Raw genomic sequence first — 121,896 nt, forward strand, 5'->3', positions numbered from 1 at the left:
CGAGACAGAACTCAGGATGCACATCTGAAAATCCAAATCAGGTTTTGAGCAGCGTAATTCCACAATTTAGAAACGGAGCCAACGACATCGTGACGGTCATAAAGTAAAAGTATATCAGCTGTCCCAGCCTTTATTTGTCCACATTAGAAGATTAGTGCTATTTGCTTTGTGTGTTTGCTGTAGTGTAACTTCTTTGGTAAAGGTGGAACTAACGACGACCACTGTTGACCCTTCTCAGTCTGTTTGATCAATGGCTGCTTGTTATTTGGTGCTTTACATTTATTCGCTGTATGTTTTGATTTTGAAGTGCAGGAGTTGCTCAGGACACTTTTCCTGTAGTTGGCAGTAATGGTGGCTGGAGTTCTGTCTAATCTGCCGTCTCCTCCTGGCCTTCAGCAGAGGGTGGAACAGGCGAGCCGGCAGCAAAGCTGCAGGAACAAGACAAACCGGTTGATCTGGAGGTCCGGAAGACACAGAAAACAGAGAGGGAAGAGAAGGAGAAGAGAGAGAGAAGGGAAAAAGCACACAAATGGTGCACTTTGGCTCAGAAAATAGTGCCCATTTCAGTCTGTTGGCGTCATCAAGCCGGAGAGTTGGGGCTCATTTGTCTGTTGCTCTCACAGCACCATTTAAACAGATTCAATTTGATTGTTTTTGATCCTCGCAATCCAGATAAATTTCTGCTTTGGCTCCGGATTTGAGCAGGAATGTGAACAGGAAGTATCGATGTGATTGTGCAAATGTGATGTTTTATGAGCTAACCGCAGTTTCCTGATTAGGAACTTCTACCTGACACTCCTACCACCCACTGTGGGGTATTTTTAGATTTTAGATAGTGTTTTTATCTGCTTTTATTTGTTTTTTTAGTTTACCTTGTGAAACACTTTCAAAATCTTTTGGTTTTTTAAAATGTGCTTTATAAAAAAAGTGGATTGGGTATAACCTTATACTGTGACTTGTTACTCTAAAGAAATTACTCTAAACTTTGACGTGTGTGATTAATCGAAGATTTGTCTGTCAATCAATTCTGTCCCTATTTGTTCAGATTTATTTACTAGATTTGTTTAACATTTGATGAGTTTTAGTTAAACTAGTTTTAAAGAGTAATCTGTCACTTGTGTGCCTGAATCAGCTGATTGTCTTCACCAAACCTTCTTTTCATGATTCAACACCGTCAAATTAAGCAGAGATCAGTGAACTGCAGTCGTGTGAGGATCAGACCAAGACCCCAACCTGTGCCCCAGCTCTCCTCTGAGCATAATAGACAGATCAGTCTTAAAGCCCAAGCTGAGTCTTTAAATCCAGCCGTCAGCCTTGATTGGACGATTTTTGTTGTTCACAACGGTTGCTATTTCAACCATAGTGTCTTCTACCAGTGAGTGACCTCACAACAAGTACGACACTGACCACCGCCTGCCCCATCATCCTGTGGTCACCAAGAGCAAGGACACAGGTTGGGGAGGCAGGACAACATGTGCTGTCTCGCTTTGTAGGACATCTCTCACTAGGAAACCCCCCAAACATCTGAAACACCAGTCTGTCCTTGTTGTGGTCACAGATTGTGGTCTTGAAGCACCCCAGACATCAGATTGTAGGTTGGTGATTATTTCACTCCACAAGGAGTAAAGATGCCTGTTGTGCAATCACATCCCACAATTGGCCACGACAGTCTTAAGGGTCTGTTGGGTCAGAGGCGGGTTAGAGCTGTTTAGTCCGATCCTGTCGGGCTTCTCTCACTCTTGGCAACAAGTGATGATCAGGCTGCAGGGTGTGTTTAGGGTGTGTGTAGTTTCATACTCGCATACTTGTGAACGACAAATAAAATTGTGTTTTCTGAACGTGGCACAAGCCCAACCTAAGATAAGCTGGGAGTTTACCAAGCAGAGCTATGAAGACGTTGAAGTGTCAAAAAAAGCCATAGGTATGGATCGGCCACACATACACACACATCCATTCATACGTATTAATACATGTGTATAAGGTCATTGTACACACACATCTGCCCCAGTGGCTCCAGAGACACGTGCATTCATGCCCCTTTGCACTGAGACTTGTGAACATCAGTGATGATGGTAATAAGAGCCACTTCAGCACTGAAACCAAGCAGCCACAATCAACCAAATCTGCCTTCAGCCCCCTGTGAACCTTTCACAAGTGTGACACTGCAGCCACAGTTTGTCATTAAGATCGCTTGTGTGCTAAGAACGTGTGCCTGTGTGTAATGTGTGCACGTTTAAGTCTGTAACTTGGTGTACTGGTTAGTCAGACCAGGACACTGTAACCCCACTACGCCAAGACGTAAGGGCCAACCGGCCAGTGGACAACCACAGTCCCTCCCCAGGGCAGAACAACAGAGGACGACTGAAGACCCCCGCCACCTCATCAGGAGCATGCAGGCGTTGTAGGGGGTCATACAGGAACGTGGAGGCCACACACAAATTGTGACTTGTTCTACGGATATGACGTCAAAGTTCCAAAACCAGACCTCCATGGGTCGATAAATTGGATCTCCATTGATAATTATTGTGATTTTGTTGTGAGCACATTCAACTATATAAAGAATCAAGTATTTACTCTATCTAGTATGTTATTTTAGTGTTCCCTTTATTTTTTTAACAGTGGGTAAATGTGTATAAGGTCCATAAGGACCTCGCGAGTCGCCCGCAGGCTTGTTGTAAAATGAGCTCAAATAGCGGCACTTCTCAGTGAGCTGCATCTATTTATTTTATTATTTCTATTCTTGTTTAAATCACACCTACATGTGAACTGGAAATGACAATATATTATTATTTTTTGCACAACAGTGTGCTCGAAGACAAAGGGAACTGATGTAATCGCCGCCCTCTCTGATGTTCAACGGCAGGCATCTACAATGGTAAGAAGAGTGTCGCGATGTCCGTGAACTTGGCCGACCTGTTGGACCGTGAACTTGGCCGACCTGTTGGACCGTTAGTCTGAGGGTTCTGCCCAGGATCTTAGCTGTTCCTAGGACTGCGCGCTTCTGGACAGATCTCTGATGTGGTTCCTGGTATCTGCTGGAGCATCTGCTCAGCTTGGGTGTTACTGCCCCTAGTGTCCCCATCACTACTGGGACCACTGGTGCCTTCATACCCCACATTCTCTCTATCTCCTCTTTCAGCCCTTGGAAGTTCTCCAGCTTCTCCTGTTCCTTCTTCCTGATGTTGCTATCACTCGGGATTGCTACATCTATCACCACCACTGTCTTCTGGTGTTTATCTACCACCACTATGTCAGGCTGGTTGGCCACCACCATCTTGTCAGTCTGGATCTGGAAGTCCACAGGATCTTGTCCTGCTTGTTCTCCAGCACTTTTCTCCACCTGGACCCTGGGACCTCCAGTCCATACTCAGATGTTCCTGTCCACTATGCCAGCCACCTGGTTATGCCGCTCCATGTATGCCTTGCCTGCTAACATCTTGAATCCTGCCGTGACATGCTGGACTGTCTCAGGGGCGTCTCCACACAGCCTCCACCTGGGGTCTGGTCTGGTCTGGTCTGGTCTGGTCTGGTCTGGTCTGGTCTGGTCTGGTCTGGTGGACCCTGGCCTCTATTGCTCTGGTGCTCAGGGCCTGTTCTTGTGCAGTCTTGAGAGCCTCTGTGCTCTCTTTCAGTCCGGCCTTTTCCAGCTCCTGGTAGGTTTTCTGGATATCAGCCACTTCCTCAATTTGTCGGTGGTCCATTCCATGCAGGGGCTGATCCTTCCATGATAGCCCCTCAGGTTCCTCCTCCTTGGTGGACTTTTGTTGCCTGAGGCATTCACTCAGCAGTGGGTCAGTGGGGGCCATCTTCTTGATGTATTCTTGGAGGCTTGTTGTTTCCTCCTGGACAGTAGTTTGGACACTAACCCTAACCATTACTAGTCCTCGGCCCCTTCCTTTCACTCCGTGTTCAGCCTCAGGACTCTGGACTTAGGGTGAAACCCTCGTGCATGGTGAGGAGCTTCCTGGTCTTGATGTCAGTGGCTTGTATCTCTTCCAGTGGCCAGGGTATTATGGCAGCAGGGTATCTGATTACTGGCAGGACGTAGGTGTTTAGGGCCTGGATCTTGTGCTTACCATCCAGCTGACCTTTCAGGACCTGTCTTAACCTCTGTAGGTATTTGGCTGTGGCTGACCTCCTAGCTGCCTCCTCATGGTTACTAGCTGCCTCCTCGTGGTTACTAGCTGCCTCCTCGTGGTTACTAGCTGCCTCCTCGTGGTTACTAGCTGCCTCCTCGTGGTTACTAGTTGCCTCCTCGTGGTTACTAGCTGCCTCCTCGTGGTTACTAGCTGCCTCCTCGTGGTTACTAGTTGCCGCCTCATGGTTACTAGCTGCCTCCTCATGGTTACTAGCTGCCTCCTCGTGGTTACTAGCTGCCTCTCGTGGTTACTAGCTGCCTCCTCGTGGTTACTAGTTGCCTCCTCATGGTTACCATTTGCCTGCGGGATTCCCAGGTATTTGTAGCTGTCCTGCTGTACCCTGCTGTAGCTGTACCCTTCAGGTAGTTCAACCCCATCAGTTGCGATCACGTTTCCTCTTCTAGATATCATCCGCCCACATTCATCTAGTCCGAATGACATCCCGATGTCCTTGCTGTAGATCCTAGTGAGGTTAATCAGAGAGTCGATGTCACGCTCGTTCTTGGCATACAGCTTGATGTCATCCATACTTAGTTGTGTTAGAAGGCTGACTTCTCTCCATGCCACCAAGATTTTTGTGTGTGTGTGTGTGTGTGTGTGTGTGTGTGTGTGTGAAATAGCAGGAATTTTTATAGCCATTTCTTGTAAGCACTTCCACCTTACATCCAGGAATCGAAAACGTAACTAGTAGAACCTGTTTTATGTAAGGTTTGTATCTGATAAATAGCGGCCTGTCATCCCCTAGCTTTTCACAAGCACCTAATCTCCATTGAGACCGACAACGATGAGTTTCCTTTGCAGAGCAATCATTTTTCTGGGAGTCATTGTTGCAGGTAAGTTAAAAATGCATTTTTGAATGGAAAATGAGCGACCAAAAAAGACATGTCAAAAATCCGAGATTTTGTTTAAATGGAAATTTTTAGAGGTATGTATAATGTATTTTGGTATATTTATAATTGACTGTTATAAATATCTTTGTAAAGGATCATGTACTCATCAATGTACGTTATGTTGTTTTACCTTTACAGATGACCAATATTATCGACCTACTGGTATTATTAGTCAACATTGGCAGTAAAATGTAATATCGGAAATTATTGTTATCAGATTTACTTTTGTAATGATGCAACTTTTACACAATCTGCTCATATTTTACATCAAACTCTTCAGCTACTGTACTTCTCTCACTCAAAATTTTAGATGTGATGTATCGTTTTGGAGATATTTATGTTTATCTTACCACATCAGTGCATACTTGGATTGTGGAAAGTGTGCATAATGTTGTGTTAATGCAACACAAGATATTGATGCTCGTCATTTGGTTTTTAGCAGGGGGAAACCCCATATGTATCCATATTGGAAATTAAGAAGTGGACAATATCGGGAAAAAATTAAATATTGAACATCCCCATTTACATTAGTCATCTCCAGAACCATGAAGAGGACACAAAGCTGGTCCAACACAATCGCCTGAGACCAAAAATCAATGTAATAAAGTCAAGAGAAACTTTGATAGAGGAGTGCATCTAACTCTAAACATCGAGGTTTCTGTAAGGGCAAAACTACTCAGCCCAGTTTCCTTGTAGCTGTTGCACCATAAAGTAATGTGTATGCTATGTTGCTGGCCAAGTCACAAAGGGTTTTTATGTCTCTCTTTTATGCAGCGCAATGTTTGACCTGCAACCTTTGTGTATTTGGAAGTTCGGGCACTTGTTCGAATAAAGGTAATATCACATGTGATAATCGGACCTCCAGCTGCTTCAATGCACAAGCAAGTAAGTTAACGCACTCAACATGCTTGATGTCAAATTCACTGTAGCCAATAATTGGATAATTTCTCCATCATGATAAGGCAGGAACAGAAACATCCATCAACACAAATTCACGAAACATTTTGGATATTTAGAATATACACATGGGCTGAGCGAGCATATTTCTATTGCTTTCAACATATTGAAAGACACTTTTTCAGTTGAGAATTGACACCAAAGTTCAGATTATGGTCATTGTAAATGTTTTATTTACTGAGATATTTTTGTCTTCAGACATCACAACCGCAAATGCAACGGCATCGCTCACCTTGGTAACCCGGGGATGCGTGCAGTCGTTCATCTGTGGGAGCTCAAGTGGTTCCATTCTTGGTTTCGACTTTAACGTCAGTGTCAACTGCTGTAATACAGACCTATGCAACGGCGCCAGCTCCCTCCAGCTGCCTCTGATTGTGACTCTGTGTTTCGGCACCCTGACGTCTCTGTGGGTCATGACGTAGAGCTTTCTACCATGTAGTGTACTTTAACTCTACCTTTTTCCTCTCTCCATGCCTTGAAATGCCTGTGCAGTAATCTGATTATCTCTGATTATATTCTGTGTGTGGGGTCTTTGTTAAGTTAAACAAAAAAGAATGTGAAAATATGAAGGGTTTTACGCAAAATTTTCCTGATATCTATGCAAATAAAGAATTACAGCACATTTCTCTGTTGCAAATGTGTTTCTGAAGTGTTTCTCATAAACAGGATAAACCAGGCATGTCTGGGACCTGTAAACTACTGTAAACTACACTCACTGGCCACTTTATGGGCTACAGCTTGCAAATACAAGGTTGGACCCGCTTTTACAGTCAAAATGCCTTAAATTCACTTACAACAAGGTGTTGGAAACATTCCTCAAAGATTTTAGTCCATATTGACATGATGATCAAGTTGCAGATTTGTTGTTTGATGTGAATCTCCTGTTCCACCACATCCCAAAGGTGCTCTGTTGGACTGAGGTCTGATGGCTGTGGAGGCCACTGCAGCACCACCACGTCACCTGTGAAATGTGTTGTGCTTTCAGATTGCAATGGTTGCTCATTTGGGTTTATGTTGCTTACAATTTAACAATGAAAATGACTACAAACCAACAATGATTTACTCTAATCTCCTCTCAAATTCAGCAGTTTCACAGATAAAGCAAATGGACCATTTCCAGTTGCATAAGAGAATTATGACAAAGGAGCATGAGAGAACTTCACAGCCATGGTATCATCAATAGTGTGTGTGTGTGTGTGTGTGTGTGTGTGACTGAGTATGTGTGTGTGTGTGTGTGAGTGTGATTGAGTGTGAGTGTGAGTGTGTGATTGAGTGTGTGACTGAGTATGTGTGTGTGTGCATGAGTGTGTGTGTGTGTGTGAGTGTGTGTGACACTGAGTGAGCATTTGAGCGTGTGTGTCAGAGGGAGGGGGAGAAAGGGAGAGACAGAGAGAGGGAGAGACAGAGAGAGGGAGAGACAGAGAGAGAGAGGGGGAGAGAGATGTAGGGGGAGAGAGAGAGAGAGAGACAGAGAGAGGGAGGGGGAGAGACAGAGAGAGGGAGAGAGAGAGAGGAGAGGGAGAGACAGAGAGAGAGGGGGGAGAGAGATGTAGGGGGAGGAGAGAGGAGAGAGGGAGAGGGAGAGACAGAGAGAGGGAGGGGGAGAGACAGAGAGAGAGAGAGAGGGAGGGAGAGAGAGGGAGGGGGAGAGAGAGAGGAGAGGGAGGGGGAGAGGACAGAGAGAGGGAGAGACAGAGGAGGGAGGGGGAGAGAGAGAGACAGAGAGAGGGAGGGGGAGAGAGAGGGAGAGACAGAGAGAGGGGGGGAGAGAGAGAGGACAGAGAGAGGGAGGGGGAGAGAGAGAGACAGAGAGAGGAGAGGGGGGAGAGAGGGGGAGAGAGAGGGGGGGAGGGGGGAGAGAGAGGGAGGAGAGAGAGAGAGAGGAGAGGGAGGGGGAGAGACAGAGAGAGGGAGGGAGAGAGACAGAGAGAGGGAGGGAGAGAGACAGAGAGAGGGGAGGGGGGAGAGACAGAGAGAGAGAGGGAGGAGACAGAGAGAGAGGGAGGGAGAGAGACAGAGAGAGGGAGGGAGAGAGACAGAGAGAGGGAGGGGGAGAGACAGAGAGAGGAGAGAGAGAGGGAGAGAGACAGAGAGAGGGAGGGAGAGAGACAGAGAGAGAGGGGGGGAGGGGGGAGAGACAGAGAGAGGGAGGAGAGAGAGACAGAGAGAGGGAGGGGGAGAGACAGAGAGAGAGAGACAGAGAGAGGGAGAGACATTGAGAGAGAGGGGGAGAGAGAGAGACAGAGACAGGGAGGGGGAGAGACAGGGAGGGGGAGGTCTGTTTGTGTTTCTGGAGTAGGAGGGATGGACAGGTGTGTTCAGGTGTGCCTTGGCCACTCCTCTGTCTACCCACCACTGGTGGTGGCAAGTTCAGGGTTGTTGGGTCCCAGCTCCTTAACACTGATTTTCTTTTGCATCGTCCTTTTTGGGAACGGGTAGATAAATAAGAAGCCATATATTTAACTTTTTGTCCTAGCATACACGATTAGCCATTTCGCTGCACTGCTGTTGGCAGAAAGTCATTGGTGAATGAAAAGCTGGTGTAAATGTAGTTTATTTAATTCATATTCTAAGTAGGTACATACTTGTGGGTAAAAGTGACATTTATCACTGAATTTGTAGAATTCAGTTCTAAATGTCCAGCCAGGTGGGGGGACAGGGTATCCCTCTGTTGTCACCATATTTAGGGATCAGAACAAGGTTCAGAGCACTCAGACACAGTTGCATCTGTTAACCTTAATATGCTGTTTAACTGACACTTATATTACAGAAACAACTTTTATTCTAACTAAATCATATGACTCTCAGGTCTGACAAACCCGTGTTGTTCACACTTTACAGCACATTAGTACTTTCCCCACATGCCACCTGTCACCAGCTTAATCACAACAAGGAAAGCAACAGATTTTAAGAGACGAGTCAAAATGATATAAAGTGAGATGTCATTTACTGGTTAAAAAAAGGATTAGAGCAGGGGTTAGCAACCCAAAATGTTGAAAGAGCCATATTGAACCAAAAAACAAATCTGTCTGGAGCCGCAAAAGATTGGAAGCCTTATATAGGGCTTATTATGAAGGCAACACATGCTGTAAGTGTCTATATTAGCTACATTAGCCTACTATCAAAATGATTAGTAGGCTACAAATACATAATGAGCATTCATGATGAAATGTTTATTTTCCCTGCAGCACATCCTGGAGAGAATGAGGCGCCACGTGACCAGCTGCTGTACGATGGTGCTTTAAGTTTAACTTCCATTATAATGAGATGTTGAAATTAAATATTTATTGTAAACATGTTTACAGCATTGGAAAACGCTTGTCATGTTTTTCCTCCTACAGAAATTATATTAAAAAATATATATTCACACCATCTTTTTCCATTTTCATATTTTTGAAAAAGCTCTTGGGAGCCACTAGGGCGGCGCCAAAGAGCCGCGGGTTGCCGACCCCTGGTCATTTAGTGACATCTAGTGGTCAACAGTCACATTACAAGTAACGTCACACCCCAACATTGCATGTTGAGAAGTTATTCATAAAAATCTGCAACTCTTCTCAGGTACCAACTTGATATCAACCTGCTACTAATCTGCTCTCAAGCTCTAACCTGCTACTAACCTGGTCCCCACCTGCTACCATGGCGGCTGTTAGGGTTCTCTCCTGGAACCAAAGCCCAAATGGTCCCTGAAGTGAATAAAAGGTTCCTTTACACTAGGTCTCACACTAAAATATTCACACAAACCTCAATAACGAGGTGGACAATTTATGTGAGGAAAGATTTTCTTGTTTGATATGAAAAGTGAGAAAATAAATAACTTAAAGCAGATATTCAACAGAAACCTTAACAATTGCTTCTCCTGGGCAACAGAAAGAGAGTTCACCAAAAGGCTAAAGTGAGTGTTTGGCGGCTAAAGCGAGTGTTTGGCGGCTAAACGTGACATGACACGGAGAGGGCGTGATGGCGTATTTACAATAAACTTTGCAGGAACGTTTCACCCCAGATTGTAAAGTGTACCAACACCTTTGAGCAAGATTCTAGTTTTGCTTATTGCGAGTTGCTCTGTATTTTATGGTATTCGCAGGCTCCGTGCCCCCGGGGGCGGCAGCCCTTCCTCCCGCCAGCCCGTGTTCGGTCCCACAGCGACTCTCTGCCAGCTCGCTCGGCTTTTTTCGCGTGGTGCCGCAGCAGGAAATGGGGGAGCGGTGCTGAGTGTAGCTGCTGCCGTGTGAGGGACACCAGGACCGGGAGGGAGAACGAGCAGACGCCGTAACCGCCCGTAACCACGCCAGGTCGGTAGAACCGCTCAGCGCCGTTTCCCTCTCCGGGCTCTCGCCTCCGCCCGTCGCGGAGCTGCTTTTTCGGCTCCGGAGTCGAAAGCGAGCGTTCGAAGGCGCCACTTGGAACTCTCCCTCACCAATTCTCGCATGTTTTGGCTCTTTTCTAGCGCCAATAAAGGGCCCGACAGCAACAGGTGAAGATGAGCGACGCGACTCAGCCCAAAATCGAACTTTTTGTGAAGGTGAGCAACTTGACGAGAACGTCCAGAAAGAACGCGGGACAGGATGCGACATTTTGTGACACATTTGCGTGTGTGTGTGTGTTGTGCGTGCGTGTGCGCGCGAGAACTTTACTTTTTCCGGTTCCATGACTCCTAGAAAACTAAGGGTTTGTTCTAAATTCATGAATAAGAATTTAGAACAAACTCCAAACGTGTCTGAATTGATGGTACGAGACTAAAAGCGCGGAGTCATCAGACATAAAGAAGATAATCTAATCTAATGCACGTTGAGATGATGAACTAGTGACTTTAATCTATGTTTAGTATATTGGCCAGTCAGGTTAATCTCATTTGGCTGGTCCTAAAATAACCTGCAGAAATGAAGCAGCTTTCTCTGCCGGGGTTTTCATAATGGTTCCTCTGTGAACGGCCGCTCCACCTTTTCCTGTATCGTGGGTGAAAGATGCTCTTGTAACTTCTCTAAACCTTGTTTTCAGATAACCATCAGGTCAGAGAGGCTCCGTCAGACTGGTTACTGACTGTAGATAAGACCTTATTTTGCTGAAGATTAGAGACCTAACCCTTCAACTAAACATATAGAGGGAGAGAACATAAGAAATATGGCTCCCTGTGGCCATACCAGAATATTTTAAAGCTATATGGTCAATTCCTACAAAGCACCTGTAAGAATCAGATTTAGTAAATTGGTCCTTTTAGCCCACCAATCAACCAGAAATCAAAGATGCCGTAAACTCCAGTCTCTTCATTCGTCCACAGGTTTATTTAAATGTTTATGCAAATTAAATGGAGACGCAGACACCAATGTGGGAGAAGTCGACATAATCTATTCAAAGCTGTGTGAACGTGGCCCCAAATCCACTTTCACCTCTATTGAGAGCCGCGCTGCAGCCGATCCTCCAGTTCTTTCTTTGGACTGGAGGATCGGCACCATAGTGACTTCTGTCTGCACCAGTTAGCAGCTTCAGGTCAAAGAAACCCTAGAAGAATAAAACAAGGGCATGTTTTCTACCCTCCCAGGCAGGGAGTGATGGTCAGAGCATCGGCAACTGTCCCTTCTCCCAGCGCTTGTTCATGGTGTTGTGGCTGAAAGGAGTGACCTTTGACGTCACCACGGTCGACATGAAGAGGTGAGCAGCATGTGACCGCCTGTGCTGCGGGTTTCTGTTGGCACGGCATGCCATGCAGTGACACAGCGGCCCGGGACACCTTTGATATGTTTCATTTCTCGCCTGATTGGTTTTGGGTTGTGTTTCTAGGAAGCCAGAGATCCTGAAGGACCTGGCGCCGGGTGCTCAGCCTCCCTTCCTGCTTTGTGGAAGCGAAGTGAAAACAGACACCAACAAAATCGAGGAGTTCCTGGAGGAAAAACTCTGCCCTCCAAAGTCATTATATATATTTTTTAATCCTTTAAACTAACGAGATCAATATAAAGTCTGTTTCTTGTTATTTGGGGCTGGTCTTACACTCTTTCCTCACCAAACAAGCCTTTGACATTTCCAGGTATCCTCGACTGGCTGCTCGGAATCCAGAGTCCAACACAGCCGGCGTGGACGTCTTCTCCAAATTCTCTGCATATATCAAGAACTCCAACCCTCAGACCAATGAAAGTAGGTGGATCGAATGTTTTATCTCACTGTCTGAGATCAGTCGTCACCAAATGAGCTTATTCTGTTCTGGTGGATTCGAGTTCATGATGTACCTGCAGATGTGACCTTTTACATGTTCAAATAAGCTGCCAGAAATGTTACGGCACCCTGTGTAGATAGCAGCTAACGGCCCTCGGTGCCCAGCAGGGGACTGTGGGGGCCACGTGAAGCCTTCAGCGTCCTGAGCACCCCGGTGCACTCCGTTCTTCCCTCCATCAGTCCCCTGATCCTTCCCCGTTCTCAACAGGCACATGAGGGTTTTATTCCCGAACCTCTGCGTCTCTTGTTCTTCAAACATACCTTTGTCATAATCTTTGGCTCATCATAGCCAAGAGTTCTGTTTTAACCTCGTTGGACCATAGGACCTGTTTCCATGGTGCACGGGGGCTTTTCCTAGATGGTGTTAGGCTCTGGCTTCATGTCAAGTGCCTGCAGAGAGTTTTGATTGTAACTGATGCTCCATAAATAAAAGCAAACTGAAATTTATGAGTGTGCGCCGTCCCCAGGACCAAGTCAAACAGGGGTTCTGACTTGTTTGCCTAGAGAATCCTACGAGCACATCTCTTAGCCTCCAGAGAGCTAGCTAACCGCTAAGAGGAACCCAGGGCTGCTGATGGTTGGCTGACTGCTGGGTTAAAGTTAACCAACTTTAAGCGGCTTTTCATATTTATTTTTATGCCCTTTGGTGATCCATTTCTTTTCTACTTGTTTAATCTTTCCTATGAACTTGACATGGAGAAATGTGTCTTTATAATTGTAAATGAGTAATTAATTGTGTTCAGCTTTAGAGAAAGGTCTGCTGAAGGCGCTGAAGAAGCTGGACGACTACCTTGGTACCCCGCTTCCTGACGAGGTCGACCAGAATAGCTCCGACGATATCATTTCCTCCGCTCGTCCCTTCCTGGACGGCCAGGAGCTCACTCTCGCCGACTGCAACCTGCTGCCTAAGCTGCACATTGTGAAGGTAATCTTTAAGCTTTAAGATGGGCAGCCTGCTGGGAAACAAAGGTTCTAGAGCCCAGTGGTGCTGAAGGGTCAGGGCTAGGGCTAGGGTCAGGGTTAAGGCTAGGGTCAGGGCTAGGGTTAAGGCTAGGGTTAAGGCTAGGGTTAAGGCTAGGGTTAGGGTTAAGGCTAGGGTCAGGGCTAGGGTTAAGGCTAGGGTCAGGGTTAAGGCTAGGGTTAGGGCTAGAGTTAAGGCTAGGGTCAGGGCTAGGGTTAAGGCTAGGGCTAGGGTCAGGGTTAGGGTTAAGGCTAGGGTTAGGGCTAGAGTTAAGGCTAGGGCTAGAGTTAAGGCTAGGGCTAGGGTTAAGGCTAGGGTTAGGGTTAAGGCTAGGGTTAGGGCTAGGGTTAAGGCTAGGGTTAGGGTTAAGGCTAGGGTTAGGGCTAGGGTTAAGGCTAGGGCTAGGGTTAGGGCTAGGGTTAAGGCTAGGGTTAGGGCTAGGGTTAAGGCTAGGGTTAAGGCTAGGGCTAGGGTTAAGGCTAGGGTTAGGGTTAAGGCTAGGGTTAGGGTTAGGGCTAGGGTTAAGGCTAGGGTTAGGGTCAAGCCCAGTGGTGCTGAAGGTTTTCTCCTTGCTCTTTCTCCTGCTCCCCAGGTGGTGTGTTTAAAGTACCGCAGCTTTAACATCCCTCAGTCTCTAACAAACCTTTGGAGGTACCTGAATGCTGCGTATGCCAGGGAGGAGTTCTCCTCCACCTGCCCCGTGGATGAGGAGATCCACATTGCCTACTCGTCTGTTGCTAAAGCTCTCAAGTAGGACGACAGCAGAATACAAGAGCCTGAACACAGCAGCAGAGCAGAAAGCTAAACACTCTGCAAGCTACATGTTTCATCTCCTTTTCTCCAATTCTTTTTGTTCACATCACATTTATTCCATGCCTCAGTAAAATATAATTCACTGGTATCACGTTATACTGCTGGTTGGCTTGAATGGTTTTGGTGGTGTTCCCCCTTAGAGGGATGATTGGCCTTTTGATTGGATCCCCTAACCCCTGACCTCACCTACCCCTACCCCTGACCTCACCTACCCCTACCCCTGATCACACCTACCCCTACCCCTGACCTCACCTACCCCTACCCCTGACCTCACCTACCCCTACCCCTACCCCTACCCCTGACCTCACCTACCCCTACCCCTGACCTCACCTACCCCTACCCCTGACCTCACCTACCCCTACCCCTGGCCTCACCTACCTCTAACCCCTGACCTAACCTACCCCTGACCTCACCTACCCCTACCCCTGACCTCACCTACCCCTACCCCTGACCTCACCTACCCCTACCCCGACCCCTGACCTCACCTACCTCTAACCCCTGACCTCACCTACCCCTAACCCCTGACCACACCTACCCCTAACCCCTGACCTCACCTACCTCTACCCCCTGACCTCACCTACCCCTACCCCCTGATTTGGTCGTACACGCTCGCTCTGCGCCCTTTACTTTCTCAAGTTATGTACTTTAGCCGTGGTTGCTAATTTGAAAGGGCTCTAAATTCACTCTCATCAACCTGCATTTCCTGTCCTGCGTTTACTTGTGGGAGTTTCAGGGCAAAAGCCGCCTACTAGTAGCATCAAAGCTTTTGTGCTCCCGCTCAGCTGCCGTCATCAGTTATGGATAAAAGAAGGAAAAGGGTTCTTTTAAATCTTAGAGGGTGCTGGACTGCAGAAACCCTCCATTTATCTTCAGTTGTTCTTATTGTGTCCCATGGAGGAAGGGGGCGCTTCCGCTTGGCCTCAAGAAAAGGTCCTGCTTTTGAGATGCAGGTTTACAGTTGCAGAGACAGGAAATGGCTTCAATAGACACCAGCTTCCTGTTTCTGTGCTCCGTCAGCAGCCGTGAAAGATTACTGAACAATACGCAGCGCGTATGCAAGTAACTGGGGGCTCGTCACTGCAAACTCATGCCGGTAAAGAATCCCCCTCGAAGGTGTGGAAACCCCCGTCAGGCCTGTTCTCTCACAATCCCCAGTGACGTCAGATGACGCCGCCTTAGAGTTTGGGCTCCAACAGGGAGCCTGGAGATGTGATACCATTGAATCCCTTTGACTGAACATGTTACCATGAAGATTTTACAAGATGGTTTTAAAATCGGATCATTGGCAACATCTGGCGCCACCGTTAACGGACTAAAATAGAAAAAGGAACCCCAAGTGCCATTTAAACTGAGCCCAAATTACAATTTTGTACTGAGACTTTAACTTTATCAGCCAACCAGCAGTTGATTTATCTTTCTTTTTTATTATCTGCTGATGAATTGTTCTTTGGATTAAAGCAATAATGATGTGTGTTGTGGTCTTTTTTACACGGACTCTCATCTAAAGGGGTTGTTTGTAAAAACAGGGACCATCAAACACGACCTGGTTCTTAAAATGCTACTTTTATTCCAATGTTTGTGTCGCATGAAGACAACCCAATGATCTCAGCTGTAGCTTGACCCTGGGAATTACAGGAAACCCGCTGAGACGTTCCTATTTAATCCAAAATGAACGGAGCGACACGGTCATGGAAATGGTAACGCTAGTACACAGAAGAGTTGTTGGCTGCTGATCATGTGACGTAAATTTATCCTGTAAGACGTCGACACCTCGACTGGGACGATTCTCCAGCAGGAGAACGTGGATCTGGGCTCTTCAACACTGATGGCAGAGAGGGGCTGAGGCCCCCGAGGGTCAGGCCAGCAGCAGAGAACCAGAGCGGCCAGCAGCCAGAGGGCCACGCGGCCCCGGCCGACGGCCGTGACGGACCCGGCGCCGTTGCACAGGTCTGTGTCGCAGCACACGTTGGTGTAGTTAAAGTAGAGGCCGGAGGCGTATTTCTGGCCGCTCACGCCACACTGGGAGGGGACGGCGCAGCTCTTCTCATACATGCTCACCTGGAGTGATCCTGTAGGTCCGGGGAGATGGGAGCAGGAACACCGGGATTAATCCAAAAGAACCTCAACTAAAACATCAGTCAGTACAGAACATGGCCGACATGAAGGAGAACCAGGACCATCAGTGAATCACAGTAAAACGTTTCTCATGAGGTCACGAATCTGTGACCACGAAGAGATGAGCTGCTGCACATTTAGCAGCTCTGGCCGCCAATTTATGGCCTCGCGTCTGAGATTAGGAGAACATTAAGTCATTTATGGACACAATAGGGACTCTCTGGCTCCCACACACGCACACACACACACGCACGCACGCACGCACGCACATGCACGCACACACACACACACGCACGCACACACACATCAGGGTCTCACCCCGTCGTCCTGTCGCAGTACTGGAGAGGCAGCGCTGACCTGCGGGACACTCCTGAGGGAATTTGAAGCAGTCCAGCGGAGAGATGGCAGGAAACACACAGGTGTAACACTGCAACGGGGCTGAAAACACACAGGTGTAACACTGCAACGGGGCTGAAAACACACAGGTGTAACACTGCAACGGGGCTGAAAACACACAGGTGTAACACTGCAACGGGGCTGAAAACACACAGGTGTAACACTGCAACGGGGCTGAAAACACACAGGTGTAACACTGCACTGGGGCTGAGACACAGGTGTAACACTGCACCGGGGCTGAGACACAGGTGTAACACTGCAACGGGGCTGAGACACAGGTGTAACACTGCACTGGGGCTGAGACACAGGTGTAACACTGCACCGGGGCTGAGACACTCAGAGGAGCGCTTCTTGAGTGGTTCTATAGGAGAGGAGATGCTGAGCCACAGATCATCTGGCCTTCAAACATAGAAACACGTCTGTACAAACTCCTCCGGAGCATCTGAACCAGCTGGATCATGAACATCACCTCTTCTCTCTGCCCAGTACCTTGCTCAAGGGCACCTGGGCAGTGTTCTGAAGGTGTTCTGGCACCTCCTACTACCAGAACAGCTTCCATGATTCGTCCACCCTGGGGCTGGAACCCAGAACCCTCCGACAGGTCCCAGCCGACTGAGCTAATGTCCAATGACTGAGGTGGTTTAACGTTTCAGACCCTTTTTGTTACTTAACTTATGACTCAAGATCTGTATTTATATTGAGGTTAAAGATTATTTAACATATGAAAAGCTGATAGGTGGTAGAATAAATTTTAGAGAATCACTAATAAAACAGAAGAGAAGCAACACAATAGTCATATTCACAGCCTTAGAAACCTAAAGCTAAATAAATGACACAACAAGTCAAATGTTCTTTTAAAATCAGCTCTGCTGTCTGGATCTGCCAAACATCCACCCCTCCCTCAACAGCAGCCCATAATTAACGAAGGCAAAGCTCCGGCCGTAGGTTTGTTCTGAGCTACATATACACTAAAATACACAATCTGCTAGCAAAGTGGGGACAACTTGGCTGGTCCACACAACTTCAAAGGACTCTTTGATGTTTAAGATGCGTCTTTATGATTGGGTTAGGATTAGTGTTAGGGTTAGGGTCAGGGTTAGGGTTAGGGTTAGGGTTAGGGTTAGAATCAGGGTTAGGGTTAGGGTTAGGGTTGGGGTTAGGGTTAGGGTTAGGGTTCAGGGTTTGGGATAAAACTTATTTTTGCACTGGCCTACTGATCCCTGAGCAGGGGAGTGCGGAGGGTGAGGGCCCCCCCGGGGGGGGAAAGCAATATAAATAAAAATAAAAATAAAAATAAATTGAAAAATAAAATAGAGAAAACGAAGTTATGTAATAAAAGCAGGGTAGAACATAAATGGGTCGATCCATAGGTAGATAAGAGACTGGTTCAGTTTGTAAGAATGTTAAGTTGTCTAAATTGGCTGATTGGGAGAGATAGGTTCTATGGGTGTTCATTGAGGCCATGTGGTGTCTTTGTGCCTAATCTGTTGATCCATATGCGTTCCGCTCTTCTCCTCTGTCCCACTGTCCAGCTGTTATTGGTTTCCAGCCCCGAGATGATAAGGTGGCTGACTGGGTGCTCTTGGAAGTGGCGGACAAGGGTGGTGCCAAGTCGACTTCCTGCTATATTGTAAAGGTGCTGTGTTAGACGGGTATGTATGGAATTTTGTGTTTCACCTATATAATGTTTGTTGCAGAGGGTGCATGTGATGATGTAGACTACGTTGGTGGAATGGATGGAAGTGAGGCCTAGTGTGGGGAACCCTGTACCAGTGTATGTGTTTTGAATGAATTTTCTGTTTCGGTAGTGTTGGCTATGTCTGGGTCGGGGTGCGATGAATTGGTCCGGGAATTTGGATGTGGTGAGTATGGAATGGAGGTTTCTGTTTTTTCTGTGTGCTAGGATAATCTTGTGGTTATAGAAGGCCGGATGTTGGTGTAGTATGGTTGAAAAGTTTTGTTTAATGGTGTACTGTAAGGTTGTGGTTCTATGTGAAAAAGTAGAAATGAATGGTATGATTTGTGATTTTTGTGGGAAGGCTGGGGTCTGTGGGTCCGGGACTCCCCATGAATTGTCCTCTATGTTTGTAAGTGGGTTAGGGTTAGGGGTAGGAGGGGGGTTGGGGTGAGGGTTGGGGTTAGGGTTAGGGTTAGGGTTAGGTTAGGGTTAGGGGGGTTGGGGTTAGGGTTAGGGCTGGGGGTAGGGTTAGGGTTAGGGTTAGGGTTTGGAAAAGTGCTGGGTTTGGGGTTAGGGTAGGGCTTGGGGGTAGGGTTAGGGAAAAGGTTGGGGTTGGGGTTAGGAGGGGTATTGGGGTTAGGGTTGGGAAGAAGGTGGGGGTTGGGGTTAGGGTTAGGGTTGGGGTTAGGGAGAAGGTTGGGGTTAGGGTAAAGGGGGGTGTTGGGGTTGGGGTTAGGGTTGGGGTTAGGGTTAGGGAGAAGGTTAGGGTTAGGTTAAAGAGGGGTGTTGGGGTTAGGGCTAGGGTTGGGGTTAGGGTTAGGGTAGAATCAGGGTTAGGTTAGGGTTAGAATCAGGGTTAGGGTTAGGGTTAGAATCAGGGTTAGGGTTAGGGTTAGGGTTAGAATCAGGGTTAGGGTTAGGTTAGGGTTAGGGTTAGAATCAGGGTTAAGGTTAGGGTTAGGGTTAGGGTTAGAATCAGGGTTAGGGTTAGGGTTAGAATCAGGGTTAGGGTTAGAATCAGGGTTAGGGTTAGGGTTAGAATCAGGGTTAGGGTTAGGGTTAGAATCAGGGTTAGGGTTAGGGTTAGGATTAGTGTTAGGGTTAGGGTTAGAATCAGGGTTAGGGTTAGGGTTAGAATCAGGGTTAGGGTTAGGGTTAGAATCAGGGTTAGGGTTAGGGTTAGGGTTAGAATCAGGGTTAGGGTTAGGGTTAGGGTTAGAATCAGGGTTAGGGTTAGGGTTAGTATCAGGGTTAGGGTTAGGGTTAGGATCAGGGTTAGGGTTAGGATCAGGGTTAGGGTTAGGGTTGGGGGGAAGGTAGGGGTTGGGGTTAGGGTTAGGGTTAGGGTTAGGGTTAGTAGTGACGTTAGGGGCTGGGGAAGGTATCATATCTGTGTTCCAGAGTGTGTAACATACCTGCCAAAGGTAAAGAGCAGAGCAGCAGCATCACAAGCTGAAGATGAGACATGACAACTTCCAGCGCTCTGGCCACGGACGTTCCTGCTGTTCTCCTCTCAGCGTCCTCCTCAGATCAGTTCCTGCTGTTCTCCTCTCAGCGTCCTCCTCAGATCAGTTCCTGCTGTTCTCCTCTCAGCTTCCTCCTCAGATCAGTTCCTGCTGTTCTCCTCTCAGCGTCCTCCTCAGATCAGTTCCTGCTGTTGCAGCAGTCCTGACGGCCTATCAGCTCTCCACCTCTGCGTTTGTCTGCGTTTCTCAGGGTTTTGTCAGTAAGAGCTGATTTAGAACATGTTTCCAGAGTGTCTCCTCCCTCATTTGATTGAATTTGGAGAGCTTAATGTTCATCAGCTGACATGGTCACGCAGCAAATTAAGGTTTCCATATTGGTCTCGTAAAGCGACACTTCAAAGCAAATCAGTTCAAATGACCGAAATTATTGAGAATGTTCAATTTCAGAAACAAAAGGTAGAGGACTGAGAATGAGAGCAACACAGTACGGGCAGAGAAAAGGGGCGGAGCATCAAGGCGTCCGTATGGTGCTGTTCACACGGCTCGTTGTTGCAGCTCCACCATGGTCCCCCTCCATGGTCAGGGTCAGGGTTAGGGTCAGGGTTAGGGTTAGGGTCAGGGTTAGAGGGTTAGTGTTAGAGGGTTAGGGTTAGGGTTAGAGGGTTAGGGTTAGTGTTAGAGGGTTAGAGGGTTAGGGTTAGGTTTAGGTTTAGGTTTAGGGTTAGGGTTAGGGTCAGGGTTAGGGTTAGGGTCAGGGTTAGGGTTAGTGTTAGAGGGTTAGGGTTAGAGGGTTAGGGTTAGGGTTAGTGTTAGAGGGTTAGGGTCAGGGTTAGAGGGTTAGGGTTAGGTTAGGGTTAGGGTTAGGGTTAGGGTTAGGGTCAGGGTCAGGGTTAGGGTTAGGGTCAGGGTTAGGGTTAGGGTCAGGTTAGGGTTAGTGTTAGAGGGTCAGGGTTAGGGTTAGGGTTAGGGTTAGGGAAAGGGGTTTGGGTTAGGGTTTGGGTTAGGGTTAGGGTTAGGGTCAGGGTTAGTGTTAGAGGGTTAGGGTCAGGGTTAGGGTCAGGGTTAGGGTTAGGTTTAGCGTTAGAGGGTTAGGGTCAGGGTCAGGGTTAGGGTTAGGGTTAGAGGGTTAGGGTCAGGGTTAGTGTTAGAGGGTTCGGGTCAGGGTTAGAGGGTCAGGGTTAGGGTTAGGGTTAGAGGGTTAGGGTCAGGGTTAGTGTTAGAGGGTTCGGGTCAGGGTCAGGGTTAGGGTTAGGGTCAGGGTTAGAGGGTTAGGGTCAGGGTCAGGGTTAGAGGGTTAGGGTTAGGGTTAGGGTTAGGGTCAGGGTTAGAGGGTTAGGGTCAGGGTCAGGGTTAGAGGGTTAGGGTCAGGGTTAGAGGGTTAGGGTTAGGGTTAGTGTTAGGGTCAGGGTTAGGGTTAGTGTTAGAGGGTCAGGGTTAGGGTGCTGAACATGGAGCCATGTTCTGCTGGAGCCATTTTAACTGAGTTATCTATCAGGGAGTCACGGGAGACGTGAGGATTCTGCTGATGGCGGTCTTGTGACGCTCACGCCCAACAGGCTGTTTACTACCCCATTAATGATAAGATGGACCACAAACTCAGGGGAAAAGTTGTTTTAATCTCTTTGAAGCATTGAACAAAACTTTAACCAAATTCTTTTGGTGATAATATAATAATATAATATAATAAAATATAGCAAAGACCTGACTCGAGTGTCTGTTTCTCTCCTTTTAATTGATGCTGACATGAAACAGATGGAATCATGACACATTATTCTCGTATCCACATTTGAGGCTCCAGAAATGTTCATGTTAAAGTGTTGTAAATGGTGCTGTAATGCTTTGTTTGGGTTTGCCTGAAGCTTCTCGGTGACAGATGGTGTTCTTTAATCCTGTCTGGGCCCTGATCCCTCTGCACATCCCTCCCTCATGGCGTCACTCCGAGGTTTTTCCCTCTTTTGTGCACAGAAATGCAACATTGTGAATGTGGAAACGAGGTCACGGTTGCCTCAAAACAACCAGCACTAAACACGTGTTTATTATCTCAGCTATGAAGGACCTGCAATTATCAAGGTTGGCCTGGATATTCTTTAAAAGTGAACTCTGGTTTCTGTTTTAGCATCTGCTAAAGAAGCGTCTTTACTCCGTCTTCCAGACATCTGACCCACATATTATAGAAAAACGAGCAGGTTTTGATGCTGGCAAACGAGCAGCATTGGTTCTCAGAAGGTCTGTGGGAATAATTGGACCTGAACCTGATGATGTAACACATCCTTTCCTCTCCTCCACTACGAGACATAGCCAAGGACGGTGACCAGTTTAGGTGACGTGGTGGTTCCAACACTGAAGCTGTGACCTGCCCGCAGGATTCATTTTCATATAAGCCCTTAATCCTGTGAAAAGGCTCCAGGCTTCATTTATTTGGGTTGAGGGAACAAAAGAACCCAGTTTGGGTTTAAAGTGTGCAGACAGACAGGAGACAATCTCCACTGGTGATCTGATCAGATGTGAAGAGCTCAAGCTAAGTGATGTGTTTTGATTTGAACCCTTTGCTTTTGTGTTGAAGATTTTCATCGACTTTTTATTTGAGAAAGAACTTGATAATTAAGAGATTTCTGCACAAACCTTCTGTAACTGCTGGAGAGGCTTTGGTTCTGATAATAGCACTGAAAATGACAGATAATACAGCAGAAGCTGTGGACATTCAGACCAACGCTGATGGACTCCGGACGGGGGTGTGGGGGGTTTATGGGCCCGTCAAGTCAATTACATACAAGAACCGGAAATTGTGTAGATGACTGGTAAAATAAGAGCACGGGCTGCTGCTCAGTTAATGGTTTGTAAATCTTTATACCCTCGAATAGTGTCGCCTTAACACTGTCTCGGGTCTCTTAAGCACTTCGGGTCAGATTCGACGGGTAGAAAAACATCTCACAGGAGCTTTAACAGTGGGAGGTTCGGAAACAACCGGAAACGGGCGCGACTACTGTCGCCAGCTTGACTCACAGATTGTTTGGCAGAAGAAGGCAGAGAAAAGGGAGCGGGTGGATCACGGGAACTAACGGGAACTAACGGGAACACGTCTGGCTGGAATTTAGGACAAACAGAGAACCGATCTGAGAAGATAAAGAAGCGGTGAGCAGATAAAGGTGCTCGTGTGTTGTTTAAAACTATTTATCCACGACGAGGGTCGTTTAAACGTGCAACATCCCAACAAGTATTTTGGAAGGAGCGGAGAAGTGTTGGGCGGTGCACTCCTGCAGCAGCAAGCAGCGTGTTTTCTCCTGTTTATGATCCAATTCTTAGTTAGAACACCAGTAAAGTTCTGTGTTCCAACACTGGAACAATAAGCTTTAAATGGAACTGAAAGACACAGATGTTGAGTAATGGCACAGAAAGTGGGAAAGCTTTCTGGTCTTATGGCCAGACCCAATGAAAGGTCAGCACTTGTTGCATAAGTCATGCAGCACATTTAGGAAATATTCAGCACGGAACCACAGCCTGACTCTGTGATGTTCAGAGAAGATGATAAAAGGGACAGTTGACCTTAGACAGTGCACAAATCCACCATTTCTGCACCCTAACCCTAAGCGTTCTTCATCTGTCTTCCCTCATTCATGCTGGGTTCCTTCACTTTCCAGTTGGGCCTGTGCAGCTGAAGTGATGAAGACGCTCTCCAGCTTCCTCCCCAACATCTTCATCATCTTTGTTTAGTGTTCGGGGCACGCGTCTGTAGTTTGATTGCCTGCTCCCAGCCCAGCGACTCTTCCAGCCAAGTCACCGTCCAGCCGGTCGGATTAGCGACGTCATGGCAAACATGTGCCCCTATGGTAGCTTCACACATGCTGTGGTTCGTGGCATCCCAGAGACCTTTGGGAAAGTGGCAGGAGACGGCCATGAGAATGGAGAGGTGTCAGTAGACCTGGCCAAAGCTCAGCGGCAGTTCGGCTGCCTGGCAGGTGCCCTGAGGCAGAAGGTGGGTCTGCAGCTGATTGAGATCCCCCCCGACCCCGAGCTGCCAGAGAGCTGGAGGATCGAAGACCTGGCGGTCATCCAAGGTGGCACCGCTCTCATCACCAGGCCCTTCAGAGAGCAGCGGCGCAGCGAAGTAACACACACACGCACACGCACGCACGCACACACACACACACACACACACGCACTCCTCTGTTCTCTACTCCAAATATTTTAGTCTGCATCAGTTACCAGTTCATTTGAGCCCTGTGGAAAGAACCCTGACCCTAACCTGACCCTAACGGAACCCTAACCTGACCCTAACGGAACCCTAACGGAATCCTAACCTGTACCTAACCTGACCCTAACTTAACCCTAACGGAACCCTAACCTGACCCTAACGGAACCCTAACCTGACCCTAACTTAACCTAACGGAACCCTAACCTGACCCTAACGGAACCCTAACCTGACCCTAACTTAACCCTAACGGAACCCTAACCTGTACCTAACCTGACCCTAACCCTCATAAGCTACTGAGGGTATTTAGGTTTAATACTTTGACTCTTGTAATCTGGTTTCATTTCTTCTGGAGGAAGGAGGAACCTTTAAAGAGCCAATCAAGGGTCTTTCTGAGGCGACTGTCTGGAGCCTTCAGACGCAGCAGATGTATTTGATGGGCTGATTGTGTCCCCCCCCCCCCAGGTGGAGGCGGTGAAGAGGGTGGTGTCGGAGCTGAAGCTGACAGTGGTGGAGATGGACGCCAGCTCTGGAGGGGCCACCCTGGAGGGCAGCGACATCCTCTTCACCGGGAGAGAATTCTTCGTCGGCATTTCCTCTCACACCAACCGCAGAGGGGCCGAAGTGCTGGCGGACACTTTCAGGGTGAGATTCAGCCTGGGGGGGGTTCAGTTCTGGGATGAGACAGAGAGAAAGGGTTAGGGTAGGGTTAGGGTTAACCCTAACCCTAACCCTAACCCTAACCCTAACCCAACATCTGCTTGAAGAGCTGTAATTAGGTCAAGCACAGAAACCAACGACGGCAGGTGCTGCTCAGCTTTGTTCCATGAATCCGTTCCAATCCATCCATGATGAACATGGATTTTTCCACTTCTCCTAAGTGCTGTTTGCTGTGTGAACTCACACACAGTGTGTGTGTGTGTGTGTGTGTGCGCGTGTGTGTGTGTGCGCGTGTGCACGCCCGTCTGGTATGAATTAGTGGGGGCTGGGCCATGTGTGAGATGAAAGAGGCAGTGTTCACTCACTTCCTGTGTATCGTGTTTCAAAATGCTTTCCAATCATTCAGCTCAATATTTAGTGTTTCTTTAAATGCCCACGTGCACGTGCACGTGCACTTATACTTGTGTGTTGATGCACTGTGACCTTACGAGCCCTAGAAAGTCCTAAAATGCTGAACTCTTAGTCTAAAGTTTAAACGGCTGGAATGATTAACCAATAGGAGTAAAGGAATAAGAAACCCAAAACATCTTTAACATTTGTGAGTCTGAACCAAGATCTCCAGATGTGTGTGGGCGTCCGCCTTCAGGTGGAACCGGTGTCACTAGAGTTCACACGTCCAGAGCAGGTTTGTCCGTCTCCCGGATGTGATTCATCCAAGGCTTCCGCCTTGATCCATGCAGGACTTCACCGTGTCCACGGTGCCCGTGTGCGGGGGAGCCCGCCTGAAAAACATCTGCTCCATGGGAGGTCCAGGCACCATCATCATCAGCAGCAGCAGCGGAGCCAAGAAAACACTGCGGGTGAGTTGTGTGTTGACCTCGTCCGTCTCATGAATCAGCCGTGTGAACAGGCAGCAGCCTCTCCTGGACGTCCCTGTCCCGGCCCTCTGGGTGGGGGTGGAGCACGCTTCATGGCAATTTCCCTTCCAGATGATGGAGCAGCTGACAGATCACCACTACCAAGTGCTGAGTGTTCCAGAGGAATCGGCAGCAAACTGCATTTACATCAAGGGACCCTCCAGTCGGGACTTCCTGCTCCACCGACCGGCGGAGGAATGTCCCGACAGCGTCGCGGTGAGTGCCAGGACAGCTGGAACGCGTGTTCTCACCGGTGCCCAGCAGGTGGCGACATTCCCACGCGACAGTAGCAGAAAGATGCTCATAATTAAAGTCAAACCTGAGAAACGTTAATATAACGTGCTTGGATCTGAAAATAAGCCAACAGCTGCAGCAGTTGTGTTTTTGTCAGTTCCAAAACATCAACTCTTCGGATCTTTTAATGCAGCCTGCGTGTACATGTTGCACGAGTGACGTCTTGTGTATCCTGTCTGCAGGTCCTCCAAAAGCTACAGGACTACACCTTCCTCCCTACAGCCTGCAGCGAGGCCTCCAAACTGGGGGCACCTCTGTCCTCCCTCTGCCTCCTCATCAACAGAAAACACACGTCTCTCTAACACTCGTCAGTGTAACATGAACACCTCCAGCTCTGCCCCCAGTTTAATCCACGATGAGTCTGTCCACTTTTTGATAGAAATAGAGCTGATTTTTTTTATAGCGCAGGTTTTGAGTTTCAAACTGCTAAATTTGAACCTTTTCACAAGTGTGAGATAAATGACTTTTAAAGACGTACGCATCTACAGCGTCCATCACTGGGTAGATGTTCCTCTGAAGTTTATGGCCTTCGAGGAGACTGAAGTCGTTTTCCTTTGGTTGGAGGAAACCTGTGGTGCTGTTAACGAACGCTGGGGATTCTGGGGATTTCAGCAGTTTCCTTATTGGACCTGAGTCAAGAATCAAGGTTACCAGAAAATGGTTTGACCAATAAAAGCCTAACATTAAAGCTGCTCGTGTGTAGTTGGTGGACAATAATTCAAGTGCGATGCATCAAAAAAGTACACATGACATCCAAGGAAATTGTCCAAATTTATTTGTTAGAAAGCAAACGCGTTTAACGGTTGGACTTGGCAACTCTCTCCAACTCGTCCTTCTTCTTGATCGCGTAAGAGTTAGATGAGCCCTGCAGGAAAAAACCCAGAACACTTAGATGTGGCCGGAGCGCACGGAGCAGCAGGAATACCTGGGGGGTCGACGCTCACCTTGGCTGCATTGATCAGCTCATCGGCCAGACACTCTGCAATCGTCTTGATGTTCCTGAACGCAGCTTCTCGTGCTCCTGTGCACAGCAGCCAGATGGCCTAAAGAAGCCAGAGGGTTGGGTCAAGGCAAGTACAAGGGGACCCCCTCCCTATCTAAAGTGTTTCTGAGCTGGTGGTTGACTGGGCCACAACAGACTACAGCCAATGAATAAGCAAAGAGGTTCCTCTGCGAGCGCTCTAGCACACCAGGACAATGGAGCGTGTCCAGGCGTGACTCTAGCCTCGCTTGGCAGACAGCAGTGAGGACGAATGTTGACCAGAACTAGTTCTAGTAAAAACCTGAGTTTTACATATATGATCCACTCGATCTGGCAGCCCATAATGCTGCACGCTGCTCGTCACTGGTTTCAGGCCATGAATCATTCAGAAAACTAAAGTACATTTTATATGCAGAAATGTAAATGACGCCATTATTGTGAAAGATTCTGTGGCGCTCGAGTGGCGCACGGGACAGATTTCTTACTCTAAAATAGGTTTTATTGAAATAATGGAAACCAAAACGTCACTAAACAAGTGTTGATAAGAACAGATGGAGGAATTGAAGAGAAATGAGACATTATTTCAGCCTGTGGGACATCAGGTAGGGGACGTAAAGATCTAACACTAACAAGAGCCAAAGTCCTATAAATGGATATAAATCAAATCTTCGTGTAAAATTGTACCTGGTTGACTCTCCGGAGGGGGGACACGTCCACAGCCTGCCTCCTGACCGTACCCGCACGACCAATACGGGTGGAATCCTCACGGGGCCCGCTGTTGATGATGGCATTGACCAAGACCTGGAGGGGATTCTGGTAACAAAAAGCAATTTATCACATGACAACACCTGGAAATCCCACATAAAGCCCCCCCAACCACAAAAGATCTAGGACATGTAGTGCATCAATGTGATGCAGTCATGCTCACAAAGTGCTTCAATATTCATGATGCCATCAACAGAAGAACAAACCCACCAATTTCAACCTTCTCTAGAACCAGCAGCGGTTCAATCCCCTATTGGAAGCGATCTGGGAGCAGGAACCCACCTCTCCAGTCAGCAGATGGATGATCTCGAAGGCGTGCTTGACAATGCGTACAGTCATCAGTTTCTTGCCGTTGTTGCGGCCGTGCATCATCATGGAGTTGGTCAGACGCTCCACGATGGGACACTGGGCCTTGCGGAAGCGTTTGGCAGCATAACGTCCTGCAGAGTGTGGCAGGTACTTGGCGTATTTCTCCTTCACAGCAATGTAATCCTGTAGAGAACGTGGATAACTTATTGGGCGTCCTTGCAAAAACAAAAGCAGCTTTTCAGCACATTAGAAGTTTAAAAACTTAGTGTATCTGAGCTGGTGGTTGACGGGACTACGGCAGGATCCAGTCAACGAATAAGCAAAGACATTTTCTCTGCGAGGTCTATAGCACACCGGGCCAACAGATTAATGTCCAGGAGTGACTCTTGCCTCACGCCTGCAGAAAAGTCCTTCTCGTTTAGCTGCTCACCTGCAGGGAGATGTCATTAATCTGGACATCATCGGTGCTCCATTTGCCAAAGAGCTTAATCTCAGGGGTCTCAGCCACGGCCGTGGTATTGTCCCAGTCAGTCACTGGGAATTGAAATAAAAGCATATCGAATGAGCCACTGAACTGAGCCAGAGGAATAGAAAACAGAAGCGCAGTTACACAGCAGGCCCGACGTAAAGCCTGCTCCACTGCACGTAGCATTAGCCACCGTTAGCAACAGCGAAGCCAAATGACAAATGCGGACGCAAGAGAGTGTAACCTTTGGGGATAACATATTTCATCGAGTTAAACTAAAACAATAATGAGAACGTAAGCTCAATTTTGTCAAGTTTTAAATGGATTGGGCGCTCGAAGTACGTGGCTAATCGACACGCCGCATCCACATGCGTTAGCAAGCTAGCGACGTGTTAACTTGTGCTCGTAACGACAGAATACACCCAACTAGCGAAACATTATGGTCAAGAGGGGACATGTTTCTAGCAATCATAGTACAAGGGAAGTCTTCGCGACAACATTTCTCCAAGAATATTGTATTTCAACACATTTTGGATGGACAAATATGCCTTTTTTTCACTCACTGCTGTCTGCCGTTCTGTACCACACTTCTCAGAGACGGAAAAGGGCTTTTTCGGGGCGCCGCTTGCAGATATCCGGTAACTTGGGACGTCATTTCCGCTGCGCAAGTGATGTAGGGAATTGGAGTCTGATGTAACATTATTTAGCTAATCTAGTAAACGTAAGAACCAAACAATAAACTTCACTCTATGATATCTATGAAATACTTTGTAGAAAGAAAATGACTTGAAACCATATCAGGCAAAAATCCTATTTAGAAAATGTTATTAGATTTTATTTTCCCGCAAATAAAAGGACAATAGAATAAATAAGAAGGTCAAAAATGTATTTTATTGAGAAATTGACTATACCCAACACATATTTCAGTGGCATTTATAATACTTTAGACATTTTCTGAGTAGAAGATTTGGTTTTAAAACGATCTAGGGAAAAATCCCACAATGTTCCTTCATTTAATGATAAAAATAACTCTCGACAATCTCAACACAGATGAAATCCCTTAAATCCCAATACTATGCAATTAGAGAAATTAATTTAAACTGAAAAATATAAAAAATACAATGCATCAGCATTAAATTAATGCCTCTAATTCTTAAGTTAAAATCATTCCATTGTCGTCATCATCTCTGGTTACGCACTGTGCAATTGATATTTTACTTTAAAAACGAATTCCCTTGTTATTTATGTCTTGTTTCATGACAATTCCTTTGTTTCTTTTAAGAAATATACTATAAATAGCAGACAACCATGAAAACACAGGAAATATAACCTTTTTCACCTCATGAAAGGGCAACAAGCACAAATGTAATTTAAATGAGAGTCTGTTTAATGACAACACTAATTAAGTGTTGTAGAGAACTGCCTTAATTACTTGAGCTATTCTTGCAAAAACAGCTGTGTGATGACGGGTTGAAACAAGCAGGGCCCACCAATGCCCCTGATATCTAAACACAAGGGAGGTAAAAATGGCACATCATGGCCCGAAGAGCTGGCGAACGCTAACAATCAGCTGTGCACGCTTCCTCCGTTCCTCCCACATCAACACCAATGACGGTAGAACAAAGCACTTCGGTATGGGAGGTGAAACACTGAGGCATGTTGGGAAGAATTAAGGCCTAATCTATGACAGCTCCAAAGCCCTGCGTAATAATGATCAGGAGGGTAATATTTATGATCATAAAACAGAGACAAAACACAAACATGATCATGCAGATATAAATGGTAGAGTAAAAGATAAATAACTGCTTCATAGGAGGCGCAGGGCAGCGAGTCTGCAGAGCGACACTCAGGCACTGTTGTGTTGTTTGATACGTCCAGGAGAACTAATAAGCACAATAATGGAAACGCTATTCTCATTGTTGTTGGGGTCTGAATTCAAATCCATATATTTCTTATTCAAAAATAATAATTCAAGGAGGATACGGCCAATTTGTATATAATAGATGTGGCCTAGTTGGTGAAGCGCACATTTAAGAAAACATTTAAGAGGAAAGGAGCTGGGAGTCTATTTATATTAGCGCAATATCTGACCTCTGACCTCTCGTAATCCATCCATACGCTTAATGTACACAAACTGTACAAAAGTCAGAGTGAACATTTATCATCCAGTTTTTCTCATCACTGCAGGGGTCTGTCAGCGAATTCCTTGGGACATCGAAAGAAATCCATATCTTTGCTTAATGGTTGTATTCAGACGTTAAATTGCTTAAGAAAGTATAAGGTGCTGATGAAAACAGAGCAACTAGTTAGCATTCCTCGGGAGCATCTTTATGCTAACTGTCAGAAAAGTGGGTGTTGCTGTATCATAAAAAAGTACACAACTCTTCAAACAAAAAATATTCTCTGATCTACAAAAACAGAAAGAACAATGAAAATAAAAGCTGAGCTCCCAATTTTGAAAATGACAGCACGTCCTGAAGAGGTTTCCACCCTTTACACCAGGCAGGGTGAATCTGTGTGTGCTATAAAAGAGCTCATTTTATTCCAGCCACTTCTCCATGCACGTGTGAAACACTGTCTCATTCGAGTGCCAGAAGACGTGCTGGACCCCAGGAACAGAACAGATGATTAGATCCCCACGAGCCGCCAGCGTCTTCAAACCGAAAACATCTCTCAAAAACAACTAAGACACAAAGAAGAAGAAGATTTCAACTTTTTCACATGTTTCACTGTTACTTTAAGCTAGAGTTGATGCTAGATTGATGATCTAGTGACACAGTTTCAGTTCTCTGTTTGCTTATCTGACTGCTTCGAATTAATCGTCTGCTTCCTCATTGAAGCAACATGCTGTGATCACAACGCAAATGTGTTGTAAATGTCGTTCCTTTAAGGTCAACTTACGTCTTGTTCCTGCATCTCTATGACGGTCTCGTTGTTGTCATAAAACCCAAACTGGCTAAAGTCACAAGAAGAAGAGGAAACGTCACGTGAGCATCACAAGTCGGGTGATGAGTCCCAGCAACAAACTGTCACAAGTGTATTTCATGATAGAAGAAGAAGAGCATAATAATATCGTTCCCTCTGGTGCACGGCAGTGTCTCCAGTTCACCGATATTACAACCACAAGCACGCGCACGTGCACACACAATGACCTCTGTTCTGATTCTCAGCTTTACTGTATACTGTTATAAAACTGTGGGGTCCCAATAAGAAAGAATCTTGTGACGTCAACACGTGCGTGAGGAGAGCGGAAGGTGGCCTCACCTTGACTGCCAGGGCGTTATCACGCCGTCATCAGGACCACCTATCAACACCAGTTTCTTGATCTTGAGGAAGTTTTTCTTCCACTCTGAAATTGAGGTGTGAAAGTGGCCACACTAAGCTACACACGAGCAACTACAGCTCAGCACAATACCGATGTTTGCACTTTTTAGAGCTTTTAAGAGGTTTTGCTTTTGTTATTAAGCTAACGTGCTCACCTGTTGCATTTGGATTGGCTCTTTCGCTGTTCAGAAGAGCCAAATAATCACTGCTGTTCACGTACAGGTCTCTGTGATGAGGGTCTGTGAGAGGAGGAGGAAGGAGGAGGGAGAGGAGAAGCTTTACTTGCATTCCAACATCAAAACAGATGTTTGTGCTGGAAGTCTGACCGTTCCAGTAGTTGCAGATGGATATCCTCTGACCTACTCCAGTGTAACACAGGTGGTAGAGGTTGGACTTGACAAACTGTGGGAACAGGTACTTCAGATAGTCTGTGTCTGTGGGGGAACAGGGCAGGGTGAGGAACAGGCCTGCTAACATGGTGCCACTAACAGAGGTGACTTTAGTCCAAATTTGATCTGAACTTGCAGCATTTCAGCAGCGTGTCGATGGCATCTTTTTACTTGAACATTACAAACCTTTAGTCTCATTGCTCACTACTTGTAACCATTTAAGACAACAATAATTACCATATTTCCCCTTTTTGCTGAATGTCTTAGTCAACCATTTGTAGAAAGGTATTAGAAACAAATGTTTTCATTCGTACAGTATACTGGAACGGGATGAAACATCATGGAAATATGCAGATTTGGGATTTAAATGTTGGATATGAGTAAACACAACCAGGTAACAGCTGACAGATTTCTGGTTCTTGTCTTTCATTTGCACACCACGACGGGCACATTCAGCACGAGTAAAAGACTCAAGTGCAGTTACAGGAAAATCACACAGGTCGCACTAAATTGAGCGATCGTTAACTCGATTTCCATTTGTTTCGTCTGCTAGAAACCGAGTGGATCCGAGGACAGGACCAAGACGACACCCAGAAACTTTCAGTCACTATCTGCACATTAGCTCTTCAAAAGCAACGATTTATTGCAGCTCTTTGAACAGAATGATCCCATTTGGTGTTACTGACCTCCATACTGACCAGCCTGGGGGGAGGACAGAGAGATGAAAGAATTGACGTTGTGTTCTGAGAGGGTGGACAGGATTCCTCTGCAGACGAGGCCTCCTGTGGAAGGGTCACCAAAAACAGGCTCCATCAGGATGATCACGACATGGTGTTGAAGACAGCTAGAATATCACTCTGACGTCCTGTTTAGCAAAGATAACAGTGCACCTAAAATACCAGGACTTGATCATAAACAAACACCAAATTTTTATCTGTATTCCACTTCCAGGTACTCAGGGACCTTGAGAGTAGCAGATAAAATGGACCCCATCTGCTGCGTTTTGCATTATTGGGTAAATAGCTGCCTTGAATCCCTCCACTTGCTTCCACATGGGCTCCAGGCTGGCGCTCCTGTCAAACAAGTCGATGACCGTCACATTGGTGCCAGGATGAGACTGCCGAGGAGGGGAGAGAAGGAGTCAGTCTAAAGCAACGAGAGAGCCTGGTCACCAAAAGTCAGCAAAAACGTTCACTCGTGAGCGGAACCGAACAGATATGTATCGATTAATGGCTGTTTATTGTAAAAATGCAAAAACTAACTGTAGCAGAAAGAATGTGGTCTGAAGCTCCACGACTGGTGGTTCAAGAAATATACAGTCTCGCTCTCTGTTGATTTCCAGATGGGAGTGTAGAATAATAGAGAAAATCCATATTATAACACGTTTTACAACTCCACATTTGAATGACACTACTAAACACCCACTTTGGAGTAGTACACCTGCAGTAATAATGGGCAGAACTAACACTGATAAAGAACTAACACTGATAAATGATATCAGCTCTAAAGGAGCTGTTCCACTGTTATAAAGGTGTTATACAAGCTGAAGGCCTGCTGGACCTCTGTTAACATCCCTTAGTCCACAGACTAACTTCCAAAGCAATCCTACCGAACCAGGTCCACAGTGGTGGCACGACTCACTTGGTTGATGAACATCTTTAAGTTTTTAAAATCCTCAGAGCTGTCGAACAAACCGTGCACTATTATCACCGGCTTGTATCCAGCCACCGAAGCCCAGAAACACGCACCGAGCAGCGGGTACAGCAAGGCAGAGACCCGGCTGCTGCTCGACCTTCTGGTTCTTGTCCTCGGACAAAAGTCCTGCATTGTTTCCACGAACGAGTCTAATATTTATTTTAAAAAATCATTAAAAAAGACAACTAAAATAAAACCAAAAACACAAGAGCACCGTGCTAATGTTGTGCTAACATATTCCCTTTTTCTTTCTCACTAAGAAGCGGTTCAGAAGGGGGAGATTTAAAGGAGTAGTTTAAAGGAAAGTGTAGTTTGCTGTAAAGCATGTCCTGCTATTTTTGTTGTTGTTTGTTCCGGTCCGGACGCAAATCGGGGGTGACGTCACTTCCGCATAGGGCGGAAGTTTGTTTATTGAAATTCTCTCATCATTGAATGTTCTGGGTTAGACTTTATATAGAGGCGCAATGCAAATATACATGCAAATACAATACACACAAGCGTACTACAACTATTTTATATAAAACAATTATGTTTGACAATATAGATTCAATTTATTTACTGTGCATGGTATTTAAACGGCTTTTTCGCCCTCCTGTAGTCCATTTTATTCATAATTTCGTCTGTAAAGAGTGACACTTAGTTGATTTACGCGCGCGCACGCACGTACATGCAGAAAAACGGGAGGCATCCCAGAGGCAAACGGGAATAATAAAACAAGAACATTCCTGTCGGTACAGAGATGTTCAACAGTCTGTTTTGATTTGATTGATGGAAAATTTGTCCTTTTTCTTTATGTCCCTTGTCTGAAAAAGTGAAAAGTTGCCGTTTGAAGAAGTGAAGGAGGAGGCAGATGCAGCTGGAGAGGCTGAGGATACAGGAATATCAGGCCTCACCAGGACGCTCAGAGCTGCGGATCGTCTTCTGTGGCCTCCTGAAGCAGGGATAGAACAGAATAACTAAATCGTTCCCTCCTGTTCCGAGGTTTGGCTAGAACTTTCTGTAGTGTCAATCTTGCACCAGACTGAAAATATAGAACTGGAAGACAACTGAAAAGTTCTGATTGCAGCAACGTTTAGTGTTGTTCAAAACTTCCTCAGTTACAATGTTTTCAAGCCCTCAGTATCTCACATCATTTCCTTTTAGTGGCAGGAGATGGACATGGTTTCATATCTTCTTTTATTCCACATGTAACTTGTGTTGTTTACAGCTGGAACAAAAGTCTGAACAGGGAAATTGCTCAGTTATGTGTAATACAAAGGGGAAAAACAAAAAAAGCCTCAGAGATACTAGTGATTTTCTGAAAGGTTGTAAAACATAATGCAGTGCAACATACAATCACCAACACACACGTGAACCTGTGCTGGAAGCTGTGCTGCCCTCACAGGCAGCGTTATTAGCCAGTCCTGCAGGCCGACGCCTCCCAGCAGTGAAGCAAACACGCAACCACAGTACAAACAACTCAAGACAAACCTGTCAAATGTAACACATTTCTCACTTTTGGTCTTCAACAAATGTGTGAAGCTACAAAATCAATGGTTTTCAAACACATTTATCAAAAGTGCAATAGGAGCCGTGTATTTTCATTGGAGGGGTGAAGCAGGGCGTCATGGCTTATGAAAGGAGTGCCGGCAGCTCAGACATGCTTTTCTCTCATTTCTGTGGGGCTTTGTTCAGATTGACGGAGTGTCAGGCTAAATTTTGCTGGGATCTGATGCAGCACGTCAATTCTAACACGTGTGAGCTCAGTGAGCAAAATGTTTCAAAAAATATAGATATATGAACCTCAGCATCCAGTTTTGTCTCAAGAAAATAAAGCATTTTCAGTGGCAGGTGGAGCGTGACGCAGACACGCTACACGGTCGGCTGCAGCAACTCCTGGAGCCGACACAAGGTGTCCTTCAGCGTGAGAGCAAGTTTCTCTGCGTTCGTCTCCTCGCAGCAGTTGAAGGCGGTGATGGAAAAGTGGACGTGGTCGGCCTGAGGGTTGTAGCAAATGGCGTAGCCATCAGGAACGAGGGGGCCAAAACACATCACGCTGTCCGTGTTGGCAGGAACCTGATGAAGCAAAACAGCTCGTTAGTGTGACTCCCGAGTCTGTGAAACCTTTTCAAAAAATAAACTTCTTCTTTACAATCCCACCGGGATCCGCCCCAAAGAGCCCGACTACGATCGTGCCGACAATTGTGATCACAAAAACACACATTTAAAAAAACGCTGACAACGTTTGAAGGGTGTCAGCAGTTCCACCATTCTGTGATCTGGTCCATCTGAAATGATATGAACCCTCCCACAAGATGGCGCTGGCTAAAATAATCTGTGCTGGGGGAAACTTCCACACAGCCTGTTGCTGAGCGGGAGGGTGGAAAAGTGGCGAAACGCCGCCCGTTACAGCAGAAGATCCACTGACCTCCGAGCTGGAATGTGTCATGGAGACGCCTGAAGTTAATGGGCAGTAAATACGGCAGAAGATCGGGGGCCCAAAACTACCAAAAACACACACCTGCCCGGTTCTGAGCTTCCAGTGAGTCGCCACGCCGTACGCCGTGTCCATGAAAACTTTTGGGATACTGTATCCTTCCTCGATGGCCTGCAGCTTAAGGCCCAGCAGGTGGCGATCAATTCCATGTCCCTTAAAGGCCTGAGCAGGAGAAAACCAAAACCTGAGTGGACAAGCTTTTAACATTAGAGGAGGAGGAGTTTGGCTCTGGTTCACCTGTGCAATCAGCTCTGAATAAGCATCCACAGCTTCTCGGAACAGCTGGACTTTGGCTTCCCGCTGAGGAGGAATCAAAAACTAATTCTGCTGCCTTTCAAACCCACAAACGAAGCTTAAAAGAAGCTGCAGTTTCTCACCGACAGCGACGCATCATCAAAGGCCAGGATGAACCTGAGGGTCTGATTTATGGGCGAGCGCACAAATTCAGTCCGTCCTCCTCGAAACATCCTTTGAGAGACCATGTCGCAGGTGGCGCAGACCTCGTTGTGGACTCTGGGGTGGAAGCAAACGCTTTAAAACCTAAAGAGATTAGATCCATGGCCTGTTTAACTGAAGACAAACCAGAACTTCCCGTCTTCTTAACCGCGTCACGGGTAGTTATGCGAACTAAAGGGTTGTGGCGCCACCCCTCACCTGTAGTAGGCGAGCTGCATAGCCACCTGGATGAAGGAGTGAGGACTCAGCCTGTGTTGCTTGGGAAGCTCCTTGCCAAACCTCTTGAAGTTGAACACGTTCACGTCAAGATCATTGATCAAACTATCGGAAATTCAACACAGTAGTTTGGATTTTAAATGACATCATTCTGAACTCAAATTTCATGGTGCTGTGCTACATCCTGAGGTGTGACACACAACGTGCACGTTACAAAAACTGCCATTAGGGAATAATCAGACTTGTGCTCTATATCAAGACATTTCTTCTGATATAACAAAGCAAAATGAAGAAAGAAGAGTGATTAAAGATGTTCTAGGACATCAGAAACATGCTTGTATTCACCATTCGTTTGCTAATTACCTGTACGTATGCATATTATATGGCTCAGTACGCATTTACAAATCAGTGTAGCGATATTAACCAACTTCTGATGAATCAAAATGCAGCCGCTGGAGTTGCGAGCGAGGAGGACTTGGAGCAGCATTGTCACATTAGAGAATTCACACCTACATGTCGAGGTTCTGCTTGGCATGTTCTATGTCCCTCTTAATTTCTCTGTCTATGTGAAAGTAAAGCTTCTTGGGCATTGGTAGCGGGACCAGCGGCGCCCTCTTTGGGTCTGGTTTCTCACTGCGGCCGGGAAGATACACAATGATTGAAAATGAGTGACGCCGAATAGCACAAATCCAAATTATATATATATTTAAGAACACGGGTGCTTAGCCAGCGATAGCCACATGCTAAAGCTGTCCTCCAGGTCAATAAGAGAATGTGATCACATCTCACCAGTAGTCAAGGATGTGGTGCAGCAGTGTTGCTATGGGGGGGCCCTCGGCAGTGGCTTGTTCGTATAAGAGGCCCCAGGAGCCATCCTCCCCCACCACAAACTGCTCAGACAGAGACGAGGGTCAGACCATCACCACCACACGTTCCTCAACTTGCTTTAAGGTCTTTTGTTCACCTGCAGCGTTTTGTCAAACCAGCGGTTCCCACTGTTGGAAAATGTCCCGCCTCCATGCAGAACCTGAGCTGCCTTACGGCTGGCATACCTGTCAATCAAGTATGGCACAGAGGAGGGTCAACACACATTTGGACCTTTTACTTGGCAAAAATACACAGATCTATTAGGAACACACTAAAGTGTACAACAATATGTGGTCATGAGCTGTTTAACAAATCAATATGTGAAGAAATACATGCAGATGTTCTCAGTCAGGCAGCCTCGAGAACATTCAACTGGACTTAAACTGGTTAACACATTCAGACAGAGGCTGGTCCAGATCTGGACAGACGATTAGGGACACTCGTTAGGCAGCAAGGTTCATTTTTTAAACTGGGAAAACCTCCACTGGCCAGAGGAGGCTGTCCTGGGATCCCTCTCCAGAAAGATCCCCCCACCAACAACCTCCACACTGCATTGATACAACTCTGGGATTCCCTCCAGGCAGAAAAAAGCCTCTTGAAGAAGTAAAACGTCTTCAAAAAGCTGAAGGAGGGGTTCAGGCTCTTGAGCCAAAAGTAAAGCAATACAGGAAATACAGCCATTTACACCGAGACAGGAAGTGTGGACCAATACGTTAGTCAGACGGTTAAAAATGACCAAAAAGATGCATTTGAGGAAGAGTGAACTGGTAATTCTAAAGTGGTCGACGTTTCCTTGGTATGGAGGCGTTTCCCTGTGTATTTTAGCTCCCTGATGAGCTGCCGCCTGGTCCCGAGTCTCCTCTCGAGAGCACGTGGAGCTCGCTGGTCGACACATGCACAACACGTCACCTATATGTTGCTGAGCCGGAAGCAGCAGCTTTACAAACAGCAACGATTATTGGGACGATGCAGACGTGACCGGCGGGGGGGCCAAGCTTGACTGGACCCCTTTATAGAAAGTCTGGTTGCACTAATTATGCACGACAATCGAGAGTCATGTACTCTGTTGTGGACTTAGAAATACCAGCGTGTGTGTGTGCGTGCGTGTGTGTGTGCGCGTACTTCTCATCCGATATCCTCATCACTGGAGAATCCAGACACAAAGAGAAAAGGCCCGTCTCTATCATCCGCACAGACTCTCTGTTTAGTTTATCTGAAACACACGTGGACAGACACAATTATTATAAATGATAATGTTTCACACAGGATAATAAACTACTGGATATTCCCATTTTCATGGGTGCAATAAACGGGACAGTTCTAATATCACATCATTAGCATTAGCCAAGCCTCCCGCTAACACAGGCTGGACCGGGCCCACCTGTCAGCAGGCGGTTGTAGGCCTGTCCCCAGGTGTGGCGGTGCTCGCTGGTCAGGATGCCCATTGGCTCCTTGTCCGTCTTCCAGGACTGAGAGCGGATTCTGAGCAGCTGACTGTGGATCTGAGACTCGGTGAGCCGAGAGCCGTCGCTGTTGTAAACCTCCAACTGGAAGAACTGCATTTACAGCAACAGTTAGCAGCTGAGACGTTCGCACTGGTCGTGAGGATTCATCGGGTTTCTAGTGGACCGATGAGGGTGTCTCCACAGGCCACCGTGGACTAGCGCTCTGCTTTGTGTTCACACGCCAACGAATGGGGCTTGGTCCAGGTCCTCGTCACTCTGGAGCCCGTTTTCAGGCGTGGACAGGCCGGTGGGAGCTAAAGTGCACGAGCTAGTGCCGCCACGAGGCTCCTCCTGGCCTTTCAAACACGGAGGTGCGGAGCAGAGAGGAGGGAAGCGCTGCGACCTCACCTGATAGTTCCTGACCACCGTGATGTGTGTGGGAGAGCGGCGGTGGTGGGTGACGTAGTCGTGTTTGGGACCCGGGATCCTACAGGAGGAGAAGAGGAGGGGGTAGAGCTCCATGCACAGGGGCTTCCCTCGCATGTGCTCCACCGGCAGCTGGCCGCTGAGACGCAGGAAAACAGCCTTTAATATTCAGAACGGTCAATCATCCACAAGATATTCTGATTAACAACAACAACAACAACAACAGATTATTCTGATCGTACTTTACTGCCACAACATTTTAGCAATAAGATCAGTAAAAATGTTCACAACAGACCCACCTCAAGATACAACATGTTCACCTAATGAGATCAGGTCCCTTTGAACCAACCAAACTAAAACTCCACCTTTAATCCACAGTGATTAACGTGCAGGTAAATCTGGACGCAACTCACGTGTTGATTTTGGCCTTGAAGTCCAGAACTGCTGCGATCAGTTTGGAAGCGAACCTGGGAGGAGACAAAGGTCATGAGAGACAACAGAAATCTGCTTGTTTCCATGGAAACCATGGAGGGGTTTGGTAGGTTAGGACCTGTTTTTACCAGGCTTTGGCAAACACCACGCTCACATTTGTGCTCCCCTTAGAGACACCACAGGGCTACCGTGCACCCCCGCAGAGCAATATATGATTTTAACCTAAACATTAGCTGGTGAGCTAACAGCGCTCTAAAACCACTGATAGACTTGTGGAGGTCATCACATCAGGGTGAAGCCCCGCGCTGCTCCCCAGCACCGCTGCTGGACCCTCCCCAGCACCGCTGCTGGACCCTCCCCAGCACCGCTGCTGGACCCATTCAGGCTCCAACTGGACGTCCATGTTTCACCTGCCTTTCATCACCTGCGCAACATCGCTAGCGTTCAGCCGTCCTGTCCAAGCCGATGCAGAAAGAGTCGTCCCTGTTTTACTCTGGATCATTCTGGACCCTCTCCAACGTTCAGAATCCATTTTAAAAACTTGCATCGTCTTATTTAATGACCTCAGAACTCTTCATAATCCAGCCAGTGCTCTTAAATGGCAGGTTTCCAAACGGTGGACTTTGTTTCCTTTAGGATCAGAACCTTCGTCCACCAACTCCAAGATCGGGTTAGATCCGTATATGTGGCATCTACAGCTCGCGACCCCACAGGTTCTGCCCTTGTTCCTGACCCAGTTTGAGGCTCTCAGGGCAGATGGGAGCACGCGTGTGCAGCCTGTAAAGCCCTCCGAGACAAACGAGGTTTGAGATTCTAATTAAACTTCACCTGCGTGACATTAAGGCGGCGTTGGCGACACTTCTGTGGTCTCCCATCAGATTTTGTGTGCAATACTCACACGAGCTGGCTCCTCCAGCCATTATAATCCCTCCGTGGCAGAGAAATGGCTGGGCTTGAGTGCACGGGCAACGGTTGCCTGCTCTCCAGGTAGGCCCACTGGACCCAGGAGGGCGAGATCTGCACGGCAGCACCAACAGATGCAGAGAAGGTTGATATGGATTTCAACAGCCTCACTCATTCAGCCTCTTTCATTTATCCATGTACTTTTAAACACAAAGCTGGTCCAGATCTTTAGGCACTGTAAATCCTAAATTAAAGTGTCTGTGGACAGAACCGCGCGCTTGAACAAACATGGCAGCACTTTTCGTGCACACACCCATATCAAGCTGCACCATCTGTCACAGTTCCCACACCGAGTCCACACACCCACCCAGTTTTTGGTTAGCATGGCTCTCCTTTCCAGGCCCTCCTGCAGCTGTGGGCCAAGCCCGCCCGACCTGCCGAACTCCTGCACCATCCTTCGCGTGTGGCTCAGTTCTTGGGGGGGCAGCAGTGGCTCCAGGGCCTTCAGGTAGCCCTGCAGGGTCTGAGCTAGTGGGGGCACCGGCTGGGACGGCACGGAGGAGAAGAAACACGCATCCAGCCTCTGTGGAACCTGAAAGTGAACACAACCGAGGCGGTTTGGAAACAGAACCCGCCTCCCCGTTAATAACACCGGGCCGCCATATTTGGCTGCAGAGTCGCACCAAGAACAAATGGAAGTCCAGAACTCACAAGGGCCAGCCATGTCCGCCTCCCCGCTGGAACCCTCCGCAGAATCATGCTTCCTTTAATCACAAATCCGCCCCGTGGCGCAGCAAACGCAGCTTTGCGTCGAGATGTGGGAAGTTTTGCACAATCGTGTTTCAAACAGCCAACAGCGCTCCGATAAGTGTCCTCATCGCTCGACAAACACGCCGCCTTTCAGGAAACGTGCGAACATTTTCAGCAACCTGAAAACGGGAGATTAGTTTCTCCAGGGCGCGAGCATGCAAACTCGCACGTACGGACGCTCAGCGCACACGTGTTGACGTAAAAAGGCTTCCGCTGTCGGAGCCCAGGGTGCGATACCGCCCCCGTCCACAGGGTGTCGCTGCTGCACAGTAAGGACATCACAAAAGGAAATAAATATAAAGTAGCCTACAGATACAACAGACACAAGTTTTTCCAGAAACAATTATTGGAACCATTTATTTATTTTTCTGTTCTATTGAAGCCAGCTTCTTAAATTATTATAGAAAAAATACCTGCACAGAATTTGCATCCTTATTAAAATTAAATTGTAAACATCATATACAACACAAGCACTGAATTCTGACTCCAAGAAAGCCAAAAATCAAACACTGTCTGTAACAGAAGGAAAAGTAGCAGAAGAAGAATCCTTTATTTGGTCCCACGAGGGGGAAATAACAGTTTTATCACACTTGTTTTGTTACATACAAAACACAAGTAACATACATGAACATACATACGAGCACACGCACGATCATTAGGGGGGAGGAGTTTTGGGGGTTTGGTACCTTGGTCACCTTAGCAGTGCTCTGAAAATGCTCACTTTCAGTTAAACTGCTTGTTAAATCACCTTTTTCTCAGGAACATTCAGTCATGGAGAAGAAAATCTCTCTGCTAAGTGTTGAACTTCCACTATCTTGGCTGTTATCTTTCACCCTGAAATCTGACTCAAACCGGACCTTTACAACGCACGCACACATTGCACCAACCATTCATGCCTCAAATACCTGCTGACAGGCTTCAGGTCAAAGAGAAATATTGTACAGAAATCTCATCTGCGTGGGCAAATCCAGCAGGCACACAAAAGCAGATGCTAAAAACATCCTTCGGAAAGTGTCGCACACCGAATGAAACACATCCAATTAGACCTGTTTCTTATCATGTACCTTACTTAGAATTCACATTTCCATTTCTTTAAAATATAATCTTTATAATACAACATTCACGAAAGTCCTATAGTACAAAACATAACAGTTTTACCGGACACATCAATGTTAACCAAATGTTTTTTAAAAAATCCCATATTATTCACCAAAATGTTGGTGATCTGACCACATGGCGAGATGGCGTCTAGCAAGACTCATCTGGAAGAGAGACGGAGATGGGATGTAAATATTGGGAATCTATTCTAATATCCTGATTTCTCTTTAAGATTCTTCATTTCTTTATCGTCATCGCAGAAAAAGAAAAATTTGAATTTAAAAAACGAGGGTGTTTTCTCCAATGAAACTAACTCACGAACGCTTAACGTCAAAACATGAAGCAAACTTAGTTCAACCATCTTTGTCACATAAAGTACTGGATACAAAGCAAATATGTCCTTCAAAGCAACTTTTAGACTGTTTTCAGCAGCTAATCTAGCCTAATATTTGACCTTTAACCTGACCTTTGGTTTGCTAGAGAAAGTGCGATTCTCTCTTATCTCGTTACAGTGTCATGAGACAAGGTAGCAAAAAAGCTAATAAAACATCAAAGAAATGTAGTCAGTATACTACAAAACATATTATTAGCCATTATTATTTATTCAAAGGTTTATGTCATCAAATATGGGTCACAACAATGTTGTTTTGCTCAATTCAACTTGAAATAGTCATTTTTTTAATATCAATAACAAAATTTTATATTTTTTACTTTTACCTTATGTGAAATCATACTATAATAAAAGATATGACTCCATATGACAGCAGCTCTACTATTTTGAAAACTATATATCTCTGAATGCTCTAACCCTAACCCTAAGTCAGCGAGAAATTTAAAAAAAGATTTTACATCTACTATAACTAAATCAGAATGTATCACGTTAACTGCATGTGTAATACTTGCTTAGGTTTGAACAGCTAGCTGAATCCCAGTATAGTTGAGACGTCTTTAAAGGGTATATGGTTTGGTTTTATTCTTAAAAATATGATAACTTTGCCATGACAACATGGGGCTGCCCCTCCCGTTAAACAGGAGTAGAGCTGGATATCCAAAACATGTGTAACACAGTAACTTCCAGGTATCCGTCAGGTTGTTTGGCCTGTTTTTAAATCAGATCGATATGGTTTTGCTTTGCTTTTTCTTGATTTACAGCTACTTGATGGAGATTAGGAACAGAGATGACAACAACGCCTGAAAATCCAACAACAGGAACAGTCTGAACCAGTGAGGTCACTCACTACACGTTATGCTTCCTCAGAAGGGGGTGACACTTGCCCACTCTTACACCTCGTCCCAGGCCAAGTCCCGGGCTTTTGGGGTCTTTGGACGTGAAGGCTCCTGCGTCTGCATCAGCTTCCTCTTCCTGCCTCCACAGGCCATGAGGGTGGGGGCTATAGGCCATCATGGAGCTCTCTGATGGGTACTCACACACTTGCTCCAGGTGATCCTCATCGAAACACACCTTTACCTGAAAACAAAAGCTGCTATTATTGCACGTTCATTTTATCACACCTCATCTTTCAACTATAACCAGATTCATTCAATTCAAATTTCACACACAAACGTGTAGCATGGAATGTTAGGGGTTGGGGTTATGGTGAGGGTGGCCACATGAGTGGCTACGCTTTCCTGCATGTGCAGAAGGGCCGTTTATACCTGAGGTTGTGTGAAGGTTGGGCAGGGGAGCCCATCTGCAGTGTTTCCTGGAATCACAGCTCAAGCAGAGTGTGAAATGTCTTCACAGCCAACCAGAGTTACAGCAGAGGGGTGAAACTAAGAGCGCTGCTTTGGAACGGCCAAATCATGCTAAAGCGCAGGAGGCTAATCCCCCCTCCTTGAACCCGATTAAACAGGGCTAACACAGCGTGAGACTGGGCGACAGGCAGAAAGCCGGAGACAGAGGGAGAGACAGGGAGGTTTACTTTACCTCCCGTTTTAGTTTTTTTTAGTTTTGAACTTTGTTTTCCAAACTAACCAACATTTGGCAATTGGAGCGTTTCTCGAGAACACAGAACATTAGCCAAAAAAAGACCGATATCACCTTCTAACCCTAACTCATATTTGATCCTAGAATCACCAATGGATCATTTTAGATTTATTGAACAGGAAAATAAAGACAAAACTGAAACAGGAGCAAACAAGGTGACACACGTTCTATGTTCTGACTGGGAGGCGGGTGTGACGCCCTGAGGTGGTCAGAGAATCCACCAAGTAATCACCACATTAGTCAAAGAGAGCTCGTGGCTAGGGACAGAATTATTAAGCTGTTATTCACTAATAAGTGTGTGTAAGATGAAACCATCTCTTCCATTCTGCTGCAGATTACTACAATCCAGTCTGTAGAGGCAGATGGTCCAGGACTGGAACAGGTCAGTGTTTGAGTCTTAATGGTTTATTAAAGGATTGCACGTCACTTGCTTGTTTGGAAGAAGTGTATAAGAGGAAATGAGCAAGCGCGCACGTGCGCGCACACACACACACACAACACACACACACACACACACACACACACACACACACACACACACACACACACACAGTAACAAACAGTGTTGAACTGAGTTAATCAGTCTGTGTGTAATCGGTTTTTCTTTTTGGACAATTCAGTCGACCATCAAAGTGCTAAATTTTCTTGTTGGTGTCAGACGGAGGATCTCCAGCCGACAGTCATGTTCAAGCAAGAGAACAACCCAAAAGCTGCCAGCAGGTGATCATCTCATCCAAACATTATGAGTCTGGTGGAACAAATGTAGCGTCCTTTTAAAGATGAGATTTATGGGAGCAAGCTTGTCTTTCAGGCTTTTCTGTTGCTGCAGGCACCTACATCTGCTTCACTCTTTTGATCTTTGACATCATAGTGATAAACTAGATGATGGTCCTCACATGAACAGGCCTGATGGAGGGGTGCGGAGGGCCAGAGACGGAAGAGCTGCTGGTTTCCTACTGAGATCTTTCTGTTCAGCTGCAGAAACCAGCTATGCTAAACAAAACAATGACGTTCTTGAAACATCCCTGCCCACACTTTTGGCTCCTGTAAGGGAAGATAAAGAGTCCGAAGTCTTTGGCAGAAGCAAAGAGCCCAGCAGACGATTCCAGGATAGGTAAGAATCAGGATGTCGTGCTCGATAAGGCTTTAACCAGCTTAGGTCAGTCTCTGTGAACACACTTCTCAATCAAAAGGGATGTTCTCACGGTGAAAGGAGATTCCGCCTGACTGCCCAGCAGGTGACATGAGCCCCTGCCCTCCGGACCACCACTGCTAAAGCTAATAAACCTTGAGAAGATCCAGCCACTGTAAACTAAGTCAGACTTTTGCTTGCAGCAACAACACTCACCCTTTTTGCCGTCCCTTTGTTCTTGACCAGGCAGGACCTTTCAAGATTCTGGTATCCACCGATCACCTCAATCTCTTCTACCGTGGGGTACTTCTTCTTGGCTGGTTCTGCCACATTGGAGGATGTTGGGGCCTGCAGCACTGTGGTCGTTGAAGGGGGGGCATCCGCTGCTGTGGCTCCTGCTCCCGTTGCTGCCCCTCCTCCCTCAGTCCTCAAGGCAGTCTTCCTTGGGCAGATTGTAATAGTGGCCCCTCTCTTGACATTACCACCAGAGGCACTCCTGATGGAGAAGAGTGTGGGTGATGGGCTGGGCGAGGGAGACACACTTGGAGACGGGGTTGGAGATGGTGAGCTTGGAGAAGATGCTGGAGTCTGAGTACAGTCAGATGGTCTCAGAGCGTTGTCCAGGGACGGACCCCTGAGAACTGAAGGGACGATGGCGACAGTTTGGTTAGATTGTTTGAGCACTGATGTTGGAGACTGAACACGTTGAGGAGTCACTACGGTGTTAGAGGTTTCCTCATCTTCTTCCTGTGTCTTAGTGTTGAAATGTTCTTGGTGATTTGACACTTCCCTGGAGCTTTGCTGTCCTCTGACTGTGGAACCTGTTGATGTGCAAGTCCTCAGCTCGTCCTGCTCTTTCAGATGAAAGTGCTCGATCTGTCGTTGTATCATCTGAATACCAGAGATATCCTCTCCGGAGGAAGCCTTGCTGTCACCCTGCTGTGCATTTGAAAGAAGAGGTTTCACTTTTACAAGGTGCACTGATGGGATGTCTACAGGCCTCTCCCTCAGACAAAGGCCTGACCTGGAGCCAACTGTGCCCAAGTTGTAGATCCGGCTCATGGCTGCGAGGGAATTGGGATGAGGAGGCGATGTTTTCTCCTCCAACTCCTCTTCCGAGAACTCAGTTTCCTCTTCCTCCTCCTCTTCTCTGTTGCCACCGCGGTCCCAGTGTAAATTCAGCAATTCTTCTTCATGTCTCAGAAGGTCGTCCTCATCCTCGGATATTTGCAGGCTATCACAGAACAGCTCCGAGTCAGAAACAGTTTCTTTACTGGGTACTTCCTCCCTTTTGTCACTTTGTGAGTGTGGAGCAGAGACAGGAAGCTGAGGGCAGGTTTTCAACTCGCTGACTTCCTGTTTGGTGTCTAAAGCAGTCATGAGTGCCTGTTCTGCTGCTTCATTCGGCCAGTTTTGCATCTGAACCTTGGCTTCAAACTCCTCCTCTTTTTCAGTTCCCTTGTCGTCGTCTCTACTCTTAGCTTGGTGATTGACATCCATTTGATCACTCTCACCTGCATCTTGTGTCTGTCTTTGTCTCAACTTCTCTAGTTCTTTTTGTCTGATTTTCTCACGCAGGGACTCGATTCGGCTCAGAGGTTTTCCAATCCTCCAGCTGTCCCTCCTCTCAACTCCTTTACCCTCTTCCTGGTTTTGCTCCTGGTTGCTTGGAATCAAACTTTGACTTTTCTCCGTTTCTTCAACAACATAAAACACAGTTCTGGGGATTTGAAACTCCAGAGGTTCTGAAGAAATACACTGTGGAGATTTTAGTGCCACATCCTCCACGAGGTTCTCTGATCCGGTTTCACCATACTTGTGCTCTTCTGGTCTTTTCTCTGTTGTCATGTCAAATGTACCTTTAAAACTCCTTATTTTATGGTTGTTATAAACAGATCTGTCTCCTATCTTTTCTATTTTACTGATGAGTTCCTCTGTTTGTTTTGACAACGCGCAGTAGGGCTGCGGCCCTGCGCTGCTCCACTCGAGCCCTTCGTGTGGCTCTTGTGACCTGTTTGTGGCAGAAGGTAAATTCGAGCACTCCGTTACAGCTGACTCGCGTCTGTCCTGACTCTCAGTGGAAGCTGTGCTGCAAAGCTCTGCTGAAGTACCTGTGATCTGAGTCTTTTGCACCATATCAGGGGAGAGTTGACCTTGGAATGCCTCATCTCCCCAGACACTCGGCACCTTTGTACCAGATCCCTGCCCCTGTGCGTCTGGCTCTGTGCTCGGCCTTGGCTCTGGGGGCAGGTGCTTCGCCTCTCCTTCAGCTCTGGCTCTCCCATCTTGCCTGATTGCCACTCTTCTAGCAAATGAGACTCCCTCTGTGTTTTTGACAGATGCCACTGTGAACCCCTCACCTTCATTTCCTGACCTTTCATGACCCTTAGCCTCATCGGGGTCAAGTTTTTCACTTTCAGTCTTGTGCTGAATGGAGATGTCTGTCTGGTCCTTCCTCTGCGTAGAATCTCCCTTTTCATCATTATTTTTTACATTTCTCTCTGTGTACTTCCCAAGCCTGTCTTTGTCTAAAAGTCGCACACGTCCCACTTTGGAGGTGGTTTCCTTCCCCGTACTGGCTACATTGATCCAGGCCGCCACACACTTTTCTGAGCGTATCCTGTCACGTCTTCTGCTGTCATTACAGTCGGGATCCCCTAAACAGTTCTCCTTAGCACAGATGACGCGATCAGAGAAGCTAAATGAGCGTTTTGGCACTCCTTTCAACGGCGTATTCCTCCCTTTGTGTGCATCAGATTGGCTGTCATCTTCGTCTGAGTATTTTCTCCTCCCAGGTCGGAGGAAATTATCAGAGCTTTTGGATCGTGATGGGGGCTTTGGGTGCTCTCCGAATTTACTCAGCAGCTGGCTGACCCTCCCTCCTCTGTCCACTAACACATTGTCCTCCAAGCTATCCTTCCTGTCTTCCTTGACAACTGTTGCCTGGCACCAAGGTTTCTCTTTTTCTCTCAACCAGGATAGATCTGATCTGAACTCCCTGCCCATGCTCTCCCACCTTCCCTCCGTGCCAACTTTCATCTCACCATCTTCTCTACTTTTTGTTCCTCTTCCCATGGCATTTCCTTCTTCTGGGCTTTCTGATGGCTTTATGATCAAAACCTCTGAGGCTCGAATCTCAGTGATGCTTCCTCCTACAGAAAGTATCTCTCTTAGGTCCACCTTCACACCACTCTTCTCTTGGTGGTCTTCCTTACTCTTCTCCTTCTCCGTGTCCCTCTGTCTGCCCCTTTTGTCATCTCTGTCCTGTTCAATGATGATGATATTGTCAGCTCGGATGGTCCGAAGACAGGGGACATGGGGCGGCAGAGAAGTACTTAAAGTATCTGACTCTTTATCCTCCTCATCGTTTCTCACTTTGAGAAAATCCCATTCCCTGGCAACACCTCTGACAGACTCTCTGCACTGGTTCTTATCCTTTCCCCATCTACCCCTGCTTTTGTCTGGTGCGTGTTCCTGGCTTCTGTCCCAGCCTTTCTCTTTTTGACAACCCTCGCTTAAATCTCTGAATCGCTCTATTTTTGATTCTATGTCTCTTCCTCGTAGTGGCTCCCCATCCTGAATCTGCAGGCTCAGCTTCTCCTTTTCCCTGTCCTTAGGTTCCTGGACATTTCCTCCCTCTGCATCCCTGCCCTTCCTCCAGGGGGTCTGGGTGCGAATGAAAGGGTTTTCATGAACAGGAACTATAGTTTCCACAGAAACCTCACTGACTGGTTTCACCTCAGCATCCAGCCATTGTCCAGGATCAGGACTAGTTGATATGTCGCTTCCCAAATAATTGGTTGAACAGCTGTCCATGTCACTCAGACCCTCAGAGGCCGTCCTGCCATCCATGTACAGCAGACACACATCTTTCTCCTTTTCTTTGTCACTATCTTGCTTTGCTTTCCTTCGCTGAATGATCCCTCGCTTCCAGGCAGGCATACTGGCGAACTTCTCCTCCTCCAGTTTCTCTCTCCGCTCTCGCTCCTCCTCCTCTCTCCTCTTCCTCTCCAGCAGCAGTTGCTTCCATTCCGGCAGAGAGGAAACAGACATAACGGAAACGATGCTGAGAGTCGGACAAAAAGGTTGGCTTTGTTTCTTCCGGGCCTCCGGGGAAGAGTCCTGCTGGGAATAGATGATGTAAATCGGTCCGTTGTCACAGATAGGTGAATCTTTTGGTGCATCATACAACATGTCATCAACATCAACATGTAAACTTCATCTGACATGAAGTCAATTTAACACAGGAAAACCGTGCAGATCATTGAGCTCTCTGTCCTCATCCGCCACCCTGAACAGAATAATATCAAAGGATATAAATGAAAAAAACCTAAAATCCAAGCAACATAATGCACAAATTAGGTTCCTAACATTGCCTGGACTCTTTGATAAAGTTCAAAGGTTAAACTCACCAGAATCTTGTTTTTGCAAAGATCTTAATGTGTCGGCGTCGTCATCATTTATGCTTCTGTAAAGTGCTCCCGTCTGAACAAACCAAACCCAAACACGTGTTATTATATTAAAAGATAATCAGTGCTGTCAGTTCACAGCTGAAATGGCCGTATGAGCCAGTCAAGCAGCCTCGGACTGTCTGTGGATGTGGTAGTAAATATTCCCAGCTTCAGGGAGGCAGCACTGTAATCCCATAATTACATTACATTCCGTCAGAAGAGTTTAGTGGCACAGACCATATTGTGGAACCTAAGAAAAGCGTCTAAAGACTGCAGCCGTCTGCCCGTGCAGTCACTTCCCCCTCCCCCGTAACTCCTCTCATCCCTTCGTTCCACAGGGTTAAAGGGAGGAGGAGGAGGGAGGAGGAGGGGGGAGAGGAGAGAGAGGGGGGAAGAGGAGGAGGGAGAGGGAGGAGGAGGGGGAGAGAAGGAGGGGGGAAGAGGGAGGAGAGGAGGGAGAGGGGGGGGAGGAGGGCGTAGGAGGGAGGAGGAGGGCGTAGGACGGGGGAGGAGGAGGCAGGAGGAGGAGGGGGGAGGAGGAGGAGGGGGAGTGAGAGGAGGAGGGGGGCAGGAGGAGAAGGGGGGAGAGGAGGGAGAGGGAGGGAGAGGAGGAGGAGGAGGGAGAGGAGAGAGAGGGAGGAGGAGGAGGAGGAGGGGGGAGAGGGAGGAGGGGGGAGGAGGAGGGAGGAGGAGGAGGGGGGAGAGGAGAGAGAGGAGGAGGAGGAGGAGGAGGAGGGAGGAGGGGGAGGAGGGGGAGGAGGAGGGGGGAGGAGGGGGTGCTGCTGAGCACAAAGCTGCAGGAGTTTACATAAAGACATAAACAGGAATAATACAAATCCTAATTTTAATGGTGTTTATTTGGAACCTTAACGAGCGAGTGAAGGCAGCGACCCAACGTTGGTGAACGTGAACGTTTCTGATCCAACAGAATAAAAACAGTCAAGGACAATATGATATAATATATTACAGAAAGAACATCGCACTGTAACAACCATTTATTAAACGTGTAATAACAATAAGGCCACATTAAAAACTGCCAGTAGAGGAACTGATCACACGATTCAGCTGGTTCAGAATCCACTGGATGCTTGTTAATAATGAACTCAACATAATATTAAATATCAGTTAATGAGTTAACACAGTAATTCTCGTGCTCTTTAAATAGAATCAGACTCATTAACACACCCTCATTTCTGTAATAAACTCAACCCCTTTTTACAAAACCACTGTGAAATAACAGGTGAGAAATCTCCCCTGTTGAACAGTCGTGGATGGATGAACCTGGAGGAGCACCATCAGATAACGGCCTTTCACTTCTCCTTGTGGTGGCTAAAGTCACTCGTGTCGCTGTGTTGCTGGAGGGTCAGAATCTTGGTCTTAAGTTGGCTGCAGAGGTATTTCAGATCCTGTGTGTCCAGGGAGTGGGCCAGAGCCAGGTAGGCGGTCAGTGTCCCTGCCAGCAGGAGGCGATCCAGGGACAAGGCTGGCAGGAACCACAGCACCACGCACAGCTCCAGGAACACCGGGTGGCGCAGGTGGGTCAGCAGACGCTGGGCCCCCGGAGACTGGTGAGGGGGCGGTTCCCCGAGACCGAGACAGTCGTAATAAACCTGCCAGAACACAGACTCAGATCACTTTTATTACTTCTAATTCTGGGTCTCATTTTCAGTGAAATTCAATTTAACCATTGCTAAAAGTAAATATAGATCCTCTCTGTGCACGTCGAACCTTTTAACTGTGCACATTTGCTCCCTGTATTGTTAAAGCTTGATTGGACAAACTGAACATGGGCTTATTAACCTGTTTGATTCCCATTAGTTCTGGGTAATCAAAGATGATGATGATACTGCAGATTATTGCCCAACAGATGAAGTGCAGCAAAAAACACAGGAGAGGGAACCAGATGCTCCAGGGGGCGTGACGCACTGCCCACAGGCAGGGGGCGCCAGTCACGGGCTGCCAGTAACGTATTAAAACCTGAAAAACGAGAAAATAAATAAATGTGCTAAAAGTGTATTTCCAAGGGTAGGAAAGACGAGGAGGAGCTGCCCCACCTGGAGGGCCAGCGCTGTGGTGAAGCAGTACGCCGCCCTGGCCAAGACCCCCAGCACGGACCGCAGGGTGTGTTTGACAGGTGACCAGGCCAGCAGGCTGTGCTGAGCCGTGAAGAGAGCCAGGAGAACCACATCCATGAGCAGAGAACTAAGAACCGAGCGGTCCTGCAGCGCCACCGACCACGGGACGGAGTCTTACGTGCAGGAAAAGAAGAAGGGATTCATATCAAATCAATCTCAAACTGCAAATAAAGTCTGATATAGTAGCACATGAAAGAATTCTAATATCACGTGATATTACCCCGCCGGGGGTCGAGTGGTGGGAACTACAATGTGGTTTACGTCATGTCGCAAAAGTAAACTACAGACACGCCCAACGTGGGGCTCGAACCCACCACCCTGAGCTGAAGACTCTCGTGCGCCATTACGCGCATTTTCGGTGCAAATTCTTCTTAAATTCTACTTTTATTCAACACATTTTGAGCGCAAATCAGCTGCAGTTAAACGAAGCAACTTACCTTGGCAGATTTTGGTTTCCCCGGTGATGTTGTGGTAAATGGCTCTAAACGACAAGAACCGAACTAAATCTGCCCCCGATATGAAAACAAACGCAAAATTAAGAAGAGACACCACGCACAGAACACAGCCACGCACCGTGACCGACGCCATTTCAAGCCGTAGTTAACACTTTCTTGCAGATGCCAAACCCGGAACACAAAAAGTCAAAGCCCACTCGCTCCCTACCCACTACTCACTACTTAGGAAGCGTCGAGGACACTAAATAGTGCACTGAAGCAGAAATGCTTCAACTTCTCTCACTTGGCCGGCGCTCTTTAGAACGCCCCCTCGTGCGTTCCTGCGGTCCCGGAACCAACACATTAGTTCTCATCTCGCACTTCTGGACTCCTCGTTTCAGTGGCAACAGCGCCCCCTACAGCAACACGGCAACAGTTACAAGCGAATCATCGTCTCAAATATTTAAAGCAAGTTTCACACGAACGTTTTATTACAACAGTTAAACACTTTATTACACCAGAATAAAAAGGCCGAGATCTAATGGTTGATGGAGCATTAAGCTTCTAACTGAAGACTTGGACCAATTGCGGATCGATTGCACCAAAATAAAAAAAGCTTTGTTCCACCTAAATACACAAACATGAATTTTGCACATTTATATATAACATTCACACTGTGATTCAACTGGTAGCGATAAAATCTGGAGTTTTTCCCTCTACCTTTGTTTTATTTTTGTTGCTGTCACAAGGAATTAATCTTAGTTTATTTCATATACTAACTGAAGATGGTGTTTTGATGTGATAGACTCAAGTATCGATTAAGCCCATTTCTCTCGCAGTGCTCTGGTTGGACCCGAGTATTCATCTACAGGCATCGCCGCCTTCAGAGCTGCATGCTGACCTACTGACCTCCGGCCCTGCTGACCCACTCAACTCGACTCTGCCGGCAGCTTATTGGTGTTGAGGGGGTCCGGTTTGGCGACCTCAGGATCGGGTCTCTGCTCTTTGCAGATTGTAGTCCTGTTGGCGTCATTGGCCCGTGACCTCCAACGATCACTGGATCGGTTCACCGCCACGTGTGAAGCGGCTGGGATGAGAATCAGCACCTCCAAATCCAAGGCCATGGTTCTCAACCGGAAAAAGGTGGAGTGCCCTCTCCGGGTCAGGGAGGAGATCCTGCCCCAAATGGAGGAGTTCAAGTACGGCCATGAGCTCTGGGTAATGACCGTAAGAACAAGATCATGGGTACAAGTGGCTTCCTCCGTAGGGTGGCTGGGCTCTTCCTTAGAGAGGGGAGAGGGGAGAAGCTCTGCGATCGGGAGGAGCTCGGAGTAGAGCCGCTGCTCCTCCGCGTTGAGAGGAGCCAGATGAGGTGGCTTGGGCATCTAGTTAGGATGCTTCCTGGTAGGAGGCCCCCGGGAAGACCCAGGACACGTTGGAGAGACAATGTGTCCCCCCCCCATCAGCAGGAGGGTCCCCCTACATAAGCCTGGTCCTGCTCCAGGTTTCTTCCTGTTAAAGGGGAGTTTTTCCTGCCACTGTTGCTTGTTGGGGGTCAGACCCTGGGATTCTGGAAAGCGCCTAGAAACAATTTTGATTGTAACATATCTTTGGCCTTGATTTTTAAAAAAATACACACTAGACTGAATTTCCTATTGTGTGGACAGTAAAGATTGATGGATGTGTGTATTGTATTGTTTTGATTATGTGGGATGGGGTTCTCAAAGATTTTTGAGCAATATTTTTTCCACAGTATTTTGATGTAGCTGCTTTCTTTTTCTCACAATTTCTCCACATTTGGAGAATATTCTTCGACAGGGAACAGAAGATGCTGGGCTGCCTAAAAGCCTTTTGGCAGGATTGCAAAGCTTGAGGTAAACATGGCCAGTAGGCTAGTGATCTTCTGTTGTGGCCAACGGTGCGTCTATTACATTTTGTTATGGTGTCTGTTGTATTATTACATATTTGTGTTTGACAGTTTTCCAGCAGCTTTATGTTTGGCAGTGAAGTGCCTAATCATGGAGGAAGTATAACCGTGATACTTCAGCTCTATGGAACACACCGACCACCGCTCCTGAACAGAAAGTAATTTGCAAATAACCAAAGAGCTATTAATTAATATACATGAAGATCCACCATAGCGAGAGTTAGAGGAGGCAGCGGCAGTGAAACAAGTGTTAGGAGCGCAACGGGTGGCACTCAAAATAGTCAGATTATAAAAATCTAAAAACAAAGCAAAGCATCCATCTTCAATCAAACAATCATAGTCTAATTATGGTCTTTCAAACCATGTTGCAAAAAAGTGCAAAGATGCGTCGCAACCTTCGCACATGCGCAGTACAAATCGTGTTTCCGGGGCGGATGTAGACGTGGTTCGCACATGCGCAGTACCGATCGTGTTGGGCGGATGTAGACGCGGTTTGCACATGCGCAGTACCGATCGTGTTGGGCGGATGTAGACGCGGTTTGCACATGCGCAGTACCGATCGTGTTTCCGGGGCGATGTAGACGCGGTTTGCACATGCGCAGTACCGATCGTACGGCTCAGGTTTAGAACTGGGAACGATACTGAGGTCTTCGGTTATCTGGGGGGTTTCGAGGTAGGCAAACGCGATGTACCATAATCTTCTTATATAATGTGCAACCATGTTATATCTTTTTTTATGAGCATAAGTTCTTCCACGCCATACAAATAATTGAAGGAAATTACCTAGTGAGGCTAATATTAGCTCCCTTAATAACCACTCCCAAGCCAGTTCTTTTAAAGGTTTTTTTGTCCTGTCATTTGGTGTATAGTTCGTTATGGCGTTATAACTATGTAATAACTGTTGTCATCGAACGTATGTGTGGTTAAATTGTTTTATGCCACGCTAAACGGAGCTGCAGCTCTTCATAATAGCCCTAATCAAGATTGTGATACCAGATTTGCCCTTTTTCCCTCAGCCACTATGGAGAATTCCAAGGAAGAGCAGCCCTTCTAAAACCTAAACAGAGCCCCAGTCAGCGCCCAGACAGGCAAGGCCACATCTTTTGCTTGCTGGAAACAAATGGTGTGGAGTCATGGAACAAGGTGTTGTAGACAGCCCTGTTGTCCTCGTCATCCGGGCTCCCAACCAGAAATACAGTGACCAGACGATCAACTGTTGCCAGAACTGGACGGTTGAGAAACTCAAAGCACATCTGTCAGACGTCTACCCGAGCAAACCTGTCAGTATTTCACATAAAACTTTCATTGTTCCCGTAATGACGGTGTGTAGATTCAGCATCTCATTCAGATGCGGTTGCCATCGTACAGGCATGATCAGAATTCCTTAGAGACTAGCAGAAGTGTTCTAGCCTTGTTTTACTGCCACCTAATCCACTGTTAAGACCTCCTGTTTTTTCCTCTTCTCTATTACTTTGTTCCATTTCAAAGTATATTGTAATAATGTAATAATATTTAAATCTTTGTTGCATTTCTGATTTTTAGAGTTCCAAAGACCAGAGACTGGTGTACTCCGGGAAGCTCCTCTTGGATCACTGCACCTTGAAAGACGTGCTCAGAAAGGTAGCTCTATATGTTCCAGATGTGAAATATTTCAGTCTTGTATAGGTCACCCACACAACAGCTGGACCTTAGTCCACGTATGAACCTCACAAATTGCCCGCCGGCGCCATCAATAAATCTGGACATTTTTCGGGGTCGTGTTCTGAAAATTGAAGGCTAAAGAAATCAGTCATTAAAGTGTGAGCCTGCTTTAAAGGTGTGATGCTGCAGCTGTCCAGGGGTGCAGGGGGTATTGATGCTCAGCACCACAGAGGACTCGGCCCTGGTGTGAGCGCACCTGTACTCGCTCTGTAGGTGTGAGCTGACAGGAAATCGGCCCAAACTGAGGCTCGTTCATGGAGCCAATTAACTGCTGATTTATTGGCAAAACTGAGCAAAAAGCAACAGAAGCTAAACTTTGAATGTTCGTTAAGGGCAGAAATCATCATCATAACAAAGAATCAGTGGAATGAGTTCAAGGTGAAATCAAAGCTGTCTATCTTTGATTAATAACACGTCTCAACATTGAAGTAAAACGATTGGAAAATGCTTCTAAATATCAGGTCAATTCAGAGAAAAATCTAAAAAAGGGAATGAGTGAAAACAGATGAAACCACATCTGGACACAGGCATCGACTCCAAAATTGGACAATTTTCCTAATCGAAATTTGTCGAGCATTAGAAAAAGGGGGAAATGAAATGATTCTGAACACACAAAGGTCACGTGCTTCCACAGCAGGACGAGTACCACATGCTCCACCTGGTGTGTCCCTCACGAACCCCGCCCAGCTCCCCAAAGCCCCGCCGCAGCCATGGTAACACACCTCAGGGGACCTCAGCTGGCTCCGCGGTGAGGCCCACGCACACTGCTCACACTTTTGGTTTCATCAGCCAGCACATTATTTCTCAATATGCAGCCTGTTTTATTTCATTTGTTCCAGTCCCTTCAAACCTCTAGTGGCCCCCCCACGGGCCAGCACAGCCAGTCCTCAGCAGCACAACGCAGCGATGGGCTCACGCAGACAAACGCACCTGCTCCCAGCCACCAAACGTATTTACAGCTGATGCAAAGGTAACATCACCTTCTCCACATCAGCGTGTCATTGCCTTCAAGCACCATCCAGCTGCAGCTGAGTGGGGGCAGGGAGCACCCACCAACAAGAATTCTGCGGTTGTTTCCGGCCCATTTTTGTCCGTGTGATGTCGGTATGTTGTCCTGATGTCGTCGTGGTCAGCGGTGACTGGCCGGCCTTCGGTGGGGCCTCAGCATAAAGAACCGAGAGATAAGTGCCTGGATTTGCTGATGCAGCCTGTGTGTTTGCAGCTGGAGTGGCCACGCTCCGCACTCGGCTCACACCGACGCCAGGCTCCTTTATTTCCACCCCATGAGCCTAATGTGGTGGCAGCAGTTGTACGCGCACCAGTACTACGCGCATTAGTAAGTCCAAACATGCCACTTTATTCCCTTTTCCTGTTTTGTTTCAACACTTTGACCCACTTTTCTCTCCTGCAGCCACTCACTGACGGCTTCCTCCCCTGGGCTACACCCCCCCGCCCAGTCTAACCAGCATGAGCCTCAAAGCCAGCAGCCTCAGGCAGCCCGCGCTAACCCTAACCAGGAGGTCCAGATGAACGCACAGGGAGGAGAGATCCTGAACGAAGAGGACCTGAATCGGGACTGGTTGGACTGGGTTTACACCATTTCCCGTGCCGTGGTCCTGCTCAGCATCGTCTACTTCTACTCGTCCTTCAGCCGCTTTGTCATGGTGATGATGGCCATGCTGGTGCTTTACCTGTGAGCGAACACTTCCTTTTACACCTGACTGCAGAGCCGCAGGCCCTGTCTGTTGTAGCACCAGGACCTGCAATGAGAGAGGTGTGATGTGTGCATGTGTGCAGGCACCAGGCCGGCTGGTTCCCCTTTAACCTGGAAAATGAGCTCAGGCTTCCTGGGGACCCAGCCAATCCTGAGGACATGGAGGAGGAGCCACAAAACCAAGATTTACAAGAAATGGTAGCTACCCCTCAGCTGTGCTCTTTTGCCCTGGCAGCAAAGACAACAAGACTCCACATTCAAATGAAACGTTTAGAGATTTTAGCCTTAAATGAATTTGTCAATCAGATCTGGTGAAAGTAGCCACGATACAGTGGTGGCTGAGTTTTTGGAGTCTGATTCAACATGTCACCCTGTTCAGGATGGAGCAGTGGAAGACGGCTCCGATGACGATGTGGAGACGGGAGAGGAGGAAGACCCGAACAGTGCCGTGCCCCCGGGGTTCCTGTCATCGACATGGTCTTTTATTGTTACCTTCTTCATGTCTCTCATCCCAGAAGGACCGCAAAATGCTAACTGAACTAGCATAGCTCGCCACACTTTTCTAGAGGAGGGAGCATATTCGACCTGCTAAAGGAAGCCATTATGTGTTGTGACTTCCAGCTAGCATATTTACTACATGCTGGACTCTGAGCCAAGATGGGATGGATTTAACCTGACAGAAAAAGGAGTAGCTGATAATACACTATTGTGTCAAACTATTAGTTTAATTACTACTCGTGATGCGTTAGAAGCAGTCTGTTGGTGCTTTGATCGTTTCTAAACTAGGGGCAGATGCCACATTTATGGTTGTAACACTAAACCAGAGTGATTTTGAGTTTGAGATCCTGAAATATGATGTGATTTGTGAGTCTGGACGTTGTGATTCTGACACAAATGTGCTGCAGATGAGCTGAATGCCCTTAAAAATCGCCGAATCACGAATAAAGCAGAAAAGTGGGAGGTATGCGAAATGAGCTCTTTGAAAAGATCAAAGGTGAAATTTCCGCAGATCCTTTGATCATATCTGCTGTTTGATCTTTGTGTGACTGGAAATTTCTGGATCTAAATGGTCGTCTGGGTCGTCACTAAAATGTAATCATCAGTGCTCCCTGAAACCCATTAAACTTAAATATACTGATATTCTAAATATTGAGCACAGTTTATATTCGTCCTGTCGAGGACACTCAGATGAAGATGCTCTCAGCCAGATGTCGGGGCTTCACCTTGACTTTGACATTTACTCTTGTGCAATCAAACAAATCCCGAATAAAGACAATTCATGATGAGCTAATCCATCCAATAGTTGGCAAGGATGCAGCTTTGATAAGAGCCTTGAATGACTGAGGGTTCAGTAGCTGTTTGGATGTTACGCTCACTGCATAATCCTGGCAAATACCAACACCTCAAATGTGATCCTGTAATCACTGATATCAATAGACCCTATAGGTGCAAGAAATATGGTTTCTGGCTACAGAAGGAACGATGTTCTCAGGTGTGGCGAGTCTCTAGCGCCCCCTCACGTCTATGACGTGAATGGCAACAACGTCACGAGCAGCTACACTTCTGCTAATTAAGTCGGACTGTCAATCAAATCAAACCGCCTTTAGTCTGTTATGTGGATTATGTGATTGATGCTTGATGTGATTGATGATTGATCCATTCCTGGCTTTGAAACTCAATAACAATATTGTTCATGTGAAGGTGCACCGGTGAGCCACGGAATATTTAATACCTTCCGGTCCAAACCGGATGTAGTTAACAAATACGGCCGCTAGTTGGTAGCAAAGAGCTGCGTCCAGGAGCAGGGGAGGATTATTACTGGCTACTGGAAGGCTGGCATTGTAGTTCAAAGTAAATCAATTACAATTAATCATGAAAGCTGAAGAAAAGACAGGAAAGATATCTAATAGTTTCTTTTATTGCTTCTCACTGATCAGTAATGACAACAAAGTCATAGTTCAGGCTAATAAGAGGATGACGTGTGCTTGACTGATGACAGATGCAATGTTGAAGGTGACATCTGGAGATATACTGGGGCCGATAGCTCCACTCTTTGAAGACACACAGCAGGACTGCCAAGCCATTGAAATAATCGACATTTCAGACAAAAGAAAAACCGTTTCAGCTGGTCATGTGAAATACTGACCACAGAATGTATCAAACTATGACCAAGAACAATTATAGACGGTCCCGTTTCTTCATCGTTCTGTTACATGTATAAAGGTGTATCGAGGGTCATCGGCGACAAACATTGGTGGTGTAATTAAACAACTTTTAACATGTGGATCAAGTCTTTTACACTCTTGCCTGCAGCATTTTTGAATCCCAAACCGCCTCTGGAAGCGAGTCAATGTTTTAATGATGAGCTTAAAGTTATATTTGAAGGGCTCGTTCCCTCCATCACTCTAATTGGTCTAAAAAAGGAAATGACCAGGTAAATGGGAGTGACCAATCACAGCTGGCTGACCCCTGGCCACAGGAAGTAATCCTACTCAAAGACACACAACCAGGTCTTTTTATAATTAAGATAAAATATATATATAAATAAACCCTAGCAGGTGAAAGCCCCAGTACGTATGTTGAACCTGTTGTCATCTTTTTTAACCATTTTGTGTTTATCAAAATATACCTTACATAAATACTTCCTTTAGGTTGCACAGTGACAATTCTACAATCAGGCAGCTCATCTTTTTATATCAAACACATGTGACATAAAGTAGCGAGACTTTAGCTGTGACACAGGAAGAAATGTGGCGAGCATAAAACATCACAAACACGAAAACCCCCCCAAAAGATTCAGTCATTTCAAAGAATATATTCTAATTGCATCAAATCAGTCTGACTGGATTTAACTGATACCAGTTTATGCACATGTTCTGCAGCACTCAGAGCCAGAACTCTGGACCCCAGGGATCTACTGGTGGTGCAAATACAGCGGCTCCTTTCCCGTCTGCAGGATTAGAACAGGCGAGTGTTACCTGTCGCCATATTTCCACAACAATAAGACATTCAGTGATTATTCAAAAAGAAAGATTAGAGCTTTTCATATTAGGAGCAAATACTGGAGCTGTGACCACAGAGCGCACACACCAACGCTACAGATTACATTGCTTAGGGTCGGGATAATAACTTAGTGGGCCACAACGTTCCCTCAGCAAATGGGCCGTGTGCTGGATCAACCCTTAAAGTGATGACGTCTGCTTCTAGAGTTCAGGTACCACAGTTACTGTGCGAGTATACAGCTTCCAAAGACGGTACGAGACTTTGCACATAAATGCTCCAACAAGGCACGTAAGCTAGTTTCTGTATGGTTACTACGGCGACACACACAGAGCCACAGAAAGATGCAGAAATCACTAATTCTTCTGGGCCTGAACATTAGCTCGGCTCACGAGTCCAAAGTACGAGATAGTTATTGCTAAAACAGGACTGCACTTAGTAAAATAACTTCAGAAGAATATTTTTACATCACCACAGAAATCTTAATTTGTTTGCATAAAATATTTGCAAATCCTATAATACCAAATTATCTTCACACCAGACAGACGCGCTACTGTGTAACAACAGACGGTATAAAACGGCGCAGACGGCGCCGCTCGTGACTCAAGGTGACAGCGTTTTTAAAGACTTCTGACTTGTTTGAACAAGAGTTCTACAGGTGATGATGAGCGATGAAGAACCCTCTCAGTATTATACCCTACAATCTGTTGCAGGTAAGAAAGTCTCCTGGCAAAGTGCTTCCTGTAAAGTACAGACTTTATATGGCCTCTGAAGTCGGGTTCACAAACAAAAAGAGCACGGAACACACGGATACAATCATACACATATTCCTCTACCATCATATACAGAGAAGACCGAGGTGTACAGTGAAATAACAGCAAAACTCAGCAGCCATAGAAACACTGGTGTCGCCCTGCAGACAGCAGAGGATCCATGAGGAAGTTCTACAAGACCAAGACGCAGTGGTCGCTGCCGACGGTGCCACTGTGGATCTGTGTCATTTCCAGCCATCGTGAAGCTCATCAGCAGGTGCTGACGGTACCTGAAAGGTCTTCTTCTAATGGGATTTCCAAGCTGGTGACGTCAATTATTCGGAGGCTAAAACAACAAAAACAGTGCAGAACAGAACCAAACACAAAAAGAAATCAGTAAAACCCAAATTAAAACAGTTGTAGTTGGCCAACGGTGCAACTCAAGTCGTCCCACCAGTGAGGCCCGTTCCTTTGGCATCGGCGGCTTTAATGTTAACGCTAGATTAGGAGCATTCCTGCGCTGAGCGTCGGTGGCAACAGCAGAATTCAGTCGCCCTCTGAGGACAGAAGTGTTTCCAATAAAGGCTGCGCTCCTACAGCCTGGCGTCAGGTAGCACTCAGTCCTGGGGGGTCACTTACAGGCCAGTTGTGCTCTTCTGGTTGCGTGTCCCCTCTTCCATTAGGATCGGGGGCTAAAGTGTTGAGTGGAAGGATGTTGGCGGAGGGCAGGAAGCGCCGCCCCGCTTCAGAGGAAGGTCTCTGCCGTGGAGCTGCCCCCGGAGGTGTCTGGGCTGACGTCGACTCTAACGCAGCTCACCTTCTCCTGGCTGGATCAGGAAAAGCAAAGACAGGAGCTCAACTCAACGAGGCAGGACGTTAGGCTCCGCTAGGCTGGACCTTTCCAGAAGGTCAGGAGCAATTAGGGTTGGGCGTGATGTCAGTGGTAGAGCAGCAGGGGGGGGCCTGGAGCTACTTCTACCATCAGGTCCTAAACCTTGTTGGGGTTTGTGTGTATTTATTCAGAATGCCCGTAGAAGCTGAAGCTGAAGCTTTTCACACACGTGGCAGCAGCAAAGGTCATAAACACACACACACACACACACTTGATCAGCACTTCCTTGAAACACTTGAGGATGAGGATGAGGATGAGGAGCGGTCCCACGTGCACCAGACCGTGGTTCTGCTGACAGTGAGGAAGCGGCTCACTCATTCGTTACAGCCTCCTGAACCCTCCAAACATGTGAAGAGCACATTTAGAACATGTGACCTTTGCTGCATTAGCCTTTTAGCATGCTGAAGCAAGCGACCAGATCTTTATCTTTTAGTTACTGTCTGAACACAAGCAGTTGAGACCTCACCTAACTTCTTCTACGCAGCAGGGGGGGGGCACGAGTCAGTGCCCGGGTAGAGAAGATTATTATTCCGCCCAACCCTAGTTGTATGAAAAGCACGCAGAGCTAAAGGAGCTAACCCAGCAAAACACGCCAAGCCAAACTCTGCATGCAGGCTTTCGCTACACTAGAACAACCACAAGAATGAACCCTACCGTCTGGAGGACATTTATTAGGATTCAGTAACACAGTTGGAAGGACGGACTAAAGTCCAGGAGAGGGTAGCTACCTTCCACTATGCTTCACAGGAGGGGCGCACGAGTCTGCGCTCGACATCACAGCTTTCCACACTGCCGTTTTGGCCATTTCATCAGAGATGTTAACAACCATGGGGTCAGAACTACACGCCAGAAATGCAAGTAAAACAAAAACAACCCACCCACACACACACACACACCCACACACACACAGAAGCATGCACAGAAACAGAGAAGACAGGCACGTGGTGTTAGAGGACAGCACAGATCTAAAACAAGCACAAAATGGCCACACGCATACGAGTGTGATGCATCAGGAAATGGCACGTTTGTGCGTCACGCAGACGTCGTCATGCCTCCATTTGGTGAGTCGGACGGGGACACGGTTGCTTCAACCACACAAAACGTGTTGATTCTTCACTCTCCAAGTAAAAAGGGTGAGTGTTTTAGAGCGAGGGTGGCGCCGGTGGCCATGCGCTAGCTGTCAGCGTGAGTGTGTGAGGGAGGGGCACAGCTACGTGGTCACATGTTTAGCATCAGACAGCAGCCCTGCTACCTCGTCTTCCACCGGGCTCGTGCTGGTCACTAGTCCTATTCTGTACGATCTGTTCAGGTGGACATAATGACACACAGCTGACGGACAGTTGCACCAGGAACCAGCAAACGTGACACACGCAACAAAAATCCAAGAGTACAAATGAGTAGAGTAATTAGCTCGTTAAGGGAATAAGTGGAGTAAAAAGTCAGTTCAATTATTTGAGGTATCGTTGTACTATTTTTATTTTTCCACAATTACAGAGGAGAACGGGAACGCGGCACCGTGTGAAAACATGGGAACCCCAGATTTGAGCCCTGCGATAACTAGAACCACCCGGAGTGGCCCGCTGGGCTTCCTCAGACGCTGGTGGAGGCCCGGAGACTCAGGACATGAGGCGGATGGGAAACGTCCCACGGACTGACTAGGCTAAGGTGTGTTTGGAGAGTAACGGACACGCGCCCGTGCGCCTGGTAATCATGTGACTGGCACCAGGAATGTTTTATGGTAGAAGGAAGAATGGATTCAATCAGATTCCACCAATTTCTGGAAGCAAACCTAAAAGCATCTGGAAAAAAGCTGAAGTTGACAAATCCAAACTGATCCTAGACTCAGACTCCAGGATGGGTGACCTCCAGAGGCCCTCGGGCTCCTGACCCTGACCTTCCCTGCAGGCTCTTTCCCTTCTGGTGTTTGAAACTTCAAACACTAAAATAAGAAACGATTATGTTTCAAATCTAAGGGGACGGGCTCTCCGGCAACGTAATCGTGCTACTGATTAACGGCGTCGACGTGCGGCGCCATCAGCTGCTCCACTCACCTCCCGGAGAGTGTTTTCACTGGGATGTTGAGCTGGTTTTGGCCTTCAAAGCTGACCTTCATGGCCAGCTCCTCTTCAGCCAGCAGTCTAGATTCCTCCTCCTGAAAAACAACAATCAGTGCAGTCAGGCCCCCCGCGCACACACACGCACACGCACACACACACGCACACACGCACACGCACACACACACACACACACACACGCACACACGCACACACGCACACACACACACACACACACAGTTTAATTATTAAGGACATCATTTAATGGTCTTTGGTCCGGCTGAGCGTTTGCTGCTCTGGACTCATGATTTAAGTCTCCTCTCATCTCTCCTTCACTCACCAGCTTCTCACGTTCTTTCTTTTTCTTGTCATCCTCCTTCTTCTTCTTGCTCTCTGGCATCAAGTCGTCCAACCAGCTCAGCTCCCTCTTGGTGAAGAAAAGATCGAGAAGCTTTCTCACAAAGACCAGCGCCAGGACCTGGACGCGCCGCCAGAGGAAATAAGCCTCAACGTTAGAAAAAGCTGCTGAAACAAAGTGAACTGGAGGAGACTGATGCTCCTGCTGGGTGAGAACAGCTGCTGGTACCATCATGGGGAAGACCACAGCGGCTGCCGAGGCCTTGATGACCCAGAGCAACACCAGACAGGTGAGCTGCACCAGCGTGAAGATGTGGACCTTCCACAGCGGCACATAGCGCAGATAGATCAGGTCCGGCTGGTGCTTGGCCGGCATGCCGAAAAGCTTGATTCTGTCAAAGAACTGCAGAGAGGAGCAGAGAAGAGGCTCGAGCGCACCGTTCATGACCTATTAAACGGTGTTTGAGAGTTCCAAGGAGACACAGCTCAGCAGAGACTTACCTGAATTCCTTTTAGTGATGAGGCGCCCATGTAAAGAAAGACTCCGTACAGGACTGGCATGGGAATAAACTAGGAGACAAAGCAACCCTCAAAACCCTGGCCATGTGGAACTGAAAGGAGACGCTACGGCGTGAGGATGGGGGGTCTTTGCACATCTCACCTTCAGCGCTGAGGTCATGAAGACAGAACAACCCATGAGGACAAAGATCATGAGTCCGGTGATGCGCTGTTCCCGAATGCCCAGGAATTTCGGCTGTTCTCCCGGAGCAGAGCAGCCAGACTCCACCTTCAGGCTGTTGACGTGAGAGATGGAGAGGACGGTGGCGGCGACAAACCACGGCAGACCCATGATGGAACAAATGCCCAACATGACCGACACCACCAGCAGGTCCAGGTGATAGCCACAGCCTTTCTGTGGGAGACACGGGGACGAGACAGTTGGACAGATGTGGAGGCTTCTAATACCATCCCAAAATATCAGCACCACCAGGTTATCATCAGATGTTCATCACAGCATTTAACATCAAGAAAGAGGCTTATTAAAACGATCAGGGGCGCCCAAATCCAGTCCTCCAGAGACGGTAGGACCCCAGGTGAAGGCGCTGCCTGTGTGGCCCCGGCAGCTGGGCCCTCCAGGGCTGCAGCCGGGCCTCCAGGGCTGGAGCTGGGCCCTCCAGGGCTGGAGCTGGGCCCTCCAGGGCTGGAGCCGGGGCCTCCAGGGCTGGAGCCGGGCCCTCCAGGGCTGGAGCCGGGGCCTCCAGGGCTGGAGCCGGGCCCTCCAGGGCTGGAGCCGGGGCCTCCAGGGCTGCAGCCGGGCCTCCAGGGCTGGAGCCGGGCCCTCCAGGGCTGGAGCCGGGCCCTCCAGGGCTGGAGCCGGGCCCTCCAGGGCTGGAGCCGGGGCCTCCAGGGCTGGAGCCGGGGCCTCCAAGGCTGGAGCTGGGCCTCCAGGGCTGGAGCCGGGCGCCCCCCTAGATCAGTGCTGGATACTAACAGTAGGGGCCGATCCGTCCCCCAAGGACGCCACCACGAGGGTTAGCGAGGAGTGCCCTCTGACCTTCAGCTTGTGCTCCTTGCGGTTGATGATGACAGCAGTGATCTGTTGGTCCATAAATATGAGGATGGTGCAGAGCAGAGCAGGAAGAGCTGCCATCGGTAACGTCCACCAGGGATTGGACCCCAGCGGGTCAATCAGCCACCCTCGGTTCTTTGATGTGGGCTGCAGTGAAAAGACAAACCCGATTTCCATGAACGTAAAGAACAAACTTAGCGAACCGTCGTTCCTCGTGGTTTAATCACAGCTCAGTCAGACATCAGCGATTACCTCAAAGCGATCGGGGACGTTGAGTTTGGGAGACGGGATTCCCATGAGATAATCCACCAGCACCATAATCATGATGGTTATGAAGACGGCAAAATCACTGATGGTCGATCGCACCTGCAGAGATACCACAGAAGTCTCGTCATTCCAACACGTCTAGAAGAGACGCCAGCATCAATAGAACCAGGCTTGTGTTCAGGGCGTCCTCAGAGATCCAGCAGGCCGGAGGCCAGAGCAGCACCTGCCCCCACAGAACACGCAGAACCGGCCGAGGGTCCGTGTGGGCGCATCCAGAAGAGCTGTGTGATTTCATGAGAAAAGCTCTCTTCGATCTGAAGGTGCTGCTTTCTACAGGTCGATAGAACATAACAAACGATGGAATTATTGCTGCTGATGAAGTTAAGGCTCGTTAACTGCAGCCTGTCCAGACCAGTTCCGTCTGCTCTACTCGTGCACCTTCAGGGTTCACATCTGTAATGCTGTAAAAGCTTGCAGCATATCAGGATAACGCCGTTGGGAAGCATAAATTAGGCTTAAGCCACCTCACAAACGTCAGTCTGGAAGCATCAAATTAACCAGCCCGCCGTCAAACGAGCCCATGTGCCGCTAAGTTGGGCGATGGCTCTTAATTAGCTCTTAATTAGCAGTTTCTCTTGCAGCATTTCACCGACTCGCCTGATAACTGACACATATATGCTAAAGTCTCCTGGTTCTGACCAGCCCAGTATAGGAGTCAACAGTGGTCCAAAGGCAGCAGAATCTGGGTGGATTCTGGGGGGGGGGGGGGGGGGGCTGGTGTGTCTGTGTGAAAGTTTTGAGAGATCCGATCTCATCGTGTGGGAGAACGAGGAGGTTAAATCGTGCACGTACGCACGCCGCACGCTGCTACTGAGCTGCAGACCAGTCATGTGGTAGGCTGGAATAGATGCAGGTGGGTTTAGGTTGTTAGACAGTCGCTTTGTCTAGTTACAGAAGAGAAACTGTTTAAAGGAAAAACAGTTGACCAACGTTGGAATTTATATTATTTGAAAATAAAATTTGGATGAAACATTTGGATGCTTCTTCTACCTCAATGCTTCAAGATTCTGATGAAATGTAAAGAAAAAAGAAAACGAGCTTAATGGTGATTAAAACAGCACTGATTCCAGATCTGTGAGGAAGCTGAAGAACATCTCACCTTGGTGGGAAAGTATCTCTCCGTCTTGAACTGTTTAAGGAAGGAGGACAAGAAGAAAGTGGTGAAGAAGAGAATGATGGACCAGAAGAGAACATCTGGGATGTAGGGCCCGTGATGGCCACACGCAGGACCCAGGAATTCCCCCTCAAGCTTGGAGCACATCTAGAGAAACGGGAGCATCAGGTCAGTGCACAGCACACGTGTGAGGGGGATCCCACAGATCACAGGAGATCCCCAGATCACAGGAGATCCCACAGATCACAGGAGATCCCCAAAGCTCACCGAGACACTGAGGTTGTTCCAGGGGATGGAATCCGGAGTGAATCCTGACTGGTTCCACCGTTGCACTAGTTTATCTGTGACATTAGCTGGGGGAGAACACTGACACCTGTGGAGCCGAACAAAGGCTCCTGAGTCCGATGATTCCTATGGAATCATTGCTATGGAATCATTGCTATGGAATCATTGCTATGGAATCATTGCTATGGAATCATTCCTAGATCTCCAGCACTTCCCAACCCAAAACGACAGAAGGCAGTTTAAAGAGACGGGACACATTTGGGATCGTCTGATGAATTCTCCTCTTAATTCACTGTAAAAGTTGTTTTTAGCATCGCTACATGTGAAAGTAATGAGCAAAAGCAGCCATTTGTGAGTAACCACCCTCCAGGAACCCCCCCATGCATGCAGGACAAGATCTGAGCTTCTATTCTGCTCACTACTGCTCACTACTGCTCACTCCTGCTCACTACTGCTCACTACTGCTCACTACCCTCGTACTCACGAGTACACAGTGAGGCGGTCCAGCTCGTTGTGCATGTTGACAGGGTAATGTTCTCCCAGGTGAAACAGCTTCTCCAGAGCCTCATAGATGAAGATGATGCAGATGAGCGCAGCAAAGGCCTCTTCTGTGAAACGGGTGATGTAGCAGACCAAGGAGCTAGCATCGGTGGCCACCAGAACCAGACACAGGAAGGCGGTCCAAAGGCCGATGCTGGTTCTCAGGGAGAGGTAGGACAGGCTGTAGTCACTGGGAAAGACGTGGAATAGGGAATTATTCCAGGTCTTAAAGGCTCGGGGAGAGAACAGCACTTCCTCATTAGCATTTCCACTCCATCTAGAATGTGATGACAAAGCTACACGAGCATAAACATACTTGCAGAACTTGAAGAGGATCTTCTCAAACACTAAAACAGGACCTGTGCTGCCCAGAATAGTGAGGGGTTGGCCTGCGAAGAGCGAGTACGCCACTCCTGTGAGCGACGCTCCAAACAGAGACTCGATGGCACTCTGAGGACACACGAGAGGGAGGAGGGGAGGGCCACCAGGATGTGGAGTTTTAATTAAAAAGGCATTCAGAACCGCGTCGCCGGGCGGAACAAACCTCCAGCCAGCTGACTTCTAATAAATACGGCCATTTTATGGGCCTGTGCTACTCAGTTTACTCAGCAGGTCCCAGCAGGACCGTCCCCAGTTAAGGACCGGGACATGAGAGGAAAGCAATAAAAAAGAGCAATAAATAGAAGCAGCAGAGTTACAACACAAGACAGCTGAAAAATAACTGCATCTTGGAGAGTGAGAAATTAGACAACAATCGTGTCCGTTTCCTCCACAGTACAAAAATAAACAGGTGAACGTGCCAGACGGTGACGCGCTCCTTTTGTGACAGATTCTGAGCAGCAGTGACCGGGCAGCGCCGCGGTGTTGAGTTCCCACCCAAACACCTGTCTGACCCAATCAAAGCGCAGCCGTCAATCACAATTGAGCTGAAACTAAACGTCTCAATGAAACGGGACGGATGCAGCTATGAATAAAAAGGGGATCAAGCCAAACGGCCCCGTGCTGGGTTGCATGTGGTTCCCATGGAGACCAGAAGAAAGAGCGGTGACTGTAAAGTGGCGAGCGTCAGACTCACTATGTTGCCTTTCGTGGCCTCTCCGAGCAGACCTCCAAAGGTGATGACGGGAGACATGCAGGCGCAGTAGAGGAAGAGGATGGAGGCCAGACACTGCAGGCTGAGGGAGTCCCTGATGTCGCTCCAGTAGAAGGGCAACTTCCGTTTGACATCCAGGACCAGACCTCCAAAAATCCTGCAAATGCGATACAACCACCAATCTGGGGTTTAGCACTTAAATCCACTTCAAGAACATTTTTATTGCAGTTTGTGCCGTCATTCTTCAGCCTTATGGCTGCTGCACGTTTAAGGTGAGGGTTCAAAAACACGCTGTTGCTTTATTATTTGATCTGAGACCCCCTGGGACCCCCCCCTTCCCACCCAGGACCCCCCTTTCCTGGGTCAACTGTCTTCCTGGTGGCCTGCAGCCATCCAGGGCTGGAGGTGGACCTCCCTGCTGCACGCCTTTAGAAGAACCATGGTCGGCATCTGCAAACCCTGCTGTCTCTTATCTGGCTCCGTCTTCCTCGTTAGCTTCCCCCACGGGGGGACACGCGCCCTCATTAGTGCTCGTATGCTGAGCCTTTTATAGTAGCGCTGGACAGGGAAGCAAATCTGTAAATAATACAGTGCCCTTCAGCAGACATGTGCTCCACGTGCTGCATCTGTATGAGGTTTCACGTAAACACATTCTCCTCCGCGTGGCAGCGGCGTGAGCGCCGCCGTGTCATTTAGCCCTAGATGGCAGCAGCTGAGCAGGACAGAAGGTGTCCAGCATCACAACGGAGGCTGCAGCCTCTGCTCTAACTCACCGTCCAGTCCTCTGTAACTCGGGGCCGGCCTGGTGATCCTCTTCTTTTTCGTGCTCTCCAGCGGGAGACGCGGTGCCGTTGGGCTGCGACGGTCTCTTCCTCTTCATCTGTTCCACACACAGTTCAGAACTTTATTCAGTAGCAGCAACTTTTCTGCTTTCTTCTCTACTCGTCTCCTCTTGTTTGCATCGTTTAAATGGTGACAGAGACCTGTGGGCCTTCAAGCTACAGACATTTAATCTCTGGAATTAAAGCGCCAACAGACAGACGACGCCACATCAGGAGGTGCAGGAAACGGAGGAAGTGCACATCAATTTGTCAAAGATTGAAAAAAAGCATATTTCGAATCTATTCTGGTGTCAAACCGTTGGTGTGTTTTTACCATTTTCCTGTGAAGTTTAAGCTACATGGGGGAAGTAATGAAAATGCCTAAAAACATCCAGTCTTAAGCATTTTTCTCATCTCTTTAAACCACAAGTGTGTGTGTGTGTGTGTGTGTGGTCTCCAGACAAATCTGGCCACTAACCTGAGACGGGACATTCTTGGGGGGCTCAATTCGAATTGTGGGGTCCCATTCGCCAGGAGGCAGGACAGTCACCTGATCCAGAAACTCATCTATCCCTGAGAGAAGATCGGTTCGGTCTTTGGCCTTGTACGCCACATCGTGGAAAATCTAGGGAAAAGCGGGACATTTGTTCCCAGGTGACCTGGTTGGTTCTGGACACTCCTGTCCACTACGCATGCAGCCTGTCCACGCTAGCTAAACGTGACAGATCTTCAAAGTGAGCCCTCTGCGTCTCACCTCATCTGTCATTAGCGTAGCCATTGATCTGCCGATCTCATGGTACTGGGGTCCTTTCCCATGAGGACCCAAAAGCAAGAAAAGAAACCTTGGAACAGGGAAAACGCACACTGAAAACTGGCCTTTTGTTGTGCCGCATTCTTGGAAAAAGAATGTAACAGAGCTGACTGCTGACACATCAATCATGCTCCTTTAATGCAATTACAGAAATTAATAAACTGTTAACGTGCAGATCACATTATCTCGTTCCGTTAGACAGATTAATTACCTTGTAGGCACAGGAACCTCGGTGAGGCCTGTAATCAGCACTGCAGGGGACAGTCGCACAAAGGCAATTATGGGCTTCTCCAGGAAGTCCACCTCACCCACCAGGACATTGGACGCTTCCGCCCCTGGAGGAATCTTTTTCATAAAATTCATGTCCACCTGAAAGTGATAGTTACACCATGAGGCAGAGCCTGGTAGCAACCAGAAGCACAACTAAGATGGAGCAGTTTAAGCACACACATGCAACGGGAAAGAGGATTCTGAGCAGAATGGCAGCACGGCGTGTGAATACTGTGCTAATGAACAAAAGACTAATTAGTGGCCACATTTTAAAGGTGCTAGAGGAAAGGATGCGTTCCAGCTCTGAGCTGTTTCTTTAAGAGCTGCGAGTGCGATGACAATGCTTCATGAGAGGGAGGAATTCTCAAAGCTAAACACCGTTGCATAACTGCACAAGATGTTTATTTTGTGGAGCAACTCTTAATCCTTTCCAGGTGGAGCGGTTTCTGAAGCCCAGAAGAAAAAGGCTTTGCAGGTAATGTGATGGGAGCAGAAAAAGGACAGCGACAAAGCCCTGGTCCCCTCCACCATGACGGACGGCTGCTAGGCTACGTGCTAACGTTATGTTACCTTGCTGAAGTCGACACTGCTGCTTTCTCTACTGACCCCAGCTTTAGAAGGCCTCCTCTCCACACCCTTGTTGCCATCCAGGTTGATCGGGACAGAACTGGGAGACACCAGTGAGCCTAGAAGGACAAAAGGATGGAGTCACAAGAGGGACAAAGCTGGTGGACACCATGCAAGCATGTGAGAGGGTCCCAGTCGTGTCTGAGCACTGCAACTGGTGAATGAATGATTGACCCATTTTTTAATCTTGAGCATTAAGGCAGTAACTGAGGCTACAGCGTTTTTAGGACAGTCCTGGTATCCAAACCAAATGTAAAAGCCTTTTTCTCATGCTGGAGTTCACATGTCTGGAAGTGACAGCATTTACGTATGACTCGCTACAGGGTCGCACATCTTGTAGCAGGTTACAGAACATCTGGCTGCTTCCCAGCCGTCGACCTCATGCTTCTGGCTCCAGTCCTGCTCAGTTTGGATCCTGGCAGCTGGGCCGACGTGTCTGACGCTCACTTTCCTAGGACGTCAGCACCTTGTGGTTTAATGAGGTTTAATAAGGGTCCGAGTGACTTAAGTGGAGATGAAATAATAGAAATAATTACCAATTTAAAATAAGAAAAGTCTCCTTTTAGGGTTTGGAGGTTTAAAATATTGGATGGATGAGGATTATTGTCTCTGTCATCAAAGAGACTTCAGATCAGATCATGAATCAACAAAACACACTGGAGAAGGTTTCAGGCCACATTCCTTAATAAGTGCTTCCCTTCTTGGAAAAAAATAGTTTTTCCTCCAAGGATCTACAATTACAGATGCTTATCTGCTATAAAAAGACCAGCACAGCCAATTAGAGTCCTCCACCAACTGATCACTGGTTCCAGTGGCCCTCCCTTTGAAATGGAGCTATTCCCAGAAGAGACAACACAGGCGCAGTCTAATAATAAAGTGATAAGGCCGCGTCGGGAGGACAAAAAGTCCCTGCAAGTGCCAATACGACGAAACACAGAGTAGCACGAAGCCGTCCTCGGCTTACATTTGTTGGGTAAAAGAGCTAGTTTTCTGTAGTCCAGAGCTGTTGAACAGAACTAGCAATAATCCCAAATGCTAGTAAAGCTAAACATTTCCTGAGCTGCCTGTCAGGTATCAAGGAGCACACTCGTGGGATCAGCTACAGACTTTTACTGTTGGTGGGCCTCCACTGACTTCAGAGCTTTTTAAATCCTTCTGTTCCTTCTGCACAATCCAATGATTGAAGTTGCGGAGGTGTGAAAAGCGTCACATAAAACAATGAAAGTAAAGAATAATGGACAGAAACAGTTTAAAGGGCAGCCATGCACCCACAGGCTCAAAGGTGTGAAGGAGGAAGGCCAAGCAAGGCCGGGATGCTGCGGAATGAGCTGGAAACGGAAAGAAAGGGGGAAAACTGCACATGCAGCAGGTGGGAGGGACGGGGTAGCCAGGTTAATGGTGTAAATAAGAGAGGGAGGAAGAGGGAGTTAATAACTATGAGGTGTGGAAGAAACTGGTGCCAGAACCTGGTTGGTAAATAAGGTGGAGCATTGCAGCAGTTTAGCTTTGCTGTGGGTTATTGATGAGATGGCTGCAATGTTGGGAGCTAACAGAGAGCAGAGCGGTCATGCTGGTGCTAATGTTCTCTGTTCAAGCCGTGACTCACACTGGCAGGCTACACAGATATTTGCCTTCTAAGGCCAGCATCTCCAGGCCTTGGGATGCCGAAGATGCGCGCCGATTTAGCTGAGGTGTTGCTGCCTCTTCTTCTGTGGAGGTCAGTGGATCATCGTCCTCGGGAGGCGATACCACAACCTCCGGGATGCCTTGAGGGCCAGGACCTGCGCCATGGGTACATGGCAGGTTTTGAGAAGAACACCGGACAGAAGCGGGGCTATTTTGAGGAGTCGGGAGGAACGAGGAGCCTGGGGAGTGGCCAGTGTTGGAGTAAGAAGAGGGCAGGAGATGGTTCAGCAGGACCGAGACTCTGGACTCTCGTCTCTGGGGGAGGTTGGAGTCAGAGGAGGTAGCCCCTGGTTTGTGGAGAGAGAGACGTGAGGAGGACAGGCCCTCTCCTAACATGGGAGACAAAGGCATAAAGAGGAGAGGAGAAGAGAAGGAAGGAAGGAGACGGAGGAAGAAAAGTAATAAGGGATGGAACAGAGAGGGTAAACATATGAGGCAGGCGTACATCAGATGGCGTCTAGAGGAGATGCAGCCCGAACAGGTCGGCAGTAAAAGCGTGGCAGAGGTTAACGTAGAGTTCCGCTTGCATTAAAATGAGCAGGTAGCATGTGTGTGTGCGCACGTGTGCAAAAGTGACTAAGAATGACTCAGTGAGGCATGTAGGAGGGTCCACAAGGGCCGGTATCAAACCTCATCCAACATCAAACAAACCTCTCCCAATAGAGCAGGTCCGAAGGGACCGACATGCAACGAGCATGAGTTAGCATAAATGTGCACGGTAGGCAGATGTGCTGCACCAAACAATACAGATACACCCCAGCAAATACTCACTAGACACACAGAACATCCCACCATAAAACTCTTACAGCGTATTTTAGGTTTGTTTTCCAGGTTTGATTCCATTAAAGTGCAAAAAGACAAGCACGAGTGGTCACATGTCACTTTCATTCTTAAACCCCAGGCTAGCGCAGCAGCACGCACGTCGCCGTGCACATGCCCGGTCAGGAACCAGCCAAAACGCCGGCTACTTATGAAGCAACTTTGTACCTCTGACACACACAATGGCGTTAAAGGACAGGTTCAAAGGCCAAGCCAGGTTAGCACGGTCACTAGCACCCAGATTTCTGTTTCTCCAGGGGGACAGGAGCATTTTCAAAGAGTAGAGGCTTTTTCCACTTTACTCACTTTTACCATCCACCTTCTACGCCGGCATTGTGGGGATTTGAACAGTGGGATTTTTAGGAACGTCGCCCCAACAATGGAAAATATGGAAGAAAAAGAAATGCGAGTGCACAGGATCTCACCGTTTCTTTCAAGCAAGAGTGGGTCAGAATGTTTCTTGCCTATGTCAGCAATGGATCGCACCAAAGGGATGCGATTGCTGAGCTTTCGCTCATTCTGGTGATGGTGTTTCTTCAGCATGGCCTCCCGAACCTTGGCACGCAGGTCCTCGTCCAGCTGCCCCGAGGCCACCATGTTGTCTATCACCATGTCTGGGTGGGACGACGGAAGGGTCACCAGCAGGAACACGAATAACACGTCGAGGAACACGAATAACACATCGAGGAACACGAATACACGTCGAGGAACACGAATAACACGTCGAGGAACACGAATAACACGTCGAGGAACACGAATAACACATCGAGGAACACGAATAACACATCGAGGAACACGAATAACACATCGGGGAACACGAATAACACATCGAGGAACACGAATAACACATCGAGGAACACGAATAACACGTCGAGGAACACGAATAACACGTCGAGGAACACGAATAACACATCGAGGAACACGAATAACACGTCGAGGAACACGAATAACACGTCGAGGAACACGAATAACACATCGAGGAACACGAATAACACGTCGAGGAACACGAATAACACGTCGAGGAACACGAATAACACGTCGAGGAACACGAATAACACATCGAGGAACACGAATAACACATCGAGGAACACGAATAACACATCGGGGAACACGAATAACACATCGAGGAACACGAATAACACATCGAGGAACACGAATAACACGTCGAGGAACACGAATAACACGTCGAGGAACACGAATAACACATCGAGGAACACGAATAACACGTCGAGGAACACGAATAACACGTCGAGGAACACGAATAACACGTCGGGGAACACGAATAACACGTCGAGGAACACGAATAACACGTCGAGGAACACGAATAACACGTCGAGGAACACGAATAACACGTCGAGGAACACGAATAACACGTCGAGGAACACGAATAACACATCGGGGAACACGAATACACATCGAGGAACACGAATAACACATCGGGGAACACGAATAACACATCGGGGAACACGAATAACACATCGGGGAACACGAATAACACATCGAGGAACACGAATAACACATCGGGGAACACGAATAACACATCGGGGAACACGAATAACACATCGGGGAACACGAATAACACATCGGGGAACACGAATAACATCAGTGGATCCCCCAGAACGCACCGGCGATCTCCTCAATGCTGCTGACCCTCATGTCCAGCATCACGGTGCCGTTAAGAATGCAGCTACGCAGCTCAAACAAACTGTGCAGCGACAAGGTGGCCACGTAGGGTTTACTCCACCTCTCGCCACCATCTTCTACATCCTCTTCAAACTTGAGCCATCTGTTAGCAAAAGCAGATAGTTTGATTTATTAAGAAGTAATCATGACAGCAGGTAGCAGCTGCTAAATGAGCCCATTTAAGCATTGAAGAGAATCTGAAGGATATCAAATCTGATTCAGGTGAAGTCACAGGAACATGGACATTCTAGAACGTTCGAGGTGTTTGACTCTTGGTTGCCCCCTGACCTGGCCGTCTCTCTCCACTCGGTGGCCCTGCCGTCTCTAAAGGACAGCTCGTCCAGCTCCGTGAAGAGGTCGTGGGGCACATGCTCAAGGTCATCGTCCTCAGTGCCCAGGATGAACTGGACTCTCTGGGATGGCGTGTCTATGAGGGAGCCAATCAACAAGGGAGGTAAAATAATGGATACTATTAAACCCACAACGCACCCAATCATTTTATCTGATCTGACTTTAAAATCTATATTTGCTTTTGCTGCTGTGAAGTTTAAAGTACGGCATTCAGACAAATGTGCTCGTGTAAAATCTCTCCGCGTATCACCAGACGTGCACGTGAACAAGTGCAAGTAAACACTCTCAGACTGGCTATCAGACATGTGGACATCAGAGCCGTCCCCACCGTAGGTGGGGGATTCCCTGCCATCGTCCTTCCCCTCGTCTGAGCTCCTCTCCTTTCTTTTTCTGTGGTGGCGGTGGCCTCGGTGGCGATGCCGCCGCCTGCTTTCCCGTCCAAGAGGGACGTGGACACCTACATATACGGCCCTGTGGCCTGAGGAAGAGGACAACAGGACATCAGGACAGTGATTTCATTTGGTAAGAAATGGGACATGTCCATGTCAGGGACATGTCCATGTCAGGGACATGTCCATGTCAACAATGGGACATGTCCATGTCAACAATGGGACATGTCCATGTCAGCAATGGGACATGTCCATGTCAGCAATGGGACATGTCCATGTCAGGGACATGTCCATGTCCACAATGGGACATGTCCCTGACATGTCCATGTCCACAATGGGACATGTCCATGTCAGTTAGAGTCATAAAACGGTGACAAGATCATTTTTCAGCATTTGTGATGAACACAATCGATGTAACATTTTCATGTTTTTAAATTATGACTTTAATAAAAACTACAAATGTGCCAAATAGAAAGCTTAAAATAGCTTTTTCCTCAAGAGACAGAAAAATACAGGTTTGAAACTCACTTTCTAAATCTTCTTTTTCATAGTTTGTGTTGGTTGTAAAGCTGGACTTTCCATGATCAACTAGGGCCTCTTCATCTAGACCCTGAGGACAGGAGACACAATCAGGAAGTGCACACAAACTCAGGCTCACACAAACTCAGGCTCACACACACAAACTCAGGCTCACACACACAAACTCAGGCTCACACACACAAACTCAGGTTCTCCTCGAACCCTTTTACCATTTATTAGAAGGAAGCACTTGTGTTGTCATGAACAAACTTCACAGTCTTCTGTCCTGTAAAGTTACCGCGCTAACGCTAACGCTAACGTCTCACTCCTAGAAGCTTTGTGCCAGGACGTCTTTGTTCTGGCACTTTTGTCTGTGCTGTCATCCCTGCTACAGACACCAGCCCATGTCTGTGCTGTCATCCCTGCTACAGACACCAGCCCATGTCTGTGCTTCCATCCCTGCTACAGACACCAGCCCATGTCTGTACTTCCATCCCTGCTACAGACACCAGCCCATGTCTGTGCTTCCATCCCTGCTACAGACACCAGCCCATGTCTGTGCTTCCATCCCTGCTACAGACACCAGCCCATGTCTGTGCTTCCATCCCTGCTACAGACACCAGCCCATCTCCAGCTTTAGAATCCTTTCTGACCCTTTGGACCAGTCACAGACAGCGTGACCGTGTCCCCCTGCCACTGTGGCCTCGTGGTCTCTGCTGGAGCCTCGACCAGCAGCAATAGTTCCGTGTATAAGAGCAGAAGCACCAAGATCAATGAAACATCAGCTAAATTAGCCTCGGCTGGATAATTGGCCCTGTAAACGTTGAAGCACTAAGCATTAATATTTGTATTTACATTCATTTACTCTCCTACTGCGTCATCGATTTCAACGTAAATGCAAAAATCCACTGGGGACACGCGCACAAAGCCAGTGTTCTAAACAAGCTTCTTAAATACCTTTTCCACAAATCCCTTCATTTCATTTGAAAACACCTGTTTGTGTAAAATGTATCCGTGTGTTCGGAATGCCGTCCTCACGCCTGGACTCCCCGGAATGTTCAAACCGGAGCCTTTGTGACCTGACCTCAGATAGCCCGCTACATTTTAAGAACATGCGACACAAGCCGTAACTTTGACCTGTCCAAAATTAACTTGTAGTCTGGTCTTTGAGCGGGGGGGTGTTGGGGGGGGCGTTGGTGGGGGGGGTGTTGGGGGGGGGGTTAGAGCTATACGGTGAACTATTCTTGAACTAAAAGTAGTGGCGTCAAAAGATTTAAGAAACTACACAATACATGTGTGTTTTCCAGTGTGGAGTTACATTTGGAAGGTTGTGTAAATTATGAGCTTTACCATCGTTTCACAGCGTTTGGGAAGATAAAATAATACCCATTATTTTGAAAACACACAATGCAACAGGTCTACGTGTCACGTACCCCACAACACCCTGTGATCACAGACGGACCGAGGTCACGCAAACACACATTGGAATCATCAGATTCCACCATGAACCCAACTAACACTCAAACATTTAACCTAAAAAGAACAAAGGTCTTTATTCAGTGAAACAGTGGTGTTTGGAGTCATTGCAGGTCAGATCGGACGTGTTCACACAATCACCACAGACCTTTGCCTTCATTGTGTTTCTGTTTGTTCCAGCTTAATTAAATTAATGACTGGCCATATCACTCTTTAGCAACCTTGCTTTAGGTTACCAAGAGCTGCGCCTTAGTTAATTACAGGGTAGTAAAAGTATCCTGAGCTCAACATCCCATGATGCTTATTTAGGCAGCCATGCCACTCGCCTTGCAGACCCCCCCGGCGGAAATGTAACCCGCATCAAGGCGGAACATTCCGAACCGCGTCGCTCTGAACGGACCTGCCGCAACAGGTAGCATCTGAGTTTACTATTTAGAAAAGTGTGGAAACCAATCCTGAATCAATCAACACATCTAAACAGGAACTACCAGATCAAAACCAGGATGTGCTGCCGACATTCTAAAGAATTTAAAGGAGCCACTTTCAGAGCATCTGTGCACCCGAACTCTGCTGGCCATCATGTCCTGAGGCCGACGGGTGTTTCTACCTAAAGGACACGTCTCCTTCAGGGGTCGGCGACATTAGTACGTGGGACGTTCTTGTCTGCTGATTCTGCTTCCTGCGTTGAACGTGCAAGGCTGAGCACGAATCAACCACAGAAAGGTGCCGTCTGAACCTGCTAATGCTCGTTGCTCATGGTTTAGGCTGTTAACAAGTTGTTCACATCACAAGAATCCAACTGAATTTAATTTCACTCTGCTGTGACTGACAACAGACGTTGCTGTGGCGCTCTGCTTGGCGCCGCTACCGGCAACGCCAACACTACACATTGCCACATATTTTACTAGTTTACATATTTTACGCTGTGACTGATGTTCCCGTAAAGTGTGAAAATATTCCAACACAGCATCAGTAATGGTGACAAGCTAAAGTCAAGTCATCAGGCAGAGGCTCTCTAACCCTAACCCTACAGCTCACCTGGTTGGAGTTTGTGTTTGTTTCCATGGTTACTGTGGATGAAGTTAATTGGTTCAAACGATGGAGGCGAGTAATATTTGAATGTAGTTGTAACATGGTATAGCTGCTTTGGATCAAAGCTTGCTTGACCTTTGAAAGGTGAAATTGCCAAACTCCTATGATCCTTAGATTGTGTTCTTATTTGTTCCTAAGGTTAGTTATAGGGGTTGGGAATGATAACCGATAACACAATGTGTGAGCTCAGCAAGGTCTTCCCCATACATTCCTGTGGGCCCACCACTCACAGAAAGATTGTGATTTTTTAATACTATTGAATATCGCCAGTCCACCATATAAAAGCCAGAGCGTAGCTGGAGACTCCTGGGAAGGAGAACCTGTCCACCACCACTGAGCTGCCTCTCCATGCTGAAGCTGCAGGTCTGACCAACACTGACACTGTTGCACATCAATTTATGGATTTATTCATTTGTTTTTAAATTAAAGGCCCTTTTATAGGATTCATATCAGCAAACACAAAGCGGGTCCAATCCAAAATGGTTTACGTGAGGCGGCTGTTGCGAATCTCTAAACGAACTTTTCTGGCCTTGATATTCTTCCTAATCTCCAGCGCGTGTCTCTACTTAATTTACGTGGCGCCTGGAATAGCCAACACATTGTTGTACGTGGTGCAAGCTCGAGGCATTGTGTTGAGGGACAACGTGAGGACCATTGAGCAAATGATGCGATTGTACATCAACAAGAACACAACATTTAACTGGACAAATGATCCTGCGGGAAGGAGATCCAGTGGATATCTGATGCAGCCAACCACCTACCTTCCAGAGAACTTCACCTACAGCCAGAACCTGCCCTGCCCACAGCGTTTACCCTCCATGAAGGGCCACAGAGATGTAAACGTGGCAGAGATTTCCATGGAGGAGACAGAAGTCAGCTTTACCAAATTCGCTGACATGGAGTTTGGAGGTCATTGGAAACCAAAGGACTGCATACCTCGCTGGAAAGTGGCCATTCTGATTCCGTTCAGAAACCGCCACGAGCATCTCCCCATCCTCTTGCAGCACCTCATTCCCATGCTGCTGCGGCAGAGATTGGAGTTTGGCTTCTATGTCATTGAGCAGAGTGGGAGCCAGCCCTTCAACAGAGCCATGTTGTTCAATATCGGCTTTTTGGAGGCCATGAAGGACTTGGACTGGGACTGTTTGATCTTCCATGACGTAGACCACATCCCAGAAAATGACCGAAACTACTACGGCTGCGGGCAGATGCCACGCCATTTCTCTGCCAAACTGGACAAATACATGTATATTCTTCCATACAATGAATTCTTTGGAGGTGTAAGCGGACTCACTGTGGAGCAGTTCCGCAGGATTAACGGCTTTCCCAATACATTCTGGGGCTGGGGGGGGGAGGATGATGACTTATGGAAGAGGGTTCACTACGCTGGTCTGAAAGTCACACGACCCGAAGGCGATATTGGCAAATACAAATCCATTCCTCACCACCACAGAGGGGAGGTGCAGTTTCTTGGGAGGTATAAACTGCTGAGGTACTCCAAAGAGCGCCAATACTTGGATGGCCTTAACAATCTTCATTATAGCCCCCGTGTGTCCCTCAGAAGACTCTACAAAAACATCACGGTGGACCTGCACCCTGAACTGGTCCCAATGAAGAGTAACCTTAACCTGCTCAGCATGCTACTGAACATTGCCTAACCCAGATTCCCCCTCTTGCCTGGCCTTCGAGCACCCGAAGCAGAGGAGTGGGTCTAGCCTAATGGGCTAACGCTAAGAGGCAGCGGCTCTCAAAAGAAATGTTCTGTGTGTATCTGTACGTGTGCACTTGTGTGAGTTTCTGGGTCGCATTTCTTTAATTTGCTGGCCCCAATAAAATTTAGCTTGAGTGTTCAGGTAGCGGTCTGCCTTTTTTACAAGCCCAGCACTGGTGGAGCCTCAGACCTGATCTGACCTTCAGTTGGGTTGGGGTTGGGGTTGGGGTTGGGGTTGGGGTTGGGGTTGGGGTTAGCTGGAAGCAGTTGGCTCTGCATCGCTTCACCGTCACCTTCCTCTGACTTGGTACGTTGACAGATATTTGATGAGACTTCAGTGGTGAAACAAGGCAAATGTCCCAGCTTTTATGAGGTTAAGGAAGTGAAGATGGGAGTAATGAGCCACACAGAGGCTGACCTGGCAGTGATAGCTGCTGGCATAGCACCAGTCATGGTTGAGCTACCTGGTGGAGGATTGTGGTGCCTGTACAACAACGATGATGATAATAGCAATGATGATAACAACAATGATGATAATAGCAATGATAATAACAACTATGATGATAATAGCAATGATAATAACAACAATGATGATAATAGCAATGATAATAACAACAATGATGATATTAGCAATGATAATACCAACAATGATAACAACAACAATGATGATAATAGCAATGATAATAACAACAACTATGATGATAATAGCAATGATAACAACAACGATGATGATAATAGCAATGATAACAACGATGATGATAATAACAATGATGATAACAACAATGATGATAATAGCAATGATAATAACAACAATGATGATAATAGCAATGATAATAACAACAATGATGATAATAGCAATGATAATAACAACAATGATGATAATAGCAATAATAGCCAGACATTGTATCCGTGCGCCTTCATTTCATGCAGAGGTGCTGAAATATAAAGGGGGTAGAAACGTGTGGCTGTGTGATCATGTTTCTGCTAATGGTTCGGACGGATTAAAGCCTTGGACTGAAGGAAGCAAAAGGCAATAACAGCATTTACAGTCGTGCACAGGTCGAGTGCTGGATGCATATCAGCTTTTTCCTTGGCACAGTGTCAGTACCAGAGAACCCAATCCAGCAGAGGCAAACTCCCTTAAGACGGAAAGCACGGGACCAACAGGCCCGCGCCAGGCCCGCGCCGGGCCCGCGCCAGGCCCGCGCCATGCCCACAAAGGCCAAGATGCCAGCTGGCACCAGTTGGTTATTTTAGGGATTATCCACGAGGGATCTTCTGTTACAGGTGAATGTCAGATTCTATATTTCTGTCTACCAAATATAGTATATAGCAGAAGCCCAGTACCTCTAGACACCCTAAATGTTCAATGATGATGGGTCTCTGCATCATTTCAGCACTTTATACTGGTACTGGGTTTAAACAGTCACTACACAACTCATCGAAGCCCAAATGGTGCTAAAGTGATAATGAGAAGAATCTCACCCTGGAGATTTTAGAATATCTTTAGAATATCTTTCTTATTCTGTGTAATTTGGATAAATTTATATAATATAATATATTTATATCCATGAAGGTGGCCAAGAAATGACCTCTGTATGTAAATTTATTCATGTTGCACAGTTTGGCCAATTATAATTATAAGTAAAAAATAAATAGACTATGAAATTTAACCAAGTATGATTTGAACTTCTGGCTATTCTAGTGTTTCCACTGAGGCTCAACAGAGGTTAACAGAGAAAAACAGTATCTAAATTAAAATTGGAATTCTAACTTTAAAACCTGTCACTAATTGAAAATATAGTCTTTTATTTTTTCTTTGACTGTACCGGTACCACCAAAGGTCATTGATTCTGCGTATCCTTTTGGAAGCCTTCCTTGTATCGTGCTTCCAGCACGTGTTGCCTGTTTTGGGCCGTGAGCTATACCGACGCTTTACGATGTGTAAAAACATGCATCCCGTTTGCTCCCGTGTGCCTCTCAGCCGTGCCAAACCGTCATTATTCTGACAGTGCTGCTCTGCTTCTTGCCAACACCGTCCCGCTCCTGTGAGCAGCCATAACTGTGAGTGTCCTTGTCCTCTCATACACCTTCAGAAAATCCAAGATTCCAAAGAAAACATTGTAATTTCAAAAGCTGCATCGGAGGACAACACGACATTACCCCCGCGTTCCCCTCCAGCCAGTCAGATATTTGCTGTGACACTCATGCACACACACACACCACCACACACACACACATACCATGAGTGCAGGCTCTCCTTCATCGTGTCCATCCATTTATGCTAAAACATGAACCCCAACAGCAGCAGAGATGCTAACCAAGCCCTTCTGTTCTCGGGTTTGGTAGAAGGTATTTGGGCTAAGCTCTAATGAAGACGCCGCCGCACATCTCTGTTCTCTTCCCCCGCTCGCTGTTTTATAAAGAGCGAAGAGAGAGAGCTCCTCCAGAATGCACTGGAGGCAGCTCAGCCCTGTCAGCACGCTCTTTGCTCAGCAGCCAATCCCTCTATGCCACCATGAATATTTCATTTCCTCAGCCAGGAGACTAAAAGCACATGCATGCACACCGTCACACAGAGGGCGAGGACAGGCACTCTTGGAGGGCATTCAAATGGTCATCCATAAAGTATTCAGGTCACAAATGAACGATCACTCCCCACACGGATGATAAGAGGCCGGCGTGCTGGCTGGACCAGCTTCAGTCAACGCCGCCTATTGATAAAAGGACAAATGATATGATGAAATAATTAAGGGAGCACTTTACTTCAGGGTGGTGGTAAATCATGGGAGGGGTTCTGGTAGTAGGGGGAGGTGCCAGAACACCCTCAGAGCACTGCCAAGGTGCCCTTGAGCAAGGCATAAAACCTGCAATTGAGCGACAAAAGCTTGGTTCTGAGCTGAATTACAACAGCATATAGACAGCAAGCTAGCCTACACGCTGTAGACTCTGCTATATTTCACTGACCTGGAAGCAGAAGCCCCCCCCCCGGTTGTCTACAGTCTGCTACATGTGGTAGCAACTGGTAGAGCCTTCGCAAACCGTGGCACAGCATTTCCTAATAGTGTGGAGACCACCACAATGCCAATACATACGTCCATACGTCCTATACGTCCATGACTGTTGTTGATTTAGCTGTGGCTGCTAGCTCGCTGGCTAACTTCTTTAGAAATTAAAAAGGGTGACCTGACTCCACCCACACGGCGATGACTGCAAACCCGGTTGAATAAATTATTCCTGCCAATCGAGCGAGAAGTGCAGTTGGGTTCAGTTGCCCACGTTAACACACTTATTGTATCCACCTGGGTTACTGTAGGGGGCGCTCTTGTCTACATCCCAGTGGGCTGATATCAACCTTGTGATGTGATCAACTGGTCCGATCGTGACAAATATGCCGACGGCAAATATGCCCAACTGCCTTTGACAACTTGTCATCAGTGTGGTGATAAAAGCAGAAGTTCTGTCACCATGAACTCTGCAGAACCCCCAGATATTAGAAGCTTTATGGAATTCACAGACAAACACGTCATGGAAAAATAATTGCAGATAAACAGCTTACACAGCGATTCTGCAAATGTGGAAGCCGCCCGTGGTGTAACAGAATTAGCGTCCAGTCGCTAACTCAATGCTGTAAACTCCTCTGTGCTGATGCTGCGTAATCAGAACTGAACACGCCTTTTTCTCCTCGTATTCCTCCACTAACTAACCCTAACCCTAACTAACCCTAACTAACCCTAACTAACCCTAACCCTAACTAACCCTAACCTTAACTAACCCTAACCCTAACTAACCCTAACCCTAACTAACCCTAACCTTAACGAACCCTAACTAACCCTAACCCTAACTAACCCTAACCTGCACAGAGAAAAACTGAAAACCCAACCTCGTATCATTTTAAAAGCCTCCCGGCTCTCTAGGAAACGCTAACATTTGTGGTTATGCAGGTTTAAAGGGCGCCAACGTCACGCTGACAGACGCCGGCCTGCAGGTTCCTCTATCGACACCATGAGAACTGAAAGCAGCTCTTGTTTTTGACTCATGCTTCCATCTTCTCATTTTCAATAAAAGACATGAGAAGGAGAGTTTAGACATTTTCAAACGGCTAATTTATCAAATGATTGCAGTTTACCAGTATTTACAGGATCTTCTATGTGGATGGTTGTTGCAGTCTGGCCACTGTAACCCTTAGTAACCATGATGGACCATCGGCTGTCCCACATCTTCTCAACCTTTCCCATTTGAAGTCACCTCACCACAACCTTTAGTTCATAGTGACGTATTCTTTAAACACATACATTTTGCCATTTCCCCAGATATTAGTCATGTTTCCACTGTGAGCGTTCCTGGTAAATAGGAACTCTACTGGAGCCATCGCGCCCTCTTGGGCCTCCCAAGGGTCCCGTCTCCAATGACAGTCAGGACCCTCTGTGACGTTCCCAGTTTCAATCGCCGCGTAATTAAGCCCCGGTTTTGACGGCGATGTCACCGCCATGTTCCGCGTCAAACCGACCAGCGCCAAGTAAACCTTGAGGCAGCCAGGAGTTTTTCAGGGCCAAGCCAAATGCCTGGAGCAGGGACCCGGGTCAGCCCCTAAATGCCCCTGTAAAGGGCCTTTTGGGGGCTGTTCGTGCAGTGGAGGGGCAGAAGCTCTGAAACGACCCCAAAGTTCCTGCCTATCTGACCTAGCATAGACTGTACATAGGCTGTAGCAATACTGATGGATACAGTAGAATACAGTAGTAATACTGATGGATACAGTAGTAATACTGATGTATAGAGAAGTAATACTGATGTAATACTGATGTATAGAGTAGTAATACTGATGGATACAGTAGTAATACTGATGTAATACTGATGTATAGAGTAGTAATACTGATGGATACAGTAGTAATACTGATGTATAGAGTAGAATACAGTAGTAATACTGATGTATAGAGCAGTAATACTGATGGATACAGTAGTAATACTGATGTATAGAGTAGTAATACTGATGGATACAGTAGTAATACTGATGTATAGAGTAGAATACAGTAGTAATACTGATGTATAGAGCAGTAATACTGATGGATACAGTAGTAATACTGATGTATAGAGTAGTAATACTGATGGATACAGTAGTAATACTGATGTATAGAGTAGAATACAGTAGTAATACTGATGTATAGAGTAGTAATACTGATGGATACAGTAGTAATACTGATGTATAGAGTAGTAATACTGATGTAATACTGATGTATAGAGTAGTAATACTGATGGATACAGTAGTAATACTGATGTATAGAGTAGTAATACTGATGTAATACTGATGTATAGAGTAGTAATATTGATGGATACAGTAGTAATACTGATGTATAGAGTAGTAATACTGATGTAATACTGATGTATAGAGTAGTAATACTGATGGATACAGTAGTAATACTGATGTATAGAGTAGTAATACTGATGTAATACTGATGTATAGAGTAGTAATACTGATGTATAGAGTAGTAATACTGATGTATAGAGTAGTAATACTGATGTATACAGTAGTAATACTGATGTATGCAGTAGAATATAGTAGTAATACTGATGTATAGAGTAGTAATACTGATGTATACAGTAGTAATATTGATGTATATAGTAGTAATACTGATGTATACAGTAGAATACAGTAGTAATACTGATGTATAGAGTAGTAATACTGAGGTATACAGTAGTAATACTGATGTATACAGTAGTAATACTGATGTATAGAGTAGTAATACAGTAGTAATACTGATGTATAGAGTAGTAATACTGATGTATAGAGTAGTAATACTGATGTATAGAGTAGAATACAGTAGTAATACTGATGTATGAGTAGTAATACAGTAGTAATACTGATATATAGAGTAGTAATACTGATGTATAGAGTAGTAATACAGTAGTAATACTGATGTATAGAGTAGTAATACTGATGTATAGAGTAGTAATACTGATGTATAGAGTAGTAATACAGTAGTAATAATGATGTATAGAGTAGTAATACTGAGGTATACAGTAGTAATACTGAGGTATACAGTAGTAATACTGATGTATACAGTATCCAAGGTAGTTTTCTCTGTCAACTGGACTGGGTTTCTTCTCTTGAAGACGTTTCGCCTTCTATCCAGAAGGCTTCTTCAGTTCTGAAATCGCTGGGGAGAGAGCTTGAAAATATAGCCCCTGTGGACCATTTGCATGCTAATGATCCGGGGTCACCTGAGAGTCGTTAGCAGGGTCGTTGGTCGGGTCGTTCACCTAGTTTCTGTTGAGGTGTCTCCCCTTTGTCTGCTGGGTCACATGGTGATGAGTCACTGGGTCTCCTGGAATGGTGTGAATGTTTGTTTTGCTGTTGGAAGGAGTGGAGGACTGCATTGTAATGTGGGTATAGGAGTGCCTCAGGCCACCACCTCTGTTCAAGGATGGTTTCTCCAATTTAACATGGATGGCTTCCTTGACCCCCCTCTCAAACCAGCGGTCTTCTCTGGCCAATATCCTTACTTGGCTGTCCTCGAAGGAGTGCCCACTCTCCTTTAAGTGTAAGTGGACTGCTGAATCCTGACCCGAAGAGGGTCCCAGTCCAGTCCAGTTGACAGAGAAAACTACCTTGGATACAATGACCTGGATGACTGAGAATTTACACAGACAGATGTATACAGTAGTAATACTGATGTATAGAGTAGTAATACAGTAGTAATACTGATGTATAGAGTAGTAATACTGATGTATAGAGTAGTAATACTGATGTATAGAGTAGTAATACTGATGTATACAGTAGAATACAGTAGTAATACTGATGTATAGAGTAGTAATACTGATGTATAGAGTAGTAATACAGTAGTAATACTGATGTATAGAGTAGTAATACTGATGTATAGAGTAGTAATACAGTAGTAATACTGATGTATAGAGTAGTAATACTGAGGTATACAGTAGTAATACTGATGTATACAGTAGTAATACTGATGTATAGAGTAGTAATACAGTAGTAATACTGATGTATAGAGTAGTAATACTGCCATAGAGGGCAAGTCTCTAGGCTTTGATCTTTGAAGGTCAAAGGTCAAAGTCTCACTGGAATCCTGAATGTCACCAACATTTTAATGTTACTTAATGTCAACATTTAAAACATTCAAATTTCATTCAAATTTGTTAAAGAGAAAAATGATCTCTTGAAAACAAACACCAGGCATCAGAACCTGCTCGGTGGAGGTTATAAAACTAAAGCTGAACGTGTGCTGCAGCTGATTTTATTAAAATAGTGCGTAGACACCAAGCGACGCACTGGCAGCATCTTCGAGAAGGTGTGAAACTCTGGCTCTGATGGGAGCCTGCACCAACCTGTGACCTGTGACCTCTGCTCGTTAGCCACTGAACTTGATGAATATTCCTCCTGGCTGCGATTACCGGCACTAACAGGTCTTAGCATGAGCGCTAACGCTGTTGCAGATTAACCGCTAACAATAGAAAGTGGCAGAGCTGCTCGGAGCTGGCAGACGCCCAGAATTAAGACCCAGAGTCAAGGGCCAGTTGGGTTTCACGGCGAGTTTCTCTTCACTCTTTCCTCCAGACGCACACACGATGTCTCATTCTGATCGAATACGAAGGTTTGAGAGCAGATTTTGGTTGGTACCAAAGTCAGTCAGACTTTTTACTCACACTGCTAAATAAAAAAAACAGAGCCAAAGTCCATTCGTCCCAAAAAACTACTAATCTACTTATCTGGCGTCTCGTAATCTTATCTCACTTCTAAGGCAGAAACTACCAACAAACCACCTGTTGAATGTTCCAAATCTGCCTCATCGTCATGGATACGTCAGCATGAATGCCGATTGTCCGCACAGGAGAGAAACGGAGCGGCACAACGCTTGCGTGACCTGACGTCCATCCCATAGTGACTCCGTCCTGACCCCAGCCAATCACCAATCAGAGATTTACTGCAGCATTTTCCTTTGAAGCACGGAAACGCCACCAATAATGACCATTGAATTCACAGGCCTGAAAATGACAGCTTCTTGTTCGGGACAAACTTATGGTCATTATGTGGTATTATATCCCCAAAGCCCAACAATGGTGCCCTGTATGGGGGGGGGGGGGGGGGGGGGGGGGTGAAGGAAAACTATTAATGCGCCTCCATTATGTATGAAAGTGCCCATAAAGGCTCGTTTGTCACAGTAACGCACCTCAGGGTTCAGAAAGGCCCGTCTGGTGCTTCCTCTTCGTGCTGCACACGCACACGCACACGTGAACATGCAAATGTCGCCATGAACATCACGAAGCCTTTCACACTGTTGTGTCTCTGCACAGCTCAACCCTGTCGCGTCCACGACACCGGGCGGAACCGGCCCAGACGACCCTGACACGACATCTCCAGGAGCATTTTGCCTTTTAGATTTCGCTTGCGCAGGAAACATGAAGCATTTCCTGGATCGGAAATGTGGCACAACGAAGCATCTCTAGCTGTCGGCAGCGTTCGTTCGTTTGCTTAAGCAAAAGCTGTGGTGGATGGTGTCCAGGGAGCCGCCGGGACCCGCTCCCTGGACCGGGACCCGCTCCCTGGACCGGGACCCGCTACAGCACCAGGAGAGACGCGAAGAACGGCCCAGACCGGGTAACGGCCCGGACCGGGTAACGGGACTGCTCACACGGCCCAGGACAGCGCAGCTGCAGCGCTTCTGAGCAGCGTCCAGGTTCGGACGTCCAAACAGCCCAGATTACAAGAAAAGCCGCTCACATGTGCCACTGTAACGACATTTTAACGACCAGAGTCTCTGGCGAATCCATCAAGAATCTCCCCTGCGAACAGCCTGAATCGCCACAAGGGTTCTAAACGGGGGTGGAGAGCAGATTCTCCAAAGACTCCATAAAGAAACCTAAACAAAACTTGTTCCCGTGCCACGTGTCAGAAGTAGAAGCCGGCTAACAATAGCCACCGCCGGATGGTGCCTCGCCGAACCTGACTCCCAAGCATCCCTCCTACTTGGACGCTTCAGCCGCTGCGTGCAGACCGAAACAGGCGCAGCAGTAGCGCCGCACCGAAGCGGCCACGGGCGGGCGCTCAGCCGCGACACGGCCGCTCTTACCGTCCTCAAGAGCGGCTTCATTTGTTCCGAAGGTTCGTCCATTTCCACAGCCGCCAGAGCTCCGACGCACCGGTGCGGGAGTGTGACACTTTCCAAACAGCTCCGCTTCCTCTCGCCAAAGCGGAGGACACGCCTCCCGGTGATTGACAGGTGATGATAACCAATGCAAATCCAGAGCACGGAGCAGTTAACCAATCAGAATCGATAACGTCACAATGTGGGCGGGGCGGTTCTGTTGCTTCATAAAACTCTCGTCTCGATTCTTGACGGTTTAACCGCCTCTGACTGCTTAATAAAAGTCGAATATATATTATTATTATTTTTACACTAGGCATAATATTGTGTAAAATAAGACACAATCAGATAGAGAATACCTCTTTTAAAGCCAGTTTCAAAGGTTGTTCCTTCATTGCTGAGATTTTAAACGCTTTATTGCCCAATTTGCGTTGTCAGTTGAAACCGAGAACGTTAACTAAATTATTAAAAAAACAGTTTTGAATTATTCAAATATGTGAGCTTACTTTCGATGTTTAGTGTGTTGCATTGATAACATAACTGACCTTATAACTAGAATCTTATTGCTATTGCATAGTGAACATTACAGCAATTATTATTATTCTAATAATTATAAAACCAGCTTGTCCAGGGAAAAGCTCCAGCCCGACTTAAGGAAGTCAGCAGTGGTGGCTGGATAGATGAATAAAAGTAAAACTACATTTTTATAGAATTGAATTAGTGTAGAAAATCTAAAGGAAATCAAATGTGTTTCGTCACAGTGCTGGGATGGCTCCACTTTTTTAGTATTGAAGGTGTGTTGCGTGTTCGTCGCCAGCAGGTGGCAGTGTCGTGTCAGAGATTCCTCTGGAAGGCAGATTCTGGCCTCTTACATGAGCTTCCAAGGTTCGGTTCGGCTTTCTCCGGGGCGGCAGAAACCACCTTTGTGCTGCATTTATTACTTAATACACCGTTTGCGAAAAATAAATGGAACTTCAGAAATAATTGCATCCATTTAAACGACAAAACATCGTTTTGATCACGTCACAAAGTCTTTGCCATATTTCCTTTAACAGCAGCAACAATAACAGTAATAATAATAATACTAATAATAAAACCTTTCAAAATAATTTTCCTGTGCAATAATCCGTTGCAGGGTTTTATAGCCATGGCGTTTACTTTTGCAAAATTGAAATGTAATTTTAGTCCTAAATGCATCTACATGAAAGAACCAAAAAACCCTCCCACAATGTTATTACTTCTGCCACAGAAATAAAATTACATTTTTCTTTCAGATGAGTTCATCGTCCTTTAAATAGTTTGTATTCTTCACCTGCCCATCAGCTTCTGGTGGAATCACACAGCGGCGCAGAAATAGAACTGTTAGGTGGGAGATCAAACTCTCACCTCTTAATTGTACCCTGAGTCTTAAAGATGCTGAGAGCCCATTAACGCACAAAGAAGAGTGCTGTGTACTGTTCCTCAAACATGCACGTGCATAATGCAACTGGGAGATGAGTCAGAACTTAGACAAGTGGAAGAAGCACCACTGTGGCATCCACCTGTGCTGGGACGAGTGGTGGCTGTGAGGGAAAGTTTGGTCTTTGTGGGTTTGTTTGGCAGAAGAAGAAGAAGAAGAAGAAGAAGAAGCCTGGCTTTTCATCCATGCACACTGCATATGTGGGCAAATATAGCTTTAGCTATCCAGAAATGAACCAACAACGCAACGGCTGATGCAGACGCTTTAAATCTGGCTTTGCTGAGAGCGACAACCTCACAGATCCATAGAGATTCCGTGGAGATTCCGTAGAGATTCTGCAGCCCGGCGAGTCTAACGTGTCGGATACGGGCAGCAAATGAATGAGCATTGACAGCATCATGCTTTGTCCCTGAAGCTGCAGAAATGAAGAGGCCCTCCGTGCCGTCCCTGATGGTTTTCAGGATGTTGTTCTAGCTTCGGCGGTAATGTCTTGCGATGGTGCCAGGAGAGGGAAAAAAGAGAACGTGAAATTCCCAAATCTGTCGGAGCGCTCCATCAAAGTGCCGATGCATTGATTTTGACCACAGATCTTTTCCACTTGGCTGCCTCTGCATGCCCTATCCCACACAACACTCTCATGACCAGGGTCTAGTGGGAGCCCTACTGCCCCCCAAACCCTCCTCTGCTTCTCTGGGATGCCCTGAGGACGACGGGAGCACGGGCCAGAGACCGGCGTGGTGTAACCAACATCAAGTCTGCGCTGGGTAAAATGACTGGGGGGGGTAGTTTGCAAAGAGGGTAAATGGTTGTGGTGGCCTGAAGTGGGTGGATCCGGCCTATTGAGGGGCGCCTCGCTGCCCTCCAGAGACAGCAGGCTTTGAAATCAATGTGCTGTTAAGTGCAGCTTGGCTGGGGGGGGGGATACTATGTGCAGCATTATCTGTGCACCAGTGAGTCCGGACCCGGTCTGGTCGCTGCACCCGCCCTCCGAGGGCACCGGCACACGGCCGCTCCGCGCCAGCTTCCTCTCACCTCGGCGCTCTCTGCCAGCACTCCACACCCTTCCCCAAACTGTGATGGCCTCGCTAACTCCAGCCTCCTCTCACACCGCCGTCTCACTCTTACGGACCTGTGAGCGTTACACCAGCCCCCCCCCAACCCTAACCCCCCCCAGCTGATTAACCAGGTTCAACTGAAGGCACTCGACAGTAAAAAAATAAAACTAAATCAATTAGATAGCTGATATGTGATAATAAAGCAGATCTTTTGTCTGCACCGTTACAAAGGCCAATGACCTTTAGTCAAGGACACCCAAGGTCGGCCGTGTCAGAGAGGGCAAACGTGTCTATCGATTATTGGACATTTTAGTCGTTCTGGATGGAATCACGCTGCACCTGGACGCTGCCTTCGCTGTGCGCCACAAAATAACCTTTCAAACATGGTTACGAACACAGGATGTGACGGGCAGAAACTCTTTATCAAATAAAAGTAATTAAGCGGAGCACGATTGCAAAGGACAGAGCGAGCAGATGAAAGTCCCCGAGGAAGAATTCAGCCGTCGCTTTAACGGGCCTGATCATCTTTTACAGCAGTGACATTTAACCACACATTCACAGAGGAAGTAGAGTGTGAAGAAGGAGCATAATCGGCGCCGCCTCGCTCGCGTGGAGCTCGCTTCTTCCAAAACAATCATCCTGACCCGGCCACACATGTGGGCCCGGAGCGGCGTTTAGTCGGTGCGAGCGGTAATAGTGTCGGACTGGAGGTGAAAAAACAGCCTGGGGATTTTCAGACGTCAGCCCTCCTCGGGACCCACGTCTCCATCGTCTCCCTGCTCTCCCTCACGTCAGGAGCCCGGAGACATTTCAGCTAAAGTTTCACGGATGGACCCAGAACAAGAGGCCGTTGTTCAGGTTCTCCCAAAGCAGCTGCGCGTGCAGCCGCCCCACGTCTGAGGCTGAGGGGAACGCCGCCTATTGACTCGCCGCTCGCCCTCACTCTCAAGTCTCGGTTCTATTCGGAAGTTTGCAAAGCAGATAAACGTCCCTGCAGATCTGGGACGATGTGTTCGGTGCGCCCGGCTCGGCCCGGCAGCAGAACTTCACCCTGAGCGTCGTGTTTGCAGCTGCTCGCCACCTCCGGAGCGGAACGCGCCGACACCCAAAAGAAGAAGGGAAACATCATCAGATGCTCTGAAATTTGCTGACACGCACAAGTGCAAACATCTCTGCTCCCCAGACCTGCAGCCACCCACAGGCGTTTTCTTACAGCTTTGCTGAGGGGCCACAGCAATCGAGCTCTCTACCTTGTTAGGAGGTGTTAATTGGAGTTAGTCAGGCTCCTCACTTTGTCGAGGAGTCTGACAACAGAATTAATTAGAATTTGTGTATGTAAATCAATTCGAATGAGGCCTTACGGGGGAGGATCGGCAGTCGTCTTCACAGAGGGAAACAGGTGCTGTGAACACGAGCCAAGTGTGTGTGTGTGTGCGTGTGTGTGTGAATATTTTGACTTCTCTTTTCAGTGATTTTGTCTCCTCTAATTCACTTTTGGAGCCTCTCAAGTCACGTGATATAAATAGATGCGTGGAGCTGTGCTGGCCCTCGCTTGGACGCTGTATTTATTCGCCCAGGCTCATATTTGGTGAGCGCATGTGCTTGCAGTACTTAGGTAAACGCCGAAAGGTGTGAAAGCTCCATGGCAACAGCAGAGGAAATAGTAGGACTTTGTGCTTGTGTGGGTTTTCTCCTAATTGGGTTTGTGTTGTGCTGAAGCTGTACAAATGTCATGTTTAAATCACACTTGGCCGGCTCCAGTTCCTAGTTGTGCTGTTAACTTTTAATTGGTGCTTGACAAGGACGGCTCGGCTCGTTTGCTCATTTAGCAACGGGTTCACAAATGTTCCTTTATTTCCAAGGTTAAGATATTCCCACTTGCATTATTTAGATTCCACACTATAAAATACAAAACACGTTTGACAGAATCACAATGACATGTTTTTTAAAAAAATAAAATTTCTTGGTTAATGGAGGAAATATGCATCGTTCTGAATCACTTGTGAGTATTTCTTTATCTAAATGTTGTGTTCATACACACCTTTATTGTCTTTATACCTGGTCGTTGCTTGATTAAAAAAAAAAAAAAAAAAGAAAGCACAATTCTGTAGATAATCACTTTGTCTATTGGAGAATTATTGTGTCACAAGCAGAAATGTACAAACCAATTATTTGACTATATTACTACCAATCCAACACATCCATAGATCCTGTTATATATTTAATACCATGAATAAAATTAAGACATTTCTGCCATGCTTTTTAAAAAGCGTTTTATTATCATCCATTTAATAACACCTCCAAGACAATTTGTATAAGATACATCACATTCTAAAGTGCACAAATACTGTACAACAAAAGACTTAAATACGCAGGGAGTTGGGGGGGGGGGGGGTCACATTTGTAAAAAATGATTAAAAATTAATGCTGGAAAAATAAAGCAAAGAGGGAATTTCAACCCCCCCAAAACAATCACTAGACATGATTCTGTTGGGGTATGTGAGAGGGGCAGGCCTGGGGAAATAACCTTGTGCAGCTTGATGGGGGGGGACACTAAGCTTTGGCACCTTTAGAGAAAAGAGAAGAGAGACATTAAGATGGAACGGAGAGCACTTCAACAAATTAGATTTAGTTTAATAAATAGTCTTAGGGGCTTGTGTAGAATGCATAATAACCCATGCCTTTTGGGTTGTCCTTGTACTCCTCCGTTGTCAAGTCCTCACACTTAATGGTCGGGGAGTTCTCCGTGCTGGAGCCCCCCGGAGACATCCTGCGCCTCTTGCACACCATGGAGTACACCCCAGAGTCAGTAGAGTCCACCGATTTCAGCGACTGAGACGTCTCGATCCAGGTCGATGCCGGAGGCGCGCTCTCCTCCGGCATCTTGTCTTTGGGAATACCCAGCTGGTCCTCCGGGAAGGCCGGGGGGCTCGGACGAGGGGACCAGGGCAGAGCCGTGGTCATCTTGCGCTGGTAAGAGCCTCTGGCGCCCCATCCCGCAGCCATGGAGGCAAAGGCCGTGTCTGGGTAGTAGCTGAGGGCGTGGGAGGTGGGGAGGGACAAGGGCTTGATGCTGTAGGACAACAGGCTGCTGGTGGAGTAGTCATTCTCGTAGGACAGGTCCAACTTGTTGGAACCGGGCTGCTGGACTGGGGGGACAAACCAGCGCTGGGCGGACGCGGCGGCGCCGGCGTCCTCACTCTGAGGGGACAGCAGGCTGTTGGTCTGGGGTACGGCGCGCTCACTGGTGTAGAAACGGTTCTGAGGCAGGTTGTTGACGAACTGGTCCTGAAAGAAGGGCTGCATACTGTAACGAGCCCCGGGCACAATCTGCGTGGAGCGGGGGGAGTCTGTAGGCGAGGGGGTCAGCCGGTCGCTCTCTGGAGCCGTGTACATCCTGTTGGACAGAGGAGGCAGACAGGCGCGTTAGCTTTATGCTAATGCTGCTACAGATAAACGATCGTTTACGGTCAGAAAGGCGTGCCTGACACATACGAGTCATAATTGTCCCGGAACCCTTTTGCAAAGGGGTTGTGATCGATCTTCAGCTGTGTGATCTAGAAAAGAAAAAATCCCACATCAATGATCCGACCCAACGCCGGTGAAGGAGTCAGATCCAGCCCTGGAGCCTGGACTCACGTCTGTGTTCTGGTAGGCGGTGACGGCTATGAACTGATTCTCTGGGAAGGTGAAGGTCTGAGTTCTGGCGTCGTTGCTCATGTCCTCCACGCCGTCCTCCGTCACCTCCACGATGTGCAACCGCGGCTGATATTTATGAAGCGACTGCAGGACGATCATCTGGGGAGGGAGCGGTGATGAGTGCTGCGCCCGTTTGAGCCCGACAGCATCAAAAATGGAGGCGTAAGCGTGCGTCACCTGTGTGTTGTTGTTGTTCGCCCCTTTGTTGTTGGTCAGCTTCAACTTGCTAAAAGAGATTTCCTGCCTCATCCAGTGGGCACCAGTGTTGGGAGATTCGGGATGGACGTACATTTTATTACCTGAAACAGAGACACAGTTAAAGCCTTTTACTGAAATTATTATTATTAGTACATTTCATTTGAAGTAAATAATATGATCATTATGCTGTCGTTTTTTTTAAAAATTAATTTTTAATTGTTTAGTGTAAATAATGCAGAAATTACAGTAATTTTACAGTAAAATTAAATTTAAGAGACATTCATAAAAAACAAGGCCAGAATAATTAGCAGTGAAATTATTTTTGTATTATTTCCCTCTTGATTAATGAAGAAATGTGTTGTTTTGAGTCCAGTTATTTAACCAAATTAAACGTTTCACACGCACGCGTCTCGTCACTAAAAGCTTCATATTCTATTTGAAGCGCGATAAAATAAATATATTAGCAAACCTTAATTTTGCCAAATTTAATTGGAAAATAAAAACTTTTTTTTTCTCCCCATAATCTTCCATAAATTAAAAGAAGCGGCGGCTCGGTGCAGCTTAAATTCTCTGATTCTATTTCGTGGACATTTGGCGCAGCGTTTTTATCCTCACTAACATGATGACGGTCCAACCACGGCGGCCTCACCTTGCATATTATTGTCTGCCTTTCCACAGGTGACCCACTTTCCACCCTGAAAGCGCCAGTGATTCGGGTCCGCCAGAACCACTTCCACAAACACGTTGTAATGGGCCGTGAGGTTTAGTCCGGTGATGTTGAAACTGAGGAACGGGAACATCCGTCTGGGAAAGAAGAGACATCTTTAATTTTAAAAACAGGAGAGCGGCTGATGGACTCGCTACAACGCGTCTGATTCTGAAATGATCATCGGCGCCACAGCTTTAATTTGACACAACGACAAGAAAGGAAAAGTTTCGTTTTGAGGCGCAATTTTCAATCCGAAACACTTGAATAAATGTGCTTCGTTTGGGCCTAAAAAGCAGCTCATAAAATGTGGATTATTCCATGATTTAAAGATAAATGAGGCAACTTAAAAACATCCAAATGCTGCGCATCGTTTTCCAAAGGGCCTCCAGAGGAGGCGGCCGCGCGCCCGCTTACCTGCCCTGTTTGGTGATGATCATTTCGGTCTGATGCCGATGGAACTTCAACCACAGAGGCCGGTTGCACAGATACACCTGCGCCCTGGCTCCGGCGGCAGATCCCGGCAGAGACATGGAGCCAATACCGGTCCCCGTCCCAGGATAAGAGGGGTACAAGCAGCCCGGGCCCTGGCTGAACTGGTACCCTCCGCTGCTAAACTGGCTCCGGCCGGTGCACACGGTGGACGAGGTGAAGCCTGTCGGCGGAAGGACGGATCCGTAGTGAAGTGAGGCCGGGTATCTGGAGGCGCTGGAGCCGGTGTACACGGAGCCGGTTTGTCCTGCGTAGGGAAAGAGAGAACAGGGGCTCGCCATGTCGGAACTGGCCTGGGACGACGAGATGAAGTATCTGTCCGAGCCCAGATCGTCTATGGTGTAGCGCCGGCCGCTTGTCAAGTCGTCCTCCCCGAGCATCGGGGAGCCTTTCCGAGCATCGGGCACGGTTTTGGGAAAACTCTCCCCCTCTCCCTCGCCCAGCATCCCGTTCCCCACCGCGCTCAGATACTTCTTCGGTGCGCTGCCGGCCTCCGGTTCGGTTCGATCGAGTTCTTGATATTCGAGCTGCGATGACGCCCTCGGGCTGTTGTCGGCACTATCCGATGTGGAGAGGTTGTAGAATGTCTTGGGTAGGTTGATGCTCGCGCTGGGGATGATGCTCTCTAACTGCATCGTTTTGAACTGGCAATAAATAAAGTTTCGAGGGTCCAGACGAGTGAACAAGGCGACCTGCGCGTTTCGCTCCCCGCACGCCTCCCTCCTTTACGCACGATGGAAATATGATCTCCTCAACTTCAGGATTTCAGAACGGATTCTGGGCTGGACATTAAGCATTCGGTGGTTCTTATAAGACGTTGACGGCTCCGCACGCCCAACCGACGGCAGGCAGCGAAGAGGAGGAGCTTTGCGGGAGACATGCGGGGGCGCAAATAGCTCCACAGCCAATGGCCGCACTACTTTAATTCAATTAGAAAACGTCTGTTGGAAATAATATCAAGAGACAGTTCGTCCCGATGGTCATCGAGATTTCCCCCTCAACTCTGTCAGTTTAAACTCAAACCTGGAGCATCTGCGGGGTTTATTTAAGAACTGATGCAAAAGGACGCCGAGATCAAATATTCGTGTCTCGGAACAGGAGGAGACCAAATCCAAAGAGGCGAAAAGGTGTCGGTCATTTAATTACATTACATTTAATTCAATCGAGACTTATTAAGGCTAAAAATTACCACGTATTTACGCGGCCCACCGCGTAAAGTTTCAGCTTCCACTCGTTGATTCCAGCGCACGAACGCAATTTTCCAGATATCTTCAGTTGTTTGAGACACTTCCTCGCCCAGGAGAACCGTGAGTCCGACCTTCAGCCCGGTTCCGCCCAAACAGCGCGTGGAAAAGGTCCCATGTGCGCCTTGTTTCTCATAATTGGCCTTTCGTCGCTGCGTCCACTTTACACAATTAACAAATTTAAAAAAGGGAAAAGACGAAAAGATCTCAAATGAAATAACAAAATAAATCAAAATGAACTTTATTTATTCATTTTAAAAAAAAGTGTTTAGAATTGATGATCCGTTGAGTTTAAGATGAGCGATTCTGTTGTTACGCATGATCTTAAAAAAAGGTCACGACGGTAAATGAGCTGCACCAACATTTAATTTAATAACAGTGAATGAGTATAAGAATTAAATTAACTAAATTCAGCTCTGAGAGCAAAACAATTTTACAAATGTGCAGAACAATTACAGAGAAAGTGGGACAAAAATCACGGGCAGGATAAAGTAGCGCAAGAATCCAGAAAAGAAATAAAAATATGCTCCCTAAAATATTGTCCTTATTGCCCGCGGATGTCGTCATGGAGGCCTCACAGCGCCCTCTAGCGACCAGAGCAGCACCGACGCGCACCGTCCCCGTCGGTGCTTATTTTAAAGTAACTGTCGACACCGTTAAGTCGCACTTTTTAACTCGGGTCTCACTTTGCATCATCTGCATCTGCAGTGAGCTCAGCTTGTGCACCCCCGCGCGTGCGTGTACAGGCAACAGGGCCGTGTGCGTCTTAAAGTAAGCTGGGGGGGGGGGGGGGCGGGGGGGGTAAGGGTGAGATGAATTTGGGGAAAATGGGGATACAAATCTGTGAAAAGCTGAGGGAGAAGCTCGGCTGGAGGCAGATTGCCTTGTGTCATAAATGGGAGAGTGAAGCTGGCTATTGTGCCATCAGGGAGCCAGATACACGCACACCGTGCACGACCTGTCAATCAAGAGCCAGACCCTCCCCAGGCGCGTGCGCGGAGACAGAAGCGTCGAACATCTGAGAAGCTTCAGCTCTCATGACTCCAACCAGCTTTACTCTTCATTTGAAGCGGCCTCTCAACACGGAGGCTCCCGACATCCCATAATGACTCTCAGTCTTTCTCATCTTTGCAGCAGATGCAGGAAAAAGAGAACAAAAGCAACAGTTTTGTATTTTGTGCAACGAGATAATTAATTCATTTTTTTGTGGAATTCACGATCTGAAAGATCTGATGTGAATCTGATAAAATGAATTAAAGTCCAAATTAGCAGGTGAGTGTGTGTGTTGTCCTTGATACACACACACACTCACACACACACACACACACACACACAACACACACACACACACACCACACACACACACACACACCACACACACACACACACACACACCACACACACACACACACACACACACTCAGTCTGTAGTAATACTAAAGCTTCATTTGTCTTCTAAGCAAAAATGATCATTTCACATCTAAACACTCGTGTGTTTTTTCTCATTTTGTCCTTTGGATCAGAATCAGAACCGAGCGGCTCGGCCCTCCTGCAGACCTCAGAACCGTTGATCAGAACCGAGCGGCCCGGCCCTCCTGCAGACCCCAGAACCGTTGATCAGAACCGAGCGGCCCGGCCCTCCTGCAGACCTCAGAACCGTTGATCAGAACCGAGCGGCCCGGCCCTCCTGCAGACCCCAGAACCATTGATCAGAACCGAGCGGCCCGGCCCTCCTGCAGACCTCAGAACCGTTGATCAGAACCGAGCGGCCCGGCCCTCCTGCAGACCTCGGGCCTGTGCTTCACAGATGATCACAAGCCCACTGGGTGGAAATGTTTAAAATAAAGTCCATGCGTTGCTTTTAAAGGCTGCGCTGGGAAACACGGAGCTTTTTCCAAACGACCCCCAAATGTGGGTTCGCAGTCGAAAGAAAGAAAACAAAATAAATGTGATTTATTGGCCACCTATAAGGAAACTAAACCCAAATGAGGTGGATGTTTAAGCCCCACTCACAAAGGAGCTCCCGCGGGTGACCTGTCAGCATGTTCCGTGACCGCCTATAAAAGTCCGAGTGTGTCTGCGGTGACCCTCCTTGGCCCCGGGCCAGCGCCGGCACAACAGGGAAGGGAAGTTTTCCCATATTGTTGTCAGAGCAGATCATCAGCAGAGCACATGAAAGGACGGCATTCCAGGTTTTATGGGTGGAGGTGGCTGCACAAGCCTTTGAGAAGTGAAGTCATGTGGCCCGTTGGAAGGATTAATAACGCAAGTCTCATTAGAGCCCCCCCCACCAAGACCCCTGGAGGGAGGGGAGCCGGGGAAAATCCAGAGCAACGTGTGCTGCGTCTGTGGCGCGCAAATCATCATCCCCGGGAACACTTTTATTGGAAAGAATTTATTTATCAAAGATGTCCCTCGCTATATTTCCCAGTGTGGGGGGGCCGACCGGAGCGGCAGGCCAGGATCACGTTACGGACACGCGGCTGTCTTCAAAGATACGCAGGTGACAGCGTTCATCAATTGTGGCCGTTGCTTTCATCACTAATTCCATCGCAGCTCCGCCGCCTATTTTTCATTTAAACGGCAGCTTCGCCCCAACTGGGTGATGGCAAATGTGGCAAATCGGGGCAAAACCGTAGGAGACGAGCTCTTCCCCTTACGTTTATTAGCTCAAAGCTCAAATATTGAGACGTGGCCTCATGTCCAGATGTCAATCCAGCAGGCAAACTGATAATAATGGGAATTTTCTACTCTCCAGCCAGACCCTCGGGAATTCTCTGCATTAGAATCCCAGTAATACTCGACGGCTGCGCGGATCCATCCTCTCTCCACTCGTAAGCTCCATGTCAGCACGTTGCAACGTGCACGTGTGCGTGAGTGCGTCGGGCCGCTTGTTTGGGAGCAGCGGCGGATTATTGCAGGCGTGTCTGGGGATACGTGAGCCGGTGCTGTGGGGATGTGCAGCCTTTCAGGGCGCCGCCGTAATCCACTGTGTTAAGACAAATCTTAGAGGAATAAGGTAGCGTGAGTGCATCCAGGGAAACAGGATTGAAGCCAGATCTCGCTGCATTTCATTGGCGGGGACGTGATAACATGATTTCTGGATTATGGCATTATAGGACGCAACACTGGCCCAGACTGGGGCCTCGTAACATGCTTTCATGTAGCATAAAGTCCTGCTTGTTCAGAATTCTAACATATTAATCAGGCCAATTGCAATAAAGTACTGAAGACGGTCTAAATTCTAACCTAAATCATTTCTGTGTGTGTGTGTGTGTGTGTGTGTGTGTGTGAGTGAGGAAGGGGTCTCACTAAATAAAAAAGACTGCGTAAAATCACTGAATTTACTCATTTTTTAGAGCTTCTCTCCTCTCTCTCTTGTCAGGAGGAGCAGCAGGAGAAGGGGAGCGGCGTTCCGTGGCCGGCGCCTCACCCTCATCCCCACTTTAACATCGACCTTTGTTGACCCACTTCTCCCGGCCCATCCTCATGGAACACTGGAGCAACTGACATAAGGGACCGGAGCAAAATAGCAGGTGCTAAAAGTTTGACAGCACAGACTAGATATGCATGTTCCTGGAACGTGAGATGTAAGAGAGGGTGGCGCCGTATCGACTGGGCCCGGAGCTCCGCCATAACAGGCCTCCTCTAACGGGCTTCTGATCGGTGCCGGGTGGAAGCTCGAGCGCTCCAACCGACCAGGGTCCACTAGCAAGACGCAGCAATCCAACCCAAAGGGAGCCGGGCTTTGACCGCATCACCAACCCAGACTGTTTCAGAAGGACCCTTCATTTTCATTTTCATTTTTTTGGGCTCTTCTCCTGCTTTCTTCTGAAATCCCTTTATTTATTTATTTCATCTACACCACAGGAGTATTCTTCTGCCTCAGTGTGGTTAAATCAGTGAGTCAGAAGTGAGAATGTAGAGTTTTAACACTTCTCTCCTGGTACGAAAGCTTCTAGAGCGGCGTAGAGGAAAGCCCTAACTGACTCGAGTCTCCCAGCCGGAGGCATATGCTGCAGGGAGACGTGATTCATGCTTCCAGGTTGACCCCCAGTAAAATGGCTGCTCTGGTGTCTTCCCTCTCCTCTGGGAGCCGGGCCTACATTAGCGGTGCCAGGAGGCCTGGACCAGGAAACTTCCCCCGGTCCTCTTTGAGGCAACATTTGAACGAATCTGTTTCGCACTCACAATTGTTTTGTGCTGTTAATGTAAAACTTCAAACCTCTTGATAAATTTCCAAGTGATTCCTTCTCTTTCCGTGGCTGAGGAACGATCCAGCAGCCATTAGATATAATTAGACATCACAGAATGCTGGTGTATTAAAACATTTGCAGCAATTTGGCAGCTGTATAATGTAGATGTACTGGATCATGGCATGCACATACATGAAAACGCACGCACGTGCTCACACACAACCATATATGCTCGCCGGTGCACGCTCATATATGCACACACAGAGGGACCTCAGTGCAGCGGACACCTTCAATATTGAAGCCAGACCCAGGCCTGCACTCTGTATTTACATGTAAATGGTCTACAACAATCTGCGGCCCCTCTCGTCTGCTTTGTCCCTCCAGCCGGCTGGGCCTGGGGATGAGAGCTGCTCGTCAGATGGGGGGGACCACATCAGATGGGCTCCAATGGTTGTGGAGCCAAACGCCGCGAAGAGAGGAGAAAGAGGGAGGGAAGAGGCTGCCTGCCTGGCAGCCACCGAAACAGCAGGGACTCCCACATAGGATGGAAAGGCTCCATGGTTTGGTCTCCATCTCTGACTGCAGAGCAGAGGGAGGAGGACGGAGCGAAGGGCCTTCCTGTCTGGGTCTGAGAGCAGCGCAGCAGCCTTTAGAGGAGAGCTCCTTCTGATCGGTGGGGACGGTCGGGCTGACGAGGAGATGGCTGGGAACCTGGCGTCCTCCTGGTGGGTAGAGGTGTCATATTTGACAAGTGTATATGTGGATGTGGAGGGGTGGGTGTCAATGATAAGAAAGCAGGAACAGCAGTGAGCATGCATATCCAAGTCACATGGTGGAAGGACGGAGCCTGCCTGTATTTGTTCCTCGTGATCGTCTGTCGAGTGTTTGCGTGTCCTTCTGTGCTGGCGGGTCAGACACGATGGAGGTCTAGACACATGGACCAAACGTTCTGCCCTCGCGCTCGTTTCAGGGTTCATCTGATGGTTGTGGACCTTGATAGAACACACCAGCTGAGATGGGCTGGCTCTCTACCCCGCGTTAATGGTCCAGACTTTGAATTCTGGCACATTCTGAGCCACCGAGGCCGCGCAGAAATCAGGACTCTGAGTTCTTTCATCAGATCAGCTACACGTAGCCCATCGTCAAAAGGAGACAAGTAGACAGCCAGGAGCGGTTGGCGTGTTGGGTTCAAGTCCCGACCCGGTCAGGGAGCAGCGCCACTTCTGGAGCTGCAGGCGGCACCGAGCAGCTGCTCTCCCTGATCATTAGCAGAGAGCAGCGTCAATAGCAACAGTCCCACAGGCTAATGTGAGCGTCAGTCAGACATTCCTGGGCCCTGATGAACTCAGACTGAAACACACTTTCTTACCACGCGTGTTGATCGATGATGTGATCATCTTTTTGATCGTGTCGGATGCAAATGACTCATGAATCTGATCTGAGGTGAGCAGACCCATCGCTGGGCCGTGTGTGCCACATGTCAGCGTGGTGAAAGCCTCTGTGGCTCTGATTAATGCTGCGAGGGGATTCCCAGTGAGGGCTAACTTCCTGTTCAGATTCTGGTTGGTGCTGAGGACGACCCCCCAGCCGAATATCTTCCACCTCTGGAGGAACGTCCCCCACCTCCTCACTGATCACACCTCCGTGCAGAGGCAGCCCTCGGCTCATGTGGCCGTCATATAGCTTAAGCCTCAGAGTGGGTTTCATGTGGGTCTGGGTGCTGTACGTGCCTGTGCACGGCTATAGTGCAGCGTGGGGGACAATGCAACACCTTAAACCACTGTGGGAGGTGTGAAGAAGGGGGGTTGCTGCAGTCAAAATGAACAAAATGCTTCTGCTTTGTTTGCAAATCTTGTGAAAGTGCAGTTAATTATATTTATGGTGAAAGTTTGTGACTTGTTCTCTCTGAGACGGTCGGTTTCTACTGTAAGTCTCCTGTGCCGCCACGCTTTCTGTTGCTTTTAGTTTCTCTGGGGGAAAAAATCGACGACTCATTTAGCGCGAGTGTGCCAGACGCCCGAGATTGTTGGGGATGTTCGTTATTTCATGATTAATATCTGGAATCTTAAGACACCATGGTGGGAATGACTGCACGTACATGTTGCTGAGGCTAATAAAACTGCAGTGCAGCAGCAGGACACAAGCTAGACACACAAATATCGATAACAAGAATGACTGCTCCTTTCTCTGGCTTATTTTAAACGTGCTTATGTGCGTTCTTGTAAACGCTTCATATCAAGTCACAAAATTCACATTCTACAGTAACACGAGGATATTTTTGGAAAGTGAGGAGAGTTTCAAAGAGCTGTGTGATTTCTGGTTTTAAGGTTGGACGTCAGAATCAGTGGACGGTCGAACCGGGTCCGGGTCAGAGGGAGGCTTCGTCTCCATTTCTGGATTTGATCAGCTCCTGTTTGCCTACAGATGGCTGCTGGAGCTCCAAATGTAGGAGTGCAGATGGATCACATGGAGAGGGAAGTGGACTCGGTTCTGAGTGGACGAGGTGACACCAGGCCGGTTCCTGGCCCACGTCTTGGGCTTTGATGTGACATTAAAAACAGGAGTGGATGATAACAGCTTTGATCCCAGCGCCCAGAGAGAACTGTGCGATTCCCAGTTCCATGTTCTGGTCCATACAGGTCGAGCCTGAGAGGGAGCGTAGCTCCCCTGAACGGGTCTCCGAGCCCCTCAGGTGGGTCAGATATGCTTGAGATGCTGCAGCTGTGGCTCCTCCCCCTGATGGTGCGTCACCTTTGAACCCATGAAACAAACATTTGAACTGAGAAGAAACAGCTGGGATGTGAACTGATGCCACTTCAGTCATTTTTCTGCAGGAATTTCGCACCATCATCATGGAAAGGACGTGACAGTAGCGAGCTTTGGCCATTCGTCTCCTCCCCTTCAGGTTCCGACCATGAACGGGGTCACCAGTTGCTGCCTCCATGTGCTCTAGTGTAGCCTGACTCTGTGTGTGTGTGTGTGTGTGTGTGTGTGTGTGTGTGTGTGTGTGTGTGTGTGTGTGTGTGTGGTGTGTGTGTGTGTGTGTGTTGTGTGTGTGTGTGTGTGTGTGTGTGTGATGCATTCGCTGCTGGCCGGCCTCCCTGTGGAGGCCAGAAGGCGTGCTCCTCGAGCCCTGCCAGCCTCTCCACAGCTCGGGGCCACTGATGTCAGTGGCAGGAGCTCGTAGGCGGCTGCTATTAGTGAGTCCTCTTCACACCGGATTCTGGAGTTCCATCAGCTGGTTGTGCAACTTGATTTTGGAAGGGAGAAATATGTAAAGGGCACATACGGATGTATGTGGCGATGCCTTATTTTGCATCTTCTGTCTCCTGCATCGACATGTTAGGGTTAGGGTTAGTATATGAACCCATGATTTTGCACCAGTTCTGCTGCTTTCGGCAGGTCGGAGCCTTGAGGACACTTCTGGACAGCTGTCCTCCTCACGCCCGTGTTTACGGTCCGCTCCTGCCTCCTGTACGGAGCAGCAGCAGGGGCGAACCATCACATTTGGTGCCCAGCGTGGTCGCGTTTGGTGAGCTGTCGTGCTCCAACTATCCCGTGGAGCTTTTCTTCTGTCTTTTCACTACAATTTTGACTAACCTCATTTGCATCTGCTAATTAGATCCTGTTAGCATAATTCATTCACATGACACCCTTTTGAAGCTAATGAATAGATACATCTCCAGACAACTCACAAAGAGTGTTTAATGAGACTAAAGTTGTTTAAGAATGTCTGAGAATTAAAGGAAGAAAGTTGAGGACCATCATGTCGTCATGTTGTTGAAGCCGCCGTTTTACATCAGACCTGGGCGAAGCGCTACGTCTGGCCTCGTGGAATGGCTGCCTACACACCTTGTGCATGTTTAGTTCCTCTCACTGAATAATTACCGTTGCCGATAGCGTCGACGTATCATTTGGAATTATGTGATGAATAATTTGAAATGACAGATCATAAATGAAGCAGCAACTGTTGATTCCTCCACGCTAAGCTCGGACTTGTGAATATTAATGTGGAGGGCAGAAAAATATAGATATGATTCATCTCTTACAGCTGGATGCACAATAGCTCATCCTCGGGGGGGGGGGGGCTGACATTTCTGAAGTGCTGATCTCTCCATCGGCAGGATGTGTTCCTGACGAGAGTTCACAGCTTTCCCAGTGATCCCCATTAGAGCCGGGGCTCCGCGGGAGGCACCTTTCAACATTTTTAGCTCTGAACAAATGTGGTTACTGTACACGCGGAGCGTCGAGCTTCCGACTTTAACACTGACGTGCAGAGAATTCCTCCCTCTGATAAACTGTTAAATGTTGGCTTTGTTTAAAGAGGATGGGCGGCTATTGAAGCACGCTAAGGTGGAGTCTAACTCCACACACACACCATGATTAATGATTAGCAATGAGTCCTATTTTTGTAAATCATATAATTCAATTTTACTAATATGTGTTTGGGCAGATAAACTGTTTATAAAAGGATTTTTATGCTTTTAATCACGTAGAGCAAACGGAGCTACAAGATTTGATCAGCGATGCAAATCTGTATTTGGGATGTTGGGGTTCGGGTTAAAAGGGTTAAAATAAAACATCCAATAGTTTGCAATTCAGTAGAGTTTTAAATCAATAGTTTCCCTCTGTGGCCCATGGCTGCATGCGATGAAAGAGAGGCTCTAGTTTGTTCGCTGCAAACTTGCGTCTTTGGGTTCGTCCTCTGATTAGCGCTAATGAATTTCCACATTTAGCGTCCGTGGAGCAGCGCCGCGGTTCTGCTGCCGTTCTGGTGCGGAGCTCCACCTGGCTGACGGAGTGAGGACCCAGCGGGGAGTCCTGAATCATCTCGGCTGAGGCCTCATGGTTTGGCCTGGCTGGAGCCCTCATGATGTGCTAGCGCAGTTCGCCAGGCTCGAGTGTGTTTTTGCGCCGGAGTGTGGGTGTGTGTCTCAGTGAGCCACTGCGTGCATGGGTTTTGTCTCTCTGAGCCCGCGTGTGTGTGTGTGTGTGTGTGCAGAGCGGGTTGTGTATGCGGTCGTATGTGTACGTGTGTGTTTGCTCCCGTCTGCTCCCTTGCACTTTTACCAAACGCTCAAGCTAGCTAACATGCACTGGCTCTCGTCACCCCAGTAAAGGCCTTCACCAGGATTTGGCTCCGCTCAGCCACAGCTGAGGCCTCTAGTCTTGGCTTGGGCCATTTCAACTTTGTCACAGTTCAGCACAGCGACACGATGAGCCTGCCAGCTTTGGTGGAGTTCACGGAACTTTCCAGAGAAAGGGAACTCTGTTGTGAGGGTCACATTTCACCTGACATTTCTTTTACACCAGCAAGTGCAATTGTCCAACAAAGAATACAGCGTTGCCCATAAAGTTGGACTAAAACACGTTTCTCTTCACGTGAAACAGCAATTTGATGTTTTCTTACTGGAGGTGAATCAACAGGGTCGAGCAGTTTGACAGCTCACTGCTGACTGGCATCAAAAGACCAAGGTGTCATTATTGCACATTAATCTGCTAACGAGCTCCCTTGAAAGCCCTCGTGGCCTTTGTGCCGCTGGCATCACATTTAGCTTTGGTTAAATTTGACTCTAACGAAGGTTCTGGAGACCGTTGCAGCGCTGGGTCCGTCGGGTCCAACCGTCCCTCGACCGGAGCATCAGTGAAGGGGAGAGCGCGACTCAGTCGCCCGTGGAACATTTGGACTCGTCACCGTTCTGGTTTCCGCTTTATGAATGGAGGCTTCGTGCATCTGCCACCGAGCATGAGTGGCGTGCACGTCTGAGTGTTGGCAGCGTGTCCCGCGGACACTTTGTCCTGGACAGAAAACTTGAAAACACTCTGGTCCCAGCAGGCGCTCGTCGTCTACGCGAAAACTTTCCCTTTTTATTGTTGTTTGTACAAACTGAATTTCAGAACCTTTTTTTAAAAGAAGAAAGTTTAATGTAAATTTGCTAAACTGTCAGCAAAGATCTGGATTAAATTCCTTGAATTAAGACAGAAAATGTCTCAGCAAATGTTTTGAATTAATTCCTGTTTTATCTAAAATCATTTTTAAAGAAATTCTCATGGCAGCGGAGAAAAAAAGGCGTCCTACGTCAAAGAGGAAAAACCAAATCACAGCTAATTTATAAAAAAACAATTTTGTGTGATCTGAAAAGGAACCCTTGTGCAAACACACGCCCACGCACGTGCACGTTGCTTAAATGGCTGTGGGGGGAGATGTCACACAGACGCGCGCTATAAAATCGACCTGAAGCTGTGACTGCTCGGCGCCGCTCGCTTTGCTTCACCTGACGTTTCCCAGTCGTTCCCGTCTCATATGCTCTCCGTCCTCCTCGGCCCACCAGAACCCCCCCAGAACCACCACCTCGCTCTTCCCTCCTCAGGATCAACAGGCTGGGAATACCGAGAGCTGCCACCACGGAGCAAAGAACCCAGCAGGAGGTAATTGTCAGTTTGGCGCCTCCCCAGAAGGGTCTGTAGATCATGATGGACGTCACCAGAGACGCCGTCCACCCATGGAGTAATAACACAGCTGGTAACGATAATAACCTACAAATGTAACCGCGATACTTTCGACGAGTATCGTAACGACCCAACAATGTAGCCGCAGTCCCGTTTCACCAATGATCACGTTTCCAGAGATCCAATAAGAGCGTTCCTAGTTGGGCTCCTCCAGAAACACCATCAAGACCTTCCCAGTTATTCAGGCTTCTTTAATCAGTGTTTGCTCAACCGTTCTAATTAAGCGTCACTGCTAGCTGTCAGCCTCGTTTGCTCTGTGCTGCACACGGGGCACCATCGCAGCCTGGGGGGGTGGGGGGTGGGGGGTGGGGGTGGGTCGATCAGAGGTTCCATTCAGAGGAATGTTTACGTCGTGGTTTCGTTGCACTCATTTATGGCGTCTCACACTCATTTCAGGGGCGAATCACGCAGAAGTTCCCTGACAAACGTCAGAAAAGTAGTTCCAGGCGAATCCTCCGAGTGGAGGTGATGTGGGAGGGGGGCAACGCCACGCAAACGCCGCGTCATTCTCAACACACTCACAGTTGAGTGTGTGTGTGTGTGTGTGTGTGTGGAGAACACACAACTAATTACACGAGTGCTACCAGGACGTTGAGTCAGCGACGGTTCAGGTTTAAGAATCAGAACGCTTCATTAAAAACAGTTTAAATCTTGTCTTCTTATTTCCACCCCCCCCGCCCCCCCAGGCCGCTGCTGACTTGAACTAATTTTAGGCGATGCCATGCTCACCAGAAAACCTGCTGGGCCTAAAATGGTCCTTTGCCATGTTATGGCAACCAATGGTGGGTGAAAAAAGAGGGAAGGGAAAATTGATAAAGGCAGCAGCCCACGCCAGCTCTGCTCGACAATGCCGTCATTGTTCCGCAGGTTCTGATTGTTCTGCAGGTTCTGGCTCGCATGTCCACGTGGGCTGAGTATATACGTCCTCTAAAAACAATGTTACCCTCCGTGCGCGGCTGTGCACGGCCAGTGCACGGCGACCCGGTGGCCTCCTGCGTCTTTGCCACGTCACCAGTTCCCTTTTTGTCCCTCCAGATGCTAAGAGCTGTTTAGGCAGATGCTAAATGTGCACAACACACCCTGGACGGCCCCCACCTCACATTCAGCGCCATGCTCTTTGTCCGCTTTAATTGAGCCCCCCCCCTCCATTTAATGGCCTGTTTAATGCTTCTTGAAACAGAGCTCGCGCTGGAGGTTAAATACATCTTCATTCACGGCGATAATCCCCCTTTTTAAACGAGAGCATAAAGGCGGTCGAAAGCTGCAAGATTGCCTCTATTAATTAGAGGGTCTCCATGACCCGCGGCCCCCCCGAGCTGGGCGTCAAGACTTGAGAGGGTGAGACAGGGCTCAGCGGGGAGAGGGAGCTTCCTCACGCCCTGATGAGGCCACAGAGAGCTGCGCAAACTTTGCACCATTTATAGGAAAACGTGGCGTAAAAGTTGTTGCTCCATCCGTGCTGCCCCCCCCGACCCCGACAGAACCCGACCCCCTCCCTATCAAGGCCGGCGTTGGCTTGTTTGGGCGCTCAGCCACGCTCGACGGGGAGGGCAAGTGGGCGCAACACTCCTACGCCACCACATCCCTCCTCCTCCGACCCAAAATGGCCTCCAACCGCCCGCCCCATTCGCTCGCTCCTCCTCCCCCTTCTGCTCCTCGCTACGCTCCTTCCTCCAACCCTGGCGGGGGTTCAGGTCACATGGCCAAACAGGGTCGCGTTGGTAAGGTTGCAGGTCCGTATCCTGCCAGGAAGCCAGCACACCCGCCCAGAACCGGGCCGGCACCAGTCAGAGGCTGCGGAGGACAATCATCCGTGGAGTCACATAAGCAGATTGCATTCATCTTGAACGCTGCTCTACCACCACCCTCTGACAACCCCCCCCCCCACCGCCACCTCAACCACCGCCCACCTCCTGCGTCCCCCACCCTGCTGCTGCACCGCGCTTTAATTTCCCAACACTTTGAAAGCTTTTCTCACTGTATATTTTATCACTTTTTTTCTTAAGACTCGCGCTCAGCTACGCCTCAGCTCCTTTTAAAATACAGAGCCAAAAAAGACGGCTCGTTTCTTGGAATCCTGCTCTCTCTCTCTCTCGCTCGCTCGGCCTCGTCCCATTGTGAGCAGGGTTATTGGAAAGAACACGCTTAACAGAAGAATTTCACACTGTATTAGAAGAATGCATTTTTCACACCTGTAAATATCTCGTCTAATCTGCTTGGTAACCAGACCCTCCGAGGGAGGGCCACATGCTGTACAGCAGAGGGCCCATGGTGGAGTCTCCGCCCGCTGCCAGAAACAGACGCACAATAACGTTACACTAATATTTAGAGGCATGAACCACATCATCCGTGCACTCGTCTGCAGCCGTCGTTTCCTGTGTCACACAGTGGGTTAAAGGGACTGAAGCTTTGTTAATGCGATTCATGTTTCGGGTGCTGTTGTGTTGCAGACCTGTGGGCGCGCAGCCGCACCGAGGCGGAGCGGCACCGGACACCTCTGCGGGCCAACAGTTGAGGACTGAGACGCTGCGCACGTGAGCACGTGCACAGTCAAACTCATAACGTTTGAAGGTCGTCCGAGGGATGGCAGCTTATGTGGCAGTTTATGTTTTACCTTCAGCAATAGGAAATATGCTGACTGACTGGGATCCGTTTGCACGTGCACACGTGTGACTACGTGCACACAAAACACTTGCAAGTGAACAACACGTCCAAATACGTCTCAAAAACACCTTTAAATGAATACGAATGTACCAATAATGCTTGCTCATTAGGGAAAAAATGTTAACACCAGGCTCACAGTTTCAGGGGTGCAGAGACAGTTTTTTTTGAGCGTGCACGTCAGGATGCGTGCACGCTCCATCCAGGCTATCAGCTGATACGGGCCTTTTGAAAAATAGGTGACATTTCAAGCATCAGCATGCCCCGAACGGACCAATCGAACTACCACCCTAGCTCCTAGTTACCCCCCACCCTGTCTAATTGCCTACACACCTCCTCCACATCCTCCCAACATGCCCCGGGCCAGAGCAGGGGCACAATAGCAATCGGTGGAAATAGGGAGAGTGGTCTCGGCTGAACCCCACCCCCCACGCCTCCCCCCCCACGCCTCCTACAGTCACACTCAGCCCAACGTGTTAATAGGTCCAATGCCATCTTATTTTCGCACTTCTGTGAGACGTCAAGGGGCGGCCAGGCGGGATCAGACTGCTGCTGCACCGAAAGACGTAGGTGGGGGGGGGGGGGGGCTGCGGTGAGTTCACAGTGCTTTTACTGAGGAGGTCAATGAGAAGGCAGCAGGGCACAAGTTCAACTGCACATCAGTCCGTGAGAGCACGAGTGTGAGCTGGGGAGCCGGACCGGGAATCAGGCTGCAGCAGGGCTGGAATTCTTTGATCCAGAACGGTCCCGGAACGGTCCCTCCAGTCAGGGCTGCTCGTTCTTTGGTGGGTCCATCCCAGGAGGAGGGGTCACCGGCCCCCACAGGACACACCACACACACACACACACACACACACAGCGCAGCCTCCAGTCAGACGATCGTGGGTGTTTTTGGACTGTTGGAATGTTGAGAAGATGGAGAGAAAACAGAGTTCCTAAGGCCTCTGTCACCCCACTGGGTCATGTGCTCCCCCTCCCCTCCCCTCCCCTCCTCTCTCCTTCTCTCCTCTCCTATCCTCCCCTGTCTCCTCTCCTCTCCTCTCCTCTCTCTCCTCTCTCGTCCTCTCCTCTCCTCTCCTCTCCTCTCCTCTCTCCTTCTCTCCTCTCCTCCTATCCTCCCCTGTCTCCTCTCCTCTCCTCTCCTCTCCTCTCCTCTCCTCTCCCTCTCCTCTCCTCTCCTCTCCTCTCCTCTCCTATCCTATCCTCCCCTGTCTCGTCTCGTCTCGTCTCGTCTCGTCTCTTCTCGTCTCCTCTCCTCTCCCTCCCTTCCTCTCCTCTCCTCCTCCTATCCTCCCCTCCCCTCCCCTCCCCTCCTCTCCTCTCCTCTCCTCTCCTCTCCTCTCCTCTCCTCTCCTCTCCCCTTCTCTCCTCTCCTATCCTCCCCTCCCCCCTCTCCCCTCCTCTCCTCTCCTCTCCTCTCCTCTCCTCTCCTCTCCTCTCCTCTCCTCTCCTCTCCTATCCTATCCTCCCCTGTCTCGTCTCGTCTCGTCTCGTCTCGTCTCCTCTCCTCTCCTCTCCTATCCTATCCTCCCCTGTCTCCTCTCCTCTCCTCTCCTCTCCTCTCCTCTCCTCTCCTCTCCCTCTCCTCTCCTCTCCTATCCTATCCTCCCCTGTCTCCTCTCCTCTCCTCTCCTCTCCTCTCCTCTCCTCTCCTCTCCTCTCCTCTCCTATCCTCCCCTTCTCCTCTCCCTCTCCTCTCCTCTCCTCTCCTCTCCTCTCCTCTCCTCTCCTTCCTCTCCTCTCCTCTCCTCCTCCCCTCCCCTCCCCTCCCCTCCCCTCCTCTCCTCTCCTCTCCTCCCTCTCCTTCTCCTCTCCTCTCTCCCTCCTCCCCTCCCCTCCCCTCCCCTCCCCTCCCCCCTCCTCTCCTCTCCTCTCCTCTCCTCTTCCTCTCCTCTCCTCTCCCCCCTCCCCTCCCCTCCCCCTCCCTCTCCCCCTCCTCCTCCCCTCCCCTCCCCCCTCCCCTCCCCTCTCCCCTCCCCTCCGCCTCCCCTCCCCTCTCTCCTCTCCTCCCTCTCGCTCCCCTCCCCTCCCCTCCCCTCTCCCCTCCCCTCCCCTCCTCTCCTCTCTCCTCTCCCCTCCTCTCCTCGTCCTCTCCTCTCCTCTCCTCTCCCCCCCTCTCCTCTCCTCTCCTCCCTCTCCTCTCCTCTCCTCTCCTCTCCTCCCTGTCTCTTCCTCCCTGTCTCCCCTCCTCGCTCAACTCTTCCTCTCCTCTCTCTGCTCCTCGTCCTCTCCCCCCCCTCCTCTCCTCCCTGCTCCCCTCTCCTCCCCTCGCCCCTGCTCCCCTCCCCTCTCCCTCCTAGCATCTCCTCTCCTCTCCCCTCCCCTCGCCTCTCTCCTCTCCTCTCCTCGGCGCTCCCGCCCCTCCCGCTCCTCCCCTCACCCCTCCTCTCCCCCTGCCCCTCCCCTCTCCTCTCCCCTCCCCTCCCCCCATCCCCTCCTCTCCTCCATGGATGGATCTGTCACCTCTAGTGTGATCAACTTGTGCTTCTGAGCTCCCAAAGACATAAAAAGAGCCTTTTTCTTCCCAGTTAACAGATTCGACCCGTTGATGCAACTTCATCGTGATGTGTTCGGAATCCCTCCGCCCACACAGCCAACATGACTCACTTGGTTTCTATTTGTCATCCCCACAGTTGTTTCTTTCTTTTACTACAGTGTTGCACAGTGAAAATAAATGAGAGATTTCTGAGGGGAGATATGAATGGAAACCATGTTTTGAACTGTCCATAAACAGATAAACCCAAAAAGCCATTTCTGCTGCCCCATTACATGAGCGGTACTGGAGCAGGGTGAGGGCCCATTGCAGGAACCTGCCTGTGATTGGTAGGATTATGAACAGAATTGGACTTTCAGAAGAACGAGATGATCAAACTCACATCCAGGGGTTTAATGTCTCAGAGCTGCTACGTGTTGCTGCCGACTACTGATCCTCCGGGAGATAAACGGCTATTTCCATTTATGTAAGAAAATGTAAAGGTTAAAAACATCATAAAATCTAACAGTTCACATGGACATGCTGACATGTCTGGAAGAGAGTATGTGGGGGCTGGGCTGGTGGTGGTGGTGGTGGTGGTGGTGGTGTGGTGGGGGGTTTTTGGCTCTGAGCCAACTGTGTCTCAAGCATTTTGGGTCCTCACCTTCTGCTGCCCCCGTCAGGCTGACCACAGTCTCCCTCTCTAGGCATCAGAGATGGAAGGTGACAGCCGGGGTGGCTTCCATGTCAGTGAGGTGAGACCAGGCTCTCCGGCTAGATGCCCCGACCAGGACCACCCCTTTGGGTCTGCTGCGTGTGAAAGCAAGAAAAAAAGGCCTACTGTGATTACATTGTCAGTGGCCCCTCCCAACCTGTAAACCGCCCCTTCCTCTTCCTCCTCCCCCCTTCCTTCGGCTCCTCAGAGCTCCGACGGTGGCAGATTAGCATGCTGTCATCAAAGTGGCAGAGGACTAAAATGCCCATTAAGCTTCTAATCGAAGAGACAGTAGGATGGAGCAAATGAGCGTGTGATGTCATGTGCATCGGTATGACAGCGCTCGTCTTGCAGAGGTGAGAAGCGACAGAGACTTGTCAAAGGTCACAGTCGGCCAGAGGCCAGCCCCTCGCCGCTGTCACTGCACCCTGCTTTTTTTTCCTTCTGCGCTTCCATTGATGGAAAATGTGTGAACACAGGGATTACGTAGCCTTTGAAGTTTAATTTCAATTTTTCCTCTGCAGAAGCCAAGATGGGAGGCTTCATGTGTGAGTGAGGGGCCCAGAGAAGAGCTGAGCCCTGATATTACCCCTTGGTCTGGTTCCTCTGGGCCAGACGGGACATTTCAAAGACTAACATATCAATGATTCCTGAATAGTGGAAGTTTCAGCCAACACAGAATTAAAACACGGCTGCACCACTGAACTGACACGATATTAATGCAGTTTAACATTTCAGTGTCTCATTAGCACGTTAGCATTTCATTGTGACGATTGCAGCATGTCCTGAATGTGCCTCATCCACATACTAACAAATATCTATTTCCCGCTAGCTTAAAGCGTCCCGCTCAGGCCCGCAGCAGCGCTCGGCACTGACGCGCTTTCCTGAAGAGACGCTGCCCTTCAAAGTTTTGTCTTCCCACTGAGAGACGGTCGTGTCAGTGTTTGTGCTGGGCAGCGGGGTCTCTGTCCACACAGTCGGTCGGGTCTGAGGCCCCACAGCAGGACCTGGACACTTAGGAAAACATAGGGGGAGGACAAAAGGGGGTACTACTGCAGGTTCTGAGGGGTCCACTCGTCTTCTAATCCAAGCCAAGTCCTCTGATGCCAAACCAGTCTGTCAGACACCCGCTGCAGTTGTGGCCTTGACACCCTGTAGTTACGGAGCAAGAACTGGCATAAGCTTCCTCGTGGCGCTGCATATGATTAACTGGACCATTGGGCAGCTTGGCCTGGGAGAAGCCCGGGTCCTGGGCATGAGTCCATAGGGCATGAGCAAGGACAAGGGAGGCTCTGCCAGCCTGGAAGCAGATCTCTTCACATTTGTTTCCATGTTTCAGCCGAATGACAGAGAAAACATTTTGATCCAGAACTAGATCAGATGATTTTTGTGCCGACACAAGAAGAGAAGAACACATCCAAAATTCACCGCAGCATGACCCCATAAGTAGGGTTAAACCCGGCTCAGGCCCCTCTGGTTCCAAACCTGAATCAGACACGCCAGCACACACAAAGGTGTGTCCATGGATCACGGCGCCGTCCTGATCCTGGTTCTTGCCACTTTCTTCAGCATTTATCAATTCTGGGAGCGACGTCTGGCATCAACGTGTTAAAAAAAGATCCGCCGCTTCCCAAAAGCGACGTGACGATGGGTTTTAAAACAACAGTCCAAAAATCTGCCTTTAAAAAACCCAGCGAGTCGTTTTGCCTTCACACCTCCAACTTCACACATGTGATTTCCATCTGTTGATTTTCTCTCTCTGTCTTCTCCTGTGTGGAAATCGGATCATTTTGTTCTACAGGAAACTCTTAAAGGACTGTCAAGTTTTTATCTGCCTTCAGGTTCATCACAGAATGCGTTTGGAATTAAAGGTAAGAAGAGGTGAAAGTAGCAATGTGGCTTTTAGGAAGGTGGGAGAGTTTTGGACCGTATGGTAGAACGTCTTGATCCAGTTCTTAAGATATCAAAGCCGCCCGTTATCACATTCAAGCCCCTGATATGATGCTGCCAAAACAAGCTTTGGATGTTCCCCTGATGCTGATGAGCACGTTTCCATTACATCCTCACCTGTGTTGAAGAGATTTAGGTTTAGAACTCTTCTTTTATGAGATGACTAAACAAGGCAACAATGGAGCCATTTTTAATAGTTGTTATTTTCAATCCTGACCAGAACCAGCCTGACCCCCACTTGTCCCCCTTCCCCCTGCCTCCAGTCCCCTCTTGCCCCCCTCCCCGTCCCTGAGGGCGATCTGCTGTTTCTTCCCGGTCGCTGGCCTCCTCCCTCGGCCGTGTGCTGTCACTCCGGAGGGCTCCCAGCATCCTCTCCCCCTGCTGTGATTGAGCATTACGAGGTGTTTCACGCCTCCTTGCATTAAGCGAGGCGACAGGGAGGCGTTGGGTAAATGATACGTATGGATCGCCGGGGCGGCCGAGTTCACGGCCGGGTCAGGTCAGCCGGCGGAACAGCAGCGGTCCCGGACCTGGTGCCAAGCCATGCATGTGACGCGGGCGTGTGCACACCTGCATGCAGCTGCCACCGCTCGATATACACGCCGATTATACCTGTTCTTACACCTGCGGGTGCACGCGGCAACGCTGTGCATGACATTTGCTTCCAGACACAACACTGGTACACGGAGTCGGGGAAAACGCGCACGTGTCACCAGGGTAGTTTCCAGCCCGCTCAGCACGAACCGTCTGAGCAGAGCGGCGCAGCTGAGGCGTGTGTGCGTCGCCGTTGCAGCACTCATTCGTAGCCGTAGCGTCGTGAGCGGGAGGCTGTGGAAATTCTGGGTTTGACGCGCTGCATCGTTGTAGACGAACAGTTGATGTGTGTTAGAAGGTGGGGGCGCGTAATTAATGTGCTCTGATGAGGGCGACAGTTAAAGACCACCTACTGGCTTTTCATACTGCCTGTCAATGTGACCCCAGGACACTCTGCACGCACACACACACACATTTAGCTTCGGGGGCTAAGTGGGCGAGAGCGCCGCAGAAACACAGAAGAAAACCACTTCAAAAGCATTATATTATTAGTGGAATGACTTAGAAAACACTTTAAACTCATAGTTTATTCTTGAAGACTGCACTCTCATCAAAATGTTGGCATTTTATTGGGTTTTTATTGGGTTTTTGAGCAGAAATCAAATGAGTCAGCGCTGCTGTTAACCACGAGCCGTTTCTGTCCACCTACACATTCACCGCTGCCTCAGGAAGGTAGAAAGCAGAAGATTCTCCCCTCACCTAACCTCTTCGTAGCCCATCTAAAGCCAAGCACACCTGTATTCCTGAAGAAAAGAAGGTCTTGGCGATGTCATTTAAAGCAGCATCACTGGTGATGTGTTGCCCTGACGTCTTTTCTCTGTCGCTCGTGCCTGTTGGGGACTTTGTTCTGTTTATGTCTCAACATACTTCTGACACGCTTGTTTCAGCCTCAGTAGACAAACATGTGAGTGCACACGTGTAACCAGCTTCAGCCTATTGGCCCAGACGCCTGTGTGGAAGCTTGAACAGGCGCTTCTGTCGAGGCCTTCTGGCCGTAGAAGGAAAGCAGCCCCTGCTCCCCCCCAACAGGCTGGACATCCACCACAGATCGATGCTGCCACGAGGAGCTCAGCTTCCGCCATAGCTTGTCACAGTCTCTGGAGGAGATTTATGGACCTTTACCATCACAGGGCTGCTCGTATTGACCGTGCTTCAGGGAGCTAACCAACCATTATCTCCACAAGCCAACAAATTGCAGATTTTCCAGTATGTATATTAATTATTGTGCAGATATTGGGCCAGGTTTCAGGACTATAATCCAGCTTCACGTCCATGGGTGAATATTAAAGGAAGAGCTTTACTGTCATTGGTCAATGTAAAACTCAGGAATCAAAATGTCCACGAAGGGACGTAAATGCATCAGATAGTTGTAAGAACGCAGCAGTAAATAAATAAAACTACCAGTATCGTGGTATTGTTGTGAAAGACCATCATTTTCTGTAGTGCTTTTACAACAACAAGCAAAATGAAAGGAATCGAAGCAAAAAGTGCAACAGAGCCGAAGCTTTATGTGCATACCTGGTCCTCCGTTTGCCTGTATCTCTGCTCCGTCTGTTCTCTTTGACCCCGCCCACTTCCCGTCCCCCCCCCCCCCCCCTGCAACCCCGGGGCTTGACAAGCTGGCCAGGCTGCTGCATCTGCCAGCACATCTTTAGCAGCTTGGCAGTGAGGAACGTCCGTCACAGGTTGTAATCAAACCTGCCTGGAAACTGAACAGGAGGGAGGGGGGGGAAGGGGCGGTGGGGGGAGGGCCCCTCCTTCTGCCTGATTAATCATAATGTAATTTTAATTAAAAAGCACAGTGTCAAAGAGTTTAGCTGCCTGAGAAGTGAGCCCAGATTGCCACGCAGCAGCAGCCCCCTCAGTCTGTGGGCAGGAAATGCATCCTGACAATTGCAGGGCCAAGAAAACAAAGGCCACATTACGGAGATCCTGTCACTGAGGGACGAGCAGGGCGATGGATGAAAGACAGGGCGGGGGGGGGGACGGGACGGGACGGGACGGGACGTGAGGACAGGCAGAAGAAAGGTTGCAGGGGGTCACACTGTCATGCCAATCGGTGCTCGGTGCAAACACCCGTGTCGTGTGAGGGGACGTTAAAGGGAAAGTGAGATACAAAAGACTATGGCATCATCTTGTGTCAGCGGCCAGAGTTGTGAGCTCGCTGTAGGCTGGGGGGGGGGGCACGTTTGCTCCACCTGGATCAGGGTTTCTGCGTGCCGTGGTGTCGGCTCCAGGCCACGCTGGGGCTGAGACGATGGTAGCCGTCGCTCAAGACAGGCTGGAAGGAGCCGAACGTGAACGTGAGGAGGCCGGGGGGGCAGCAGCCAAGGTTAGGGATCATTTGTGAGGAGGGGGTGTCAGCACGGCTGGGTTGAGAGCTGTGCC

At 48.0% G+C, this 121,896-nt stretch overlaps 12 protein-coding genes, 2 long non-coding RNA genes and 2 other non-coding genes across 33 annotated transcripts; 5 read left to right on the top strand and 11 right to left on the bottom strand.

Moving 5' to 3' along the window:
• The first annotated feature begins 10,012 nt into the window (after positions 1-10,012).
• On the top strand, positions 10,013-14,060 carry clic1 (chloride intracellular channel 1). Its single transcript, XM_057020775.1, has 7 exons — positions 10,013-10,275; positions 10,431-10,505; positions 11,523-11,632; positions 11,762-11,887; positions 12,006-12,112; positions 12,934-13,115; positions 13,744-14,060. Exons 2-7 carry the CDS (start codon positions 10,464-10,466, stop codon positions 13,903-13,905), a joined length of 729 nt encoding a protein of 242 aa, XP_056876755.1. The 5' UTR covers positions 10,013-10,275; positions 10,431-10,463; the 3' UTR covers positions 13,906-14,060.
• Positions 14,061-14,129: 69 nt separating this feature from the next.
• Positions 14,130-14,637, bottom strand: LOC130518302 (uncharacterized). Its single transcript, XR_008947983.1, has 3 exons — positions 14,537-14,637; positions 14,445-14,467; positions 14,130-14,167 (listed from the first exon to the last, which is right to left on the bottom strand). It is a non-coding gene; the product is annotated as an uncharacterized LOC130518302 (long non-coding RNA).
• Positions 14,638-15,507: 870 nt separating this feature from the next.
• Positions 15,508-20,071, bottom strand: lypc (ly6 domain containing, pigment cell). The gene is made up of 4 exons (XM_057020776.1): positions 19,725-20,071; positions 19,569-19,648; positions 16,398-16,517; positions 15,508-16,033 (listed from the first exon to the last, which is right to left on the bottom strand). The coding sequence occupies exons 2-4, from the start codon at positions 19,618-19,620 to the stop codon at positions 15,651-15,653; spliced, it is 555 nt and encodes a 184-aa protein (XP_056876756.1). The 5' UTR covers positions 19,621-19,648; positions 19,725-20,071; the 3' UTR covers positions 15,508-15,650.
• A 2,295-nt stretch (positions 20,072-22,366) lies between these two features.
• ddah2 (dimethylarginine dimethylaminohydrolase 2) lies at positions 22,367-26,371 on the top strand. 2 transcript variants are annotated; one of them, XM_057020110.1, is made up of 6 exons: positions 22,367-22,765; positions 23,258-23,724; positions 24,274-24,453; positions 25,209-25,328; positions 25,458-25,601; positions 25,862-26,371. In XM_057020110.1, the coding sequence occupies exons 2-6, from the start codon at positions 23,425-23,427 to the stop codon at positions 25,979-25,981; spliced, it is 864 nt and encodes a 287-aa protein (XP_056876090.1). In that variant the 5' UTR covers positions 22,367-22,765; positions 23,258-23,424; the 3' UTR covers positions 25,982-26,371. The 2 variants fall into 2 exon arrangements, with proteins under 2 accessions (XP_056876090.1, XP_056876089.1); XM_057020109.1 differs by having other exon boundaries at positions 22,370-22,751.
• A 60-nt stretch (positions 26,372-26,431) lies between these two features.
• On the bottom strand, positions 26,432-28,868 carry rps5 (ribosomal protein S5). Its single transcript, XM_057020111.1, has 6 exons — positions 28,765-28,868; positions 28,166-28,269; positions 27,709-27,918; positions 27,346-27,474; positions 26,624-26,722; positions 26,432-26,544 (listed from the first exon to the last, which is right to left on the bottom strand). Coding segments are annotated over exons 1-6 (612 nt in total). The 5' UTR covers positions 28,766-28,868; the 3' UTR covers positions 26,432-26,475.
• Positions 26,780-26,910, bottom strand: LOC130518843 (small nucleolar RNA SNORA3/SNORA45 family). The gene has a single exon (XR_008948156.1). It is a non-coding gene; the product is annotated as a small nucleolar RNA SNORA3/SNORA45 family (small nucleolar RNA).
• LOC130518832 (small nucleolar RNA SNORA3/SNORA45 family) lies at positions 27,999-28,131 on the bottom strand. The gene has a single exon (XR_008948145.1). It is a non-coding gene; the product is annotated as a small nucleolar RNA SNORA3/SNORA45 family (small nucleolar RNA).
• Positions 28,869-29,070: 202 nt separating the features above from the next.
• On the bottom strand, positions 29,071-33,990 carry ppt2b (palmitoyl-protein thioesterase 2b). The gene is made up of 8 exons (XM_057020108.1): positions 33,556-33,990; positions 32,878-33,031; positions 32,601-32,696; positions 31,852-31,959; positions 31,681-31,764; positions 31,466-31,550; positions 31,103-31,157; positions 29,071-30,884 (listed from the first exon to the last, which is right to left on the bottom strand). Exons 1-8 carry the CDS (start codon positions 33,739-33,741, stop codon positions 30,741-30,743), a joined length of 912 nt encoding a protein of 303 aa, XP_056876088.1. The 5' UTR covers positions 33,742-33,990; the 3' UTR covers positions 29,071-30,740.
• A 673-nt stretch (positions 33,991-34,663) lies between these two features.
• On the bottom strand, positions 34,664-41,843 carry cratb (carnitine O-acetyltransferase b). Of its 3 annotated transcripts, XM_057020105.1 has the most exons (15): positions 41,542-41,842; positions 41,198-41,422; positions 40,826-40,944; positions 39,909-39,962; positions 39,478-39,634; positions 39,006-39,180; positions 38,747-38,837; positions 37,722-37,809; positions 37,547-37,647; positions 37,271-37,390; positions 36,740-36,862; positions 36,463-36,598; positions 36,323-36,385; positions 36,110-36,247; positions 34,664-35,664 (listed from the first exon to the last, which is right to left on the bottom strand). In XM_057020105.1, exons 1-15 carry the CDS (start codon positions 41,587-41,589, stop codon positions 35,461-35,463), a joined length of 1,842 nt encoding a protein of 613 aa, XP_056876085.1. In that variant the 5' UTR covers positions 41,590-41,842; the 3' UTR covers positions 34,664-35,460. The 3 variants fall into 3 exon arrangements, with proteins under 3 accessions (XP_056876085.1, XP_056876086.1, XP_056876087.1); XM_057020106.1 differs by lacking the exon at positions 37,271-37,390 and having other exon boundaries at positions 41,542-41,843; XM_057020107.1 differs by lacking the exon at positions 41,542-41,842 and having other exon boundaries at positions 40,756-40,944; positions 41,198-41,374.
• Positions 41,844-42,171: 328 nt separating this feature from the next.
• On the bottom strand, positions 42,172-50,516 carry ppp1r18 (protein phosphatase 1, regulatory subunit 18). The gene is made up of 3 exons (XM_057020104.1): positions 50,270-50,516; positions 46,074-49,979; positions 42,172-44,206 (listed from the first exon to the last, which is right to left on the bottom strand). Exons 2-3 carry the CDS (start codon positions 49,908-49,910, stop codon positions 43,976-43,978), a joined length of 4,068 nt encoding a protein of 1,355 aa, XP_056876084.1. The 5' UTR covers positions 49,911-49,979; positions 50,270-50,516; the 3' UTR covers positions 42,172-43,975.
• Positions 50,517-51,288: 772 nt separating this feature from the next.
• Positions 51,289-53,266, bottom strand: nrm (nurim). 2 transcript variants are annotated; one of them, XM_057021151.1, is made up of 5 exons: positions 53,182-53,266; positions 52,881-52,949; positions 52,363-52,556; positions 52,109-52,285; positions 51,289-51,918 (listed from the first exon to the last, which is right to left on the bottom strand). In XM_057021151.1, the coding sequence occupies exons 1-5, from the start codon at positions 53,249-53,251 to the stop codon at positions 51,619-51,621; spliced, it is 810 nt and encodes a 269-aa protein (XP_056877131.1). In that variant the 5' UTR covers positions 53,252-53,266; the 3' UTR covers positions 51,289-51,618. The 2 variants fall into 2 exon arrangements, with proteins under 2 accessions (XP_056877131.1, XP_056877130.1); XM_057021150.1 differs by having other exon boundaries at positions 52,881-53,249.
• A 2,073-nt stretch (positions 53,267-55,339) lies between these two features.
• LOC130517886 (homocysteine-responsive endoplasmic reticulum-resident ubiquitin-like domain member 2 protein) lies at positions 55,340-59,183 on the top strand. Of its 2 annotated transcripts, none has more exons than XM_057020077.1 (9): positions 55,340-55,477; positions 55,821-56,084; positions 56,347-56,424; positions 57,140-57,253; positions 57,345-57,475; positions 57,728-57,841; positions 57,917-58,198; positions 58,303-58,417; positions 58,599-59,183. In XM_057020077.1, exons 2-9 carry the CDS (start codon positions 55,938-55,940, stop codon positions 58,755-58,757), a joined length of 1,140 nt encoding a protein of 379 aa, XP_056876057.1. In that variant the 5' UTR covers positions 55,340-55,477; positions 55,821-55,937; the 3' UTR covers positions 58,758-59,183. The 2 variants fall into 2 exon arrangements, with proteins under 2 accessions (XP_056876057.1, XP_056876058.1); XM_057020078.1 differs by having other exon boundaries at positions 57,143-57,253.
• Positions 59,184-60,119: 936 nt separating this feature from the next.
• On the bottom strand, positions 60,120-91,669 carry LOC130517882 (sodium bicarbonate cotransporter 3-like). 9 transcript variants are annotated; one of them, XM_057020067.1, is made up of 26 exons: positions 91,542-91,669; positions 78,189-78,270; positions 77,600-77,749; positions 77,209-77,347; positions 76,863-77,023; positions 75,663-75,851; positions 74,364-74,747; positions 72,712-72,791; positions 72,047-72,204; positions 71,779-71,866; positions 71,503-71,649; positions 70,977-71,083; positions 70,186-70,360; positions 69,427-69,560; positions 69,055-69,300; positions 68,553-68,658; positions 68,271-68,432; positions 67,097-67,210; positions 66,830-66,991; positions 65,936-66,187; positions 65,776-65,844; positions 65,504-65,677; positions 65,258-65,395; positions 64,915-65,015; positions 63,592-63,702; positions 60,120-62,798 (listed from the first exon to the last, which is right to left on the bottom strand). In XM_057020067.1, exons 1-26 carry the CDS (start codon positions 91,581-91,583, stop codon positions 62,717-62,719), a joined length of 3,753 nt encoding a protein of 1,250 aa, XP_056876047.1. In that variant the 5' UTR covers positions 91,584-91,669; the 3' UTR covers positions 60,120-62,716. The 9 variants fall into 9 exon arrangements, with proteins under 9 accessions (XP_056876047.1, XP_056876044.1, XP_056876045.1 ...); XM_057020064.1 differs by having other exon boundaries at positions 72,676-72,791; XM_057020065.1 differs by lacking the exon at positions 91,542-91,669 and adding an exon at positions 84,702-84,922 and having other exon boundaries at positions 72,676-72,791.
• On the top strand, positions 81,196-82,587 carry LOC130517885 (beta-1,4-galactosyltransferase 6-like). The gene has a single exon (XM_057020076.1). It carries the CDS (start codon positions 81,227-81,229, stop codon positions 82,403-82,405), a length of 1,179 nt encoding a protein of 392 aa, XP_056876056.1. The 5' UTR covers positions 81,196-81,226; the 3' UTR covers positions 82,406-82,587.
• A 4,217-nt stretch (positions 91,670-95,886) lies between the features above and the next one.
• On the bottom strand, positions 95,887-100,054 carry eomesa (eomesodermin homolog a). 2 transcript variants are annotated; one of them, XM_057020075.1, is made up of 7 exons: positions 99,091-99,959; positions 98,617-98,771; positions 97,947-98,068; positions 97,710-97,868; positions 97,566-97,627; positions 96,752-97,467; positions 95,887-96,637 (listed from the first exon to the last, which is right to left on the bottom strand). In XM_057020075.1, exons 1-7 carry the CDS (start codon positions 99,798-99,800, stop codon positions 96,624-96,626), a joined length of 1,938 nt encoding a protein of 645 aa, XP_056876055.1. In that variant the 5' UTR covers positions 99,801-99,959; the 3' UTR covers positions 95,887-96,623. The 2 variants fall into 2 exon arrangements, with proteins under 2 accessions (XP_056876055.1, XP_056876054.1); XM_057020074.1 differs by having other exon boundaries at positions 95,887-97,467; positions 99,091-100,054.
• Positions 100,055-100,154: 100 nt separating this feature from the next.
• On the top strand, positions 100,155-107,625 carry LOC130517887 (uncharacterized). 4 transcript variants are annotated; one of them, XR_008947850.1, is made up of 7 exons: positions 100,155-100,292; positions 101,933-102,912; positions 103,795-103,945; positions 104,990-105,330; positions 106,933-107,150; positions 107,245-107,347; positions 107,440-107,625. It is a non-coding gene; the product is annotated as an uncharacterized LOC130517887 (long non-coding RNA). The 4 variants fall into 4 exon arrangements; XR_008947847.1 differs by having other exon boundaries at positions 103,795-105,330; XR_008947849.1 differs by having other exon boundaries at positions 103,795-105,330; positions 107,030-107,150.
• Positions 107,626-121,896: the final 14,271 nt, after the last annotated feature.

The sequence above is a fragment of the Takifugu flavidus genome, chromosome 21 (assembly GCF_003711565.1).
Source record: "Takifugu flavidus isolate HTHZ2018 chromosome 21, ASM371156v2, whole genome shotgun sequence".
NCBI lineage: Eukaryota > Metazoa > Chordata > Actinopteri > Tetraodontiformes > Tetraodontidae > Takifugu > Takifugu flavidus.

Coding starts and splice junctions, on each gene's coding strand:
- clic1 (XM_057020775.1), top strand. CDS start 10,464: ATGAGCGACGCGACTCAGCCCAAAATCGAACTTTTTGTGAAG. Junction 10,506..11,522: donor AAATCGAACTTTTTGTGAAG/GTGAGCAACTTG, acceptor CTACCCTCCCAG/GCAGGGAGTGATGGTCAGAG. Junction 11,633..11,761: donor ACCACGGTCGACATGAAGAG/GTGAGCAGCATG, acceptor TTGTGTTTCTAG/GAAGCCAGAGATCCTGAAGG.
- lypc (XM_057020776.1), bottom strand. CDS start 19,620: ATGTCTCATCTTCAGCTTGTGATGCTGCTGCTCTGCTCTTTACCTTTG. Junction 16,518..19,568: donor CTGCTCTTTACCTTTGGCAG/GTATGTTACACA, acceptor GTGTGTTTTCAG/CCCCGTTGCAGTGTTACACC. Junction 16,034..16,397: donor TACTGCGACAGGACGACGGG/GTGAGACCCTGA, acceptor CCGGACCTACAG/GATCACTCCAGGTGAGCATG.
- ddah2 (XM_057020110.1), top strand. CDS start 23,425: ATGGCAAACATGTGCCCCTATGGTAGCTTCACACATGCTGTGGTTCGT. Junction 24,454..25,208: donor TGCTGGCGGACACTTTCAGG/GTGAGATTCAGC, acceptor TGATCCATGCAG/GACTTCACCGTGTCCACGGT. Junction 25,329..25,457: donor GAGCCAAGAAAACACTGCGG/GTGAGTTGTGTG, acceptor TTTCCCTTCCAG/ATGATGGAGCAGCTGACAGA.
- rps5 (XM_057020111.1), bottom strand. Junction 27,919..28,165: donor TTAATGACATCTCCCTGCAG/GTGAGCAGCTAA, acceptor CGTTCTCTACAG/GATTACATTGCTGTGAAGGA. Junction 26,723..27,345: donor CCCTCCGGAGAGTCAACCAG/GTACAATTTTAC, acceptor TGGCTTCTTTAG/GCCATCTGGCTGCTGTGCAC.
- ppt2b (XM_057020108.1), bottom strand. CDS start 33,741: ATGCAGGACTTTTGTCCGAGGACAAGAACCAGAAGGTCGAGCAGCAGC. Junction 31,765..31,851: donor CATCTGCAACTACTGGAACG/GTCAGACTTCCA, acceptor CTCCTCTCACAG/ACCCTCATCACAGAGACCTG. Junction 31,158..31,465: donor ATAACGCCCTGGCAGTCAAG/GTGAGGCCACCT, acceptor TTGTGACTTTAG/CCAGTTTGGGTTTTATGACA.
- cratb (XM_057020105.1), bottom strand. CDS start 41,589: ATGATTCTGCGGAGGGTTCCAGCGGGGAGGCGGACATGGCTGGCCCTT. Junction 38,838..39,005: donor CTACAACCGCCTGCTGACAG/GTGGGCCCGGTC, acceptor CGTGTGTTTCAG/ATAAACTAAACAGAGAGTCT. Junction 37,648..37,721: donor GGTTTGACAAAACGCTGCAG/GTGAACAAAAGA, acceptor CTGTCTGAGCAG/TTTGTGGTGGGGGAGGATGG.
- ppp1r18 (XM_057020104.1), bottom strand. CDS start 49,910: ATGTCTGTTTCCTCTCTGCCGGAATGGAAGCAACTGCTGCTGGAGAGG. Junction 44,207..46,073: donor ACAAAGGGACGGCAAAAAGG/GTGAGTGTTGTT, acceptor TTTTGTTTTCAG/GTAAAGGTGTGTTTCGATGA.
- nrm (XM_057021150.1), bottom strand. CDS start 53,031: ATGGCGTCGGTCACGGTGCGTGGCTGTGTTCTGTGCGTGGTGTCTCTT. Junction 52,557..52,880: donor GGAAACCAAAATCTGCCAAG/GTAAGTTGCTTC, acceptor CCTGCACGTAAG/ACTCCGTCCCGTGGTCGGTG. Junction 52,286..52,362: donor CCACAGCGCTGGCCCTCCAG/GTGGGGCAGCTC, acceptor CTCGTTTTTCAG/GTTTTAATACGTTACTGGCA.
- LOC130517886 (XM_057020077.1), top strand. CDS start 55,938: ATGGAACAAGGTGTTGTAGACAGCCCTGTTGTCCTCGTCATCCGGGCT. Junction 56,425..57,139: donor TGAAAGACGTGCTCAGAAAG/GTAGCTCTATAT, acceptor GTGCTTCCACAG/CAGGACGAGTACCACATGCT. Junction 57,254..57,344: donor GGACCTCAGCTGGCTCCGCG/GTGAGGCCCACG, acceptor CATTTGTTCCAG/TCCCTTCAAACCTCTAGTGG.
- LOC130517885 (XM_057020076.1), top strand. CDS start 81,227: ATGGTTTACGTGAGGCGGCTGTTGCGAATCTCTAAACGAACTTTTCTG.
- LOC130517882 (XM_057020064.1), bottom strand. CDS start 91,583: ATGGACGAACCTTCGGAACAAATGAAGCCGCTCTTGAGGACG. Junction 71,650..71,778: donor CTACGCTAATGACAGATGAG/GTGAGACGCAGA, acceptor GCTTTTCCCTAG/ATTTTCCACGATGTGGCGTA. Junction 70,361..70,976: donor GAGTTACAGAGGACTGGACG/GTGAGTTAGAGC, acceptor TCGCATTTGCAG/GATTTTTGGAGGTCTGGTCC.
- eomesa (XM_057020074.1), bottom strand. CDS start 99,800: ATGCAGTTAGAGAGCATCATCCCCAGCGCGAGCATCAACCTACCCAAG. Junction 98,069..98,616: donor GGCAGACAATAATATGCAAG/GTGAGGCCGCCG, acceptor TCTCTGTTTCAG/GTAATAAAATGTACGTCCAT. Junction 97,869..97,946: donor CGAACAACAACAACACACAG/GTGACGCACGCT, acceptor CTCCCTCCCCAG/ATGATCGTCCTGCAGTCGCT.